General features: G+C 48.6%; 1 protein-coding gene across 1 annotated transcript; it reads left to right on the top strand.

Moving 5' to 3' along the window:
• The first annotated feature begins 31463 nt into the window (after positions 1–31463).
• LOC144611024 (uncharacterized) lies at positions 31464–84502 on the top strand. Its single transcript, XM_078430104.1, has 16 exons — positions 31464–31580; positions 32985–33112; positions 36201–36311; positions 41625–41789; positions 44165–44329; positions 46760–46924; positions 49356–49520; positions 51950–52114; positions 54565–54729; positions 60059–60160; positions 64054–64155; positions 65972–66073; positions 69381–69482; positions 75515–77180; positions 78432–78614; positions 81523–84502. Exons 3-16 carry the CDS (start codon positions 36212–36214, stop codon positions 81602–81604), a joined length of 3429 nt encoding a protein of 1142 aa, XP_078286230.1. The 5' UTR covers positions 31464–31580; positions 32985–33112; positions 36201–36211; the 3' UTR covers positions 81605–84502.
• The last annotated feature ends 53587 nt before the right edge of the window (positions 84503–138089 follow it).

Consider the following 138089-nt stretch of genomic DNA (forward strand, 5'->3'; position numbering starts at 1 on the left):
ATAACAAACTGGCTTAGTGACAGAAGGCAGAGGGTGATGGTAGAAGGGTGCTTCTGTGATTGGAGGCCGGTGTCCAATGGGGTGCCGCAGGGATCGGTGTTCGGTCCCTTACTGTTTGTAATCTACATAAATAATCCGGATGTCAACGTACAGGGCATGATCAGCAAGTTTGCAGATGACGCAAAGGTAGGGGGTGTGGTGAATAGCGAGGAAGGATCTGCAAGCTGCAGGAAGATATAGATGAGATGGTCAGATGGGCGGAGCAGTGGCAGATGGAATTTAATCCTGAAAAGTGCGAGGTGATGCACTTTGGCAGAAATAACTTGGAGAGGGAGTACACCATGAATGGAAGGACCCTAGGGAAGACAGGGGTACAGAGGGACCTTGGCGTACAGGTTCACAAGTGCTTGAAGGCAGCAGGACAGGTGGACAGGGTGGTTAAAAAGGCATATGGGTTACTGGCCTTCATTAGCCGGGGCATCGAATATAAAAGTAGGGGTGTAATGATGGAATTGTACAGAACACTGGTGAGGCCACAGCTGGAGTATTGTGTACAGTTCTGGTCACCACATTATAGAAAGGATGTGATAGCTTTGGAGAGGGTGCAGAGGAGATTCACTTCTTCCCACCCTGCCTCCTGTAAAGACTCTATCCCCAACTCCCAATTCCTCTGCCTACGCCGCATCTGCGCCCAGGATGTGGTTTTCCATATCAGGGCATCGGAGATGTCCTCATTCTTTAGGAAACGGGGTTTACCCTCTTCTGTTATAGACGAGGCTCTCACTAGGGTCTCCTCGATGTCCCGCAGCTCCGCTATTCCTCCCCCTCCCCCTTTCGCAACAAGGACAAAGCTCCCCCTTGCCCTCACCTTCCACCCCATTCAGCCGTCGCATACAACATATAATCTTCCAAAAATGTCGCCACTTCCAACGTGATCCCACTACTGGCCACATCTTCTCATCTCCACCCCTTTCTGCTTTCCACAGAGACCATTCCCTCCGCAACTCCATGGTCAACTCGTCCCTTCCTACCCAAAAGACCCCCATCCAAGGTACCTTCCCCTGCAACCGCAGGAGATGCAACACCCGTCACTTTATCCCCCACCCCCCTCGACTCCATCCAAGGACCCAAACAGCCTTTTCAGGTGAGACATAGGTTCACCTGCATCTCCTGCAACCTCATCTACTGTATCCGATGTCCCAGGTGTCAACGTCTGTCTGTACAACAACGAGACCAAGAGTAGGCTCGACGAACGTTTCGCTGAACACCTCCGCTCAGTCCTCCTTAACCTACCTGATCTCCCGGTTGCTCAGCACTTTAACTCACCCCCCCCCCCCATTCCCAATCTGAACTTTCTGTCCATGGCAGCGTCTGTTGTCAGAGTGAGGCCCAGCGCAAATTCGAGGAACAGCACCTCATATTTCGCTTGAGCAGTTTACACACCAGCGGTATGAACATTGACTTCTCTAACTTCAAATAGCCCCTGCTTACCCTCTCTCTCCACCCTCTCCCGCTTCCAGTCTTACTGTCTCCGACTGCATTCTATCTCTGTTCAACCCACTCCCCTGACATCAGTCTGACGAAGAGACTCGACCTGAAACGTAACCCCTTTCTTTCCCTCCAGAAATGCTGCCTGTCCCGTTGAGTTACTCCAGCATTTTGTGTCTACCTTCGATTTAAACCAGCATCTGCAGTTCTTTCCTACACAAAGTACAAGGCACGTCAGGACTTTCGGCCCATAATGCCTGTGCCGTACATGATACGACCAACCTTACCTACCTGCACATAATGCATATCTCTTCATTGCCTGGAAATCTGAACTTCTCTTAAATGTCACTATTGTATCTGCCTCCAACACCAATGGAGCGATTGGTAAGATTTTAGGGCCCATTATACAGGATGAGGTGACAGAGTACTTGTAAGTTCGCCATGAAGTAGGCAGAAGTTTGCATGGCTTTGTCAAGGGGAGGTCGTGCTTGATAAATTTGCTGGAATTGTTTGAAGAGGTAAATAGCAAGACAGCCAAAGGAGAGTCAGTAGATGTTATTTACTTTGATTTTCAGAAAGCCTTTGAGAAGGTGTCACACGTTGGCTGCTTAGGAAGATGAGAGCCCACGGTATCAAAGGGCAGATACCAGCATGGATAGCAGGTTGGCTGGACGGCAGAAGGGAAAGTGTGGCAATAAAGGGGGCTTTTTTCTAGTTGGCTAGCAGTGAATAGTGGAGATCTGCAAGGGTCAGTGCTGGGTCCGCGACACTTCACGTTTTATATTAATAATTTGGACGAGGGGATTGAAGGCTTTGTGGCAAAGTTTGCGGATGATACGAAAATAGGTGGAATGGCAGGTAGTGTAGAGAAAGCAGGGACTGCAGAAGGACTCGGACATGTTGGGGGAGTTTTTTTTTTTTTTTTTTTTTTTTTTTTTTTTTTTTTTTAAATTTTTTTTTTTTTTTATTTTTTTTAAATCGATTTTTCAATTTTTAATATGTACAAACAATGTCTAAGAAATTTTGAAAGAAATAAAGATAAATTAACAATAACTGTAGGAAAAAAACTGAAGATGCTGGTACAAATCGAAGGTATCACAAAATGCTGAAGCAACTCAGCAGGTCAGGCAGCATCCAGGAGAGAGGGAATGGGTGACGTCACCCATTCCCACTCTCCTGGACGCTACCTGACCTGCCGAGCCACTCCAGCACCCTGTGATACCTTCGATTAACAATAACTAATGAGGTCAAATTTATTTCAGGACATAATGAACAAGGTCACTGTAATTCTTATAATTGTGCATTTACAAGGAAGTAAATAAAAGATTACTTGTATTTTTCCTTCTTCACCGCATCTCAGGCAGTCTATTGTTGAGACCTTCCTTAATTTTGCCAGTCTTCAGGAATTTGTTTGGATGGCATGTTTCTGTAATATTGTAGTGATACTTCCCCAAGTAAAGATCGGGTCAAGCCAAGTTGCGTTTATTGTCTTACGAGACTGAGGTGGACCCGTTGTGTCCAAATCCCTCCTGCGGGCCTCTCCTGGGGCAACCCACCCCCAACTGATGATCCTGCGGGCCCGATAACACTCTCCAACTGACAAAGCCCGTTGCCGGGCGGGAAGTATTCCCTGGGGCCGTGGGCAGGCGAGGGGGGACAGGGAAGGGAAGAGGGAGCCACTCACCTTGGTCCCGTGCTGCCAGCGCTGCATCCGAGCGAGCCGTGGACCCGAAGCCTCTCCTGCAGCTCGGTGGCAAATGGCAGCGACGGCCAACTTGTCAGGCCCGCTGCCGCCGCGCTGCTCCATGGGAGGAAGGTCAGGTGTGGGGCATGCCAGGACGGACACCGGTCCTCCCAGCGGGGGTGGGTGGGGGGGAGCGCATCTATAAAAATTGGTGGCAGCTCGTGGGCTCAGCATCTCCCTCCCCCTCATTGGCTCCAAACCGCTCCTGCATTGGTCCAGCACCCTGTCCTCCCCCACTCCCCCCGCTCCCGTATAATTTAACTTTGAAATATGGTGAAGAATGTTGGATTTAATAGAAAGTCACTTTTTTCCATCTTCCTTCAATTAGGGAATGGTACAGACGTAATTTTACTATTACATGGTTAATGGGTCGTACAGTATTGCAAAATGCTTGGAGAAGACTGAGACAGAGGAAGGAAATCAGACAATGAAGATCTCGCCCTGGAAGTTTAAACTTTTTAGTGTTGGAATTTAATAGTGCTGTGAAAGTATTTGGGTATTGGTGATACTCTATGTCTCTTTGTGAAGTATTAATATGCAGTTGTGATCAAAATGTTATGTAACTTGCATTAGATAAACACAATGCTTTGTTCAGAGTGCAATTTACATATGTTTTCTTGTATTTTACAACCATACAATAGCTGATTGCATAGACACAGAAACTGAAGACTTTTAAACTAATTAAACAGCAATTAGAAATTACCCATGATAACTGCTCTATCTTTGCTACACGCATCCCTAATTTCCTGCTTGATGCTATCCCCAGCCTCCCTACTGCTGTTTTTTTTTTATTTATTTTTTTTTTTTATTTTATTTTATTTTTTTTTTTTTTTAATATTTTTTTATTTTTAATTTCTTTGGAAGTAAGCACATTACATTTTAATGGTTCCTTTTTACAGGTGCCAAGAATTATTAAAACATTATTTGTACAACTTCCTTTTTTAAAAAGAAATGAGAAAGAAAGAAGTAGTGAAGAGTAAAGAATAAATTAGTGAGTATAGAGTGAAAAAAAAATGAGAAAAAAAAAAAAAAAAAAAAAATGTGCGAGAGTAAAGCAAAAAGGAGATTCTCCCACGCAACCAATCGATGTTTTTTAATATTCTTAATCAATTTTCAGTCAAACCCAGAATTTTTAATTTTATGCTGATATTACACCGCATGATTCCACAAGGTCAATAAATGGAGACCAACTCAATAAGAATTGGTCTTTTTTTTCTATTAGGAGTCTCATTTCTTCCAAATGTGCTGTTTCCAACATATTACCGATCCACATTTTAAATGTTGGTGGAGTAGACTTTTTCCACAATTTAAGTATGAGTTTTTTCGCTATTATTAAACCATAATTCAAAAATGAAATTTGGGATATATTTAATTTATTTACATCTCCAAAGATAATCATTTCCATGCTAGGTTCCATTTTTGTCTTAAATAAACTAGTAAATACATCAAATATATCACCCCAAAAACTTTGAAGTTTTATGCACGAAACGAAAGCGTGTGTAAGATTGGCATTTTGTGAAAGACATTTATCACAAATGGGTGAGATATTTGAATAAAATTTATTCAACCTAACTTTTGAGTAATATAGTCTGTATAATATTTTAAATTGGATTAAATTATGTCTAGAGTTAATCGAACATTTATGTATGTATATCAAATACCTCTCCCATGTTTCTTTAGAAATTTTTATCAGTAATTCTTTTTCCCAATCTTCTCTGATTGCCTCTGTTGGAGGCAATTCTCTATTAAGAATACTGTTATATAGATATGATATTATTTTTTGTGAGTCCGCCTTAATATTCATTGCTTCTTCCAGTGGGTCTATCGTTATATTCTGTGATCTTGGTATATATTTTTTTATAAAGTCACATATCTGTAAATATTTAAAGTATTGGTTATTATTGAGATTAAATTTTGATTTTAATTGTTGAAATGATAATAAATTTCCCGTTTCATACATGTCACCCAACTTTTTAATTCCCTGTCTTTCCCATTGTCTATATGTTTTATCCATAATAGCTGGTTTAAATACCGGGTTATTCACTATTGGTGTTAATGAAGATAAGTTTCTTAATTTTAAATTTAATTTTATTTGTTTCCAAATTCGAATTATATTGTGTATAATTGGATTCTTCTTATATAATATATTATTCAATTTTATCGGGGAGAAGAGGATCGCTCCTAAATCATAAGGCAGACAATCCTCTTTTTCCATTCTTATCCATTCCATCTGTTGAGAAGGACACTCCAACCAATACATAATATTCTTAATATGCACTGCCCAATAATAATATAAAAAATTAGGCAGTGCAAGTCCCCCTACATCTTTAGGTTTACACAAATGATTTCTTTTAATTCTATGTGCTTTGTAGTCCCATATAAAATTAGTAATATTTGACTCTAGTTTTTTAAAAAAATATTTTGGTATATATATTGGTATGGATTGAAATAAATATAATATTTGTGGTAGCACTATCATTTTGATAGCATTTATTCTGCCAATTAATGATAGTGGGAGCGTTTTCCAAAATATAATCAAAGCGTTCAATTTATTTAACAGAGGACTAAAATTAGCGTTAAGTAATGATTTATATCTTCTGGTAACTTGAATACCTAAATACTTGAATTTTTCCGTTGCAATTTTAAATGGAAATTTTAATAGATGATTCGCTTTCTGAGGATGTAATGACATAATTTCACTTTTATTCCAATTTATTCTATATCCAGAAAAGGAGCCAAATTCCTCTATTACATTTAATACGTTCGGGATACTCGTTTTTGAATTTGTAATATATAAAAGTATATCATCCGCGTATAATGAAATTTTATTATTAGAGTCCTTAGTATTGTATCCATGAATCTTCGGATGAGTTCTTATCCTTTCCGCCAGTGGCTCTATCATAAGGGCAAATAGCAGGGGTGATAAAACACATCCCTGCCTATTGCCCCGTGATAATTGGAATTTTTGAGACAACGTATTATTAGTTAATATTCTTGCTGTTGGTTTATCGTATAATAATTTTACCCATCTAATAAAATTATCTCCTATATTAAATTTTTGGAGTACTATGTATAAATACTGCCACTCTACCTGATCAAATGCTTTTTCTGCGTCCAAAGATATAACTGCTAAGTCTTCCTTTTCCCCTTTATGTGAATACATTATATTATAAAGTCGTCTCAAATTGTTAAATGATTGTCTTTTGGGTATAAACCCCGTTTGGTCCTGATTTATCAATTTATTAATATATTTGCTCAATCTTCTTGCTAAAATCTTTGCTAAAATTTTTTGGTCTGTATTTAACAGTGCTATAGCTCTATACGAGCCCGGATCTTCTAAATCTTTATCTTTTTTTGGTATAAGCATAATTGTGGATTCTGCTAAAGTTTCTGGTAATTTCTTATCGGTAAAAGCGTGCCTGTATAATTTAAGTAATCGTGGGGCCATTAACTCCTGAAATCTTTTATAAAATTCATTATTAAAACCATCAGGCCCTGGAGTCTTCCCATTTTTCAATTCTTTTATTGTTTCTCTTATTTCTTCACTTGTAATCTGGGTTCCTAATTCCTCTTGTTCTAAGATATCCAGTTTTGGCAAGTTACACTTATCTAAAAAATTTATAATTTTATTGTCTTCAATGTTAGTTTTAGATGTATATAAATTTTGATAAAATTGAGCAAACCTTTTGTTAATGTCCTTAGGTAAAGTTAATAGTTCCCCGTTCTCTGATTTGATTTTACTAATTGTTTTTTCCTTTTCTTGTTTCTTCAATTGTCGTGCTAGAAGTTTATGTGGTTTATCCCCAAATTCAAATTGTACTTGTTTTGTGATCTGAAATAATCTTATTACTCTTGCCGATAATATTCGATTAAGTTTAAATTTCAGTAATGTTATCTTATTATGTTTATCTATTGTTGGGTCTTTTGCGTTTCCTAATTCTAATAATTTAATTTCCTTTTCTAACGTCCCTTGTTCTGTCCTGTTTTTTTTATTTAGAAAACTTTGATACGAAATTATAACTCCACGAATGAAAGCCTTAAATGATTCCCATAATAAAGATGGTGAAATCCCTGGTGTCTCATTTATTTCAAAAAAAAATTTCATTTGTTGTTTTAAATACTCATAACCTTGTGGGTCGTTAGCTATTTGTGTGTTAAATCTCCAAAAAAAATTTGTACCTGGCATTCCCTCAAGTTTTAAAGTAAAAGTCAGCGGGGAGTGATCAGAAATAATACTATTGTGGTATTTAGAATTAATCGTATATGGTATTAGTTTTGAGTCCACTAAAAAATAATCAATTCTTGAATAGGTTTTGTGTACTGATGAGTAAAACGAATATTCCCTTCCAGTTGGGTTAGCTATTCTCAATACATCTATTATATTAGTATTTTTTATATAAGTATTTAAGAATTCGCTAGACTTGGATTTAGCACTACCCTTCCTAAATTTTGTTGATTTGTCTAAATATGAATCTATAACACAGTTAAAATCCCCCCCTAATATTATATTTTGAAAATTATACTCATCTATTTGATCCATAATTTTCTTTAAAAATTGGGGATTATCAAAGTTTGGAGCGTAAATATTTATCAAAGTGAGTGGCGTGGAATAAATTTCTCCCGCCACTATCGTATATCTTCCTTCTTTATCAGATATTGTATTCTTTAATATAAACGGTATACCTTTCCGAATAATAATAGCCGTTCCTCTAGCTTTAGCAGTAAATGACGAATGATACATTTGGCCTATCCAATTTGCTCTAAATCTCATCTGTGTTTGTAGTTTCGTATGCGTTTCTTGCAGGAACGCTATATCCACCTTCAAAGATTTTAAATGGGCCATAATTTTGCCCCTTTTAATTGGATCATTCGCACCCCTAATATTCCAACTACAAAATGTGACTCCTCCATTCTCTTTATTGTCCTGCATTATAAATAAGTTTTAGTAATTTTATTTCCTGTGGTGTAATTAGGTACCTCAGCCTTTTGTGTATGTGGGTATCATCCCACACTTCTGACATTATTTTACCTCTCCTCCGTATATTGAACCTCCTTAAGAAGAAGAAAAAGATGTGTTGAAAAATAGTGATGAAAACAAGAAAAATAATTAAATAAGCCACATAAAAGTAAATGCTACAACACAAAAAACAAAAAAAAACACGTGATTTTAAGGTATCAAAAAGGTGATACCCTAAATACAAGAAGCCATCTATGATGGCTAACAATTGATAGACCTCCGTAGATGGAATTATACATTGAGTTCAGCCACCTGAATACTATAGGATTTATAACTACAAGCCGTTTCCTCTGACTATATCTTAATCTTTCTTAATATATCTAAGGGACTCCTTAATCCTTAATATTTCAAGTGTTCTCCTTTCTACCCCACTTTTAAACCTTCTGTACAGTTCTGGTCACCACATTATAGAAAGGATGTGATAGCTTTGGAGAGGGTGCAGAGGAGATTCACTTCTTCCCACCCTGCCTCCTGTAAAGACTCTATCCCCAACTCCCAATTCCTCTGCCTACGCCGCATCTGCGCCCAGGATGTGGTTTTCCATATCAGGGCATCGGAGATGTCCTCATTCTTTAGGAAACGGGGTTTACCCTCTTCTGTTATAGACGAGGCTCTCACTAGGGTCTCCTCGATGTCCCGCAGCTCCGCTATTCCTCCCCCTCCCCCTTTCGCAACAAGGACAAAGCTCCCCCTTGCCCTCACCTTCCACCCCATTCAGCCGTCGCATACAACATATAATCTTCCAAAAATGTCGCCACTTCCAACGTGATCCCACTACTGGCCACATCTTCTCATCTCCACCCCTTTCTGCTTTCCACAGAGACCATTCCCTCCGCAACTCCATGGTCAACTCGTCCCTTCCTACCCAAAAGACCCCCATCCAAGGTACCTTCCCCTGCAACCGCAGGAGATGCAACACCCGTCACTTTATCCCCCACCCCCCTCGACTCCATCCAAGGACCCAAACAGCCTTTTCAGGTGAGACATAGGTTCACCTGCATCTCCTGCAACCTCATCTACTGTATCCGATGTCCCAGGTGTCAACGTCTGTCTGTACAACAACGAGACCAAGAGTAGGCTCGACGAACGTTTCGCTGAACACCTCCGCTCAGTCCTCCTTAACCTACCTGATCTCCCGGTTGCTCAGCACTTTAACTCACCCCCCCCCCATTCCCAATCTGAACTTTCTGTCCTTGGCAGCGTCTGTTGTCAGAGTGAGGCCCAGCGCAAATTCGAGGAACAGCACCTCATATTTCGCTTGAGCAGTTTACACACCAGCGGTATGAACATTGACTTCTCTAACTTCAAATAGCCCCTGCTTACCCTCTCTCTCCACCCTCTCCCGCTTCCAGTCTTACTGTCTCCGACTGCATTCTATCTCTGTTCAACCCACTCCCCTGACATCAGTCTGACGAAGAGACTCGACCTGAAACGTAACCCCTTTCTTTCCCTCCAGAAATGCTGCCTGTCCCGTTGAGTTACTCCAGCATTTTGTGTCTACCTTCGATTTAAACCAGCATCTGCAGTTCTTTCCTACACAAAGTACAAGGCACGTCAGGACTTTCGGCCCATAATGCCTGTGCCGTACATGATACGACCAACCTTACCTACCTGCACATAATGCATATCTCTTCATTGCCTGGAAATCTGAACTTCTCTTAAATGTCACTATTGTATCTGCCTCCAACACCAATGGAGCGATTGGTAAGATTTTAGGGCCCATTATACAGGATGAGGTGACAGAGTACTTGTAAGTTCGCCATGAAGTAGGCAGAAGTTTGCATGGCTTTGTCAAGGGGAGGTCGTGCTTGATAAATTTGCTGGAATTGTTTGAAGAGGTAAATAGCAAGACAGCCAAAGGAGAGTCAGTAGATGTTGTTTACTTTGATTTTCAGAAAGCCTTTGAGAAGGTGTCACACGTTGGCTGCTTAGGAAGATGAGAGCCCACGGTATCAAAGGGCAGATACCAGCATGGATAGCAGGTTGGCTGGACGGCAGAAGGGAAAGTGTGGCAATAAAGGGGGCTTTTTTCTAGTTGGCTAGCAGTGAATAGTGGAGATCTGCAAGGGTCAGTGCTGGGTCCGCGACACTTCACGTTTTATATTAATAATTTGGACGAGGGGATTGAAGGCTTTGTGGCAAAGTTTGCGGATGATACGAAAATAGGTGGAATGGCAGGTAGTGTAGAGAAAGCAGGGACTGCAGAAGGACTCGGACATGTTGGGGGAGTTGGCAGAGAAATGACAGATCGAATATAGTGTGACAAAGTGCAGAGTAATACATTTTGCTAGGAGGAATAATGGCATAGACTACTTTCTAAATGGGGACATAATCCATTAATCGGAATGCAAAGGGACTTGGGAGAGCTAGTTCAGGATTCCCAAAAAATTATCTGCAAGTTGAATCGGTAGTAAATAAAGCAAAATCAATGCTGATATTATTTCAAGAGGGCTTGTATACAAAAGCTGGGATTATAATGTTGAGGCGCTGGGAAGGGCGCATTTGGAATATCGTGAGCAATTCTGGGCACCATATCGGAGGAAGTGTGTGCTGGCTCTGGAGACGGTCCAGAGGAGGTTTACAAGAATGATCCCATGAATGAATAGGTTAACCTATCATGAGCGTTTGTTGACACTGGGCTTGTACTCGCTGGAGTTTAGAAGAATGAGGGTGGACCTCATTGAAACATACAGATATGTGACTGGCTTGCATCGAGTGGTTGTGGAGAGAATGTTTCCACAAGTGGGAGAGTCTAGCACTAGAGGTCATAATTACTTCATAATTAAAGGACATTCCGGTATGAAGAAGACGTGGAGAAAGTTATTCAGTCAGAGGGTGGTGAATCTGTTGAATTCTTTGCCAGAGAAGGCTGTGTAGGCCACGACAGTGGATATTTTAAGGCGGAGATAGATAGATTCTTGATTATGTACAGGTGTCAGAAGTTATGGCGAGAAGGCAGGAGAATGGGGTTAGGAGGGAAAGAGATCAGCCACGATTGAATGGCGGAGTAGACTTGATTGGCCGAATGGCCTAATTCTACTCCTTTTCCTTTTGACCTAATGACCACCTGCGGCATTGCGTTCAAGGCACTTACTGCCCTTTGTGTAAACAGCTTTCCCCGCACAACTCGCTTAAACTTCATCCCTTTCACCTTAAGGGGGTGGCATCTAATATTTGATATTTCTATCTTGGGAGGACTGTTCAGACTTTTTACCCTATCTGTGCCTCTCATAATTTGATATCGATCTATCAGGTTACTGCCCGATCTCCGGTGTTCCAGCTAAATCAGTCCAACGTCTGGTTGTTCATATGCGCCAGGTGATGTTCTTGTAAACGTATTGAGCAACTTTTCCGAAACGCCCATATCCTTCCTGTGCTAGAACGACCATAACAGCACAAAAAAACTGCAAAGCCGGCCGAAGAAAAGTTCTCCAAATATGAATATTGACTTCCTGAGTCATTAGCAATGCCTCGATCAAATATGGCAATCATTCCACTTGACTTATTTAGAACTCGAAGCGTGCTGCCACGATCTGTGAGTTACGCACTGGAGCCTTAATATCCAACTTCAGCAACGCTGATGCTCCGATGTACTGTTATTGTACATACATTGAGGGCAGCTGTATCTCGATGTTGCAGTGTGCATCCACGGGAGGGCGGTGCAACCGTATAAGAAAATAACTGCAGATGCTGGTACAAATCGATTCATTCACAAAATGCTGGAGTAACTCAGCGGTTCAGGCAGCATCTCGGGAGAGAAGGAATGGGTGACGTTTCGGGTCGAGACCCTTCTTCGACCCGAAACGTCACCCATTCCTTCTCTCCCGAGATACTGCCTGACCTGCTGAGTTACACCAGCATTTTGTGAATGAAGCGGTGTAACAGTATATTGCTACTGTACATCTTGGTGTCCTAGTGCATCAGTCACTGAAGGGAACCATGTAGGTACAGCAGGCAGAGAAGAAAGCCAAGGAATATTGGCCTTCATAACAAGAGGAGTTGAGTATAGGAGCAAAGAGGTCCTTCTGCAGTTGTATAGGGCCGTAGTGAGATCGCACCTGGAGTACTGTGTGCAGTTTCGGTCTCCAAATTTGAGGAAGGATATTCTTGTTATTGAGGGAAAGCAGCGTAGGTTTCCTAGGTTAATTCATGGAATGGCGAGACTGTCGGATGTTGAAAGACTGGAGCGACTAGGCTTGTATACACTGGAATTTAGAAGAATGAGAGTGGATCTTATCGAAACATAAGATTATTAAGGGGTTGGACACGTTAGAGGCAGGAACCATGTTCCCAATGTTGGGGGAGTCCTGAACCAGGGGCCACAGTTTAAGAATAAGGGGTAGGCCATTTAGAACGGAGATGAGGAAAAACGTTTTCAGTCTGAGAGTTGTGAATCTGTGGAATTCTCTGCCTCAGAAGGCAGTGGAGGCCAATTCTCTGAATGCATTCAAGAGAGAGCTAGATAAAGCTCTTAAGGATAGCGGAGTCAGGGGGTATGGGGAGAAGGCAGGAACGGGGGGATGATTGAGAATGATCAGCCATGATCACATGGAATGGTGGTGCTGGTTCGAAGGGCCGAATGGCCTCCTCCTGCACCTATTGTCTATTGTCTACTGAGGTTCGATGTGTATGGATGCTGCAGTGTGCTGCTGATGTTTATCCACGGGAGGGCGCTGTGACAGTATATTGCTACTGTACATCCACTGAGGCGCGCTGTGTGTTGATGTGGCAGTGCTCTGTTAAACATAACACGAAGTGCATAAGTCATAGCAACATAGTTAGGGTATTGGTCCATCGAGTCTACTCCGACATTCAATCATTGCTGACCGATCTTTCCCACTCAATCCCATTCTCCTGCCTTCTCCCCTTAACCATCGACACTCTTAGGAATCACCAACCTGTCTACCTTTGCTTTAAAAATACCCAATGACGGTTTACACAGCCATCTGTGGCAGAATTCCAAAGATTTACTACCTTCTGACGAAATAAATTCCTCATCATCTCATTTAAAAAAGTAGGTCCTTTTATTCTGACGCTAGTCAGAGAATGAATGAATGAATGAATGGATGAATGGATGAATGAATGAATGAATGAATGAATGAATGAATGAATGAATGAATGAATGAATGAATGAATGAATGCATCAATGAATACGTTTATTGGCCAAGTATGTACACATACAAGGAATGGGCCGGTCGCAAGTAACACAGGGTGGTGAATCTGTGGAATTCTGGCACAGACGGATGTGGAGGCCGTCATTAGATAATGTAAAAGCAGGGATAGACAGGCTTGTGATTAGTAAGAGTGTCAAAGTTGGGGTTGGGTTTAAGTGGGAAAGATAGGGCAGCCATGATCGAATGGCGGAACAGACTCGGTGAGCAGAGTGACTTACTCAAATGACGTCAGAACTTATGAACTCATTACTGACTCCGGGATGCCACGGAGTCTATCGACATAGAAAACATAGAAAATAGGTGCAGGAGGATGCCCTTTGGCCCTTCGAGCCTGCACCGCAATACACTGTGATCATGCCTGATCATCCACAATCAGTAACCTGTGCCTGCTTTCTCCCGAAATCCCTTGATTTCGTGAGCCCCCAGAGCTCTATCTAACATTTGTCGCTATTCAAGGATTAGACAATGGACCTGAACGACGACTTCACAACCTTTACAAATTTCATGAGAAAATGTGCGCAGGAATGCGATTCCCGACGCAGTCTAGCTATCTCGTTACCCAGCTAACTTGCTATCAGCCAAGCTAGCTATCTAGCTATGTGGCTATCTAGCTATCTCGATCTGTATCTAACAATATAGTTATATACCTACCTGACTAGCTATCGAGCTAAGGTAGACACAAAATGCTGAAGTAACTCAGCGGGTCAGGCAGCATCTCTGGAGAAAAGGAATGAGTGCCGTTTCGGATCGAGACCCTTCTTCAGACTGATGTCAGGGGATGGGGCCGGACAGAGATAGGATATAGATAGAGACAGGAAAACTGGTGGGAGAACTGGGAAGGAGCAGGGGATCGGGAGGGAAAGCAGGGACTATCTGAAGTTAGAGAAGTCAATGTTTTTACCGCTGGGGTGTAAACTACCCAAGCGAAATATGAGGTGCTGTTCCTCCAATATGCGCTGGGCCTTCCTCTGTCAATGGAGGAGGCATAGGACAGAAAGTCAGATTGGGAATGGGAGGGGGAGTTGAAGTGCTGAGCCACCGGGAAATCAGGTTGGTTGAGATGGACTGAGCGGAGGTATTCAGCGAAACTATTGCCGAGCCTGCGCTTGGTCTCGCTGATGTAGAGAAGTTAGCACCTGGAACAGCGAATACAGTTGATGAGGTTGGAGGAGGTGCAGGTGAACCTCTGCCTCACCTGGAAAGACTGTTTGTGTCCTTGGATGGAGTCGAGGGGGGAGAAAAAGGGACACCCCCTTCGACCAATACTTGTCCCTTTACCTCTCCCCAGCTAGCCTTCTAACCGTCTCGCCAAATAGCCATCTACCTTTCTAGCGATCTAGACATCCAGCCATCTAGGCCAATTATCTGTACATATAGCCATTTAGTTAGCGATGTAACTATCTAGCTGTCTCATTTGCTAGGTACCTATCTATCCAGCTAGATCTAGAGATCTCCCTCTCTCACGAAGCCCACAGAGGATGATCGAGACAGAGCACACGCCTCAAAGAGCTGACTATCTAGCGAGATAGCTATCTTACTATCTATATATCCAGCGTTCTAGCTATCTAGCAATGCATGACGATAGCTACATAGGTACCTCGCTACCGTGCTATCGAGACAGCTTACATGCTGCTGGCTGCCAATCTAGCTCCCGAGATATCTGGATTGATAGCTGCAGAGCTGGATATTTCGGTAGCTGCATAGCTAGGTCGCTAACTTGCCTGATGGCTAGAGAGATAGATATCTAGATAACTAGACTGTAAGCCAACGGCTTTGACGGCCAGATAGCGGGTTAGCTATCTAGATAGCTAGATAACCTGACAGACCGTTGCTCGATGGTTAGTGAACTGGGCATCCAGCCAGGCATACCAGTAGATAGCTCACGAGCCAGATAGCAAGAGAGTTTTATAGCGATTTAGCAGCTATCTAGCTGGATCGAACTAGGTCTCTCTCGTTCTCCGTTTCACGCGGCCCCCAGAGAGCGAACGAGCGAGAGCGCACTCCACAAACAGCTGCCTACACAACTAGCTAACTATTTTGCTATGCAGAGATCCAGCACTCTCGCCACCCATCTGTCTATCTGTCTATCAAGCTATGTAGAAATGCAGCTATTTAGCTATCTAGAGAACTAACACGCTATCTGACTGTCTTTCCCGCTGGTAATCAATCTATATAACTTGATATCCAGCTTCCTCGCTGTCATGCTAACTAGCTAAACAGCTATCCACATATGTAGGGAGCCCGCTACCTATAAAATTTGACTATTCATCCAGCTGTCTAGCTCTACAGCTAACAGACTAAATAGCTATCTATCTATTTGTGACTCTATCTCCCTATCTAGCTATCCACCTAGCTATATAGCTATTTAGTCTTCTAGGAATTTACCAAGCGAGCCATCTTATTATCTAGTTAGCTATATATTTAGCTATCTACCTAGTTATCTATCCTGTTGGCTAGCAATCCACCTATCTAGCTATCCGGCTATCTAGCTAGCAGTCTAACGAGCTATCTAGTGATTGAATTATAGAGCTATCTATCCAATTATCTGTGTAGCAATGAATCTAGCTATTTATTTCTTAAACTGGCTATCTAGCTATCTACCCACCTCCTATTGCTACCTAGCTATTTAGCCATTTAGCCATGTAGGTATCTATCTATCAAGCTAGCTGCTAAGCTATCTAGCTATCTAGCCAGCTGGCCATCAAGCCTTCTAGCCATCTACTCATCAAGCCATCTCGCCATCTGACCACCCAGCCATCTGGCTCTATTCAGCTCGCCATCTACCCAGCGAGCCAGCTTCCCAGCTGATCAATTTCCCGTAGCCAGCTAGCCTTCCAACCGTCTAGCCAGAAAGCCATTTAGCCATTTAGCCATCTGGTCATCCAGCCATCTAGATATATAGCCGGCAAGTTATGCAATGCGGGTAGCTATCTGTTTCTATAAGATCCCCTCTCATGCTTCTAAATTCCAGTGAAGACAAGCCCGATCTTTCCTCATATGACAGTTCTGCCATTCCGGAGATTATCCTCCGGAACCTACCTCAAAAGCAAGGATGTCCTTCCACAAATTAGGAGACCAAAGCTGCACACAATACTTCAGTTGTGGTCTCACCAGGGCCCAATACAACTTCAGAAGGGCCTCTTTACTCCTATACTCAAATCCTCTCGTTATGAAGGCCAACATGCCATTAGCATTAGTGCGTTTTTCTGCTCTCTTGACCAGCTGAGTTCCTCCAAGATTCAAGATTCCAGGTTTAGTATCTTTATTCCCTTTTGATACAAAACATTATTCTGGGTCGGTGGAAGATATTTGTTTTATCCTCTTCCATCACCTGCTGACCACTGGCCTTTGCCACAGTCTAAACTCAGTTTAGAGGTACAGCGCGGAAAGAAATCATCCTTAGAACCGATCACAAATCTTCTCACTTTTTTTTGGTGCATTCTATTGACAGTACTGGGTTTATACACTCAACTGCTTCAATTAAGGGCGGTCAATTTTTGGGGCATCACATTAAATAGTAATTTTGGGGAAGCAGGAGGATCCGATTCAGACAGTTGTAAAAAGCTAGACAACGGACACGGATGACATCTTACGCGACTGCTTTAAGTCAGCAGTCACGGATTCTGCAGCTAACCTGAATGAGTGCGCCTCTGCCGTGACTGACTTCATCAACAAGTGAGTGGAAGACTATGTGCCGCCGAAGTCAATCCGAGTGCTCCCCAACCGGAAACTATGGATTTTCATTCACGGGTGAAGGCCAGGTCCGATGCACACAAGTCAAACGATCCCAAGCGGTCCAAGAAGCCACGATGTGGTCTCCGCAAAGCCATCAAGGATGCCAAGAGGCAATACCGGTTCAAACTTGCGTCCCAGTATAATCTCTGGGTCACACGAAGAATGTGGCACGGTCTGATTCAGATAAATGGATGCAAAGAATGTTCAGCCAATATCATTGGTGATAGTGCAAACCCACCTGATGAAGTGAATACTTTGTATTGTGACTTCTGGCTCTTCAGACTCCAGTGTGGCTCTACCCAGGTTGACAGTTGCAGAGGTTAGAGCGGCCTTCCTGTGGGTAAATCCACGAAAAGCAACAGGCCCAGACGGAGTTCCTGGCCGTGTCCTTAGTAGCTGCGCGGAAAAGATAGCACATGTATCCGTGGATATCTTTATTCTCTCCCTACTCCGTTCTCAGGTACCCATCTGCTTCTTGAAGACCACCATCATTCCCGTAACGAAGAAACGCAAGACCTCAAATTTAAACGACCACCGAACAGTGGCCTTGACATCCACCATCATGAAATATTTTGGGAAGCTTGTAATGGAACGAATTATATCCAGTCTACCCAGGGGCCTTGACATACTGCAGTTCGCCTACCGCCACAACAGGTCCACGGACGATGCCATCGCCCTAGCCCTACATTCATTCCCAGATCACCTGGACCGTAGTAATTGCCGGGATTCTGAAATACAAGTGTGAAGCAAGATAAACGCAGAAGACTCAGATGACACCCGTGGAGTGAGGAAAACGTATCGAATGTTAGAAGTGGGTGACCTAATAAAAGAACTGATAGTCCAAAACAAATGCATACTTCGCACAACTCAAGCGCACCTGAGTTAGAGTGTAAATTACATCGCCATCGCACCTGAACATTGCTACAAAATCAGTTCAAGCCGAACAATAGAAATAGCCGATCATGCTTACTTATTGCTAAAGCAGATTTGGTAGCTATATTCCAAATGTTGTGGCTGTATAAATGCACCATCTTCAACATGCCTCAACTACCGTTACTGAAAGCTCGTTCTTTATACCCATCACCATCTGAGTGTAAAGGTCTTTCCTTCCAGTTCCTTGTAAATCTTGCCTCTCTTAATCCTCTGACATCTGTTATTTGATTCTCCATTCTGGGTAAATGACAGTACATCCACACTATTTATTCCCCTCACGATTTATATACCTTTGTACGATTACCCCCCACCCCCCAGCCTTCTGCCATCCAAGGAATATAGAACTTAACTCCACCTAGAGCTCGGGCCATAAAGATAATTATGAGCGAAGCCCTGCTTTAACTAACAACGGTGATACCACAAATGGCAAAAAGTACATAGACTGGACCGAGAGCCACGTGTCACACGGCAGAGAAACATCCCAGCAACTATCCTTGTCTACGATTTCCAATTAATAAGTCCCATTTACCAGCACATGCTCCGTAGACTATTAAGCTTTGACGTTATCTAATTTAAAGAGCGCGATACGGATCTTCAACTCGGTGCAGAGATTGAAGTCATGATTTGTCCCTCGGAAAAAAAGTGCCCTTCAAAGGACCAACAGTTGATCAGATGGTCTACCCTGTCACCTTCACGATAGTACGTACGTACGGATAGTACGGTCTGTCATCGCTACTCCATGGCGGATATTTTTCTATGGAACAGATGCGCCACCATAACATATAACATATAACATATAACAACTACAGCATGGAAACAGGCCTGTCCGGCCCTACCAGTCCACGCCGACCATTCTCCCTGACCTAGTCTCATCTACCTGCACTCAGACCATAACCCTCCAATCCCCTCCTATCCATATACCTATCCAATTTACTCTTAAATAATAAAATCGAGCCAGCCTCCACCACTTCCACCGGAAGCCCATTCCATACAGCCACAACCCTCTGAGTAAAGAAGTTCCCCCTCATGTTACCCCTAAACCTTTGTCCCTCAATTCTGAAGCTATGTCCCCTTGTTGGAATCTTCCCCACTCTCAAAGGGAAAAGCCTACCCACGTCAACTCTGTCCGTCCCTCTCAAAATTTAAAAAACCTCTATCAAGTCCCCCCTCAACCTTCTACGCTCCAAAGAATAAAGAACTATGTTCTGCATTCTGTATCTTCCCTTTGCTTTACCTATTGTTCTTGAGTTTGAACTGATAACATCTGTATATCGTATTTAATCCGTTTAGATCGCATGTGAAACAACGTTATTCATGCGCCTCGACACACGTGACAATAATGAACGTGAAGCCTAAATCTCAATCCACATTTCAACAAGTGTGGCTTTAAACTAAGTAGTGGGAGGGGGGGGGGTTGTAAAACTGGGAATATGAAGTTGAAGTTAAAGGAGAAGCGAATAAAAGAGAAATTGCAAAGGACTTTCGAATGAATGGGAAGGGAAGTTCCAGAAGCGATAAGAGAGTAAGGCCAGGGCCAATTGTGACCGGTGTGAGAGGGGAGGTGAATAACGAAATTAAAGTGTTGTATTTAAATGCGCGAAGTATAAAAAATAAAGTGGATGAGCTTGAGGGGTACACAACATATAGAAAAGACAGACAGGTGGGCGGAGGGGGTGGGGTCGCTCTGTTGGTGAGGAATGATATTCACTCCCTTGCAAGGGGTGACAGAGAATCAGGAGATGTAGAATCAGTATGGATAGAAATGAGGAATTGTAAGTGTAAAAAAGACCCTAATGGGAGTACTCTACAGGCACCCAAACATTAGCCTCGATATCGGGTGCATGTTGAATCAGGAGCTAAAATTGGCATGTCGCAAATGTTGCGATGGTTATGGGAGATTGCAACATGCAGGTAGACTGGGAAAAGCATGTTGGTAATGGACCCCAGGAAAGAGAGTTTGTGGAGTGTCTCCGAAATGGATTATTAGAACAGCTTGTACTGGAGCCTACTAGGGAGAAGGCAATTCTGGATTTAGTGTTGTGTAATGAACCTGATCTGATAAGGGAACTCAAGGTAAAAGAGCCATTAGGAGGCAGTGATCACAATATGATGTTTTACTCTACAAATTGAGAGGGAGAAGGGAAACCAATGGCAGGTATTCCTGGGAATAATGCAGAAGTTGCAGGATCAATTTATCCCAAAGAGGAGGAAAGATTCTAAGGGGAGTAAGAGCTGGCTGACAAGGGAAGTAAAGGACAGCATGCAAATAAAAGAGAAGAAGTACAACAAAGCAAAGACGAGTGGGAAGCCAGAGGATTGGGGCTCTTTTAAAGAGCAACAGAAGATGACTAAGAAGGCAATACGGGGAGAAATGATGATGTACGAGGGTAAACTAGCCAATAATATAAAGGAGGATAGTAAACGCTTTTTTAGGTATGTAAAGAGGAAAGAAATAATCAAGGGAAATGTGGGTCCCTTGAAGACAGGAGCAGGGGAATTTATTATGGGGAACAAGGAAATGGCAGACGAGTTGAACCGGTACTTTGGATCTGTCTTCACTAAGGAAGGTACAAGCAATCTCCCAGATTTTCTAGTGGCAAGAGATCCTAGGGTGACGGAGGAACTGCAGGAAAGCCACATGAGGCAGGAAATTGTGTTGGGTAGACTGATGGGACTGAAGGCTGATAAATCCCCAGGGCCTGATGGTCTGCATCCCAGAGTACTTAAGGGGGTGACGCTAGAAATTGTGGACGCATTGGTGATCATTTTCCAATGTTCTATAGATTCAGGATCAGTTCCTGTGGATTGGAGGGTAGCTAATTTTGTCCCACTTTTTAAGAAAGGAGGGAGAGAGAAAACGGGAAATTATATAGCAGTTAGTCTTACATCAGTGGTGGGGAAGATGCTGGAGTCAAGTCAAGTCAAGTCAAGTCAAGTCAAGTCAAGTCAAGTCAAATTTATTTGTCACATACACATACTCGATGTGCAGTGAAATGAAAGTGGCAATGCCTGCGGGTTGTGCACAAAAATAATTACAGTTACAGCATATAAATAAAGTTAATAAGTTACTAAACATAGCACAAAAAGTGTCGACAAAAATTTAGTCTCTGGGGTTATCAAAGTTGACAAGCCTGATGGCCTGTGGGAAGAAGCTCCGTCTCATCCTCTCCGTTTTCACAGCGTGACAGCGGAGGCGTTTGCCTGACCGTAGCATCTGGAACAGTCCATTACTGGGGTGGCAGGGGTCCCTCATGATCTTGCTTGCTCTGGATCTGCACCTCCTGATGTATAGGTCCTGCAGGGGGACGAGTGTAGTTCCCATGGTGCGTTCTGCCGAACGCACTACTCTCTGCAGGGCCATCCTGTCCTGGGCAGAGCTGTTCCCAAACCAGACTGTAATGTTGCCGGACAGGATGCTCTCTACAGCCCCAGAGTAGAAGCAATGAAGGATCCTCAGCGACACTCTGAATTTCCTCAGTTGTCTAAGGTGGTAAAGGCGCTGCTTAGCCTTACCCACCAGTGCGGCAATGTGCGTTGCCCACGTCAGATCCTCTGCGATGCGGACTCCCAAGTATTTGAAACTGCTCACCCTATCCACAATAGACCCATTTATCTCCAGTGGCGTGTACTTCCTTGGATGTTTAGCCCTTCTGAAGTCCACAATCAGCTCCTTTGTTTTAGTGACATTCAAGAGGAGGCTATTGTCCTGACACCAGAGTGCCAGATCAGCCACCTCCTCCCGGTAGGCCTTCTCATCGTTGTTGGAGATCCGGCCCACCACCACAGTGTCATCAGCAAACTTGATGATGGAGTTTGAGCTGAACCTGGCCCTACAGTCATGTGTGTACAGGGAGTACAGTAGGGGGCTAAGGACGCAGCCCTGGGGGGATCCTATGTTCAGGGTGAGGGAGCTAGATGTGTGTTCCCCCATCCTGACCACTTGGGGCCTGGCAGTGAGAAAGTCCAGGACCCAGGCACACAGAGGGGTGCTAAGCCCCAGTTCCAGCAGCTTCTCAACCAGTCTGCTGGGGACTATTGTGTTGAATGCTGAACTAAAATCAATGAACAGCATCCTCACATAGCCCCCCTGGCTGTCCAGATGAGAGAGAGCGGTGTGTAGAACCTGGGAGACCGCATCATCCGTGGACCTGTTCGGACGGTATGCGAACTGTAGTGGGTCCATGTTGCGAGGAAGGAGGGCGCAGATGTGCTTCTTGACTAGCCTCTCCAAGCATTTCATGACAACCGAGGTGAGGGCCACCGGTCGGTAGTCATTTAAACACGCTGGAGAGGCATTCTTTGGCACCGGTACAATGATGGATCTTTTGAAGCATGCATAAAGGACGAAATTGCGGAGCATTTGGATAGTAGTAACAGGATCGTTCCGAGACAGGATGGATTTACGAAGGGGAAATCATGCTTGACTAATATTCTGGAATTCTTTGAGGATGTAACTAGAAAATTGACAAGGGAGAGCCGGTGGATGTGGTGTACCTTGACTTTCAGAAAGCCTTCGACAAGGTTCCACATAAGAGATTAGTGGGCAAAATTAGAGCATATTGGAGGGAGGGTACTGACAAAAAGCAAAGAGTGGGGATAAATGGGTCCCTTTCAGAATGGCAGGCAGTAACTAGTGGGGTACCGCAAGGCTCGGTGCTGGGACCGCAGCTCTTTACAATATACATTAATGACTTGGATGAAGGGATTAAAAGTACCATTAGCAAATTTGTAGATGATACAAAGCTGGGTGGTAGTGTGAACTGTGCGAAAGATGCTGTGAGGTTGCAAGTTGACTTGGACAGGTTTTGTGAGTGGGCGGATGCATGGCAGATGCAGTTCAATGTGGATAAGTGTGAGGTTATCCACTTTGTTGGTAACAATAGGAAGGCAGAGTATTATCTGAATGGTGTCAAGTTAGGAAAAGGGGACGGAAAATGAGATCTGGGTGTCCTAGTGCATCAGTCACTGAAAGAAAGCATGCAGGTACAGAAGACAGTGAAGAAAATCAATGGAATGTTGGCCTTCATAACAAGAGGAGTTGACTATAGGAGCAAAGAAGTCCTTCTGCAGTTGTACTGGGCCCTAGTGAGACCGCACCTGGAGTACTGTGTGCAGTTTTGGTCTCCAAATTTGAGGAAGGATATTCTTGCTATTGACGGCGTGCAGCCGTAGTAGGTTTAGTGGGTTAATTCCAGGAATGGCGGGACTGTCGTATGTTGAAAGACTGGATCGACTAGGCTTGTATAGACTGGAATTTAGAAGGATGAGAGGAGATCTTATCGAAACGTATAAGATTATTGAGTGATTGGACACGTTCGAGGTATGAAACATGTTCCCAATGTTGGGGGAGTCCAGAACAATGGCCGACAGTTGAAGAATAAGTGGTAGGCCATTTAGAACTGGGATGAGGAAAATCGTTTCCAGTCAGAGAGTTGTAAATCTGTGGAATTCCCTGCCTCAGATGGCAGTGGAGGCAATTCTCTGAATGCATTCAAGAGAGAGCTAGATAGAGCTCTTAACGATAGCGGAGTCAGGGGGTATGGGGAGAAGGCAGGAACGGGGTACTGATTGAGAATGGTGAGCCATGATCACATTGAATGGCGGTGTTGGCTCGAAGCGCCGAATGGCCTCCTCCTGCACCTATTGTTTATAGTCTATTGTAACTTAATTGTTTACGCATTTACAAACCAAGGAGGCTTCATAGTTAATAGAAGCATTGTATCATTAACCCTTTTACCTATGCACATCGGCAGAGTTTAATACGAATTTTACATCGGGTTCAAAAAAGGATTGGTGTTCCTGAATTATGCAAGGTGGCTTGAGAAAAGATTGTTAATTATTCCAAATACCCGGACAAGTCAGGGTTTGGTGGAAATTATAAAACTACATGCAGAAAGCTATTCTGTGTCATGAACTATATTCTTCATTCTGTATCTTCCCCTCAACCCGATCTATTGCACGTGTCTTTACACAGATTGTTTTTTGTGTGAACTGAGTGAAAAGCATGTAAAACAAAGCTTTGCACTGCACCTCGTTACATGTGATAATAATACACCTACCCTGACTAAATGACCTGAGATAAATAACAACTCTGATCAGAGCGAGAATGGTCGATCTCCGATGCTGACTAAGATTGTACACGAGACACAGGCAGTGTTGATATAAAACAGAAGGTGATGAGTGGCCGTTAACCAGAAATGGATTGTTGGACAATTGCGAGGAGAAGGTGAAGTGTGGGGACGGGAGTAAGAAAACAAAATACACGCTGATACCGGATTGCGGGCCGTAGTAATTCTCCGGCATCTAAAATACAAGAGGAGGTCAGGATATACTCAGATGACAGAAGACATCCGCGGAAAGAAGGAATATATGTTATGTCAGAAGTTAATGATCTCATCAAAACTCCGATATTGACGAACAACATGCAGTGTGGTATCAATTTTCAAACCAAAAGCACGCCAACATCGGTGCTGCTCGTCGGCGCACCTGGACATTGTTGCAGAATCAGTTCCTTCTCAACATTTGTTGCACAACAGCTACCTAATTATTTCTTGCTACTGTCTCATTGGCATCTGTATTTCCAAACGCTCTGGCTGTAGAACACTTCACCACTAACTCCTTCGACTGCTTGTCCCATGTACCCACCACCGTTGGAGTGTAAATTCCTTCCTTCAGTTTCTTTTAAATCTTGCCACTCTGACGTGGAGCAATCACATTGAAGCGACAACCTAGAAGGCACACAAACGAAAACAAAAAGACAATTGTTATGTCCCCTGTTACCCTTGTCAAAATACGGTAACAGAATAAAGGGGAGGCCATTTAAAACTGAGGTGAGAAGAAACTTATTCACCCAGAGAGTTGTAAATTTGTGGATTTCTTTGACACAGAAGGCAGTGGCGGTCAATTCACTTTGTTGAATTTGAAAGAGAGTTAGATAGAGCTCTAGGGGCTAGTGGAATCAAGGGATATGGGGAGAAGGCAGGCATAGGTTACTGCTTGTGGATGATGAGCCATGATCACAATGAACAGCGGTGCTGGTTCGAAGGTCCAAATGTCCTCCTCCTGCACCTATTTTCAATGTTTCTACAGGCATATTGTCACATTTCATAGCAGATTGGTTTGGGAATAACTCTGCAAGGACCGCGAGAAATTGTGCAGGGTTGTAAATATATCCCAGTCTATTAGAAACCGCAGACCAATCATAATATCCATCTACATTCCACGCTGCATAACATTACCCAAACACCCAACATAATCCGGCAAATGGGAGCGATGCTTGAAAGCGCGCATCACCAGACTTACGAATAGCTTCATTTCCTCCGTTATTGGGCTTATAAACGGTCCCTCCATAGGCTAGGATATTAATTCAATTCCATCTACCCCATCATGGACATTGAACTTCGTCTGGGGTACAGATGTACAACCATGCGCTGCAGTGCTGATACATGGATTCTTCACGCTGTAACTTCCACTTTGCTCTATCTATTGTCATGTGTCATACACCGCAGGGACAGGTCCTTCCACCCAGCCTGCCAACGCCGATCAATGTAACCCATCTACAACGTCCCAACTGCAGCCGTTGCCGTGAATCACTCTCAACTCTTCCTAGATGTCATTGTCCAAATGTATTTTAAATTATGTTATAGTTTCTATTTCAACTACCTCCTTTTGCAGCTCATTCTATATGTCTGCTACCCGCTGTGAACATCCATACAGTTACCACGCTCTGAGTGGATCCACATACACAAGTGCCCTTTGTCCTCGAGCTTGAACCGATAGTGTCATTTCATAAGAAATGTAATTTCTTTGGATAGCATGCAGAACAAAGTTGTTTGCTGTACCTCGGTACATGTAACAATATTAAACCTAAAACTGAAGCTAAAACCTAAAGCGCCTGTCACCTTCAGTGTTTACAACAACACGAAACCAGCAGGATATTTCATCGGTCAGACAAGCATTGCTTCATCCGTCGTTCGAGCTGTGCACGTCGGCACAGTAAGTCATATTTTTGCAGGAATTCTTTGCTTTCTGTTTTCACAGATCTCGAGTTCTCCAATTGCACTTGTCCAGTTCTATGGAGAACAGAATTAGGCAATGTGACCATATTCAGCATGACATTCTATGTAATGAACCATTTTCTGCATTCTGTATCTTCCTCGCTCCATCTACGGACTTTAACTGATTGTAGTTGATGGCGTATCTAAACCGAGCGGATAGCATGCAAACCCACGATTTTCACTGCACCTCGGAACATGTGATGATAATAGACGTAGTCTAACCTCACCTAACCGAATGATCTGACATAAGTAACAACTATGATCAGAGCTGAACATTCGTACTAAGATGACTATTAAGATTGTCCATGTAACACAAACAGTGTTGATGTACAAGACAAGGTACTGAGTGGGGGTTAACCACAAATGAACTGTTGGACAAATGCGAAGACATGGTGAGGAGTCGGCACAGGAGGAAGATCACAGTAAAACACCTGATACCGTATCGCGGACCGTATTAATGACCGTGCATGTGCATTACTGGAGTATAGCCAATAGACAATAGACAATAGGTGCAGGAGAAGGCCATTCGGCTCCTCGAGCCAGAACCGCCATTCAATGTGATCATGGCTGATCATTCTCAATCAGTACCCCCTTCCTGCCTTCTCCCCATACCCCCTGATCCCACTATCCTTCGGAGCTCTATCTAGCTCTCTCTTGAAATCGTCCATAGAATTGGCCTCCACTGCCTTCTGAGGGAAATAATTCCACAGATTTACAACTCTCTGAGTGAAAAACGTTTTCCTCATCTCCATTCCAAATGCCCTACCTCTTATTTTTAAACTGTAGCCCCTAGTTCTGGACTCCCCCAACATTGGGAACATGTTTCCTGCCCCCAGCGTGTCCAATCCCTTAATAATCTTCTATGATCGGGGACATGTCTGTCTAGACTGCGAGAAATTGCAGGGAGTTATAAATGGAGCCCAATCCATCACACAGACCAAACGATCCACCATTGACTCCATCTACACATCACGTTGGCTCGAAAAGAAATCAGCCAACGTAATCAAATTTTTTTTAGGTCTCTTCCTCGGGGCGAGGAAGCGCCAGGTACGGCTCGGCCGCGGGACCTTCCATCGCCCGGTGCGGCTCGGCCGCGGGATTTTCCATCGCCTGGTCCAGCTCGGCCGTGGGGCCTTCCATCGCCCGGTGCGGCTCGGCCGCGGGACATTCCATCTCCTTGCGGGGGCTGTGCGGGTCGGTCGCCTCGGTAGGGGTCGAGATGTCTGTCCGTGGGAGGGGCATGGGGGAAGAGAGAGGAAGTTTTTTTGCCTCCATCACAGTGAGGGGGAGTTTGGAGTCACTGTGATGGATGTTTGTGTTGGGGTTGTGTGTCTTGTGTTTTTTATTTTTTTGCTCTGTGACTGCTGGCAAATTAATTTCGGTCGGTAAAACGAATGAGAATAAAGCTATCCTGTTCTGTTCTGTTCAAAGGGGAGAGATATACAGAGAGGGAGAGGGCAGAGAGAGGGAAAGAGAAAGTAGAGAGGGCGAGAAAGAGGGGAGCGGGAGAGAGGGGAGAGAGAGGAGGAGGTTGTATAAAATATTAGTTTAGTTTAATTTATTATTGTAAATGTATTCCTAAAAGAGGAGGGGGAGAGAAAGAGGGGAAAGTGAGGGTGAAGGAAGGGGAGGGAGACAGAATGGATAACGAATATTAGTTTAATTTATTGTTGATACTAAAACTCTCGTTTCTTTGTTTGTTTGTTTGTTCCTGAACTACATCCAAAACGGTACAGGATGCGCGACAATTTTAGGCCCACCTTGCTCACTGTTATCCCTTTGGTGCTAATGGAAGGTTTCATTGAAATTGGTGTTATATTTTTAAAGTAATTCTCATTTTAAAGTTTAAATCTATCTACTAGGGATGGAGAGGGAAGGGACGGTGGGAGGGGAGGGGGGGGGGTGAGAGGGGGAGGTGAGAGGGAGAGGGAAGGGGAGAGGAGTGGGGGTGAGGTGAGAGGAAGGGGAAGGAGAGGGTGCTGCACCAAAGCAGGAGAGGTTTGGGCCCAACCATTCCACTTGTTTGTTACTTATTGGAGTGGGAGAGAGAGTATCAAATATTAGTTTACTTTATTCCTGTAAAATAATTATAATAAATTGGAGGGGGGAGAGGGAGAGGGGGAGGGTGGAGAAAGGGGAGAGAACAAAAAGGCCGTATCCTCCCCGCATCTACGAAACATCACCACCCCCTCCCTCCTCCCCCCTTTTTTATCCAGAGTCCACGTGATGGTCAACATCTACACTGGATTGGTGGTGGTGGGGGAGGGAGAGGTTTGAGAGAAGGGAAGACAGAGGGGAGAGAGAGAGAGATAGGGGGAGGAAGAGAGGGGTGAATGGAAGAGACAGAGATGGGAGAGAGAAAGGGGAGAGAGAAAGGGGAGAGAGAAAGGGGAGCGAGTGTATGAGAAACATAGGGGGAGAGGGTGGATCAAATATTAATTTAATTTATTATTGTAAGTGTGTCAAAAAGTGGGGGGGGGGAGAAAGAGTGGGGAAAGAAAGAGGGGAGAGAGAGAGAGGGCAGAGATGGGGAGTGAGATGAGAATGAAAGAGGGGGTAGGGGGGGACGGGGGGAGAGAGTTGACGGGGAGAGACCTGGGGTAGAAAGAGGTGCGAGGGAGAGAGGAGGGGAGAGTACAGAGAGAGAGATGGAGAAAGGGCAGAGAGAGGGGGAGTGAGAGGGGGCTGATAGTGAAGGGGGAGAGAGACTGGGGAAAGAAAGATGAAGGAGAGAAGGGGGAGAGAGGTGGGAGAGAGAGTGGGGGCAAGAGACTGGGAGGGAGAGAGATAGGAGAGGGAGAGAGGGCAGAGATAGAGAGAGGGGAGAGAGAGGGAGACCGAGGGGTGGCTGGGAGTGAGAGGACGGGCCGAGGGGAGGGGGGAATAGTGAAGGGAAGGTCTGATGGGGAGGGGGGCTAGTAGTAAAGGGATGGGCCGAGGGGGAGGGGGTCAGTAGTGAAGGGATGGGCCGAGGGGGAGGGAGGGTTAGTAGTAAAGGGATGGACCGAGGGGGAGGGGGGCTAGTAGTAAAGGGATGGGCCGAGGGGGAGGGGGCTAGTAGTAAAGGGATGGGCCGAGGGGGAGGGAGGGTTAGTAGTGAGGGGACGGGCCGAGGGGGAGGGGTAGTAGTGAGGGGACGGGCCGAGGGGCGGCTGGGATGTGGGAATGGGCCGAGGGGAGGGGGTAGTAGTGAAGGGACGGGCCAAGGGGGGGAGATAGTGGTGAGGGGACGGGCCGAGGGGGATAGTAGCGAGGGGACGGGCCGAGGGGGATAGTAGCGAGGGGACTGGTCGGGGGGGGCTAGTAGCGAGGGGACTGGCCGAGAGGGCGGGCCGGGGCGCGGCTGGGAGTGAGGGGACCAGTAGCGGGTGGGGGCTAGTAGCGAGGGGACGGGCCGGGGGGCCGGGGCGCGGCTGGTAGTGAGGGGAGGGGGGCTAGTAGCGAGGGGACGGACCGGGGGGCCGGGAGTGAGGGGACGGGGAGCGGGGCTAGTAGCGAGGGGACGGGGAGCGGGGCTAGTAGTGAGGGGACGGGCCGAGAGGTTGGGAGTGAGGATGCGCGGCCGCACTGGGCGCACTGGGCCCCGTTGCCCCGGAGACGCGGCGGAGTCTTCAACAAACTTTATTGTTCCCCCGCACCCGCGCGGCGAACGTGTGGACAAGATGGCGGCGAGGAGAGGAGGGGTGAGAGAGGGGGGGGCAGAGAGAGAGGGGGGGGGGGCAGAGAGAGAGGGGGTGGGGCAGAGGGGGGCAGCGTGGGAGGGGGAGAGAGAGAGGGGGGGCAGAGGGGGGCAGCGTGGGAGGGGGAGAGAGAGAGGGAGGGAGAGTGAGAGGAGGGAGGGAGTGGAGGTGAGAGAGAGAAAGAGAGGGAGAGGGAGAGGGAGAGGGAGAGGGAGAGGGAGAGGGAGAGGGAGAGGGAGAGGGAGAGGGAGAGGGAGAGGGAGAGGGAGAGGGAGAGGGAGAGGGAGAGGGAGAGGGAGAGGGAGAGGGAGAGGGAGAGGGAGAGGGAGAGGGAGAGGGAGAGGGAGAGGGAGAGGGAGAGGGAGAGGGAGAGGGAGAGGGAGAGGGAGAGGGAGAGGGAGAGGGAGAGGGAGAGGGAGAGGGAGAGGGAGAGGGAGAGGGAGAGGGAGAGGGAGAGGGAGAGGAGGGAGGGAAGGTGAGGCTGAGGGTGAGAGGGGAGATCACATATAGTGGGGGGAGAGGGACGGGAGGGGGGGAGAAGGAAATAGGGAGAGGAAGGGGAGAGGAGACACACACGCACACAGAGGAGAGAGAGTGAGGGACGTGGGGGAGGAGAGAGAGTGGGAGCTGGAGAGAGGAGTGAGAGGGAGTGGGAGCAAGGGAGAGGAGAGAGAGCCAGTGGGGAGAGAGAAGGAGCATGGCTGGGAGGAAGGGGGTGAGGGAGTGCGGAGGGAAGGGGAGAAGGAGGGAGGGAGGGCGACGGGAGAAGTTTGGGAGGTTGGTGGAGGAGAAGGGACGGATGGGGGATATGGGTGGGGGTTGAGAAAGGGGTGGGGATGGGAGAAATGGGAGGGAAAAAGCATGGGTGGGAGGGAAAGAGCGTTAAGTAGAGAGTCAAGTCAAGTCAAGTCAATTTATTTGTATAGCACATTTAAAAACAACCCACGTTGACCAAAGTGCTGTACATCTGACTAGGAAAAAAGAAACATACAGTGGCAGGCAGCCAAACACAACGGCGCGGCCATCTTGAACAAAATGTTAATTCAATCACCCACAGTCCAACAATAAAGGTACTAAACAGGCACCCAAATTACCCAACCCCAAAACCCCCCCAAAACACAGTCCAACAATAGAAGCATTAAATAGGCATTCAAATCACACACCCCAAAACCCCCCAAAACACAGTCCAACAATAAAAGCATCAAACAGGCACTCAAACCACCCAACCCCAAAAACACACAAAAAAGAAACATCCATCAAAGAAACATCCATCACAGTGAGTCTCCTCCAGTCCTCTCCTCACTGTGATGGAAGGCCACAATGTCTTTCCCTTCTCCCGCTGTCCTCGCCCGCAGTCAGGTTGTTGTGGTTGCAGGCCGCACCGGACGGTCCACAGCGGGCCAAGCCTAAGGCGCGTCGCGTCGCAGCCGCTCCCGCAGCCTCCGAAGACGGCCGGCTCCGCTGATGATAAGTCCGATCCGGGGCGGGCGAACACGCTGTCGCTGCCGCTGTTGTTGCACGTCGGGGCGGTCGTGGCTCCCGACATTGAAACCCCCGCCCAGCAGAGAAGTATCCCGCGGCCATCTTAGGCCGCGCCGGACGGTGAAATGTCCGCGCCCCAAGCCCCGCGATCCGGGGCGGGCGAACACGCTGCCGCTGCCGGAGCTCCCGATGTCGGCATCCACGCGGCCCGAGCCTAAGGCGAGTCGCAGCCGCTCCCGCAGCCTCCGAAGACGGCCGGCTCCGGTGATGGTAAGTCCGATCCACGGACTTGGATGGTAAGTCCGATGGAGGCCGACAGCTCCAGGAGTTGGGCCGATGGTAGGCCGCAGCAGGAACGGAGACACGGCCCAGAAAACAAAGGTCGGGTCTCCGTTCTGAAGGGACACATATTTACAATGTTACAGTTTCCCCCCCTCCCCCCCACATACACACATAGTACACAAACACAAAAACAACACATCACAACTACAATTAAGACCAAAAAAACAACAAAAACACAAAAACAAATGGACCGCAGGTGAGCGGCAGCTGCTATGGCAGTGCCGCCATTTTGTAGGAAGGTTCGAGGACCCCGACCGAGGGAGGACAAGGAAGGGAAGAGATTGAACATTTGTTCGCCTTCCATCACAGTGAGGAATGTGGAGGAGTCACTGTGGTGGATGTTCAGGTTAAACTGTATTTTGTGTGTTCTGTTGCTTTTTATTGGCATGACTGTATGGGAAATGAAATTCCTCATATGTTGCAAAACATTTATTGATTATAAAGTATGATTATGATGGCATTGGATAGGGTCCAGAGTATATTTACAAGAATGATCCGAATGTTGGAGTAGGTCAGCGGGTCAGGCAGCATCAATGGAGAACGTGGATAGGTACAAAGTGCTAGGGGAACTCAGCGGGTCAGACAGTATCTGTGGGGAACATGGAAAGGTGACGTTTTGGTCAGATATTAACCAGCATCTACAGTTCTTTGTTTCTACCTTTCTGTATTCTCCAGAGATGTTCCCTAACACATTGCCTTACACCAGCATTTTGTATCTATGAGTAGGTTAACCTGTGATGAGCAATTAACAGCACTGGGCCTGTATTCGCTGGAGTTTAGAAGGTTGAGAGGAGACCTAATTGAAACTCAATGAATTGTGAAAGGCCTGGATGGAGTGGATGTGGAGAGGATGTTTCCACTTGTGGGAGAGTCTAGGGCCAGAGGGCAGAGCGCCAAAATAAAAGGACGTACATCGGGAAAGAAGATGAAGAGAACGTTTGTTGGCCAGAGTGTGATGAATCTGTGAAATTTATTGCCACATAGACAACTGTGGAGACCAAGTCATTGGGTATTAAGGCAAAGATCGACAGATTCTTCATTAGTATGGGTGACAGGGGTCATGGGAAGAAGGCAGGGGGATGGGGTTGAGAGGGAAAGATAGATCAGCCATGATTAAATGGCGGAGTAGACTAGATGGACCGAATGGCCTACTTCTGCTGACATGAACATAAACCTGTCCTGTCCACGTGCAGGTCCAAATTTAGAGAAACTTTGTGTGAGACAGATGGAGCCCTCAGTGCGGATAGTGTGTAATAAGGTTTACTGTTGGGTCCAAAGATCAAATTTATGACTGGCCTGCAATTAATGTTGACACAATATTTGTTTATTAAGACGTGACTCTCGTAAAACTATCATCCAAGCCACTGTGAACACAGAGTTACAGGGGAACGTCGATAGAAAAGGTGCAGGAGGCACTGAGCGAGGATCTTTGGCATTAACAAAAATAAAGACATATTTCGGTAAGAATTTTTATGAATGATACTCGTTATGGTTTAGTTGAGGTTAGTTTTTTGTCCCGTGTACTGAGCAACATTGAAAAGCTTTTTGTTTCTTGTGTGCTATCCTGTCAGCGGAAAGACTGTACACGAGATTGATCCCCGGGATGGCGGGACTGTCATATGAGGATAGAGTGAAAAGGGTAGGCTTGTATTCACTGGAGTTTAGAAGGATGAGACGGGATCTTATAGAAACATATAAAACTATAAAAGGACTGGACAAGCTAGATGCAGGAAAAATGTTCCCAATGTTGGGGGAGTCCAGAACCAGGGGCCACAGTCTTAGAATAAAAGGGAGGCCATTTACAACCGAAGTGCGAAGGAGCTTTTTCACCCAGGGAGTTATGAATTTGTGGAATTCTCTGCCACAAAAGGGCAGTGGAGGCCAATTCACTGAATGAATCTAAGAGAGAGTTAGATAGAGCTCTGGTGGGTAGTGGAATCAAGGGATATGGGGAGAAGTTTGGCACAGATGACTGATTGTAGATGATCAGCCATGATCACAATGAATGGCGGGGCTGGCTCGAAGGGCCAAATGGCCTACTCCTGCACCTATTTTATATGTTTCTATGCCTCTATCCACAGTGTACAGATACAGGATAAAGGGTAATGTAAGTTAAACTTCAGTAAAATCCAATTAAATTTAGTTTTAATTAGGTTTAGTTTAGTTTGTCAATTGTCACATGTATCGAGATGCAGTGAAATGCTTTTTTTGCGTGCTATCCAGTCAGCCAAAAGACTGCACATCATTCCTTTCAAGTCATCCATACCTTACAGATATGGGATAAAGTTTAGTTTAGACTAGTCTATTAATTGTTAGGTGTGCAGAGGTACAATAAGATAGCTTTTTTTATGGCATGCTAAACAGTTAGTGGAAAGACATGATTACAATCGAGCCGTCAACAGTGTACAGATACGGGATCAAGGGAATAACGTTTAATTCAAGGTAACGTCCGATTACAGAAAGTCCGAGGGTCTCCAATGAGTTAGATGGGAGGTCAGGACTAGCTCTCTAGTTGGTGACAGGACGGTTCAGCTGCCTGATAACAGCCGGGAAGAAACTGCCCATGAATCTGGAGGTGTGTGCGTCTCTACACTTCTGTACCTCTTGCCCGATGGGAGAGGGGAGAAGAGGGGAGAAGAGGGAGTGACCGGGGGTGAGACTGGGCCTTGATGGTGCTGCTGGCCTTGCCGAGGCAGCGTGAGGTATAGATGGAGGCGATGGAAGGGAAGTAGGTTTGTGTGCGTGATGGTCTGGGCTGCGTCCACAACTCTCTGCGATTTCTCGCGGGTCTCGGGATGGAGCTGTTCCCAGACCGTGCTATGATAAAATGCTTTCCATGGCGCATCTGTAGAAGTTGGTATGGTCTAGTCACCATGGCCATGTTCTGAAATCTACAATAGTTTTGATGCAGAAGTAGTTTTGACGCGCCAAGCTGACATATCTTTAAAAAGGAGTCAAGGAAGAATTTCTAAAGCAGACGGTGGTGAATCTGTGGAATTCTTTGGCAGAGACGGCGATGGAGGTCGTCATTGGATGTTTTTAAAAGTTGAAATTGAGAGGATTAGTAAGGATGTCAAAGATTATGGGGAGATGGCAGGAGAATGGGGTTGAGAGGAGAAATAGATCAGCCATGATTGAACGACAGAGTAAACTCGATGGGCCGAATGGCCTAATTCTGCTCCTATGGTGGTTAAGAAGTATTTCCGTACATTTTCATTCATTAGTCAGGGTATTGGGTACATAAGCTGGGAGGTCACATTACAATTGTACAAGATGTTGGCGAGGCCACATTATGAGTACTGTTTCAGTTTTGGTCACCTTGCCATTGGGAGAATATCAACGAGTTGGAAAGAGTACATGGGAAATTTATGAGGATATTGCCTGAACAAGAAAGGATGAACTGTAGAGAGAGCACACAGATAGATAGGGTATTTATTCACAAAATGCTGGAGTAACTCAGCAGGTCAGGCAGCATCTCAGGAGTGAAGGAGGCGTTTTGCGTCGAGACCCTTCTTCAGATTGAAGAAGGGTCTCGACCCGAAACGTCACCCATTCATTCTCTCCTGAGATGCTGCCTGACCCCGCTGAGTTACTCCAGCACTTTGTGAATAAATACGTCCGAGTTGTACCAACATCTGCAGTTATTTTCCTACAGATATATAGGGTGATCAACAGGCTTTCAGCACATTGGCCTTCAACAGTCATGACATAGAGTACAGAACTTGGGAGGTCATGTTACAGTTGTACAAATACATTGGTCAAGGCATGTGCAAGGCATTTAGGGAACTGTTTTCAGTTTTGGTCACCATGTTATTGGAAAGATGTCAAGCTGCAAAGGGTGCAGAGAGGATGTACGAGGATATTTCGAGGACTCGAGGGCTTGAGCTATAGTGAGAGATTGGGAAGGCTAGGACTTGGAGCACAGGAGGGTGAAGGCAATCTTTTAGAGGTGTATGATAATGATGGGAATAGATAGGGTGAATGCAGAGAGTGTTTTACCCCCGGGGAAGAGAAAGCAAAAACCGGAGGACATGGGTTAGAAGTGAGAGAGGGAAAGATGCAACTTTTTTTCCACACAAGGTGGGGTGGATGTATGGAACAAGCTGCTGGAGGAGATAGTTGTGGCAGGAACTGTAACAACATTTACAAGACACGTGCAAGTACATGGAAAGGACAGGTTTAGAGGGATATTGGCCCAACGCGGGCAAGTTGGACTGGTACAGATGGGGCATATTGGATGAATTGGGCCGAAGAACCTTCAATCTAAACTAGCATGAAGGGGTGATTGATGGTCAGCGGGGATTCGGTGGCCTGAAGAAGGTTACCAAAGCCAATTAATCTGCAGACCCGCAGAATGTGGAAGGAAACCGGAACACCCGGAGAAAACCCACGTGGTCGCAGGGAGAACGTCCAAATTCTGTCGACAGACAGCACCCTTAGTCAGAATCGAACCCGGGTCTCTGGCACTCTAAGGCAGCAACACTACCGATGCGCTGTACCTCTAAAGTCTAAATGAAAGTGGTGCCTTGTGTTTTGAAATGTTCACAGATATCGGAAAAATGCCCCATTACGTGGCAGTGTTTGTGATAGTGTCACTTCTCACGTGGTTGGGAATGCTGGCAAAACGTCAGCGCGACGCTGAGAATGAAAATAGAAGGGGTAAGTACAGAGGGTGCAATCCCAGTCCTCCGAATGGGAGAATTTCAATACTTCTCTTCCATATTTCTTCTCAAGCATAAACTCCCAAAGTATTCACATGTTCCTTATCCTTTGGGGGCTTCCATTATTCGGACAAATGGGTGGTAAAATGCCGAATGGAATTTCATGCAGATAACTGTGAGGTGCAGAATTTTGGAAATTCGAACCATGGCCTTCATAGTGATCGGCCCCACCTGCCCGCGTTTGGCCCATTTCCCTCCAAACTCTTCCCATCCATGCACCTGTCCAGGTATCGAAGATTCATCGAGTCGTACAGCATGGAATCATGACTTACAGCCCAGCTTGTCCATGTCGAACAAGATGCCCCATTACACTCGTTCCACCTCCCCACGTTTGGTGCGTATCCCTCTAAACCTTTCCTATCCATTTACCTGTCCAACTGTCTTTTAACAGTATTATTGTTCCTGCCTCAACTGCCTCCTGTGGTAGTTCGTACCCACCTTCGGCTTTGTAAAAATGTCGTCCCAGGTTCTGCATTCCCCTATCCTGGGGGTAAAAGACTGTGCATTCACCATATCTATTCCCCTCGCGATTTTATATAAGGGTATATGATCACCGCTCATCCTCTAGCGCTCCATGGTATAAAGTAGTAGCCTACCCAACCTCTTCAAGTAGCTCAGGCCCACCGAGTCCTGCAAACATCCTCTTAAATCGTATCTGCATTCTTTGCAGGTTAACAACATCGTTCCGAAACCAGGGCGATGAACACTGAACGCAATATTCCAAGTGCTGCCTCAAAAACGTCTTGTACATTTTTGTATCTGCAATACAACGTCACCTCCCAACGTCACCTCCCAACGTCTAAACTCAATACCCTGACTGATAAAGGCCAATGTACCAAAAGCCTTATTGACCACCCTGCCTACCTGTTATGCCACTTTCAAGGAACTATGTGCCTGCACTCTTATATCCCTCCGCTTTACTACACCCCCTGTCCACTTACGACGCCACTTTTTGGGAACTACCTACCTGCAATCTTAGATCTTTCTGGTCGACAACACATCCAATTGCTCTTCCATTCTCTGTGAACTTCCTTCCCTGGTTCAACTTCCCAAAATGTAACACCTTGCACTTATCTGCATTAAACTCTGCAAACCATTCCTCAGCCCACCCGCCTAACTCAAGAAATATTGCTGTCAGTTTTCATAATCATCCTTGTTATCAACGACACTATCCATTTTATTGTCACCAGCAAACTTTATGGTCTATTATCAATGTGAATCGTTTTTTACAGGAATGTTATGCTTCTTCGTGTAAGAATTTTGTTGTTCTGTGGTTGGTACAGTTGTCAAGTAAACACTCTTAGCCCTTGCTGAAAGGTGATAACATTTGTCGGGATCTTAATAAAAAAAACAATGCTTTCTTTGCAATTGTTTCGATATAGCTGGCCCAGGACAAGTTGCTGATGATATTTATCCCTAGAAACATGAAACTTTAAACCAACTCGACATTGACGACACCAAAGTAGATAATGTTGCAAGCATACCAACGCCTCTACCTCCTCAGAAGGATTAGGAAATTCAGCATGTCCCCAACAACCCTCATCAACATCTGCAAATATGTTTACGTTTTATCAAAATGCACCACAGCATGGTTTGGCAACAGCTCCATCGAACACTGCAAGAAATTGCAGAGAATTGTGAGCATAACCCAGGCAAACGCGCAAACCAAACTCCCTTCCATCTACACCTCACGCTGCCTCGGCAAGGCCAGCAGCATAATCAAGGACCAGTCTCATTCCGGTCACTCCCTCTTCTCCCCTCTCCCATCGGGCAAGAGGTACAGAAGTGTGAAAACGCACACCTCCAGATTCAGGGACAGTTTCTTCCCGGTTGTTATCAGGCAACTGAACCATCCTGTCACCAACCAGAGAACGGTCCTGACCTCCCATCTCCTCATTGGAAGCATTGAACTATGTTTAATCGGACTTTACTGGACTTGACCTTGCAGTAAACGTTATTCCCTTTATCCTCTATCTGTGCACGGTGGACGGCTCGATTGTAACCATGTATAGTCTTTCCGCTGACTAGATAGCACGCAACATCAAAACGTTTCACAGTACTTCGTGATAATAAACTAAACATAACTAATCTATCATTGGAGATAACCACATTTAAAGGTCTACAGTAATTTAAGGATGACCTTTGCCTTCAGCATACTGGAAATGACCACAAGAAAGCAATTGGATTTTGTATTTTCTGCTGCTATGATTTTTATTGTAACGATATTTCATAAACCTTTATCATTATTGACCGATAACGAAGCATGCACCGTTATATAACCTCATCAAGTCATAAGGTCATAAGTGATAGGAGCAGAATTAGGCCATACGGCCCATCAAGTCTACTCCACCATTCAATCATTGCTGATATATCTCTCCCTCCTAGCCCCATTCTCCTGCCTTCACCCTATTACCCCTGACACCCATATTAATCAAGAATCTATGCCCTAAAATATCCATTGACTTGGGCTCCGCAGTCTTTAGTGGCAAAGAACTCCACAGATTTACCACCCTCTGACTAAAGAAATTCCCTCCCATCTCTTTCGTAAAGGAACTTTAATTCTGAGGCTGTGATCTCTAGTCCTGGACTCTCCCACTAGCAGAAACATCCTCGACACGTCCACTCTATCCAGGCCTTTCACTATTCTGTACGTTTCAATGAGGTCTGCCCTAATCCTTCTACACTCCAGCGAGCACAGGCCCAGTGCCGACAAACGCTCATCATGTGCTGAACCACTCAGTCCTGCGGTCGTTCGTGTAAAGCAGTGGGGTCCAAAACTGTTCATGATACTCTACATGCCCAGCGCTTTATAAATCCTCAGCTTTACATCGCTTCCTCAGATCAGGGGCCAAAACTGCTCACAATTAACCTCCATAAAGACAAAGCAAAGTTCAACTATTACTGGAAAATCATTCTTAATTGAAACTGCATTTTGCTTCCCCGATCAACGGCTCATAAATGTATGCAGAATTTACTTTAGACTTTAGTATAAGAAAATAAATGCAGATGCTGGTACAAATCGAAGGTATTTATTCACAAAATGCTGGAGTAACTCAGCAGGTCAGGCAGCATCTCGGGAGAGAAGGAATGGGTGACGTTTCGGGTCGAGACCCTTCTTCAAACTGATGTCAGGGGGGCGGGACAAAGGAAGGATATAGGTGGAGACAGGAAGATAGAGGGAGATCTGGGAAGGGGGAGGGGAAGAGAGGGACAGAGGAACTATCTAAAGTTGGAGAAGTTGATGTTTCATAACACTCTGAGTGAAAACGTTTTTTTCATCTCCGTTCTGAATGGTCTACCCCTTGCCCAGAGTAGGTTAATCGAGGACCAGAGCACATAGGTTTAAGGTGTAGGGGGAAAGCATTAATATGAATTCGAGAGGTAACGTTTCCACACAGAGGGTGCTGAGTGTATGGATCGAGCTGCTGGGGGAGGTAGTTGAGGCTGGGCCTATCCCATCGTTTAAGAAACAGTTGGATAGGCACATGGTTAGGACCGGTTATGGACCAAGCGCAGGCAAGTGGGACTAGTGTAGGGGGGACATTGTTGGTCGGAGTGGGCAAATTCCTTTGTCTGTCTACCTGCGACGCCTCTTTGAGGGAATTGTGTCCCTGCTCTACTAGATCCCTATCAGCTCTACAACACTCCCTGTCTACCTGTGACGCCACTTTCAGGAAACTGTGTACCTGCTCTCCTAGATATCTCTGCTCTACAACACTCCTTGTCTACCTGTGACGCCACTTTCAAGGAACTGCGTACCTGTGCTCTTAGATCCTCTGCTCTACAACACTCCGTGTCTACGTGTGAGGCCACTTTCAGGGAACTGTGTACCTGCGATCCTTCTGCTTCATAAAACTCTTTTCTTAAAATGAAGGTAAACAACATCCACTGACTCTCTTTGCCTGTCCTCCCATTTACTGCCTCAATGAATTCCAATAGATTTATTAGTCATGATCTCCCCTTCACCAAACCATGCGAACTTTGGCCTATATCATCATTAACTCTCATCCAAATATTCTGTTACCTTGTCTTTCACAATCTTTATACTAAAACTCGTTTTTTGTTTGTTTGTTTGTTCCTGAGCTACAGCCAAAACGGTGCAGGGTAACGCAACAATTTTAGACCCACCTTACTCACAGTCTTCACTTTGGTGCTCATGGAAGAAGTTTTATTGAAATCGGTGTCATATTTTTTAATTTATTCACTTTTTAAAGTTTAAATATATCTCCTAGGGAGGGAGGGAGGGGGAGGGAGGGCGGGAGGGGGTCGCGGAAGAGAGGGCGAGGAGGTAGGGGGTGAGTTGGGGGAGAGGAGGCAGGAAGGAGAGGGCGGAGGAGGGGGAGGAAGGGGAGGGCGGAGGAGGGGGAGGAAGGGGGAGGAAGGGGGAGGGGGAGAGGGGAGGGGGAGAGGAGGGGGTAGGGTGAGAGGGGAGGGGGGAGAGGGGAGGGGTAGGGGAGGGGTGAGGGGAGGGGGAGGGGGAAGGGGTTGGGTGAGAGGATGGGGAGGGGAGAGTGGAGGGGAGAGGGGAGGGGGTAGGGTGAGAGGATGGGGAGAGGGATGGGGAAGAGGGGAGGGGGTTGGTTGAGAGGATGGGGAGAGGGGAGGGGACGAGGGGAGGGGGAGAGGGGAGGGGGTTGGGTGAGAGGATGGGGAGAGGGGAGGGGGAGGGGAGACGTAGCAGGGAGGGATATGGCAGAGTGGGGAGGGGGAGGAGGGAGGGGGAAGGAAGATAGCATGGATGGGGAGGGGTGAAGAGAACAGGGATGGAGGGAGGGGGAGGGGAGGGGGGAAGGTGGGAGGGGGAGGGAAGGGAGGGCAGGGGGAGAGGGGAGGGAGAGTTGGGAGGGAGAGGGGATGGCAGGGATGGGGAGGGGGTTGGGGGGGGAGGGAATGGAGGGGAGGATGAGTAAGGGGTGAAGTGGATGGAGAGGGGTGAACGGGATGGGGAGGGGAGGGAGGGTTGGATGGGGGAGGGGTGAGTGGGAGGGGGGAGTGTGGGAGGAGAGGGTGGTTCACTAATGCGGGAGAGGTTTTGGCCCAACGGGTCCCCTTGGTCTAGTAGACTCTAATATTTTAACAGCCACTGACGTCAGGCTAATCTAGCCTTGTTCGTTCTCCTGCAAATCATTGATCTATTTGACAAACAGTAACGGGCCCAGCACCGAGCCCTGAGGCCCACCACTGGTCACAGTCTTACAGTCCGGGAAGCAACCTTCCATTTATTTATTTCTACTGCGATTATGCTTTGCAGGTGCGCCGCCAAATGAAACGTGGAGCACCAACAGTAGGAATAATTCCTTTGACAGAAGACCTTCTGAAAATGATCAGCACTTTAAACACACGCCCGATCAAGCTGACAAACAGGCCGCCTCTGGGCGCCGTAGATATCAGTCCACAGGGACTCGTCCGAATGAAGGTTTGTTTTCACCCTGAGATTCACGGAAGGATAGGGAAAAGGTTTTGTCCACTCAATGTCGCTAGAAATTAAATTTGAACGTGTCAAGTATCACAGCAGGTCGCTGAATCTTCACACATTTGCATGCAGCAAAACATAACAGGATGATAGAGAATTACATTGTAGGAACAGATCCTTCCGCCCAACTTGTCCACCCAATAGACAATAGACAATAGGTGCAGGAGTAGGACATTTGGCCCTTTGAGCCAGCACCGCCATTCAATGTGATCATAGCTGATCCTCCACAATCATTACCCCGTTCCTGCCTTCTCCCCATACCCCCTGATCCCGCTATCATAAAGAGCTCTATCTAACTCTCCCTCGAAAGCATCCAGAGAATTGGCCTCCACTGCCATCTGAGGCAGAGAATTCCACAGATTCATTGATCTATTTGACAAACAGTAACGGGCCCAGCACCTACGCTGCATTAGGTGATTAGCCAAGATCATATTGAATGGCCATGCAAGTTAGGAGGGCCGAATGGCCTACAGCTGCACATATGTTTCTATGTTTCTATGTTAAATACAATTAATATTCACACGACTGCGTTGTAAGCTGCCCAATCGGAATATGAGGTGTTGTTGCATCAATTTACATTGGGCCTTACTCTGACAGTGGTGGAGCCCCAGGACAGAAAGGTTAGTGTGGTGATAGGATGGGGAGTGAATGTGCCCAGAAACCGACAGATCACGTAGGCCAAGGCGGACTAAGCGAAGGAATAAATAACGCATGCACAGTTAACATAACAAGTTCACAAAGTGTTGGGTTTTATAGAGCAAGGATTATTTCCACCATAGAGCCATAAAGCTATAGAGTCATAGAGCCGAAGGTCATCGAGTCAGAGAGTCACGGTGTCATAGGTAAAAAGAGCCGGACAGCCATACAGCGTCGTCATAGTGCCATAGATTTGTAGATTCATTGGCTCGGAGTCACAGAGCCATGGATTCATAGAGCCACAGAGCCAGAGAGTCATAGAGCAATAGAGCCATAGAGCCACAGTCATAGAGCCATGGAGCCATGGAGTCATTGAGCCACAGAGTCATAGACTCATAGTCATAGTCATAGGCTTATAGCCATAGACCATAGAGTCTTAAAGTCATAGAGTCATAGAGCCATAGAGCCAAAAAGTCACAGTTGTAGAGCGATAGAGACTCGTTTTTTTTGTTTGTTTGTTCCTGAGCCACAGCCAAAACGGTGCACGGTAGCGCATCAATTTTAGACCCATCTTACTCACAGTCTTCACTTTGGTGCTCATGGAAGAAGTTTTATTGAAATCGGTGTCATATTTTTTAATTTATTCACTTTTTAAAGTTTAAATATATCTCCTAGGGAGGGAGGGAGGGGGAGGGAGGGCGGGAGGGGGTCGCGGAAGAGAGGGCGAGGAGGTAGGGGGTGAGTTGGGGGAGAGGAGGCAGGGAGGAGAGGGCGGAGGAGGGGGACGAAGGGGAGGGCGGAGGAGGGGAGGAAGGGGGAGGAAGGGGGAGGGGGAGAGGGGAGGGGGAGAGGAGGGGGTAGGGTGAGAGGGGAGGGGGGAGAGGGGAGGGGTAGGGGAGGGGTGAGGGGAGGGGGAGGGGGAAGGGGTTGGGTGAGAGGATGGGGAGGGGAGAGTGGAGGGGAGAGGGGAGGGGGTAGGGTGAGAGGATGGGGAGAGGGATGGGGAAGAGGGGAGGGGGTTGGTTGAGAGGATGGGGAGAGGGGAGGGGGAGAGGGGAGGGGGTTGGGTGAGAGGATGGGGAGAGGGGAGGGGGAGGGGAGACGTAGCAGGGAGGGATATGGCAGAGTGGGGAGGGGGAGGAGGGAGGGGGAAGGAAGATAGCATGGATTGGGAGGGGTGAAGAGAACAGGGATGGAGGGAGGGGGAGGGGAGGGGGGAAGGTGGGAGGGGGGAGGGAGGGGAGTGCAGGGGGAGAGGGGAGGGAGAGTTGGGAGGGAGAGGGGATGGCAGGGATGGGGGAGGGGGTTGGGGGGGGAGGGAATGGAGGGGAGGATGAGTAAGGGGTGAAGTGGATGGGAAGGGGTGAACGGGATGGGGAGGGGAGGGAGGGGTGGATGGGGGAGGGGTGAGTGGGAGGGGGGAGTGTGGGAGGAGGGGGTGGTCCACTAATGCAGGAGAGGTTTTGGCCCAACGGGTCCCCTTGGTCTAGTAGACTCTAATATTTTACCAGCCACTGACGTCAGGCTAATCTAGCCTTGTTCGTTCTCCTGCAAATCATTGATCTATTTGACAAACAGTAACGGGCCCAGCACCGAGCCCTGAGGCCCACCACTGGTCACAGTCTTACAGTCCGGGAAGCAACCTTCCATTTATTTATTTCTACTGGGATTATGCTTTGCAGGTGCGCCGCCAAATGAAACGTGGAGCACCAACAGTAGGAATAATTCCTTTGACAGAAGACCTTCTGAAAATGATCAGCCCTTTAAACACACGCCCGATCAAGCTGACAAACAGGCCGCCTCTGGGCGCCGTAGATATCAGTCCACAGGGACTCGTCCGAATGAAGGTTTGTTTTCACCCTGAGATTCACGGAAGGATTGGGAAAAGGTTTTGTCCACTCAATGTCGCTAGAAATTAAATTTGAACGTGTCAAGTATCACAGCAGGTCGCTGAATCTTCACACATTTGCATGCAGCAAAACATAACAGGATGATAGAGAATTACATTGTAGGAACAGATCCTTCCGCCCAACTTGTCCACACAATAGACAATAGACAATAGGTGCAGGAGTAGGACATTTGGCCCTTTGAGCCAGCACCGCCATTCAATGTGATCATGGCTGATCCTCCACAATCAGTACCCCGTTCCTGCCTTCTCCCCATACCCCCTGATCCCGCTATCATAAAGAGCTCTATCTAACTCTCCCTCGAAAGCATCCAGAGAATTGGCCTCCACTGCCATCTGAGGCAGAGAATTCCACAGATTCATTGATCTATTTGACAAACAGTAACGGGCCCAGCACCTACGCTGCATTAGGTGATTAGCCAAGACCATATTGAATGGCCATGCAAGTTAGGAGGGCCGAATGGCCTACAGCTGTACATATGTTTCTATGTTTCTATGTTAAATACAATTAATATTCACACGACTGCGTTGTAAGCTGCCCAATCGGAATATGAGGTGTTGTTGCATCAATTTGCATTGGGCCTTACTCTGACAGTGGTGGAGCCCCAGGACAGAAAGGTTAGTGTGGTGATAGGATGGGGAGTGAATGTGCCCAGAAACCGACAGATCACGTAGGCCAAGGCGGACTAAGCGAAGGAATAAATAACGCATGCACAGTTAACATAACAAGTTCACAAAGTGTTGGGCTTTATAGAGCAAGAATTATTTCCACCATAGAGCCATAAAGCTATAGAGTCATAGAGCCGAAGGTCATCGAGTCAGAGAGTCACGGTGTCATAGGTAAAAAGAGCCGGACAGCCATAGAGCGTCGTCATAGTGTCATAGATTTGTAGATTCATTGGCTCGGAGTCACAGAGCCATGGATTCATAGAGCCACAGAGCCAGAGAGTCATAGAGCAATAGAGCCATAGAGCCACAGTCATAGAGCCATGGAGCCATGGAGTCATTGAGCCACAGAGTCATAGAGTCATAGTCATAGTCATAGGCTTATAGCCATAGACCATAGAGTCTTAAAGTCATAGAGTCATAGAGCCATAGAGCCAAAAAGTCACAGTTGTAGAGCGATAGAGACTCGTTTTTTGTTTGTTTGTTTGTTCCTGAGCTACAGCCAAAACGGTGCACGGTAGCGCAACAATTTTAGACCCACCTTACTCACAGTCTTCACTTTGGTGCTCATGGAAGAAGTTTTATTGAAATCGGTGTCATATTTTTTAATTTATTCACTTTTTAAAGTTTAAATATATCTCCTAGGGAGGGAGGGAGGGGGAGGGAGGGCGGGAGGGGGTCGCGGAAGAGAGGGCGAGGAGGTAGGGGGTGAGTTGGGGGAGAGGAGGCAGGGAGGAGAGGGCGGAGGAGGGGGAGGAAGGGGGAGGGCGGAGGAGGGGGAGGGGAGGGGAGGGGGAGAGGGACAGGGGAGGGGGAGAGGGGAGTGGGTAGGGTGAGAGGATGGGGAGAGGGGAGGGGGAGAGGGGAGGGGGAGAGGAGGGGGTAGTGTGAGAGGGGAGGGGGGAGAGGGGAGGGGTAGGGGAGGGGTGAGGGGAGGGGTAGGGGAAGGGGTTGGGTGAGAGGATGGGGAGGGGAGAGTGGAGGGGAGAGGGGAGGGGGTAGGGTGAGAGGATGGGGAGAGGGATGGGTAAGAGGGGAGGGGGTTGGTTGATTGGATGGGGAGAGGGGAGGGGGAGAGGGGAGGGGGTTGGGTGAGAGGATGGGGAGAGGGGAGGGGGAGGGGAGACGTAGCAGGGAGGGAAATGGCAGAGTGGGGAGGGGGAGGAGGGAGGGGGAAGGAAGATAGCATGGATGGGGAGGGGTGAAGAGAACAGGGATGGAGGGAGGGGGAGGGGAGGGGGAAGGTGGGAGGGGGGAGGGAGGGGAGTGCAGGGGGAGAGGGGAGGGAGAGTTGGGAGGGAGAGGGGATGGCAGGGATGGGGGAGGGGGTTGGGGGGGGAGGGAATGGAGGGGAGGATGAGTAAGGGGTGAAGTGGATGGGGAGGGGTGAACGGGATGGGGAGGGGAGGGAGGGGTGGATGGGGGAGTGGTGAGTGGGAGGGGGGAGTGTGGGAGGAGGGGGTGGTCCACTAATGCAGGAGAGGTTTTGGCCCAACGGGTCCCCTTGGTCTAGTAGACTCTAATATTTTACCAGCCACTGACGTCAGGCTAATCTAGCCTTGTTCGTTCTCCTGCAAATCATTGATCTATTTGACAAACAGTAACGGGCCCAGCACCGAGCCCTGAGGCCCACCACTGGTCACAGTCTTACAGTCCGGGAAGCAACCTTCCATTTATTTATTTCTACTGGGATTATGCTTTGCAGGTGCGCCGCCAAATGAAACGTGGAGCACCAACAGTAGGAATAATTCCTTTGACAGAAGACCTTCTGAAAATGATCAGCCCTTTAAACACACGCCCGATGAAGCTGACAAACAGGCCGCCTCTGGGCGCCGTAGGTATCAGTCCACAGGGACTCGTCCGAATGAAGGTTTGTTTTCACCCTGAGATTCACGGAAGGATTGGGAAAAGGTTTTGTCCACTCAATGTCGCTAGAAATTAAATTTGAACGTGTCAAGTATCACAGCAGGTCGCTGAATCTTCACACATTTGCATGCAGCAAAACATAACAGGATGATAGAGAATTACATTGTAGGAACAGATCCTTCCGCCCAACTTGTCCACACAATAGACAATAGACAATAGGTGCAGGAGTAGGACATTTGGCCCTTTGAGCCAGCACCGCCATTCAATGTGATCATGGCTGATCCTCCACAATCAGTACCCCGTTCCTGCCTTCTCCCCATACCCCCTGATCCCGCTATCATAAAGAGCTCTATCTAACTCTCCCTCGAAAGCATCCAGAGAATTGGCCTCCACTGCCATCTGAGGCAGAGAATTCCACAGATTCATTGATCTATTTGACAAACAGTAACGGGCCCAGCACCTACGCTGCATTAGGTGATTAGCCAAGATCATATTGAATGGCCATGCAAGTTAGGAGGGCCGAATGGCCTACAGCTGCACATATGTTTCTATGTTTCTATGTTAAATACAATTAATATTCACACGACTGCGTTGTAAGCTGCCCAATCGGAATATGAGGTGTTGTTGCATCAATTTGCATTGGGCCTTACTCTGACAGTGGTGGAGCCCCAGGACAGAAAGGTTAGTGTGGTGATAGGATGGGGAGTGAATGTGCCCAGAAACCGACAGATCACGTAGGCCAAGGCGGACTAAGCGAAGGAATAAATAACGCATGCACAGTTAACATAACAAGTTCACAAAGTGTTGGGCTTTATAGAGCAAGAATTATTTCCACCATAGAGCCATAAAGCTATAGAGTCATAGAGCCGAAGGTCATCGAGTCAGAGAGTCACGGTGTCATAGGTAAAAAGAGCCGGACAGCCATAGAGCGTCGTCATAGTGCCATAGATTTGTAGATTCATTGGCTCGGAGTCACAGAGCCATGGATTCATAGAGCCACAGAGCCAGAGAGTCATAGAGCAATAGAGCCATAGAGCCACAGTCATAGAGCCATGGAGCCATGGAGTCATTGAGCCACAGAGTCATAGAGTCATAGTCATAGTCATAGGCTTATAGCCATAGACCATAGAGTCTTAAAGTCATAGAGTCATAGAGCCATAGAGCCAAAAAGTCACAGTTGTAGAGCGATAGAGACTCGTTTTTTGTTTGTTTGTTTGTTCCTGAGCTACAGCCAAAACGGTGCACGGTAGCGCAACAATTTTAGACCCACCTTACTCACAGTCTTCACTTTGGTGCTCATGGAAGAAGTTTTATTGAAATCGGTGTCATATTTTTTAATTTATTCACTTTTTAAAGTTTAAATATATCTCCTAGGGAGGGAGGGAGGGGGAGGGAGGGCGGGAGGGGGTCGCGGAAGAGAGGGCGAGGAGGTAGGGGGTGAGTTGGGGGAGAGGAGGCAGGGAGGAGAGGGCGGAGGAGGGGGAGGAAGGGGGAGGGCGGAGGAGGGGGAGGGGAGGGGAGGGGGAGAGGGACAGGGGAGGGGGAGAGGGGAGTGGGTAGGGTGAGAGGATGGGGAGAGGGGAGGGGGAGAGGGGAGGGGGAGAGGAGGGGGTAGGGTGAGAGGGGAGGGGGGAGAGGGGAGGGGTAGGGGAGGGGTGAGGGGAGGGGTAGGGGAAGGGGTTGGGTGAGAGGATGGGGAGGGGAGAGTGGAGGGGAGAGGGGAGGGGGTAGGGTGAGAGGATGGGGAGAGGGATGGGGAAGAGGGGAGGGGGTTGGTTGAGAGGATGGGGAGAGGGGAGGGGGAGAGGGGAGGGGGTTGGGTGAGAGGATGGGGAGAGGGGAGGGGGAGGGGAGACGTAGCAGGGAGGGATATGGCAGAGTGGGGAGGGGGAGGAGGGAGGGGGAAGGAAGATAGCATGGATGGGGAGGGGTGAAGAGAACAGGGATGGAGGGAGGGGGAGGGGAGGGGGGAAGGTGGGAGGGGGGAGGGAGGGGAGTGCAGGGGGAGAGGGGAGGGAGAGTTGGGAGGGAGAGGGGATGGCAGGGATGGGGGAGGGGGTTGGGGGGGGAGGGAATGGAGGGGAGGATGAGTAAGGGGTGAAGTGGATGGGGAGGGGTGAACGGGATGGGGAGGGGAGGGAGGGGTGGATGGGGGAGGGGTGAGTGGGAGGGGGGAGTGTGGGAGGAGGGGGTGGTCCACTAATGCAGGAGAGGTTTTGGCCCAACGGGTCCCCTTGGTCTAGTAGACTCTAATATTTTACCAGCCACTGACGTCAGGCTAATCTAGCCTTGTTCGTTCTCCTGCAAATCATTGATCTATTTGACAAACAGTAACGGGCCCAGCACCGAGCCCTGAGGCCCACCACTGGTCACAGTCTTACAGTCCGGGAAGCAACCTTCCATTTATTTATTTCTACTGGGATTATGCTTTGCAGGTGCGCCGCCAAATGAAACGTGGAGCACCAACAGTAGGAATAATTCCTTTGACAGAAGACCTTCTGAAAATGATCAGCCCTTTAAACACACGCCCGATCAAGCTGACAAACAGGCCGCCTCTGGGCGCCGTAGATATCAGTCCACAGGGACTCGTCCGAATGAAGGTTTGTTTTCACCCTGAGATTCACGGAAGGATTGGGAAAAGGTTTTGTCCACTCAATGTCGCTAGAAATTAAATTTGAACGTGTCAAGTATCACAGCAGGTCGCTGAATCTTCACACATTTGCATGCAGCAAAACATAACAGGATGATAGAGAATTACATTGTAGGAACAGATCCTTCCGCCCAACTTGTCCACACAATAGACAATAGACAATAGGTGCAGGAGTAGGACATTTGGCCCTTTGAGCCAGCACCGCCATTCAATGTGATCATGGCTGATCCTCCACAATCAGTACCCCGTTCCTGCCTTCTCCCCATACCCCCTGATCCCGCTATCATAAAGAGCTCTATCTAACTCTCCCTCGAAAGCATCCAGAGAATTGGCCTCCACTGCCATCTGAGGCAGAGAATTCCACAGATTCATTGATCTATTTGACAAACAGTAACGGGCCCAGCACCTACGCTGCATTAGGTGATTAGCCAAGATCATATTGAATGGCCATGCAAGTTAGGAGGGCCGAATGGCCTACAGCTGCACATATGTTTCTAAGTTTCTATGTTAAATACAATTAATATTCACACGACTGCGTTGTAAGCTGCCCAATCGGAATATGAGGTGTTGTTGCATCAATTTGCATTGGGCCTTACTCTGACAGTGGTGGAGCCCCAGGACAGAAAGGTTAGTGTGGTGATAGGATGGGGAGTGAATGTGCCCAGAAACCGACAGATCACGTAGGCCAAGGCGGACTAAGCGAAGGAATAAATAACGCATGCACAGTTAACATAACAAGTTCACAAAGTGTTGGGCTTTATAGAGCAAGAATTATTTCCACCATAGAGCCATAAAGCTATAGAGTCATAGAGCCGAAGGTCATCGAGTCAGAGAGTCACGGTGTCATAGGTAAAAAGAGCCGGACAGCCATAGAGCGTCGTCATAGTGTCATAGATTTGTAGATTCATTGGCTCGGAGTCACAGAGCCATGGATTCATAGAGCCACAGAGCCAGGGAGTCATAGAGCAATAGAGCCATAGAGCCACAGTCATAGAGCCATGGAGCCATGGAGTCATTGAGCCACAGAGTCATAGAGTCATAGTCATAGTCATAGGCTTATAGCCATAGACCATAGAGTCTTAAAGTCATGGAGTCATAGAGCCATAGAGCCAAAAAGTCACAGTTGTAGAGCGATAGAGACTCGTTTTTTGTTTGTTTGTTTGTTCCTGAGATACAGCCAAAACGGTGCACGGTAGCGCAACAATTTTAGACCCATCTTACTCACAGTCTTCACTTTGGTGCTCATGGAAGAAGTTTTATTGAAATCGGTGTCATATTTTTTAATTTATTCACTTTTTAAAGTTTAAATATATCTCCTAGGGAGGGAGGGAGGGGGAGGGAGGGCGGGAGGGGGTCGCGGAAGAGAGGGCGAGGAGGTAGGGGGTGAGTTGGGGGAGAGGAGGCAGGGAGGAGAGGGCGGAGGAGGGGGAGGAAGGGGAGGGCGGAGGAGGGGGAGGGGAGGGGAGGGGGAGAGGGACAGGGGAGGGGGAGAGGGGAGTGGGTAGGGTGAGAGGATGGGGAGAGGGGAGGGGGAGAGGGGAGGGGGAGAGGAGGGGGTAGGGTGAGAGGGGAGGGGGGAGAGGGGAGGGGTAGGGGAGGGGTGAGGGGAGGGGTAGGGGAAGGGGATGGGTGAGAGGATGGGGAGGGGAGAGTGGAGGGGAGAGGGGAGGGGGTAGGGTGAGAGGATGGGGAGAGGGATGGGGAAGAGGGGAGGGGGTTGGTTGAGAGGATGGGGAGAGGGGAGGGGGAGAGGGGAGGGGGTTGGGTGAGAGGATGGGGAGAGGGGAGGGGGAGGGGAGACGTAGCAGGGAGGGATATGGCAGAGTGGGGAGGGGGAGGAGGGAGGGGGAAGGAAGATAGCATGGATGGGGAGGGGTGAAGAGAACAGGGATGGAGGGAGGGGGAGGGGAGGGGGGAAGGTGGGAGGGGGGAGGGAGGGGAGTGCAGGGGAGAGGGGAGGGAGAGTTGGGAGGGAGAGGGGATGGCAGGGATGGGGGAGGGGGTTGGGGGGGGAGGGAATGGAGGGGAGGATGAGTAAGGGGTGAAGTGGATGGGGAGGGGTGAACGGGATGGGGAGGGGAGGGAGGGGTGGATGGGGGAGGGGTGAGTGGGAGGGGGGAGTGTGGGAGGAGGGGGTGGTCCACTAATGCAGGAGAGGTTTTGGCCCAACGGGTCCCCTTGGTCTAGTAGACTCTAATATTTTACCAGCCACTGACGTCAGGCTAATCTAGCCTTGTTCGTTCTCCTGCAAATCATTGATCTATTTGACAAACAGTAACGGGCCCAGCACCGAGCCCTGAGGCCCACCACTGGTCACAGTCTTACAGTCCGGGAAGCAACCTTCCATTTATTTATTTCTACTGGGATTATGCTTTGCAGATGCGCCGCCAAATGAAACGTGGAGCACCAACAGTAGGAATAATTCCTTTGACAGAAGACCTTCTGAAAATGATCAGCCGTTTAAACACACGCCCGATCAAGCTGACAAACAGGCCGCCTCTGGGCGCCGTAGATATCAGTCCACAGGGACTCGTCCGAATGAAGGTTTGTTTTCACCCTGAGATTCACGGAAGGATTGGGAAAAGGTTTTGTCCACTCAATGTCGCTAGAAATTAAATTTGAACGTGTCAAGTATCACAGCAGGTCGCTGAATCTTCACACATTTGCATGCAGCAAAACATAACAGGATGATAGAGAATTACATTGTAGGAACAGATCCTTCCGCCCAACTTGTCCACACAATAGACAATAGACAATAGGTGCAGGAGTAGGACATTTGGCCCTTTGAGCCAGCACCGCCATTCAATGTGATCATGGCTGATCCTCCACAATCAGTACCCCGTTCCTGCCTTCTCCCCATACCCCCTGATCCCGCTATCATAAAGAGCTCTATCTAACTCTCCCTCGAAAGCATCCAGAGAATTGGCCTCCACTGCCATCTGAGGCAGAGAATTCCACAGATTCATTGATCTATTTGACAAACAGTAACGGGCCCAGCACCTACGCTGCATTAGGTGATTAGCCAAGATCATATTGAATGGCCATGCAAGTTAGGAGGGCCGAATGGCCTACAGCTGTACATATGTTTCTATGTTTCTATGTTAAATACAATTAATATTCACACGACTGCGTTGTAAGCTGCCCAATCGGAATATGAGGTGTTGTTGCATCAATTTGCATTGGGCCTTACTCTGACAGTGGTGGAGCCCCAGGACAGAAAGGTTAGTGTGGTGATAGGATGGGGAGTGAATGTGCCCAGAAACCGACAGATCACGTAGGCCAAGGCGGACTAAGCGAAGGAATAAATAACGCATGCACAGTTAACATAACAAGTTCACAAAGTGTTGGGCTTTATAGAGCAATAATTATTTCCACCATAGAGCCATAAAGCTATAGAGTCATAGAGCCGAAGGTCATCGAGTCAGAGAGTCACGGTGTCATAGGTAAAAAGAGCCGGACAGCCATAGAGCGTCGTCATAGTGTCATAGATTTGTAGATTCATTGGCTCGGAGTCACAGAGCCATGGATTCATAGAGCCACAGAGCCAGAGAGTCATAGAGCAATAGAGCCATAGAGCCACAGTCATAGAGCCATGGAGCCATGGAGTCATTGAGCCACAGAGTAATAGAGTCATAGTCATAGTCATAGGCTTATAGCCATAGACCATAGAGTCTTAAAGTCATAGAGTCATAGAGCCATAGAGCCAAAAAGTCACAGTTGTAGAGCGATAGAGACTCGTTTTTTGTTTGTTTGTTTGTTCCTGAGCTACAGCCAAAACGGTGCACGGTAGCGCAACAATTTTAGACCCACCTTACTCACAGTCTTCACTTTGGTGCTCATGGAAGAAGTTTTATTGAAATCGGTGTCATATTTTTTAATTTATTCACTTTTTAAAGTTTAAATATATCTCCTAGGGAGGGAGGGAGGGGGAGGGAGGGCGGGAGGGGGTCGCGGAAGAGAGGGCGAGGAGGTAGGGGGTGAGTTGGGGGAGAGGAGGCAGGGAGGAGAGGGCGGAGGAGGGGGAGGAAGGGGGAGGGGTGAGTTGGGGGAGAGGAGGCAGGGAGGAGAGGGCGGAGGAGGGGGAGGAAGGGGAGGGCGGAGGAGGGGGAGGAAGGGGGAGGAAGGGGGAGGGGGAGAGGGGAGGGGGAGAGGAGGGGGTAGGGTGAGAGGGGAGGGGGAGAGGGGAGGGGTAGGGGAGGGGTGAGGGGAGGGGGAGGGGGAAGGGGTTGGGTGAGAGGATGGGGAGGGGAGAGTGGAGGGGAGAGGGGAGGGGGTAGGGTGAGAGGATGGGGAGAGGGATGGGGAAGAGGGGAGGGGGTTGGTTGAGAGGGTGGGGAGAGGGGAGGGGAAGAGGGGAGGGGGAGAGGGGAGGGGGTTGGGTGAGAGGATGGGGAGAGGGGAGGGGGAGGGGAGACGTAGCAGGGAGGGATATGGCAGAGTGGGGAGGGGGAGGAGGGAGGGGGAAGGAAGATAGCATGGATGGGGAGGGGTGAAGAGAACAGGGATGGAGGGAGGGGGAGGGGAGGGGGGAAGGTGGGAGGGGGGAGGGAGGGGAGGGCAGGGGGAAAGGGGAGGGAGAGTTGGGAGGGAGAGGGGATGGCAGGGATGGGGGAGGGGGTTGGGGGGGGAGGGAATGGAGGGGAGGATGAGTAAGGGGTGAAGTGGATGGGGAGGGGTGAACGGGATGGGGAGGGGAGGGAGGGGTGGATGGGGGAGGGGTGAGTGGGAGGGGGGAGTGTGGGAGGAGAGGGTGGTCCACTAATGCAGGAGAGGTTTTGGCCCAACGGGTCCCCTTGGTCTAGTAGACTCTAATATTTTACCAGCCACTGACGTCAGGCTAATCTAGCCTTGTTCGTTCTCCTGCAAATCATTGATCTATTTGACAAACAGTAACGGGCCCAGCACCGAGCCCTGAGGCCCACCACTGGTCACAGTCTTACAGTCCGGGAAGCAACCTTCCATTTATTTATTTCTACTGGGATTATGCTTTGCAGGTGCGCCGCCAAATGAAACGTGGAGCACCAACAGTAGGAAAGATTCCTTTGACAGAAGACCTTCTGAAAATGATCAGCCCTTTAAACACACGCCCGATCAAGCTGACAAACAGGCCGCCTCTGGGCGCCGTAGATATCAGTCCACAGGGACTCGTCCGAATGAAGGTTTGTTTTCACCCTGAGATTCAAGGAAGGATTGGGAAAAGGTTTTGTCCACTCAATGTCGCTAGAAATTAAATTTGAACGTGTCAAGTATCACAGCAGGTCGCTGAATCTTCACACATTTGCATGCAGCAAAACATAACAGGATGATAGAGAATTACATTGTAGGAACAGATCCTTCCGCCCAACTTGTCCACACAATAGACAATAGACAATAGGTGATCCTCCACAATCAGTACCCCGTTCCTGCCTTCTCCCCATACCCCCTGATCCCGCTATCATAAAGAGCTCTATCTAACTCTCCCTCGAAAGCATCCAGAGAATTGGCCTCCACTGCCATCTGAGGCAGAGAATTCCACAGATTCACAACTCTCTGAGTGAAAAAGTTTTTCCTCATCTCCGTTCTAAATGGCCTACCCCTTATTCTTAAACTGCGGCCCCTGGTTCCGGACTCCCCCAAGATTGGGAACATGTTTCCTGCCTCCAGCGTGTTCAATTACTTAATAATCTTATATCTTTCAATAAGATCCCCTCCTTCTAAATTCCAGTGTATACAAGCCCAGTCGCGCCATTCTTTCAACGTACGACAGTTCTGCCATTCCTGGATTTAATCTAGAGAACCTACGCTGCATTAGGTGATTAGCCAAGATCATATTGAATGGCCATGCAAGTTAGGAGGGCCGAATGGCCTACAGCTGCACCTATGTTTCTATGTTTCTATGTTAAATACAATCAATATTCACACGACTGCGTTGTAAGCTGCCCAATCGAAATATGAGATGCTGTTGCTTCAATTTGCATTGGGCGTTACTCTGACAATGGTGGAGCCCCAGGACAGAAAGGTCAGTGTGGTGATAGGATGGGGAGTGAATATGCCCGGAAACCGAGAGATCACGTAGGCCAAGGCGGAGTAAGCGAAGGATAAATAACGCATGCAGAGTTAACATAACAAGTTCACAAAGTGTTGGGTGTTTCAGAGCAAGAATTATTTCCACCATAGAGCCATAAAGCTATAGAATCATAGAGCCGAAATTCATCGAGTCAGAGAGTCACGGTGTCATAGGTAAAAAGGGCCGGACAGCCATAGAGCGTCGTCAGAGTGTCATAGATTTGTAGATTCATTGGCTCGGAGTCACAGAGCCATGGTGTCAGAGAGCCACAGAGCCAGAGAGTCATAGAGCAATAGAGCCATAGAGCCACAGTCATAGAGCCATGGATCCATAGAGTCATTGAGCCACAGAGTCATAGAGTCATAGTCATAGGTATATAGCCATAGACCATAGAGTCTTAAATTCATAGTCATAGAGCCATAGAGCCAAAAAGTCACAGTTGTAGACCGATAGAGACATAGATCCATAGACATGGAGCCATATAGCCATAGAGCCATAGAGCTACAGAGCCACAGAGCCATAGAGCCAGAGTCATAGATCCATAGAGCCATTGTACCATCGAACCATAGAGCCATAGAGCCATAGGGCCACAGTGCCATAGAACCGTAGAGCCATAGAGCTCTAGAGGCATAGAGCCACAGAGCCAGAGCTATAGAGTCATAGTCATAGAGCCATAGACATAGAGCCAGAGAGCCATAGTCACAGCCATAGAGCCATAGGTTCATAGACAACGACCCATAGAACCATAGATCCATAGACATGGAGCCAAAGAGCCATAGAGCTACAGAGCCATAGAGCCAGTCATATAGCCATTGAGCAATAGTCAAAGAGCCATAGAGCCAGTCATAGAGCCATAGTCGTAGTCATAAAAGCACAGAGCCACAGATTCATGGAGCCATAGCGCCATAGTCATAGCCATAGAATCATAGAGTCATAGTCATAGAGTCACAGAGTTATTGAGTCAGAGCCATAGAGCCGTAGTCGTTGAGCCATAGTCCCTGTCAACCTGGGACGCCAGAGTCATAGATCCATAGAGCCATTGTACCATCGAACCATAGAGCCATAAAGCCATAGAGCCACAGTGCCATAGAACCGTAGAGCCAAAGAGCTCTAGTCATAGAGCCACAGAGCCAGAGCTATAGAGTCATAGTCATAGAGCCATAGACATAGAGCCATAGACATAGAGCCAGAGAGCCATTGTCATAGCCATAGAGCCATAGGTTCATAGTCATCGACCCATAGCGCCATAGATCCATAGACATGGAGCCAAAGAGCCATAGAGGCAGTCATATAGCCATTGAGCAATAGTCAAAGAGCCATCGAGCCATAGAGCCATAGTCATAGTCATAAAACCACAGAGCCACAGATTCATGGACCCATAGCGCCATAGTCATAGCCATAGAATCATAGAGTCATCGTCATAGAGTCATAGAGTTATTGAGTCAGAGCCATAGAGACATAGTCGTAGAGCCATAGACATAGACCCATAGAGCCATAGTCATAGACCCGTAGAGCCATTGAGCTATAGAGCCAGAGTCATAGAACTATAGAGCCATAGTCATAGCCATTGAGCCCTAGTCATGGAGTCATAGAGTCATAGTCAAAGAGCCAGAGAGCTATAGAAACATAGAGACATCGAGCCATAGAGCAATAGAGACATAGTCATAGAGCCATAGGACCATAGAGTCATAGAGCCATCGAGCCAAAGTCATAGTCATAGAGTCATAGCTATAGAGCCATAGAATCATAGTCATGGACCCATAGAGCCATAGACCCACAGAGCCATAGAGCCATAGTCATGGACCCATAGAGCCATAGATCCAAGGACATGGAGCCATAGGGTCATAGAGCCGTAGACCCACAGAGCCATAGAGCCATAGTGCCATCGAACCATAGAGCCATAGAGCCATAGAGGCACAGAACCAGACCCATAGAGCCATAGTGCCATCGAACCATAGAGCCATAGAGCCATAGTGCCATAGAGTCATAGAGCCAAAGAGCCACAGTGCCATTGAGCCGTAGAGCCGTAGAGCCATAGAGCCATAGAGCCATCGTCATAGACCCAAGAGCCATAGAGCTATAGAACCATAGAACTATAGAGCCGTAGAGCCATATTCATAGAGCCAAGAGCCGTAGAGCTATAGAACCAGAGAACCATAGAGCCGTAGAACCGTAGAGCCATAGAGCCATAGTCATAGAGCCAAGAGCCGTAGAGCTATAGAACCATAGAACCATAGAGCAGTAGAGCCGTAGAGCCATAGTCATAGAGCCATAGAGCCATAGAGTCATAGAGAAAAAGTCATAGCCATATAGTCATTGGGTCATAGAGCCATAGTGATAGTCATAATCATGGAGTCATAGAGTCATAGAAACATAGAAACATAGAGACATCGAGTCAGAGTCAGATATTCATAGTCATGGAGTCGTAGAGCCATAGAACCATAGAGCCAGAGCCATAGTCATAGTCATAGGGTCATACTCAAAGTCATAGCCATAGAGCCATAGATTCTTGGAGTAATTGAGCCATTGTCATAGTCATAGAGCCACAGGGTCGAAGAGTCACAGAGCCATAGTGTCTTCGAGTCTTAGAGCCATAGAGCTGGATAGCATGGATCGAAAAAGCTTTTCACTGTACCTCAGTACATGCAACAATAATAAACAATACCAAACTAAACTAACCCTCGTTGTCATTTCAATTTTTTGGTTTAGTTTAGTTTGTTATTGTTACATGTACAGTGAAAGGATTTCTGTTTGCGTGTTATACTGTCAGAGTAAAGACAATACATGGTTACAATTAAAAGCGTGCCTCACGATTAAAGATGGTTTGAGGGTCTAGATGGGAGGTCGGGACTGCTTTCCAGTTGGTGAGAGGACGGTTCATCTGATAACATCTGGGAAGTAACTGCCGCTGAATCTGGAGGTGTGCATTTCCACACTTCTGTGCCTATTGCCTGATGGGAGAGGGAAGAAGAGGAAGTGGATGAGACTGGAGCTTGATTATGCTGGTGGCCTTGCCGAGGCAGAGTGAAGTGTAGATTGAGTATTTAGACTGAAAACTTTACTGTAGACTAGAGATACAGTGTGGAAACAGGACCTTCGGCCCATCGAGTCCGCACCGACCGGCGATCACCCCATACATTAGTACTATCATGCACATTAGGTTGGCATGGTGGTGCAACAGTAGGCCTACCACTTTAGAATGCCAGAGACCCGGGTTAGATCCTGACGCTTTGTACATAGTTCGTATGTTCTCCCCATGACCTACGTGGGTTTTCTCCAAGATCTTCGGTTTCCACTCCAAAGAGGATAATTAGCTTGGTATGAATGTAAATTGTCCCGAGTGTGTGTAGGATAATGTTCATGTGCGCCGATCACTGGCGGGTGTGGACTCGGTGGGCCGAAGGGCCTGTTTCCGTGCTATGTCTCTAAACTGGATGAGACTAAACACGAGTGACAATATACAATTTACAGAAGCCAATTATTCTACAAACCCACATGTCTTTGGTGTCAGAGTCGAGGGGGTAACAATTTAATAGGAAACTGGCGGGTAACTTTTATAACACCAAGGGTGGTGCGTGTATGGAAATAGTTGCTGGAATATTTACGAGGATGTTGACAGGACTAGAGGATGTGAGCTACAGGGAGAGGTTGAATAGGCTGGGTCTATATTCCATGGAGTGTAGGAGAATGAGGGGAGATCTTACAATGGTGTATAAAATCATGAGTGAGCGGAATAGATCGAGCAGATGCAGTCATTTACCGAGAGTGGTGGAATCGATGTCCAGAGGACATAGGTTCAAAGTGAAGGGGAAAAGATTTAATAAGAATCCGAAGGGTAACTTTTTTTCACACAGAGGGTGATGGGTATATGGAGCAAGCTGCCAGAGGAGGTAGTTGAGGCTGGGACTATCGTATCGTTTAAGAAACAGTTGGACAGGTACATGGATAGGACAGGTTTGGAGGGTTATGGACTAAGTGCAGGCAAGTGGTACTAGGGTAGCTGGGACATTGTTGTCTGATGTGGGCGAGTTGGGCTGATGGGCCTGTTTCCACACTATATCAATCTATGACTCTATGACTCTATTACCACTTTTAATAAAGATTGGGACAAGGGCATGCATGGGCCAGGTTTAGAGGCATATGGGTCAAATGTGAGACTCTTGTTAGGCCGAAGGGTCTGTTTCCAAGGCTCTACTCTGTATGACTCAAAGAGTTTGGGAGGAAACCGGAGTACCCGGAGAAAACCCCCGTGATCACGGAGAGAACGTACAAACTCCTTAATGACAAACCTGGGTCTCTGGCGCTGTGAGGCAGCAGCTCTACCGATGCGCCACTGTTTCGTACCTTCGTCCGGGCGAGTGTTCTTGTAGATCATGTGCTGTTGGTGTTGGAATTGTTGATGGTTTGGGTTTTCTGTCCACAAGATTTTTTTCCATCTACAGTCCAAGAAGAACGTGTGCCAGCACACAAGGTGAATGAAGATCAATCTCTAACGTTACAAGCTGAGAAACCGAGCACTTCTGAAAGAAAGCCTCGTAAAACTGGTGAGTAGACAAAAGGAACTTTGAGGATATGAGAGAAAGTCTCGCACAAGTTGATAGAGACATAGATCCATAGACATGGAGCCAAAGAGCCATCGAGCTACAGAACCACAGAGCCATAGAGCCAGAGTCATAGATCCATAGAGCCATTGTACCATCGAACCATAGAGCCATAAAGCCATAGAGCCACAGTGCCATAGAACCGTAGAGCCAAAGAGCTCTAGTTTTAGAGCCACAGAGCCAGAGCTATAGAGTCATAGTCATAGAGCCATAGACATAGAGCCATAGACATAGAGCCAGAGAGCCATATTCATAGCCATAGAGCCATAGGTTCATAGTCATCGACCCATAGAGCCATAGATCCATAGTCATGGAGCCAAAGAGCCACAGAGCCATAGAGCCACAGAGCCATAGAGCCAGTCATATAGCCATTGAGCAATAGTCAAAGAGCCATAGAGCCAGTCATAGAGCCATAGGGTCATAGAGCCATAGTCGTAGAGCCATAGTCATGAACCCATAGAGCCATAGATCCAAGGACATGGAGCCATAGGGTCATAGAGCCATAGACCCACAGAGCCATAGAGCCAGGTTCATAGAGCCATAGTGCAATCGAACCATAGACCCATAGAGCCATAGAGCTAGACCCATAGAGCCATAGAGCCGTAGAGCCATAGAGCCATAGAGCCATAGAGCCATAGAGCCATCGAACCATAGAGCCGTAGAGCCGTAGAGCCATAGAGCCATAGACATTAATAGACAATAGACAATAGGTGCAGGAGTAGGCCATTCAGCCCTTCGAGCCAGCACCGCCATTCAATGCGATCATGGCTGATCACTCTCAATCAGTACCCCGTTCCTGCCTTCTCCCCATACCCCCTCACTCCGCTATCCTTAAGAGCTCTATCCAGCTCTCTCTTGAAAGCATCCAACGAACTGGCCTCCACTGCCTTATGAGGCAGAGAATTCCACACCTTCACCACTCTCTGACTGAAAAAGTTCTTCCTCATCTCCGTTCTAAATGGCCTACCCCTTATTCTTAAACTGTGGCCCCTTGTTCTGGACTCCCCCAACATTGGGAACATGTTATCTGCCTCTAATGTGTCCAATCCCCTAATTATCTTATATGTTTCAATAAGATCCCCCCTCATCCTTTTAAATTCCAGTGTATACAATCCCAATCGCTCCAGCCTGTCAACATACGACAATCCTGACATTCCGGGAATTAACCTAGTGAACCGACGCTGCACGCCCTCCATAGCAAGAATATCCTTCCTCAAATTTGGAGACCAAAACTGCACACAGTACTCCAGGTGCGGTCTCATCAGGGCCCGGTACAACTGTAGAAGGACCTCTTTGCTCCTATACTCAACTCCTCTTGTTACGAAGGCCAACATTCCATTGGCTTTCTTCACTGCCTGCTGTACCTGCATGCTTCCTTTCATTGACTGATGCACTAGGACACCCAGATCTCGTTGAACTCCCCCTCCTCCTAACTTGACACCATTCAGATAATAATCTGCCTTTCTATTCTTACTTCCAAAGTGAATAACCTCACACTTATCTACATTAAACTGCATCTGCCATGTATCCGCCCACTCACACAACCTGTCCAAGTCACCCTGCAGCCTTATTGCATCTTCCTCACAATTCACACTACCCCCCAACTTAGTATCATCTGCAAATTTGCTAATGGTACTTTTAATCCCTTCGTCTATAGAACCATAGAGCCGTAGAGCCATAGAGCCATAGAGCCATCGAACCATAGAGCCGTAGAGCCGTAGAGCCATAGAGCCATAGTCATAGAGCCAAGAGCCGTAGAGCTATAGAACCATAGAACCATAGAGCAGTAGAGCGGTAGAACCATAGTCATAGAGCCATAGAGCCATAGAGTCATAGAGAAAAAGTCATAGCCATATAGTCATTGGGTCATAGAGCCATAGTGATAGTCATAATCATGGAGTCATAGAGTCATAGAAACATAGAAACATAGAAAATAGGGGCAGGAGTAGGCCATTCGGCCCTTTGAGCCTGCACCGCCATTCAATATGATCATGGCTGATCATCCAGCTCAGTAACCTAGTCATAGAGACATAGAGACATCGAGTCAGAGTCAGATATTCATAGTCATGGAGTCGTAGAGCCATAGAACCATAGAGCCAGGGCCATAGTCATAGTCATCGGGTCATACTCAAAGTCATAGCCATAGAGCCATAGAATATTGGAGTAATTGAGCCATTGTCATAGTCATAGAGCCACAGGGTCGAAGAGTCACAGAGCCATAGTGTCTTCGAGTCTTAGAGCCATAGAGCTGGATAGCATGGATCGAAAAAGCTTTTCACTGTACCTCAGTACATGCAACAATAATAAACAATACCAAACTAAACTAACCCTCGTTGTCATTTCAATTTTTTGATTTAGTTTAGTTTGTTATTGTTACATGTACAGTGAAAGGATTTCTGTTTGCGTGTTATACTGTCAGAGTAAAGACAATACATGGTTACAATTAAAAGCGTGCCTCACGATTAAAGATGGTTTGAGGGTCTAGATGGGAGGTCAGGACTGCTTTCCAGTTGGTGAGAGGACGGTTCATCTGATAACATCTGGGAAGTAACTGCCGCTGAATCTGGAGGTGTGCGTTTCCACACTTCTGTGCCTATTGCCTGATGGGAGAGGGAAGAAGAGGAAGTGGATGAGACTGGAGCTTGATTATGCTGGTGGCCTTGCCGAGGCAGCGTGAAGTGTAGATTGAGTATTTAGACTGAAAACTTTACTGTAGACTAGAGAGACAGTGTGGAAACAGGTCCTTCGGCCCATCGAGTCCGCACCGACCAGCGATCACCCCATACATTAGTACTATCATGCACATTAGGTTGGCATGGTGGTGCAACAGTAGGCCTACCACTTTAGAATGCCAGAGACCCGGGTTAGATCCTGACGCTTTGTACAGAGTTCGTATGTTCTCCCCGTGACCTGCGTGGGTTTTCTCCAAGATCTTCGGTTTCCACTCCAAAGAGGATAATTGGCTTGGTATGAATGTAAATTGTCCCGAGTGTGTGTAGGATAGTGTTCGTGTGCGCCGATCACTGGCGGGTGCGGACTCGGTGGGCCGAAGGGCCTGTTTCCGTGCTATGTCTCTAAACTGGACGAGACTAACCACGAGTGACAATATACAATTTACAGAAGCTAATTATTCTACAAACCCACATGTCTTTGGTGTCAGAGGCGAGGTGGTAACAATTTAATAGGAAACTGGCGGGTAACTTTTATAACACCAAGGGTGGTGCGTGTATGGAAATAGTTGCTGAAATATTTACGAGGATGTTGACAGGACTAGAGGATGTGAGCTACAGGGAGAGGTTGAGTAGGCTGGGTTAAGAAACAGTTGGACAGGTACATGGATAGGACAGGTTTGGAGGGTTATGGATCAAGTGCAGGCAAGTGGTACTACGGTAGCTGGGACATTGTTGTCTGGTGTGGGCGAGTTGGGCTGAAGGGCCTGTTTCCACACTATATCAATCTATGACTCTATGACTCTATTACCACGTTTAATAAAGATTGGGACAAGGGCATGCATGGGCCAGGTTTAGAGGCATATGGGTGAAATGTGAGACTCTTGTTAGGCCGAAGGGTCTGTTTCCAAGGCTCTACTACTATATGACTCAAAGAGTTTGGGAGGAAACCGGAGCACTCGGAGAAAACCCCCGTGATCACGGAGAGAACGTACAAACTCCTTAATGACAAACCTGGGTCTCTGGCGCTGTGAGGCAGCAACTCAACCGCTGCGCCACTGTTTCGTACCTTCTTCCGGGCGAGTGTTCTTGTAGATCATGTGCTGTTGGTGTTGGAATTGTTGATGGTTTGGGTTTTCTGTCCACAAGATTTTTTTCCATCTACAGTCCAAGAAGAACGTGTGCCAGCACACAAGGTGAATGAAGATCAAACTCTAAAGTTACAAGCTGAGAAACCGAGCACTTCTGAAAGAAAGCCTCTTAAAACTGGTGAGTAGACAAAAGGAACTTTGAGGATATGAGAGAAAGTCTCGCACAAGTTGATAGAGACATAGATCCATAGACATGGAGCCAAAGAGCCATAGAGCTATAGAGCTACAGAACCACAGAGCCATAGAGCCAGACTCATAGATCCATAGAGCCATTGTACCATCGAACCATAGAGCCATAAAGCCATAGAGCCACAGTGCCATAGAACCGTAGAGCCAAAGAGCTCTAGTCATAGAGCCACAGAGCCAGAGCTATAGAGTCATAGTCATAGAGCCATAGACATAGAGCCAGAGAGCCATAGTCATAGCCATAGAGCCATAGGTTCATAGTCATCGACCCATAGAGCCATAGATCCATAGACATGGAGCCAAAGAGCCACAGAGCCATAGAGCCACAGAGCCATAGAGCCAGTCATATAGCCATTGAGCAATAGTCAAAGAGCCATCGAGCCATAGAGCCATAGTCATAGTCATAAAACCACAGAGCCATAGATTCATGGAGCCATAGCGCCATAGTCATAGCCACAGAATCATAGAGTCATCGTCATAGAGTCATAGAGTCATAGAGTTATTGAGTCAGAGCCATAGAGACATAGTCGTAGAGCCATAGTCATAGACCCATAGAGCCATAGTCATAGACCCGTAGAGCCATTGAGCCATAGAGCCAGAGTCATAGAACTATAGAGCCATAGTCATAGCCACTGAGGCCTAGTCATGGAGTCATAGAGTCATAGTCAAAGAGCCAGAGAGCTATAGAAACATAGAGACATCGAGCCATAGAGCAATAGAGACATAGTCATAGAGCCATAGGACCATAGAGTCATAGAGCCATCGAGCCATAGTCATAGTCATAGAGTCATAGCTATAGAGCCATAGAATCATAGTCATGGACCCATAGAGCCATAGCTCCAAAGACATGGAGCCATAGAGCCATAGACCCACAGAGCCACAGAGCCATAGAGCCATAGAGCCATAGTCGTGGAGCCATAGTCATGGACCCATAGAGCCATAGATCCAAGGACATGGAGCCATAGGGTCATAGAGCCAAGACCCACAGAGCCATAGAGCCAGCTTCATAGAGCCATAGAGCCATAGTGCCATCGAACCATGGAGCCATAGAGCCATAGAGCCATAGAACCAGACGCATAGAGCCATAGTGCCATCGAACCATAGAGCCATAGAGCCATAGAGCCAGACCCATAGAGCCATAGAGCCATAGAGCCGTAGAGCCATAGAGCCATGGAGCCATAGTCATAGAACCAAGAGCCGTAGAGCCATAGAGCCAGTTGTACAGGTACATGGATAGGACAGGTTTGGGGGGTTATGGACCAAGTGCAGGCAAGTGGTACTAGGGTAGCTGGGACATTGTTCTCTGGTGTGGGCGAGTTGGGCTGATGGGCCTGTTTCCACACTATATCAATCTATGACTCTATGACTATTACCACGTTTAATAAAGATTGGGACAAGGGCATGCATGGGCCAGGTTTAGAGGCATATGGGTCAAATGTGGGACTCTAATTAGGCCGAAGGGTCTGTTTCCAAGGCTCTACTACTATATGACTCAAAGAGTTTGGGAGGAAACCGGAGCACCCGGAGAAAACCCCCGTGATCACGGAGAGAACGTACAAACTCCATAATGACAGCATCTGTAGCCAGGATCAAACCTGGGTCTCTGGCGCTGTGAGACAGCAACTCTACCGCTGCGCCACTGTTTCGTACCTTCATCCGGGCGAGTGTTCTTGTAGATCATGTGCTGTTGGTGTTGGAATTGTTGATGGTTTGGGTTTTCTGTCCACAAGATTTTTTTCCATCTACAGTCCAAGAAGAACGTTTGCCAGCACACAAGGTGAATGAAGATCAATCTCTAACGTTACAAGCTGAGAAACCAAGCACTTCTGAAAGAAAGCCTCGTAAAACTGGTGAGTAGACAAAAGGAACTTTGAGGATATGAGAGAAAGTCTCGCACAAGTTGATAGAGACATAGATCCATAGACATGGAGCCAAAGAGCCATAGAGCTATAGAGCTACAGAACCACAGAGCCTTAGAGCCAGAGTCATAGATCCATAGAGCCATTGTACCATCGAACCATAGAGCCATAAAGCCATAGAGCCACAGTGCCATAGAACCGTAGAGCCAAAGAGCTCTAGTCATAGAGCCACAGAGCCAGAGCTATAGAGTCATAGTCATAGAGCCATAGACATAGAGCCACAGACATAGAGCCAGAGAGCCATAGTCATAGCCATAGAGCCATAGGTTCATAGTCATCGACCCATAGAGCCATAGATCCATAGACATGGAGCCAAAGAGCCATAGAGCATAGAGCCACAGAGCCATAGAGCCAGTCATATAGCCATTGAGCAATAGTCAAAGAGCCATCGAGCCATAGAGCCATAGCCATAGTCATAAAACCACAGAGCCACAGATTCATGGACCCAGAGCGCCATAGTCATAGCCGTAGAATCATAGAGTCATCGTCATAGAGTCATAGAGTTATTGAGTCAGATCCATAGAGACATAGTCGTAGAGCCATAGACATAGCCCATAGAGCCATAGTCATAGACCCGTAGAGCCATTGAGCTATAGAGCCAGAGTCATAGAACTATAGAGCCATAGTCATAGCCACTGAGGCCTAGTCATGGAGTCATAGAGTCATAGTCAAAGAGCCAGAGAGCTATAGAAACATAGAGACATCGAGCCATAGAGCAATAGAGACATAGTCATGGAGCCATAGGACCATAGAGTCATCGAGCCATCGAACCATAGTCATAGTCATAGAGTCATAGCTATAGAGCCATAGAATCATAATCATGGACCCATAGAGCCATCGCTCCAAAGACATGGAGCCATAGGGCCATAGACCCACAGAGCCACAGAGCCATAGAGCCATAGAGCCATAGTCGTAGAGCCATAGTCATGGACCCATAGAGCCATAGATCCAAGGACATGGAGCCATAGTGTCATAGACCCATAGAGCCACAGAGCCATAGAGCCAGGTTCATAGAGCCATAGAGCCAGGTTCATAGAGCCATAGAGCCATAGTTCCATCGAACCATAGAGTCATAGAGCCATAGAACCAGACCCATAGAGCCATAGAGTCATAGAGCCATAGAGCCATAGAGCCATAGAGCCATAGAGCCAGACCCATGGAGCCATAGAGCCATAGAGCCATTGAACCATAGAGCCATAGAGCCGTAGAGCCGTAGAGCCATAGTCATAGAGCCAAGAGCCGTAGAGCTATAGAACCATAGAACCATAGAGCAGTAGAGCGGTAGAGCCATAGTCATAGAGCCATAGAGCCATAGAGTCATAGAGAAAAAGTCATAGCCATATAGTCATTGGGTCATAGAGCCATAGTGATAGTCATAATCATGGAGTCATAGAGTCATAGAAACATAGAGACATAGAGACATCGAGTCAGAGTCAGATATTCATAGTCATGGAGTCGTAGAGCCATAGAACCATAGAGCCAGAGCCATAGTCATAGTCATCGGGTCATACTCAAAGTCATAGCCATAGAGCCATAGAATCTTGGAGTAATTGAGCCATTGTCATAGTCATAGAGCCACAGGGTCGAAGAGTCACAGAGCCATAGTGTCTTCGAGACTTAGAGCCATAGAGCTGGATAGCATGGATCGAAAAAGCTTTTCACTGTACATCAGTACATGCAACAATAATAAACAATACCAAACTAAACTAACCCTCGTTGTCATTTCAATTTTTTGGTTTAGTTTAGTTTGTTATTGTTACATGTACAGTGAAAGGATTTCTGTTTGCGTGGTATACTGTCAGAGTAAAGACAATACATGGTTACAATTAAAAGCGTGCCTCACGATTAAAGATGGTTTGAGGGTCTAGATGGGAGGTCAGGACTGCTTTCCAGTTGGTGAGAGGACGGTTCATCTGATAACATCTGGGAAGTAACTGCCGCTGAATCTGGAGGTGTGCGTTTTCACACTTCTGTGCCTATTGCCTGATGGGAGAGGGAAGAAGAGGAAGTGGATGAGACTGGACCTTGATTATGGTGGTGGCCTTGCCGAGGCAGCGTGAAGTGTAGATTGAGTATTTAGACTGAAAACTTTACTGTAGACTAGAGATACAGTGTGGAAACAGGCCCTTCGGCCCACCGAGTCCGCACCGACCGGCGATCACCCCATACATTCGTACTATCATGCACATTAGGTTGGCATAGTGGTGCAACAGTAGGCCTACCACTTTAGAATGCCAGAGACCCGGGTTAGATCCTGACGCTTTGTACAGAGTTCGTATGTTCTCCCCGTGACTTGCGTGGGTTTTCTCCAAGATCTTCGGTTTCCACTCCAAAGAGGATAATTAGCTTGGTATGAATGTAAATTGTCCCGAGTGTGTGTAGGATAGTGTTCGTGTGCGCCGATCACTGGCGGGTGCGGACTCGGTGGGCCGAAGGGCCTGTTTCCGTGCTATGTCTCTAAACTGGATGAGACTAAACACGAGTGACAATATACAATTTACAGAAGCCAATTATTCTACAAACCCACATGTCTTTGGTGTCAGAGTCGAGGGGGTAACAATTTAATAGGAAACTGGCGAGTAACTTTTATAACAGCATGGGTGGTGCGTGTATGGAAATAGTTGCTGAAATATTTACGAGGATGTTGACAGGACTAGAGGATGTGAGCTACAGGGAGAGGTTGAGTAGGCTGGGTTAAGAAACAGTTGGACAGGTACATGGATAGGACAGGTTTGGAGGGTTATGGACCAAGTGCAGGCAAGTGGTACTAGGGTAGCTGGGACATTGTTGTCTGGTGTGGGCGAATTGGGCCGAAGGGCCTGTTTCCACACTATATCAATCTATGACTCTATGAATCTATTACCACGTTTAATAAAGATTGGGACAAGAGCATGCATGGGCCAGGTTTAGAGGCATATGGGTCAAATGTGGGACTCTTGTTAGGCCGAAGGGTCTGTTTCCAAGGCTCTACTACTATATGACTCAAAGAGTTTGGGAGGAAACCGGAGCACCCGGAGAAAACCCCCGTGATCACGGAGAGAACGTACAAACTCAATAACGACAGCACCTGTAGTGAGGATGGAACCTGGGTCTCTGGCGCTGTGAGGCAGCAACTCTACCGCTGCGCCACTATTTCGTACCTTCGTCCGGGTGAGTGTTCTTGTAGATCCTGTGCTGTTGGTGTCGGAATTGTTGATGGTTTGGGTTTTCTGTCCACGAGAATTTTTTCCACCTACAGTCCAAGAAGAACGTGTGCCAGCACCCAAGGTGAATGAAGATCAAACTCTAACGTTACAAGCTGAGAAACCGAGCACTTCTGAAAGAAAGCCTCGTAAAATTGGTGAGTAGACAAAAGGAACTTTGAGGATATGAGAGAAAGTCTCGCACAAGTTGATTGGAGCAGGTTGTTTGAGGAGAAAGGAACATCAGCCAAGTCGGATGTTTTTAAAAGTATGCTGACAAAAGTTCAGGATATGCACGTCGCTGCTAGAGTGAAGGAGAAGGCAGGCAACCATGAGGGAGTTTGGCTGACGAGGGAAATTGAGGCATTGGTCAAGAATAAAACGGACGCATGGTACAGGTACAGGCAGCTGGGATCAAGTGTATTTCGGGACTCAAGAGCAAAGTAAAAAGGAAATCTGAAGGACAAAAAGGGTCCAGGAAATAGCTCCGGTAGATCCCAAGAGATTTTATAAATACATAAGGGGGAAAAGGTTAACTAGAGAGAAAGTGTGACCCCTCAGGAATCAAAGCGGTCAACTGGGCATGGTCCTCAATATGTTTTTCACCTCTGTATTTACCGAGTAGAAAGACAGGAGAATGCAGGGACTTGGGGCAGTTCATTGAATGGAAGTGGCTTGAGAGTGGTCTGTTAAGAACGAAGAAGTTCTGAAGCTACTGTCGTGTAAAAAGGTAGAAAGATATCTCCAGGGCTTGATCAGATATTTCCCTGGGCTCCAGGGCCTAATCAGATCCGAGGACATTGTGGGAAACCAGAGCGGAAATTATGGGAGCCCTGGTTGAGATGTAAGAGTGGTCTTTCAATACAGGAGAGGTGCCGGAAGAATGGAGGTTGGTAAATGTAGTGCCTCTATTCAAGAAGGGCTGCGGGGAAAATGTTGGGAACTATAGGCCAGTGAGCTTAACATCCGTAGTTGGAATGCTACTGCAGAGTATTCTGAGGTATAGGACATACGCATTTAGACGGACAATGAATGATTAGGGATCGACAGCATGATTTTAAACGTAGGAGGTCGTGTCTCACAAAACTGTTTTTGGTAAACGAGGCCAAAAAGGTCGATTAGGGCAAGGCTGTAGATGTAGAAAATGTGGACTCAACAAAGCATTCGACAAGGTTCCGCATGGTAGGCTGTTCTGGAAGGATATATCGCGTGGGATCCAACGAGAGGTAGGTGAATGGATAGAAAATTGGCTGCATGGAAGTCAGCAGAGGCTGATGATGGAAGGTTTATTCTCAGAATGGAGGCCTGTGACTAGTGGTGTGCCTCAGAGATCAGTGCTGGACCCGTTACTTTTGTTATCTATATTAATAATTTGGATGAGAACATACACAGCAAGACTAGCAAGTTTGCAGATGAGATAAAATGGGTAGTTTTGCAGATAGTGAAGATGGTTTTGAAAAATTGCAGCAGAATCTTGATCAATTGACCAGTTGGGCTGAGGAACGGTTGATGAAATTCAATACACATAAATGTGAGGTGTTGCATTTTGGGAAGTCTAACATGGGCAGGACCCATACAGTGACTGGTAGGGCTCTTGGAGTGTTGTAGAGCAGAGGGATCTCAGAGTACATTTGCATGGTTCATTGAACGTGTAGTTGCACGGACATCAGGTGATCAAAAAGGGTTTTGGCACATTGATCTTCATCAATCAGAGTATTGAGTATAGAAGTTGGGAGGTCATGTTGCCATTTGTATAAGATGTTGGTGAGGCCGCATTGAGAGAGTGTTAATCCGTTCTGGGCACCATGCTTTGGGAAAGAGCAGTGTCAACCTGGAAAGGGTATACAGAAGATTTACGAGGTCGAGAAGGTCTGAGCTGTAGGGTGAGGTTAAGTAGGCTGGGACTCTATTCCTTGGAACGCAGGAGGAAGAGGGGTGATCTTATAGTGTATAGAAATATGTGAAGAATAGATCGGGTGGATGAGCCGAGTCTCTTGCCCTGAGTAGGGGAATTGAGGACCATAGGTTTAAGATGAAGGGGGAAATATTTAATAGGAATCTGTGGGGTATCTTTTTCATACAAAAGGTGGTGGGTGTGTGGAACAAGCTGCCAGAGGAGGTAGTTGAGGCTGGTATTATCCCAACATTTAAGAAACAATGAAACATGTAGACGGATAGGACAGGTTTGGAGAGATATGGACCAAATATGAGCAGGTGGGACTAGTGTACAGGGGCATGTTGGGCGGTGTGGACAAGTTGGGCCGAAGGGCCTGTTTCCATGCTGTATCATTGTTTGACCTATGTCTCTATGATGGAGCAACTCAGCAGTTCGGACACAGCATCAGTCCGTGGAAAGTCCAGAGAGGGTTAACAAGAATGAATCCGGGGATGATTGGTTTAACATATGATGAGCGTTTGACTCGATGGAGTTTAGAAGGGTGAGGGGTTACCTCCTTGAAACGTATCAAATAGAGTGGATGGATTGGCTGTGGAGAGGAAGTTTCCACTGTTGGGTGAGTCTAGGACCCGAAGGCATATCCTCAGATAAAAGGACGCGCCTTTAAAATGGAGTTGAGCAGGATTATCTTTCGGCAAAGGGTCGTGAATCTGTGGAATTCATTACTACAGACGGCGGTGGTGGCCAAGTCATTGAGTATTTTTAAAGTGGAGATTGTCAGGTTCTCAATTAGTAAGGTTTCTTGATTAAGACCACAAGACACAGGAGCAGAATTGGGCCATTCAGCCAATCGTGTCTACTCCACAGTGCAATCATTCATAAGGGCATCACAGGTTATGAGGAGAAGAGAGGAGAAGGGGTTGAAAGGTAAAAATAGATCAGCCGTGATCTAATGATACAAAATACATGACACTAAAATGGGTGGTTTTGTAGATACTGAAGATGGTTGTGAAAAATTACAAGAGGACCTTGAACGGTTCGACTGGTTGGCTGAGGAATGGTTGATTGAGTTTAATACAGAGAAGTGTCAGGTGATGCATTTTGTACAGTCTAAGTAGGACATGGATGTAGGAGTGAAGGTACATGATTCTATGAAAGTGGCATCATAAGTCCATTGGGTGGTCGCGAAGACCTTTGGCACATTTGGCCTTCATTAGTCACACTATTGAGTATAGAAGATAGACACAAAATGCTGGACTAATTCAGCGGGACAGGCAGCATCTCTGGAAAGAAGGAAGGGGTGATGTTTGGAGACGACACCCTTCTGCAGACTGAGAGTCTGGGGAAAGGGAAACGAGAGATAGACAATAGATAATAGAAAATAGGTGCAGGAGTAGGCCATTCGGCCCTTCGAGCCAGCACCACCATTCAATGTGATCATGGCTGATCATTCTCAATCAGTACCCCGTTCCTACCATCTCCCCATACCCCCTGACTCTGCTATCCTTAAGGGCTCTATCTAGATCTCTCTTGAATGCATTCAGAGAATTGGCCCCCACTGCCTTCTGAGGCACAGAATTCCACAGATTTACAACTCTCTGACTGAAAAAAGTTTTTCTTCATCTCCGTTCTAAATGGCCTACCCCTTATTCTTAAACTGTGGCCCCTCGTCCTGGACTCCCCCAACATTGGGAACAGGTTTCCTGCCTCTAACGTGTCCAACCCCTTAATAATCTTACACGTTTCGATAAGATCCCCTCCCATCCTTCTAAATCCCAGTGTATACAAGCCTAGTCGCTCCAGTCTTTCAACATATGAAAGTCTCGCCATTCCGGGAATTAACCTAATGAACCTACGCTGCACGCCCTCAATAGCAAGAATATCCTTCCTAACATTTGGAGAACAAATTAGATACACTGGAATTTAGAAGGATGAGAGGAGATCTTATCGAAACGTATAAGATTATTAAGGGGTTGGACAAGTTAAAGGCAGGAAACATGTTCCCAATTTTGGGGGAGTCCAGAACCAGGGGCCACAGTTTAAGAATAAGGGGTAGGCCATTTAGAACTGAGATGAGGAAAAACTTTTTCAGTCAGAGAATTGTGAATCTGTGGAATTCTCTGCCTCGGAAGGCAGTGGAGGCCAATTCTCTGATTGCATTCAAGAGAGAGCTGGAAAGAGCTCTTAAGGATAGCGGCGTCAGGGGGTATGGGGAGAATGCAGGAACGGGGTACTGATTGAGAATGATCAGCCATGATCACATTGAATGGTGCTGGCTCGAAGGGCCGAATGGCCTCCTCCTGCACCTATTGTCTATTGTCTATTGTCTATTGACCAAAACTGCACACAGTACTCAAGGTGCGGTCTCACTAGGGCCCTGCACAACTGCACAATGACCTCTTTGTTCCTATACTCAACTCCTCTTGTTATGAAGGCCAACATTCCATTGGCTTTCTTCACTGCCTGCTGTACCTGCATGCTTCCTTTCAGTGACTGATGCACTTGGACACCCAGATCTTGTTGTACGTCCCCTTTTCCTAACTTGACACCATTCAGATAATAATCTGCCTTGTTATTCTTAACACCAAAGTGGACAACTTATCCACATTAAACTGCATCTGCCATGCATCCGCCACTCACACAACCTGTCCAAGTCAACCTGCAACATCATAACACCTTCCTCACAGTTCATACTGCCACGCAGCTTCGTATCATCTGAAAATTTGCTAATGGCTCTTTTAATCCCTTCATCCAAGTCATTAATGTATATTAATATATAGAGAGATATAGAACAAATGAATAAAAGATAAGCTAAAAAGAAGCGATGATAATGGAAACAGGCAACTGTTAGCTATTTGCTAGGTGTGAACGGGAACCTAGTGCAACCTGGGTGGGGAAGGGATGGAGATGGGGAGGGATTGCAGGGGTTGCAGTTAGAGAAATCAATATTCATACACATGGGCTATAAGCTGCCCAAGCGAAATATGAAATGCTGTTCCTCCAATTTGCGGTTAGCCACACTATGACAAGGAGGCCGAGGAGAGAAAGGTCAGTGTGGGAATAGGAAGGAGAATTAAAGTGTTTGGCAACAGGGAGATCAGGTAGGTTCAGTTTTGATCACCATGTTATAGGAAATATGTTGTCAAGCTGCAATGGGTGCAGAGGGTATTTACAAAGATGTTACCAGGAACTAGGGGCCTGAGCGATAGGGAGAGGTTGAGTCGGCTAAGATTATATTCCTTGGAGCGCAGGAGGGTGAGGGGTGATCTAATAGAGGTGTACAAAATCATGCGATGGATAGATCGGTTAAACTCTTTTGTGGCACGGTAGCGCAGCGGTAGAAGAGTTGCTGCTTTACAGCGAATGCAGCACCGGAGACTCGGGTTCGACCCTGACTACGGGTGCTGCACTGTAAGGAGTTTGTACGTTCTCCCCGTGACCTGCGTGGGTTTTCTCAGAGATCGTCGGTTTCCTCCCACACTCCAAAGACGTACAGGTATGTAGGTTAATTGGCTAGGTAAATGTTAAAAAAAAAAAAAAAAAAAAAAAAAAATTGTCCCTCGTGGGTGTAGGATAGTGTTAATGTGCGGGGATCGCTGGACGGCGCGGACTTGGTGGGCCGAAAAAGGCCTGTTTCCGCGCTGTATATATATGATATGATATGATATGATAAGAGAAATCGAGGAGCAGAGGACATAGATTTAATATGAGGAGGAAAAGATTTAATGAGAACCTGTGGGGTAACGTTTTTATACAAAAGGTGGTAGATGTATGGAACGAGCTGCCAGAGGAGGTAGTAGAGGCAGTGACTATTGAAACATTTAAGAAACTTTCAGATATGTAGATGGGTAATACAACTTTAGAGGGATATGGGGCAAACGCAGACAAGTAAGTGTGAGCAAGTAGGGTCGAAGGGCCTCTTTCCACGCTGTATGACTCTATGGCTAGGAACCGGAAATGTAACTTTTTCACACAGAGGGTGGTGGGTGCATGGAACGTCAGAGGTGGTAGTTAAGTCAGATACTATAGCAATGTTTCAGAAATATTTAGTCAGGAACATGGATAGGACAGGTTTAGAGAGATATGTGCCAAATACAGGCAGGTGGAACTAGCGTAGGTGGGACATGTTGATCAGTTTGGGCAAATTGGTCCGAAGAGCCTGCTTCGACGCTGTATGACTCTATCTCGCGTAGATGGGGCATATTGGTCGGCATGGCAAGGTGGGCCGAACGGCCTGTTTCCACACTGTATGACTCTACGTTGAACAAATTTCCAAATTGTTTCTCTTATTAGGTACTCAAGAAGCAGAAATTCTCCATAGACACACCCTACGAAATTGGAGTAAGAATCTGAAAGTTGTCCACTCAGGAGATGAGCAAATAGCCGGGACACGCTTGTTTGAAAAATTCTACACTGACCTGAGGGTTACTAGCACACTTCCAGAGGGAATGCCGCTTGGAAATGATCGGGGAATTGATGAAGACGTGGAGCCACATGAACTACTCAAACGCAACAACACCGAGATCGAGGAGACCTCCACCACCTTGTTGTACGGGACAGCCGGGATTGGGAAAAGCACCCTGATACAGAAGATAATCCATGATTGGGCCACCAAGAATATATATAAGGAGTTCAAATATATATTTCATTTCAAGTTTCAGATCTTAAATACCATCAAATATATGACAGACCTAAACACCCTGGTCCTTGAAACGTATCCTTATCTGGATCAGTGTCTGGAATGTCTTTGGAAGGACCCGAAAACCATATTGTTCATCATTGATGACTTAGACAGATATGAGCAAGGCAATATCTTCTCAGCTGATGGTCCACCTGGCCATTGTATCCATCCTCATTCCAAAGGATTGGTGCGTGACATTCTGAACTCCCTCATTCACGGTAGGTTGGTCAAAGGATGCTCCTTGCTGGTCACCACACGCCCATGGAGACTTGAGGCTCTGCAGGGGATACCTGTAACGTCAACCTTCCATCTCACAGGATTTACCCCGGAGAAAGTCAAAGAATATTTCCACCGTCATCTTGGAGATGAGGTGAAAGCCAAACAGTTGGTGCAACTTCTTGAATCAAGCGATACATTGGGTACATTGTCTACCAACCCTCTGTTCTGCTCCATTATCGCCTCCTTACCAGAGTGGTCACAAGATGGTGAAAGTCCAATGTTGACCATTGCCCACACCCGGGTGCTCTCCGTCTACCTTACAACCATCATGGGTATCTGTGGATTTGATGCACAAACCTCTCGGCAGAGCTTGCTAAATTTGGGCGAAGAGGCTTACAAGAACATCGGGTATAAAAATTGTTCATTTAAAGCCCAGTCCTTCAGTGAAGTGAATCAGCATCTTCCCAACTTCACCTCTGCGTTCATGATGGAGACCGCAGAGAAAGATGAGCGTGGCATTGTCTACAAATTCACCTACACTGTTCTCCAGAACTTTGTTGCTGCCCTTGTTAAAAGCCGAAACACCTCAGAAATTTCACTAAAAATGTTGTTAAATGAAGCTTACACGGTGACAGATGACAGGTTCAACATCTTCTCCAGGTTTTTGGTGGGTCTCTCCTCACGGACGTCAACCAATTTGCTGGAGAGAAAATTGGGCTCGATTTCACCCGACGCCCCCTCTTCCATCTCCAACTGGATCAAAGAATGTGTGAAAATGCGCTTGTCCAACTTGGTTGGAAAGACCACCCAGCGCAAGTTCTTGAACTTATTGCACTGTCTCTTTGAATTCGGAGACCCTCAATTGACCACCGAGGCGTTGGAACCCATGAGGACCATAAAATTCAATCAATGTTCCCTCAACACTTTTGACTGTCTGGTTTTATCGAGGACCTTGATCTGCTGTGGACCGATTGAGGAATTGGATCTCAGCTCATGCGGCATAAAGTCGGAGGGAAGAAGGTATCTGGAACCCGTGTTGTGCAAATGTAAAGTGCTCAGGTAATTCACTGAACTTGGGAAAATAAAGGAAATGGAATCCAATGAGATCTAGCCCATTGTATATAGATAGAGACAAAGTGCTTGAGTAATTTGCTTGAGTAATTCAGGGGTCAGGCAGCATCTCCGGAGAACGTGGACAGGTACAAAGTGCTGGAGTAACTCAGCGGGTCGGGCAGCATCTCCGGAGAACGTGGACAGGTACAAAGTGATGGAGTAACTCAGCGGGTCAGGCAGCATCTCTGTGGAGAACGTGGACAGGTACAAAGTGCTGGAGTAACTCAGTAGGTCAGGCAGCATCTCTGAAGAGCATGGACAGGTACAAAGTGCTGGAGTAACTCAGCGGGTCGGGCAGCTCTCTGAAGAGCATGGACAGGTACAAAGTTATGTACCTGCTCTCCTAGATAGCTCTGCTCCACAACACTCCCTATCTCCCCATGACATCACTTTCAGGGAATTATGTACCTGCACTCCTAGATCCCTCTGTTCTTCCCACACTCCCCAAAGCCACACCTTTCAATCGGTTGATTCTTCCTATATCCGATTTTCCAAATTGCAACACCTCACGTTTCTTTATATAGAAAGCCATCTACCATTCCTCAGCCCACCTGCCCAACTGATCAAAGATCCTGCTGCAATTATTGACAACCATTTTCGCTATCTACACCACCACCCACATTTGCGTCATCAGCAAACTTGCCAATCGTGCCATGTACGCTCTCATCCAAGTTCTTGATATAGATGACAAACAATAAAGGACTTTGGATCCCATGGGACCTAAACTTCCACGTCGACAATTGATCACCTGTTCACACTCGCTCAATTTAGAGATACAGCAGGGTAACGGGCCCCTCAGTCCACCAAGTCCACGCCCACCACCTATCTACCCGTACACCAGCACAATCCTCCACGCGAGGGACAAATTATAACTTTACCAAAGACAATTAACTTTCAAACCTGCATGTCTTATACTGTAAGTTGGTAAACAACAGGAGCAGAATAAGGCCATTCGGCCCATCATGTCTACTCCTCCGTTCAATCATGGCTAATCTATCTTTAAGGGAATAACGTGAATAACGTTTTGTGCTGGATAAAGCCAGCAAAGTCCGATTGAAGATAGTCTGAGGGTCTCCAATGAGGTAGATGGGAGGTCATGACCACTGTCCAGTTGGTGAGAGGACAGTTTAGTTGCCTGATAACAGCCGGGAAGTAACTGTGTCCATTTCATAAAATCTTTCTCTCACTCAAACGCAGGCTAAAATCCAACCACCTTACGGACGACTGCTTAGAAAGTCTACTCTCTGCCGTTCAAACCAATCGTTCACTGACGGTGTTGGATGTGAGCAATTGCGATCAGGACAAGCAAAACAGGAATGAATTCACCGCTGAAAAACTGCAGGCTCTTGTACAGAATTGCATGTTGCAAAGGGTAATCAGGTGCGTTTATCTTGTAACATTTATTACACCTTCCCAAAGAGTCAACATCAAACACAAACACTGCATAAAAATGATATCAGGAGAAAATACAAAGTCCAATTAGTTTACGGCCGTCTTTGCCAGTAAGCTGAGGAGAAAGGTTATTTTATGTTGCTGGAGACATTTAAACATACTTATTTCCCGGTATAGTTTAGTTTTGTTTAGTTCATTGCCATATAGGTTCATAAGTTCATACGCGATTGGGACAGAATTAGGCCATTCGGCCCGTCAAGTCTACTCCGCCATTCAATCATGGCTGTTCTATCTCTCCCTCCTAACCACATTCTCCTGCCTTCTCCCCATAACCCCTGACACTCGTATTAATCACGAATCCTTCTAACTCTGCGTGAAAAGGGCGGCAGTAGAGTTGCTGCCTTCCAGCGCTGAACCGCCAGGGACCCGGGTTCCATCCCGACTACGGGTTCCGTCTGTACGGAGTTTGTACGTTCTCCCCGTGACCTGCGTGGGTTTTCTCCGAAATCTGAGGTTCCCTCCAGCACTCCAAAGACGTGCAGGTTTGTAGGTTAATTGGCTTGGTGTAAATGTAAATTGACCCTTGTGTGTGTAGGATCGAGTTAATGTGCAGGGATCGTGTTTCTGCGCTACATCTCTAAAATAAAATAAAATAAACTAATCTAAACTAAATTATAAACAGGCAATAGACAACAGGCCCTTCGAGCCAGCACCACCATTCAATGTGATCATGGCTGATCATTCTCAATCAGTACCCCGTTCCTGCCTTCTCCCCATAGCCCCTGACTCCGCTATCCTTAAGAGCTCTATCTAGCTCTCTCTTGAATGCATTCAGAGAATTTGCCTCCGCTGCCTTCAGAGGCAGAGAATCCCACAGATTAACAACTACCTCCTCCGGCAGCTCGTTCCATACACCCACCACCCTCTGTGTGGAGAGGTTGCCCCTCAGGTTCCTATTAAATCTTTCCCCCTTCACCTTGAACCCATGTCCTCTGGTCCTCAATTCCCCTACTCTGGGCAAGAGACTCTGGGCGTCTACCCGATCTATTCCCCTGGTGATCTTGTACACCTCTAAAAGATCGCCCCTCATCCTCCTGCGCTCCAGGAAGTAAAGAGTCCCAGCCTGCCCCAACCTCTCAATAGATAATAGACAATAGGTGCAGGAGGAGGCCATTCGGCCCTTCAAGGCTGTACGCACCGCCATTCAATGTGATTCACCACTCTCTGACTGGAAAAGTTTTTCATCATCTCCGTTCTAAATGGCCGACCCCTTATTCTTAAACTGTGGCCCCTGGTTCTGGACTCCCCCCACATTGGGAACATGTTTCCTGCCTCTAACGTGTCCAACCCCTTAATAATCTTATACGTTTCGATAAGATCCCCTCTCATCCTTCTATATTCCAGTGTATACAAGCCTAGTCGCTCCAATCTTTCAAATTATTCATTGGCCCTCATAGAGTTCTGCTGCAATGAATTCCCCAGATTCACCATCCTCTGACTGAAGAAATTCCTCCTGATCTCCTCCTTAAAGGAACATAATTGAATTCCTGGTGGAAACATTCTCTTCACATCCACTCTATCCAGGCCTTTCACGAGTCAGTAAATTTCAATGAGGTCCCCTCTCATCCTTCTAAACTCCAGCGAGCACAGGCCCAGCGCCATCAACGCTCTTCATAAGTTAACCCACTCATTCCTGGGATCATTCTCGTACTCCTCCTCTGGACCTTCTCCCTCAGATATGGGGCCCGGAATTACAAGGCCTTTATCTGAGCCACTGTCAGCAATTAATCATTTAAAATACGCGGGGAAGAGTGCAGAGAAGATTCACGAGGATGATGTAAAAGTGGGTGGATTTGCAGATCGTGAAGATGGTCGTCAAAATTTGCAGCAGAATCTTGATCACTTGGGCAGCTGGGCTGAGGAATGGTTGATGGAATTTAATACAGAATAATGTGCGGTGTTGCATTTTGGAACGTCTAACATGGGCAGAACCCACACAGTGAATGGTAGAGCTCTGGGGAGTGTTGTAGAGCAGAGGGATCTAGCAGTGCAAGTACCTAGTTCCCTGAAAGTGGCATCGCAGGTAGATAGTGAGTGTTGAAGAACAGGGGGATCTAGGAGTGCAGGTGCATGATTCCCTAAAAGTGGCGTCAAAGATGGACAGGGAGTGTTGTAGTACAGAGGGATCCAGGTATACAGGGATATAGTTCCTTGAAAGTTGCATCACAGATAGGTAGTGTGGTCAAATAGGCTTTTGGCACATTGGCTATCAGTCAGAGGTCATGTTTTAGTTGTATAAGATTGGTTAGGCCGCATTTAGAGCATTATGTAGGGGAAGGAACTGCAGATGCTGGTTTAAACCGAAGATAGACACAAAATGCTGGAGTAACTCAACGAATCGAGCAGCATCTATAGCGATATGGAATCGGTGACGTTTCGGGTCGAGACCCTTCTTCATTTTGAGTATCATGTTCAGTTCTGGGTACTGTGGTATAGGAAAGATGCTTATAAGCTGGAAAGGGGGCAGATAAGATTTACGAGGATGTTGCCCAGACTCGAGGAACCTCGGCAACAAGGAGAGGTTGGGCAGGTTAGGACTTTATTCCTTGAAGTGCAGGAGTGAAGGGGAGAGAGGGAGGGTGATGGACACAGAGAGGCAGAGGGGGACTGTGAGAGAGGAAGATTGAGAGAAAGGGGGAGACAGAGAGAGGGGGAAATAGAGAGAGATGCTCTTCGGCCCAACTTGCTCACGCTGACCTACATGCCCCATCTACACTAGTTCTACCTGCCTGCGTTTGGCCCATATCCCTCTAAACCTGCCCTATTCAATATCTTTACCAATATCCAGAAACATCCACCCAACTAGAGGTTTTAACAGTTTTCTTATCTTTTTCAGATGGACACACCATGAAGATACTGAGCACAAAGATTCAATGCTGGATAAAGCATCGAATATCTTAACGATCATAACAGAATGAAGACACAAGGAGCTGGTTTACACAAAAGGGCACAATGTGCTGGGGTAACTCAGTGGGATTCTCGATTGTCCCACCGAGTAACTCCAGCACTGTGTATCCGAACCAGAGTGATGGAGTATTCAGGATCCTGAGCAACGTACACGAAGAACACGATGGTAACCTTGTGATGTCTAATGTAGCTCGATGTATATGCGGCGATTTATCTCATCTCGGAATGAAGAACTATTTATGACTTTGACAGAGTGGCACGGTGGCGCAGCGGTAGAGCTACTGTCTTATAGCGCCACAGGTGCGCGGTCAATCATGACCTCGGATGCAGTCTGTGTGCGGTTTGTCCGTTCTCCATGTGACTGCGTGGGCTCTCTCCGTGTGCTCTGGTTTCCTTCCACAGTCCAAGGGCGTTAATTGGCTTTTGTAAATTGTCCCTCGTGTTTAAGATAGAACCAGTGTACGGGGATCACTATTCGACATGAACTGGGTGGGCCGAAGGTCCTGTTTCTATGCCGTATCTCTAAACTAAACTCGTGCGAACGGGGGATCGATGGTCGGCGCGGACCTGGAGGACCGAAAGGCCTATTTCGCTGTTGGATCTCTAAACTAAACCAGTATGAACGAGTGATCGATGGCCTGGGCGGACTCAATAGACAATAGACAACAGACAATAGGTGCAGGAGTAGGCCATTCGGCCCTTCGAGCCAGCATCGCCATTCAATGTGATCATGGCTGATCATTCTCAATCAGTACCCCGTTCCTGCTTTCTCCCCATACCCCCTGACTCCGCTATCCTTAAGATCTCTATCTAGCTCTCTCTTGAATGTATTCAGGGAATTGGCCTCCACTGCCCCCTGAGGAAGAGAATTCCACAGATTCACAACTCTCTGACTAAAAAAGTTTTCCTCATCTCTGTTCTAAATGGCCTACCCCTTATTCTTAAACTGTGGCCCCTGGTTCTGGACTCCCCCAACATTGGGAACATGTTTCCTGTCTCCAACATGTCCAACCCCTTAATAATCTTATACGTTTCGATAAGATCCCCTCTCATCCTTCTAAATTCCAGTGTATACAAACCTAGTCGCTCTAGTCTTTCAACATAGGACAGTCCCGCCATTCCGGGAATTAACCTATTAAACCTACGCTGCACGCCCTCAATAGCAAGAATATCCTTCCTCAAATTTGGAGACCAAAACTGCACACAGTACTCCAGGTGCGGTCTCACTAGGGCCCTGTACAACTGCAGAAGGACCTCTTTGCTCCTATACTCAACTCCTCTTGTTATGAAGGCCAACATTCCATTGGCTTTCTTCACTGCCTGCTGTACCTGCATGCTTCGTTTCAGTGACTGATGCACTAGGACACCCAGATCACGTTGTCCGTCCCCTTTTCCTAACTTGACACCATTTAAATAATAATCTGCCTTCCGATTCTTATCACCAAAGTGGATAACCTTACACTTATCCTGCACATTAAACTGCATCTGCCATGCATCCGCCCACTCACACAACCTGTCCAAGTCACCCTGCAACCTCATAGCATCTTCCTCACAGTTCAAACTGCCACCTAGCTTTGTATCATCGGCAAATTTGCTAATGGTACTTTTAATCCCTTCATCCAAGTTATTGATGTATATTGTAAATAGCTGCGGTCCCAGCACCGAGCCTTGCGGTACCCCACTAGTCACTGCCTGCCATTCTGAAAGGGACCCATTTATCCCCACTCTTTGCTTTCTGTCTGTCAACCAACTTTCTATCCATGTCAGTACCCTACCTCCAATACCATGTGCTCTAATTTTGCCCACCAATCTCCTATGTGGGACCTTGTCGAAGGCTTTCTGAAAGTCGAGGTACACCACATCTACCGGCTCTCCCCTGTCAATTTTCCTAGTTACATCCTCAAAAAAATTCCAGTAGATTAGTCAAGCATGATTTCCCCTTCGTAAATCCATGCTGACTCGGAACGATCCCATAACTGCGATTCAAATGCTCCGCAATTTCGTCTTTTATAATTGACTCCAGCATCTTCCGCACCACTGGTGTCAGACTAACTGGTCTATAATTTCCCGTTTTCTCTCTCCCTCCTTTCTTGAAAAGTGGGATAACATTAGCTACCCTCCAATCCACAGGAACTGACCCGGAATCTAAAGTACACTGGAAAATCATTACTAATGCGTCCACAATTTCTAGAGCCACCTCCTTAAGCACCCTGTGATGCAGACCATCAGGCCCTGGAGATTTATCAGCCTTGAGTCCCATTAGTCTACCCAAAACCTTTTCCTGCCTAATGTGGATTTCCTCCAGTTCCTCCGTCACCCTAGGATCTCTGGCCACTAGAACATCTGGGAGATTGTTTGTATCCTCCTCAGTGAAGACAGATCCAAAGTACCGGTTCAACTCGTCTGCCATTTCCTTGTTCCCCATAATAAATTCCCCTGCTTCTGTCTTCAAGGGACCCACATTTGCCTTGACTATTTTTTTCCTCTTCACATACCTAAAAAAGCTTTTACTATCCTCCTTTATATTATTGGCTAGTTTACTCTCGTACCTCATCTTTTCTCCCCGTATTGCCTTTTTAGTTATCTTCTGTTGCTCTTTAAAAGAGTCCCAATCCTCTGGCTTCCCACTCTTCTTTGCTATGTTATACTTCTTCCCTTTTATTTTTATGCTGTCCCTGACTTCCCTCGTCAGCCACGGGTGCCTCGTACTCTCCTTAGAATCTTTCCTCCTCTTTGCGCAATATGTCTCTAGGACTATAACCATGTCTACAGTTTGGCTTCACCGCTCGCAGAGACAGGTGAATGCAGACGTTCACTGCCCTCTGTTTGACGGAGCAGTTTAAAATGACCATGTATCCTTGTATTTTATGTCTATCTAGAAACTATTAAAACTCAGATCTTGTTTATAAGCTTGTTTGTATCCTGGTTTTGTGTATATATCAGTGATTTCGGCAAAACTGTAAACCGTCGCGCCACGATGTTTGCACCGCCTTGATCACCAACCTCCCGGCTGACCGGCCGCGATATTTGCATTTAATTTGGTCGCATGTTTTTTAAGTTACAAAGGTTTTAAAGCGCTGCCCCCCTGATTTATCGAAGGTTTTACAGAAGGGGGGCGCTGCGGTGCGGATTAATCTTCATTGTGATGTCACAATGCCCCTGTGAGATGAACTCGAGCTGACCCCCTCCCCCCCCCGTGGTATTCAGCGTGTGACGTCACAATGGACAAGCAGCTGCTATTGGGTGTCTACTCTTTACAAATTTACATTTTTTTATTTTTAACCTTTTTTTTCAAGGTCTTCAGCTTGTGACGTCACAATGCTTGTGTGAGATGGGTGCAGCACTTAAAAATAACTGATTATTTTTTTAAAGTAGTGTTTTTGGTGGGGGAAAGAGGGGTACTGGGAAAAGGGGAGGTCCCCCTTCCCCCCTCAACCCCTTCCTCCCCCCTCCTTCCCACCTCCATCCCCACTCCCTCCCCCCTCCTCCCCAACACCCTCCCCCCTCCCTCACCCCTCCCCCCTAACTTCCTCCTTCCCTCCATCCCTCCCCCCCTCCCTCCACCCTTCCATCCCTCTCCCCCTCCCCCCTCCTTCCACCCTCCCTCCCCCCTTCCGGTTACAAAGGGAAACCTACGGGGACGGCCCAACGGGGAAAGAGGGGTACTGGGAAAAGTGGAGGTCCCCCTACCTCCCCCCTTCCCCCTCCCCTCCCCCTCCCTTCCCCCTCCCTCCACCTCCCCCACCTTCCACCCTCCCCCTCTCCCCTCCCCCTCCCCTCCTCCCTCCACACCTCCCTCCTCCCTCCCTCCCCCTCCCTCCCCGCCTCCCGGTTACAATGGAAACCCTACGAGGACGGGCCCAACGGGGAAAGAGGGGTACTGGGAAAAGGGGAGGTCCCCCTCCCTCCCCCCTTCCCCCTCCCTACCACCCTCCCTAACCCTCTCCCTCCCCCCCTTCCCCCTCCCCCCATCCCACCTCCCCCTCCCTCCCCCTCCCCTCCCCCCTCCACACCTCCCTCCTCCCTCCCTCCCCCTTCCCTCACCCCCACTCCCCTCCCGGTTACAATGGAAACCCTAAGAGGACGGGCCCAACGGGGAAAGAGGGGTACTGGGAAAAGGGGAGGTCCCCCTTCCCCCCTCAACCCCTTCCTCCCCCTCCTTCCCACCTCCATCCCCACTCCCTCCCCCCTCCTATTTTTTTTTCAGCTTGTGTGAGATGGGTGCTACATTGTTGCGAAATCTTTACAGAGGTTTTAAATTTACATTTTTTTATTTCTAACCTTTTTTTCAAGGTCTTCAGCTTGTGTGAGATGGATGCGATTATTGCGAAGAGCACTTATATATCGCCGTGAGAAGCACTTAGTAACCGCGAATGTTTTTAAAAAAGCACTAATTGTTTTAAAGTAGTGTTTTTTGTTATTGCAAGTCAATTAACATACACAGATCAGCATGGGGCCCCTATGCTCGTGGGCCACCGGGGCAAGTCTTGCGACAACAGCACTTGGAGTGTGTCTGGGGGAGAGAGAGAATGGGGGGGTCTGAGAATGGGGACTGGGGAGGGGGACAACAGGGGTCGTTGCGGAGGGGGCTTGGTGGTGGGGGAAAGAGGGGTACTGGGAAAAGGGGAGGTCCCCTTCCCCCCTCAACCCCTTCATCCCCCTCCTTCCCACCTCCATCCCCACTCCCTCCCCCCTCCTCCTCGTCCCTCCCCAACTCCCTCCCCCCTCCCTCCCCACCTCCCTCATCTCTCCCCCCTAATTCCCCCCTCCCTCCTTCCCTCCATCCCTCCCTCCCCCAATCCCTCCCCCCTCCCTCCACCCTTCCATCCCTCACCCCCTCCCCCCTCCTTCCACCCTCCCTCCCCCCTCCCAGATACAATGGAAACCCTACGCGGACGGGCCCAACGGGGAAAGAGGGGTACTGGGAAAAGGGGAGGTCCCACTCCATCCCCCTTCCCCTCCCCCACCTACCACCTCCCCCCTTCCCCCCTCCACTCCCCCCTCCTGTCCCCCTCTCTCCCCCTCCCCTCCTCCCTCCACACCTCCCCCCTCCCTCCCCCCCCCTTCCCTCCCCCCTCCCGGTTACAATGGAAACCCTACGAGGACGGGCCCATCGGGGAAAGATGGGTACTGGGAAAAGGGGGGGTCCCCCTCCTTCCCCTCTTCCCCCCTCCCTCCCAACTTCCCCCTCCCCTCCCCACTCCCTCCCCTCCTTCCACCATCCCTCCCCCCTCCCGGATACAATGGAAACACTACGGGGACGGGCCGAACGGGGAAAGAGGGGTACTGGGAAATGGGGAGGTCCCCCTCCCTCCCCCCTTCCCCCTCCCCTCCCCCTCCCTGCCCCCTTCCCCCTACCCTCCCCCTCCCCCTCCCCCTCCCCCCCTCCCTCCCCCCTCCGCCCACCTTCCCCCCTCCCCCTTCCCCCTTCCCCTCCCCCCTCCCCTCCCCTCCTCCCTCCACACCTCCCTCCTCCCTCCCTCCCCCTTCCCTCCCTCCCCTCCTCCCGGTTACAATGGAAACCCTACGAGGACGAGCCCAACGGGGAAAGAGGGGTACTGGGAAAAGGGGAGGTCCCCCTCCCTCTCCCCTTCCCTCCCCCCTTCGCTCCCTACCCCCTCCCTCCACTCTCCCTCCCCCTCCCGTCCCCTCCCCCCCTCCCTCCCCCTCCCCCTACCCCCTCCCTCCCCTTTCCCTCCCCCCTCTCTCCCCTCCCCCTCCCCCTCCCCTCCTCCCTCCCTCCCCTTCCCTCCCCCCACTCCCCTCCCGGTTACAATGGAAACCCTTCGAGGACGGGCCCAACGGGCACACTTGTGCTAGTCTGTCTGTCTGTCTGTCTGTCTGTCTGTCTGTCTGTCTGTCTGTCTGTCTGTCTGTCTGTCTGTCTGTCTGTCTGTCTGTCTGTCTGTCTGTCTGTCTGTCTGTCTGTCTGTCTGTCTGTCTGTCTGTCTGTCTGTCTGTCTGTCTGTCTGTCTGTCTGTCTGTCTGTCTGTCTGTCTGTCTGTCTGTCTGTCTGTCTGTCTGTCTGTCTGTCTGTCTGTCTGTCTGTCTGTCTGTCTGTCTGTCTGTCTGTCTGTCTGTCTGTCTGTCTGTCTGTCTGTCTGTCTGTCTGTCTGTCTGTCTGTCTGTCTGTCTGTCTGTCTGTCTGTCTGTCTGTCTGTCTGTCTGTCTGTCTGTCTGTCTGTCTGTCTGTCTGTCTGTCTGTCTGTCTGTCTGTCTGTCTGTCTGTCTGTCTGTCTGTCTGTCTGTCTGTCTGTCTGTCTGTCTGTCTGTCTCTCTATCTATCTATCTATCTATCTATCTATCTATCTATCTATCTATCTATCTCTACTACTAAAACTCAGATCTTGTTTATAAATGTTTTGTATCTGGGTTTGTATAGTTATCAGTGATTCCGGCAAAACGGAAAACCGTGGAGCCACGGTTTTTGCACCGCCTTGATCACCAACCTCCCGGCTGACCGGCCGCGATATTTTCATTTAATTTGTTCGTATGTTTTTAAAGTTACAGAGGTTTTAAAGCGCTGCCCCCCCCTTATTGAAGTTTCTATAGGGGCGCTGCGGTGCGGATTTAGTCTTCAGCGTGTGACGTCACAATGGACAAGCAGCTGCTATTGGGTGTCTACTCTTTACAAACTTACATCTTTTTATTTTTAACCTTGTTTTTCAAGGTCTTCAGCTTGTGACGTCACAATGCTTGTGCTACATTGTAGCGAAAAGCAACTGATTGTTTTTTTAAGTTTTTTATTGCAAGTCACTTAACATACACAGATCAGCATGGGGGTACTGGGAAAAGGGGAGGTCCCCCTTCCCCCTCAACCCCTTCCTTCCCACTCCTTCCCACCTCCATCCCCACTCCCTCCCCCCCTCCTCCCCAACTCCCTCCCCATCCCTCCCCACCTCCCTCACCCCTCCCCCCTAACTCCCCCCCGTCCCTCCTTCCCTCCATCCCTCCCCCCCTCCCTCCACCCTTCCATCCCTCTCCCCCTCCCCCCTCCTTCCACCCTCCCTCCCCCCCTTCCGGTTACAATGGAAACCCTACGGGAACGGGCCCAACGGGGAAAGAGGGGTACTGGGAAAATGGAAGGTCCCCCTCCCTCCCCCCTTCCCCCTCCCCTCCCCCCTCCCTCCCCCCTCCCTCCAACTCCCCCCCTCCCCTCCCCTCCCACCACTTCCCCCCTCCCCTCCCACCCCTTCCCCCCTCCCCTCCCCTCCCCCCTCCATCCCCCTCCCCTCCTCCCTCCCTCCCCCCTCCCTCCCCGCCTCCCAGTTACAATGGAAACCCTACGGGGACGGGCCCAACGGGGAAAGAGGGGTACTGGGAAAAGGGGAGGTCCCCCTCCCTCCCCCCTCCCTCCCCCCTCCCTCCCCTCCCCCTCCCTCCCCTCCCCCTCCCCTCCCCCTCCCCCCCTTCCCCACTCCCCCCTCTTCCCCCCTCCCATCCCCCACCCTCCCCCTCCCCTCCCCCTCCACACCTCCCTCCTTCCTTCCCTCCCCCCACTCCCCTCCCCGGTTACAATGGAAACCCTACGAGGGACGTGCCCAACGGGGAAAGAGGGGTACTGGGAAAAGGGGAGGTCCCCCTCCCTCCCCTTCCCCCTTCCCTCCCCCCTACCCCCTCCCTCCCCTCTCCCTCCCCTCTTCCCCCCTCCCCCCCCCTCTCCTCCCCCTCCCCCCTCCCCTCCCCCCTCCACACCTCCCTCCTCCCTCCCTCCCCCTTCCCTCCCTCCCCTCCTCCCGGTTACAATGGAAACCCTACGAGGACGGGCCCAACGGGGAAAGAGGGGTTCTGGGAAAAGGGGAGGTCCCCCTCCCTCCCCCTTCCCCCTCCCTCCCCCCTCCATCCCCCCTCCCTCCCCCTCCCCCCCTCGCTCACCTCTCCCTCCCTTTCCCCCTCCCCTCCCCCCCTCCCTCCCCCCTACCCCTCTCCCTCCCCCCCTTCCCCCTCCCCTCCCCCCTCCCTCCCCCTCCACACCTCCCTCCTCCCTCCCTCCCCCTTCCCTCACCCCCACTCCCCTCCCGGTTACAATGGAAACCCTACGAGGACGGGCCCAACGGGAAAGAGGGGTACTGGGGGAAAGAGGGGTACTGGGAAAAGGGGAGGTCCCCCTCCCTCCTCCTTCCCCCCTCCCTCCCCCCTACCCCCTCCCTCCCCTCTCCCTCCCCCTCCCCCCTTCCCCCCTCCCCCCCCTCCCCTCCCCCTCCCCTCCTCCCTCCACACCTCCCTCCTCCCTCCCCCTACCCCCCTCCCTCCCCTCTCCCTCCCCCCCTTCCCCCCTCCCCCCCTTCCCCCCCTCCCCTCCCCCCTCCCTCCCCCCTCCACACCTCCCTCCCTCCCCCTTCCCTCCCCCCACTCCCCTCCCGGTTACAATGGAAACCCTACGAGGACGGGCCCAAAGGAGAAAGAGGGGTACTGGGAAAAGGGGAGGTCCCCCTCCCTCCCCCTTCCCCCTCCCCTCCCCCCTCCCTTCCCCCTCCCCTCCCCCTCACTCTCACTCCCCTCTCCCTCCCCTCTCCCTCCCCTTCCCCCTCCCCTCCCCCCTCCCTCCCCCTCCCCCTACCCCCCTCCCTCCCCTCTCCCTCCCCCCCTTCCCCCCTCCCCCCCTTCCCCCCTCCCCTCCCCCCTCCCTCCCCCCTCCACACCTCCCTCCCTCCCCCTTCCCTCCCCCCACTCCCCTCCCGGTTACAATGGAAACCCTACGAGGACGGGCCCAACGGGCACACTTGTGCTATATCTATCTATATACTATTAAAACTCAGATCTTGTGTAAATTTTTGGGAATGACCTGAACCGTACGTAACATCGATTGCGGAAAAAAGGCGAACCGTAGCGCCACGGTTTTCGCACCGCCTCAATCGCCAATCTCGCGCTCGCTCGGCCGTGATATTTTCACTTAATTTGGTCGCGTATTTTTTAAGTTACAGAGGTTTTAAAGCGCTGCCCCCCCCCTTTTCAGGGGGGCGCTGCGGTGCGGATTTAGTCTTCAGCGTGTGATGTCACAATGCCCCTGTGAGATGAGCTCGAGCTGACCCCCCTTCCCCCCCCCCTTCAGCGTGTGATGTCGCAATGGACAAGCAGCTGCTATTGGGTGTCTACTCTTTACAAATTTACATCTTTTTATTTTTAACCTTTTTTTTCAAGGTCTTCAGCTTGTGACGTCACAATGCTTGTGTGAGATGGGTTCAACATTGTTGCGAAAAGCAGCTGATTGTTTTTTAAAGTTGTGTTTTTTATTGCAAGTCACTTAACATGGGGCCCCTATGCTCGTGGGCCACCGGGGCAAGTGTTTCGAAAAAAGAAAGGGGAGGTCCCCCTTCCCCCCTCAACCCCTTCCTCCCCACTCCATCCCCACTCCCTCCCCCCCTCCTCCCCAACTCCCTCCCCATCCCTCCCCACCTCCCTCACCCCTCGGGGACGGGCCCAACGGGGAAAGAGGGGTACTGGGAAAAGGGGAGGTCCCCCTCCCTCCCCCCTTCCCCCTCCCTCCCCCCTCCATCCCCGCCTCCCGGTTACAATGGAAACCCTACGAGGACGGGCCCAACGGGGAAAGAGGGGTACTGGGAAAATGGGAGGTCCCCCTTCCCCCCTCCCTCCACCTCCCCCCCTTCCCCCATTCACCCCTCCCCTCCCCCCCTTCCCTCCCCTCCTCCCTCCACACCTCCCTCCCTCCCCCCACCCTCCCCGCCTCCCGGTTACAATGGAAACCCTACGAGGACGGGCCCAACGGGGAAAGAGGGGTACTGGGAAAACGGGTGGTCCCCCTCCCTCCCCCCCTCCCTACCCCCTCCCTCTCCTCTCCCTCCCTTCCCCCCTTCCCCCCTCCCCCCTCCCCCCTCCCCTCACCCCTCCACACCTCCCTCCTCCCTTCCCTCCCCCCCACTCCCCTCCCGGTTACAATGGAAACCCTACGAGGACGGGCACAACGGGGAAAGAGGGGTACTGGGAAAAGGGGAGGTCCCCCTCCCTCCCCCTTCCCCATCCCCTCCCCCCTCCCTCCCCCCTCCCTACTCCCCTCCCTCCCCTCTCCCTCCCCCCTTCCCCCTCCCCCTCCCCTCCTCCCTCCACACCTCCCTCCTCCCTCCCTCCCCCTTCCCTCCCTCCCCTCCTCCCGGTTACAATGTAAACCCTACGAGGACGGGCCCAACGGTGAAAGAGGGGTACTGGGAAAAGGGGAGGTCCCCCTCCCTCCCCCTTCCCCATCCCCTCCCCCCTCCCTCCCCCCTCCCTACTCCCCTCCCTCCCCTCTCCCTCCCCCCTTCCCCCTCCCCCTCCCCTCCTCCCTCCACACCTCCCTCCTCCCTCCCTCCCCCTTCCCTCCCTCCCCTCCTCCCGGTTACAATGTAAACCCTACGAGGACGGGCCCAACGGTGAAAGAGGGGTACTGGGAAAAGGGGAGGTCCCCCTCCCTCCGACCTTCCCCTCCCTCACCCCTCCCTCCCCCTTCCCCCCTCCCCCCTCCCCCCTCCCCTCACCCCTCCACACCTCCCTCCTCCCTTCCCTCCCCCCCACTCCCCTCCCGGTTACAATGGAAACCCTACGAGGACGGGCACAACGGGGAAAGAGGGGTACTGGGAAAAGGGGAGGTCCCCCTCCCTCCCCCTTCCCCATCCCCTCCCCCCTCCCTCCCCCCTCCCTACTCCCCTCCCTCCCCTCTCCCTCCCCCCTTCCCCCTCCCCCTCCCCTCCTCCCTCCACACCTCCCTCCTCCCTCCCTCCCCCTTCCCTCCCTCCCCTCCTCCCGGTTACAATGTAAACCCTACGAGGACGGGCCCAACGGTGAAAGAGGGGTACTGGGAAAAGGGGAGGTCCCCCTCCCTCCGACCTTCCCCTCCCTCCCCCCTCCCTCCCCCTCCCCCCCTCTCCCTTCCCCCCTCCCCCCCTCCCCCCCCTCCCCTCCCCCCTCCCCTCCCTCCCTCCCCCTCCGCTCCTCCCTCCACACCTCCCTCCTCCCTCCCTCCCCTTTCCCTCCCTCCCCTCCCGGTTACAATGGAAACCCTACGAGGACGTGCCCAACGGGGAAAGAGGGGTACTGGGAAAACGGGAGGTCCCCCTCCCTCCCCCTTCCACCTTCCGTCCCTCCCCCCTTCCCCCCACCCCTCCCCCTCTCCCTCCCCCCTCCCTCCACCTCCCCCCCTTCCCCCCTTCCCCCCTCCCCTCCCCCCTCCCTCCCCTCCCCCTCCCCTCCTCCCTCCACACCTCCCTCCTCCCTCCCTCCCCCCTCCCTCCCTGCCTCACGGTTACAATGGAAACCCTACGAGGACGGGCCCAACGGGGAAAGGGGTGTGCTGGGGAAAGGGGGGGGGGTAGAGTAAGAATGTATCTGGGGGAGAGAGAATGGGGTGGTCTGAGAATGGGGACTGGGGAGGGGGACAACAGGGGGCTTGGTGGTTTGGGAAAGAAGAGTACTGGGAAAAGGGGAGGTCCCCCTCCCTCCCCACTCTCCTCCCTCCCTCATCCCTCCCTCCCTCCCGTCCCAGCAGCGCTGACTGCCGGGAGGTGCAGTCGCCGTCGCCTCTCCCGCTGTTTGATTTCATTTATAACAAAGACATTTATTTAAAATGAGGAATGTGATTTTATTTATTTTAAAAAAGCTGATGCTCTATAGATAAGTTTATTTCCTTTTCAACAAAGAACGCTGTTTATTTTAAAGTAAAATAGACCCTCCCCCCACCCCCCTCCCTCCCCTCTCCCTCCCCATCCCCCTCCCCCCCTTCCACCTCCCCTCCCCCCTCCACTCCACCCTCCCCTCCCCCCCTCCCTCCCCCTTCCCTCCCTCCCATCCTCCCGGTTACAATGGAAACCCTACGAGGACGGGCCCAACGGGCACACTTGTGCTAGTATACTATTAAAACTCAGATCTTGTGTATATTTTTGAGAATGACCTGAACCGTACGTAACATCGATTGCGGAAAAAAGGCGAACCGTAGCGCGACGGTTTTCGCACCGCCTCAATCGCCAATCTCGCGCTCGCTCGGCCGTGATATTTTCATTTACTTTGGTCGCGTGATTTTTAAGTTACAGAGGTTTTAAAGCGCTGCCCCCCCCCCCCTTTTCAGGGGGGCGCTGCAGTGCAGATTTGGTCTTCAGCTTGTGACGGCTACATTGTTTCCAACATTGTTTCGAAAAGTTTCCAGGATTGTTTTAAAGTGCTGTTTTTTGTCATTGCAAGTCAAGTCAAATCAAGTCAAGTCAAGTCAAGTCAATTATATTTGTATAGCACATTTAAAAACAACCCACGTTGACCAAAGTGCTGCACATCTGATTAGGAAAAAAAAAAAGAAGGAAGTTATAGTGGTCACTTGACAAACACAGATCAGGCGGGCGGGCCCAACGGGTAAGAGTGGGGCTGGGGGAGGAGAGAATGGGGGGTGTGCGGACGGGCCCAACGGGCCCGCTTTGAACGGGCACACTTGTTCTAGTCTCCCATAAAGACAGAACCAAAGTACATTTAACTGTTCTGCCATTTCTTTGTTTCCCATTATAAATCCATCTGTCTCTGATTGTAAAGGACCTATATTTGTCTTCACTAATCTTTTCCTTGTTACATATCTAAAGAAGCTTTTAGAGTCAGTTTTTATATTCCCCGCAAGTTTTCTTTCATGCTCTTTTTCTGACCTCTTAATTAACCCCTTTGTCCTCCTTTGTTGAGTTCTAAATTTCTCCCAGTCCTCCAGTTTGCTGCTTCCTCTGGCCAATTTATATGCCTCTTCCTTGGATTGAACACTATCCTTGATTTCCCTCGTTGAGCTGTCTTCTCCTTTATATTTTTTCACCAGACAGGGATGAACAAATTTTGGAGTTCATCTTTGCCATTGCATCCCCACTGTCAACCTTTAAGTATAATTTGCCAGTCTTTCCTAGCCAATTCCTGTCTCATACCTTCAAAGTCTCCTTTCTTTAAGTTCAGGACCCTAGTCTCTGAATAATCGTGTCACTTTCCATCCTAATGCAGAATTCCACCATATTATGGTTACTGTTGCCCAAGGGGCCTTACACAACGAGATCGCTAACTAATCCTTCCACATTATACAATACCCAGTCTGGGATGGCCTGCCCTCTAGTATACTATTAAAACTCAGATCTTGTAGGTTTGTATCAGGATTTGTGTATCTATCAGTGATTCCGGCAAAACGGTAAACCGTGGCGCCACGGTTTTTGCACCGCCTTGATCACCAACCTGCCGGCTGACCGGCCGCAATATTTTCATTTAATTTGTTCGTATGTTTTTAAAGTTACAGAGGTTTTAAAGCGCTGCCCCCCCCTATTGAAGTTTCTTTAGGGGGCGCTGCGGTGCGGATTTAGTCTTCAGCGTGTGATGTCACAATGGACAAGCAGCTGCTATTGGGTGTCTACTCTTTACAAATTTACATCTTTTTATTTTTAACCTTTTTTTTCCAAGGTCTTCAGCTTGTGACGTCACAATGCTTGTGTGAGATGGTTGATACATTGTTGCGAAAGGCAACTGATTGTTTTTTAATGTTGTGTTTTTTATTGCAAGTCATTTAACATACACAAATCAGCATGGGGCCCCTATGCTCGTGGGCCACCGGGGCAAGTGTTTCGAAAAAAGACAGGGGAGGTCCCCCTTCCCCCCTCAACTGATACAAATAAACATTTAGCAAACAAATCTATTCTCCCTCCCCCTCCCTCCCCCCTCCCTCCCCACCCCCTCCCCCCCACCCCCTCCCTCCCCACCCCCCTCCCTATCCCTCCCTCCCCCTTCCCCCCTCCCCTTCCCCCCTCCCCTCCCCCCTCCCTCCCCCCTCCCTCACCCCTCCCTCCCCCTCCCCCCTACCCCCTCCCTCCCCTGTCCCTCTCCCTTCCCCCCTCCCCCCTCCCCACCCCCCTCCCTCCCCCTCCCCTCCTCCCTCCACACCTCCCCTCTCCCTCCCCCCTTCCCCCCTCCCCTCCCCCTCCCTCCCCCCTCCCTCCCCCCTCCCCCTCCCCTCCCCCATCCCGCCCCCTTCCCTCCTCCCTCCACACCTCCCTCCTTCCCCCTTCCCTCCCTCCCCTCCTCCCGGTTACAATGGAAACCCTACGAGGACGGGCCGAACGGGGAAAGAGGGTACTGGGAAAATGGGAGTTCCCCCTCCCTCCCCCCTTCCTCCCTCCTCCCTCCACCTCCCCGCTTCCCCCCTCCCCTCCCCCCTTTCCCTCCCCTCCTCCCTCCACACCTCCCTCCCTCCCCGCCTCCCGGTTACAATGGAAACCCTACGAGGACGGGCCCAACGGGGAAAGAGGGGTACTCGAAAACAGGTGGTCCCCCTCCCTCCCCATTCCCCCCTCCCTCCCCCTCCCCCTACCCCCTCCCTCCCCTCTCCCTCCCCCCTTCCCCCCTCCCCCCTTCACTCCCCCCCTCCCCTCCCCCCTCCACACCTCCCTCCTCCCTTCCCTCCCCCCCACTCCCCTCCCGATTACAATGGAAACCCTACAAGGACGGGACCAACGGGGAAAGAGGGGTACTGGGAAAAGGGGAGATCACCCTCCCTCCCCCCTTCCCCCCTCCCCTCCCCTTCCCTCCCCCTCCCTCCCCCCTCCACCCCTACACCCCTCCCTCCCCTCTCCCTCCCCCTTTCCACCCTCCCCTCCCCCTCCCCCTCCCCTCCTCTCTCCACTCCTCCCTTCCTCCCCCCTCCCTCCCCGCCTCCCGGTTACAATGGAAACCCTACGAGGACGGGCACAACGGGGAAAGAGGGGTACTGGGAAAAGGGGAGGTCCTCCTCCCTCCCCTCCCCCCTTCCCCCTCCCCCCTTCCCCCCTCCCCTCCCTCCCCTCCCTCCCCCTTCCCCTACCCCCTCCCTCCACTCTCCCTCCCCCTCCCCTCCCCTCCCCCTCCCATCCCCCCCTCTCTCCCCCCTCCCCCCTCCCTCCCCCCTACCCCCTCCCTCCCCTCTCCCTCCCCCCTCCCCCCCTTCCCCCCACCCCTACCCCCCTCCCTCCAAATCCCCTCCTCCCTCCCCCTTCCCTCCCCCCAACCCTCCCCCTTTCCTCCCCCCCACTCCCCTCCCGGTTACAATGGAAACCCTACGAGGACGGGCCCAACGGGCAGACTTGTGCTAGTCTATATACTACTAAAACTCAGATGTTGTGTATATATATATATATAACACTGATGTCGGCTGAATACGGCAATTCCGGCAAAACGGTGAACCGTAGCGCCACGATTTTTGTACCGCCTTAATCAGCATGCGGTTCGCTGCTGGAAAATGATATTTTTATTTAATTCGGACGCATATGTTTTAAGTTACAGAGGTTTAAAAGTGCTGCCCCCCCTGATTTATCGAAGTTTTGACAGAAGGGGGGCGCTGCGGTGCGGATTGTGATGTCACAATGCCCCTGTGAGATGGACTCGAGCTGACCCCCCTTCCCCCCCACCCCAGCGGTATTCAGCGTGTGACGTCACAATGCCCCTGTGCTACATTGTTGCGAAGAGCTGTCAAGTCAAGTCCATTTTATTTGTACAGCACATTTAAAAACAACCCACGTTGACCAAAGTGCTGTACATCTGATTAGGTACTAAGGAAAAAAATGAAACATACAGTAGCACGCAAACAGTTCACAGCGCCTCCTCAATGAGCCTCAAACGCTAGGGAGTAGAAATAGGTTTTGAGCATGGACTTAAAGGAGTCGATGGAGGGGGCAGTTCTGATGGGGAGAGGGATGCTCTTTCCACCCTCCCCCTCTCTCCCTCCCCCTCCCCCCTTTCCCCCCTCCCCCCCTTTCCGCCCTCCCCTTCCCCCCTCCCTCCCCTCCTCCCTCCTCCCTCCCTCCCCCTTCCCTCCCTCCCCTCCTCCCGGTTACAATGGAATCCCTACGAGGACGGGCCCAACGGGGAAAGAGGGGTACTGGGAAAAGGGGAGAGCCCCCTCCCTTCCCCCTCCCTCCCCCTCCCCTCTCCCCCTCCCTCCCCCTCCATCCCCCTACCCCCTCACTCCCCCCTTCCCCCCTCCCCTCCCCCCCTCCCTCCCCCCTCCTCCCTCCCTCCCCCTTCCCTCCCTCCCCTCCTCCCGGTTACAATGGAAACCCTACGAGGACGGGCCCAACGGGGAAAGAGGGGTACTGGGTAAAGGGGAGGTCCCCCTCCTCCCCCTTCCCCTCCCCCTCCCTCCCCCTACCCCCCTCCCTCCCTCCCCTCTCCCTCCCCCTACCCCCTCCCCTCCCCCCTCCTTCCCCATCTCCCTCCCCACCTCCCTCCTCCCTCCACACCTCCCTCCTCCCTCCCTCACCCTTCCCTCCCTCCCGTCCTCCCGGTTACATTGGAAACCCTACGAGGACAGGCCCAACGGGGAAAGAGGGGAACTGGGAAAAGGGGAGGTCCCCCTCCTTCCCCCCTTCCCCCCTCCCCTCCCCTCCCAAACAGTTCACAGTACCTCCTCAATTAGCCTCAAAAGCTAGGGAGTAGAAATAGGTTTTGAGCCTGGACTTAAAGGAGTCGATGGAGGAGGCAGTCCTGATGGGGAGAGGGATGCTCTTTCAACCCTCCCCCTCTCTCCCTCCCCCCTCCCCCCCGTCCCCCCTTTCCGCCCTCCCCTTCCCCCCCTCCCTCCCCTCCTCCCTCCCTCCCTCCCTCCCCTCCTCCCGGTTACAATGGAAACCCTACAAGGACGGGCACAACGGGGAAAGAGGGGTACTGGGAAAAGGGGAGGTCCTCCTCCCTCCCCCCCTTCCCTCTCCCCTTCCCCCTCCCCCTCCCCCTTCCCCCTCCCCTCCCACCCCTTCCCCCTCCCCTCCCCCCCTCCATCCCCCTCCCCCCTCCCTCCCCGCCTCTCAGTTACAATGGAAACCTTACGGGGACGGGCCCAACGGGGAAAGAGGGGTACTGGGAAAAGGGGAGGTCCCCCTCCCTCCCCCTATCCCCCTCCCTCCCCCCATCCACCCTCCCGCCACCCCTCACCCTCCCCTCCTCCCTCCACACCTCCCTCCTCCCTCCCTCCCCCTTCCCTCCCTCCCCTCCTCCCGGTTACAATGGAAACCTTACGAGGACTGGCCCAACGGGGAAAGAGGGGTACTGGGAAAAGTGGAGGTACCCCTCCCTCCCCCCTTCCCCTCCCCCCCTCCCTCCCCCCCCTCCCCCCTCCCCTCCCCCTCCCTCCCCTCCCCTCCCCTACCCCACTCCCTCCCCTCTCCCTCCCCCCATTCTCCCCTCCTCCTCCCTCCCCCTCCCCTGCCCTCCTCCCTCCCTCCCCCTTCCCTCCCCCGCACTCCCCTCCCGGTTACAATGGAAACCCTACGAGGACGGGCCCAACGGGCACACTTGAGATGGGTGCTACAGTGAGAAGCACTATGTGACCGCGAATGTTTCAAAACAAGCACTTAAAAAGCACTTATCTCTTTTTAAAGTATTTTTTTTTATTGCAAGTTACTTAACATACACAGATCAGCATTGGGCCCATATGCTCGTGGGCCACCGGGGCAAGTGTTTCGAAAAAAGCACTGAGAGTGTGTATGGGGAGAGAGAGAATGGGGGGGGGGTCTGTGAATGGGGACTGGGGACAACAGGGGTCGTTGCGGAGGGGGCTTGGTGGTGGGGGAAAGAGGGGTACTGGGAAAAGGGGAGGTCCCCCCCTTCCCCCCTCCCTTACACCCTCCCTCCCCCTCTCCTCCCCTCTCCCCCTCCCTCCCTCCCCACTCTCCTCTCCTCCCTACCTCATCCCTCCCTCCCTTCCCCGCAGCGCTGACCGCCGGGAAGTGTAGTCACCGTCGCCTCTCCCGCTTCTGCTCTATAGATAAGATTAATTTCTTTTTCAACATCCCTCCCTCCCTCCCTTCCCCGCAGCGCTGACCGCCGGGAAGTGTAGTCGCCGTCGCCTCTCCCGCTTCTGCTCTATAGATAAGATTCATTTCTTTTTCAACAAAGAATGCTGTTTATTTTAAAGTAAAATAGACACCTCTCCTCTCTCCCCCCCTCTCCTCTCCTCTCTCCCCCCCTCTCCTCTCCTCTCCCCCCTCTCCTCTCCCCCTCTCCCCTCTCCTCTCCCCCCTCTCCTCTCCCCCTCCACTCTTTCCTCTCTACCTCTCCTCTCCCCTCCCCCCCTCTCCTCTCCCCCCTCTCCTCACCCCCCTCCTCTCCCCCCTCCTCCCCCCCTCCTCCTCTCCCCCCTCCTCCTCTCCCCCTCCCTCCTCTCCCCCTCCCTCCTCCCCCCCTCCCTCCTCCCCCCCTCCCTCCTCCCCCCTTCCCCCCTTCCCCCTCCCCCCCTCCCACCCCTCCCCCCTCCCACCCCTCCCCCCCTCCCACCCCTCCCCCCACCCCTCCCCCCATCCCTCCCTCCTCTCCCCCCCCCTCCTCTCCCCCCCTCCTCTCCCCCTCCTCCTCTCCCCGAAGCGGAAGTGTAGTCGCCGTCGCCTCTCCCGCTGTTTGATTTCATTTATAACAAAGACATTTATTTAAAATGAGGAATGTGATTTTCATTAAGTTTGATTTTATTTATTTAAAAAAAGCTGCTGCTCTATAGATAAGTTTATTTCCTTTTCAACAAAGAACGCTGTTTATTTTAAAGTAAAAACGCGGTTTTTTTCATTGGGTTTCACCCTCCCTGTTAGCGCCCGATTGGCTGGGTCTTTACGTGGGGTACAGTGATTGGCTCCACCATCCCTGTTAGCGCCCGATTGGCTGGGTCTGTACGTGGGGTGCAGTGATTGGCTCCACCCTCCCTGTTAGCGCCCGATTGGCTGGGTCTCTACGTGGGGTGCAGTGATTGGCTCCAACCTCACACTCGATGTGGGTGGAGCAGTTGATTTGAACTGACACCAACTGCCGTAACCAACAGTCCACCGTTCTGATGCTGGTTGAGGACAGGCTCCAGCATCGCTTAGGAGGGCAGTTTAATTGAAATACAGAAAGAATATTTATAGATAAGTTTCTTATCATTTCCAACAGAAAAATTACTTTTATTTTAAACGGTACGAGATTTCCATTGCATTTAATTTTATTTTAAAAAAAAGATAAAAGACAGAGATTTCATAGATAAGTTTACTTTCTTTTTTAACAAAAGAACATTTATTTCACATAAGTTTAATTTCATTTATAACAAAAATAGGCCCCTCTCCTCTCTCCCCCCTCTCCTCTCCTCTCCCCCCCTCTCCTCTCCTCTCCCCCCTCTCCTCTCCTCTCCCCCCTCTCCTCTCCTCTCCCCCCTCTCCTCTCCTCTCCCCCCTCTCCTCTCCTCTCCTCTCCCCCCTCTCCTCTCCTCTCCCCCCCTCTCCTCTCCTCTCCCCCTCTCCTCTCCTCTCCCCCCTCTCCCTCTCCTCTCCCCCCCTCTCCTCTCCTCTCCCCCCTCTCCTCTCCTCTCCCCCCTCTCCTCTCTCCCCCCCTCTCCTCTCCTCTCCCCCCCTCTCCTCTCCTCTCCCCCCTCTCCTCTCCTCTCCCCCCTCTCCCTCTCCTCTCCCCTCTCCTCTCCCCCCTCTCCTCTCGCCCCTCTCCCCTCCCCCCTCTCCTCTCCCCCCTCTCCTCTCCCCCCCTCCTCTCCCCCCCTCCTCTCCCCCCTCCTCTCCCCGAAGCGGAAGTGTAGTCGCCGTCGCCTCTCCCGCTGTTTGATTTCATTTATAACAAAGACATTTATTTAAAATGAGGAATGTGATTTTCATTAAGTTTGATTTTATTTATTTAAAAAAAGCTGCTGCTCTATAGATAAGTTTATTTCCTTTTCAACAAAGAACGCTGTTTATTTTAAAGTAAAAACGCGGTTTTTGTCATTGGGTTTCATCCTCCCTGTTAGCGCCCGATTGGTTGGGTCTTTACGTGGGGTACAGTGATTGGCTCTACCATCCCTGTTAGCACCCGATTGGCTGGGTCTGTACGTGGGGTGCAGTGATTGGCTCCACCCTCCCTGTTAACAAAGACATAAGCTGCTGCTCTATAGATAAGTTTAATTTCTTTTTCAACAAAGGATGCTGTTTATTTTAAAGTAAAATAGGCCCCTCTCCTCTCTCCCCCACTCTCCTCTCCTCTCTCCCCCCCTCTCCTCTCCTCTCCCCCCTCTCCTCTCCCCCCTCTCCTCTCCTCTCCCCCTCTCCTCCTCCCCTCTCTCCTCTCCCCTCTCCTCTCCCCCCTCTCCCCTCCCCCTCTCCTCTCCCCCCTCTCCTCTCCCCTCCCTCCCCCTCCCTCCCCCTCTACCCCCCCTCCCCTCTCCCCCTCCCTCCCCCCTCCCTCCCCCTCACCCCTACCCCCTCACTCCCCCCTCCCCCCTTCCCCCCTCCCCTCCCCCCCTCCCTCCCCCTCCCCTCCTCCCTCCACACCTCCCTCCTTCCTCCCTCCCCCTTCCCTCCCTCCCCTCCTCCCGGTTACAATGGAAACCCTACGAGGACGGGCCCAACGGGGAAAGAGGGGTACTGGGAAAACAGGTGGTCCCCCTCCCTCCCCCATTTCAAGCTTGAAAGGGTTCAGAAAAGATTTTCGAAGATGTTGCCAGGACTAGAGTGTGTCAGCTATAGGGAGAGGTTGAGTAGGCTGGGTCTCTATTCGGAGCACAGGAGGATAAGGGGTGATCTTATAGAGTAAAAGATCATGAGAGGAATAGTTCCGGTAGGTCCACAGAGTCTTTTGCCTATAGGACCAGAGGACATAGCTTCAAGGTAGAAGGGGAAAAGATTAAATAGGAATCTGATTGGTAACTTTTTCACTCAAAGGGGTGGTGGGTGTTTGGAACAAGCTGCCAGAGGAGGTAGTTGAGGCTGGGACGAACCCATCGCTTAAGAAACAGTTAGACAGGTACATGGTTTGGAGGGATATGGTTTGGAGGGATATGGAGAAAGCGCAGGCAAGTGAGACTCGTGTAGCTGAGACATTGTTGGTTGGTGTGGGCGAGTTGGGCCGAAGGCGATCTTGTGTCCAGACGTGCCCTGTTTTGGTCTCCAACGTAATGCGTGCAAACAGTGACGCTCAAGCTGCTGGTAGTGAAGGGGGCGGGGCCAAGCCTACTTGGCCGTGAGTGGATGAAAGTTCTGCGACTCAACTGGCAGGAGGTGAACCAGGTGAACGTAAACGACCACCTGCAGAGCCTCCTCTCCAAATACGGTGACCTCTTCAAAGCGGAACTCTGGACGTTCAAGGGCGTTGAAGTCGACATCTACATCGGCCCGGCCGTACCACCGAAATTCAGCAAGGGTCGACCAGTGCCGCTGGCCCGTCACGATCGCGTTGATCGCGAATTAGATCGCCTACAGGAGGAGAAAATCATAGAACCCGTTCAACACTCGAAATGGGCGGCACCGATTGTCTCCATTGACAAGGCAGACGGTAGCGTGAGAATCTGTGGAGACTACAGGTTAACGGTGAATACAGCAGCTCGATCTGATACGTATCTGATACCTCGGATTGATGAGTTGTTTACGAAGCTGGTGAAGGGGAAGCAGTTCGCCAAACTTGACCTGTCGCAGGCTTACCAGCAGTTGGTTTTGTCGTCCAGATCCCGTGAACTGGTGACGATAAATACCCATCGCGGTTTATTCCAATGCACCAGAATGCCGTTTGGCATTTCAACAGCACCAGCTGTATTTCAGCGTACGATGGACAATCTTCTGGCGGGGATTTCTGGAGTTGCTGTGTATCTGGTCGACCTGCTCGTCACAGGTAGTTCCGAGGAAGAACATCTCGACAACCTAGAACAAGTCCTCCGCAAGCTCCAAGATGCAGGCCTACGACTGAAACGGGAAAAATGTGACTTTCTCGTCAATGAAGTCCAATAACTGGGCCATAAGGTGAGCGCTGAAGGGCTGCAGCCAGTGGATGAACGAGTCAAAGCCATCAAAGCTGGCTGAACCGAAGAACGTCAGAGAACTCTCAACCATGCTCGAACCACTTCATCATCTGCTGCTCAAAACGGTTCGATGGCACTGGGGACCAGCTCAGCGGAATGCGTTCGCACAAGCTAAGAGAAGCCTGAAATCGTCCAAAGTTCTGACACACTACGACAGCAACAAGCCACTCGTTTTCTCCTGCGACGCCAGCCCTTACGGTGTAGGGGAAGTGCTGTCACACGTCACGGAAGATGGCACGGAAATGCCAATAGGCTACGCTTCATGCAGTATGAATAACGCCGACTACTCGCAGCTGGATAAGGAGGGTCTAGCCATAGTCTTCGACGTCAAGAAGTTCCACACATACTTGTACGGACGATGATTCGTAATCATCACCGACCACAAGCCGCTTCTTGGGTTGTTCAGTAACGACAAGGCCATTCCGCTAATGGATTCGCCGCGAGTGATTCGCTGGTCGTTAACACTGGCAGCGTACGAGTACGACATCGCGTACAAACTGGGCTCAACCAACGCCAACGCAGACACGCTTAGCCGTCTCCCACGACGAGCGACGGTATCGCAAGAGCCAATACCAGGAGAAATCGACTTTCTGATGAACGAGTTGGAGAAATCGCCCATCACTCCGTCGCGTGTTCGCACCATGACGCAGAGGGATCAGATTCTGTCTCGTGTCCGCGAATACATCATGAGCAGGTGGCCAGACAACCCACCAAATGATGATTTCTAGCCCTACTTCAGTCGCAAAGTAGAGCTGAGCTTTCACGAAGGTTGTTTTCTCTGGGGTAGTCGTGTTGTACTACCACCCCAGTGTCGCTCGCAAATGATCGAGGAAGTGCATGATGCCCATCCGGGTATTGTGAAGATGAAAGCGATCGTTAAAAGTTGTGTGTGGTGGCCTGGAATCGATAAGATTCAAGATTCAAGATTCAAGATAGCTTTATTTGTCCTCCAAAAAAACGAAATTCAGTCACCCACAGTCCAACAATAAAACATTAAATTACGCAGATTACACAATAAAGCATTAAAATAGTCAAATTACACAACCTCAAAAACACACAAAAAAAATAAACATCCATCACAGTGAGTCTCCTCCAGTCCTCTCCTCACTGTGATGGAAGGCCACAATGTATTTTCCCTTCCCCTGCCGTCTTCTCAGGTTGTTGTGGCTGCAGGCCGCACCGGACGGTGAAAGGTCGCAGCGGGCCGACCCAAGCCCCGCAATCCGGGGCGGGCGAACACGCTGTCGCTGCCACTGCTGCTGCACGTCGGGGCGGTCGTGGCTCCCGAAATTGAAGCCCCCGCCCAGCAGAGAGAAATCCCGCGGCCTATTTTAGGCCGCGCCGGACGGTGAAATGTCCGCGACCCAAACCCCGCGACCGGGGCGGGCGAACATGCTGCCGCTGCCGGAGCTCCCGATGTCGGCATCCACGCGGCCCGAGCCTAAGGCGAGTCGCAGCCGCTCCGGCAGCCTCCGAAGACGGCCGGCTCCGCTGATGGTAAGTCCGATCCGCGGGCTCTGCGAACCAGAGCCCTGGAGGCCGCCAGCTCCAGGAGTTGGGCCGATGGCAGGCCGCAGCAGGAACGGAGATACCACCCAGAAAACAAAGGTCGGGTCTCCGTTCGGAAGGGACACATATTTACAATTTTACAGTTCCCCCCCTCCCCCCACTCTAAGGACTTAGAGCACAAAGTCCGAGTGTGTTTAGAATGCCAAATGCATCAGCGGGATCCGCCCAAAGCACCATTGCATTCATGGGAGCATCCTAGTCAACCATGGTCGCGAGTTCATGTCGATTATGCCGGCCCGGTACAGGGAAAGATGTTGCTTGTTCTCATCGACGCATATTCAAAGTAGATTGAAGTGCATATTACACGTGAATCAACCAGTGACGTCACTATGGACAGGCTTCGCTTCGTGTTCACGACACATGGCTTTCCGTATACACTGGTTTCTGACAACGGCCCATGTTTCGCTAGCGAGGTTCGCAAGGTTCATGAAAGCGAATGGCATTCGACATGTTTAAAGTGAACCATACCATCCAGCAACCAATGGTCTCGCAGAGCGTGCCGTGCAGACGGTGAAGGCAGCTTGAAGGAAGCAAGACGTAGGGACCGCTGCAAACGCGTGTCGCTCGATTCCCCATCTCGTATCGTTCAAAGCCGCAAACTTCTATAACACAAACGACGATGAAAGTAAAATTCGCCCGCGTTTCAACATCGCGTTGCCAGAAAAAAAAAGCGACCATTGGCGACAAACAATTCTCGCAAAAGTTGCACCACGATTCGCGCCCAGCTCGAGAATTTGAGGAGGGAGAGAGCGTGCTACTGCGCAACTATGCGAGAGGGGAGAAATGGGTACCAGGACGCATCGCAAAGAAGCTAGGTCCTGTCTCGTACCAGGTCGAGGTTCAAGTCAACGGTGCACAAATCTGGAAACGTCACGCAGACCAGATTCTGAAACGCGAAATCGACTCTCCCACAACCAACGAAACGGGAGATTCGATAGATTTCGACATGGGTATGCCCACAGTGCGCGATGAATACGTCAACAACAGAAGCGTTCCACATGAAAACTTCGACGAAAGCAACCACACCGAGACCGTCGAGGACGCGACATCAGAGCGCAACGAAGAAAGCAAATCAGGGCATAAGCAGTACCCAAAGCGAAATAGAAAGCGACCGGATTACTACGGATTCTGAAAAAGGACGATTTTGACAACGGACTTGACTATACGGACTCTGTTATATGGACAATGCAAACGCAACGAAAATTTGGTTATCATTAATGGAAAGGATTGTAACATGAATACTCTTATTCGGCATTTTGGGTTGGTTGGGTTATTTGGATGATAGAATTACATTGAAGATGATACTCACATTCAAAATAAGAATTGGATATGTAAACTTTGATTTGGATTTAATTGGATACAAAATGATGCATATTTTTGGACTTACTTAAATTGGGTTTTGTTATAGAAACATACTTTGGAAACATAATGGATATAAAGATCATTATGATATAGGATTGTTTTATACGTATTAGTATGCTTTAGATGGAAGAAAAGTATCACAATTCTAAGGGGGGAGATATGTGATGTATATATGCAACAATATGGTAAAGCTACGTGTGATGTATACATGCAACAATATGGTAAACCTGTGCCTGTGCATTGCGAAAATACACAGAGAGTTAAATTGGCGATCTTGTGTCCAGACGTGCCCAACTTAATGCGTGCTTTTGAGAATGATACTGAGTAGAACGTATCAGACTTGATAGGCCGAATGGCTAAATTGTGCTCCTATCGCTTTTGATGTTATGATCTTATGACTGTATTTGAGTCTGTATTTACGCTTGTGTGACGGCATAAGTGTGTACAATGAGTGTGAGTGTGCATGAATGTCAGTGTGTGACAGTGTGCGTGTGTGTATGGGAGTGTTAGTGGTGTGAAGATTTGCATTGGTATGAGTGAGTGTGTGAAAGTATCTGAGTATGTGTGGTGAGTGTGTGTTGGAGATTGCAAAAGTATATAACGTTTTAACTCAGTGTATAAGAAAGGGTGCGTTTTCGTCAGTATATGGGGTGTGTGAGCGAGTGTGAGCATGGGAATGTGTAAGTGCCTCCGTGCGTGAATGTGTCCAAGGATCTGTAAGTGGTTGTGCCTCAGAAAGCAGTGGAGGCCAATTCTCTGGATGCTTTCAAGAGAGAGAGCTAGATGGAGCTCTTAAGGATAGCGGTGTCAGGGGGTATGGGGAGAAGGCAGGAACGGGGTACTGACTGACAATGATCAGCCATGATCACATTGAATGGTGGTGCTGGCTCGAAGGGCCGAATGGCCTACTCCTGCACCTATTGTCTATTGACTATTGACAGCGTCCGTGAGTTTGAGTGCTTGGCAATGTGTGAGTTGACGATTGTGGGTGTGTGAGTGTGCGTTGCCATGCGCAAGAGTACGTAATGTGTGAATTGTATGAGTGTGTGGGATTTGAGTGCATGCAAGGGTGTGTTTCTGTGGAATATGCAATGACGCACTATGGGGAAGAACCAATGGAATGACGCACAGTGGTTTATTACAGATGAACTGAAACAATATGGGTTAGTACTGATCGCACGACACACAATTTGGTACTACTAATTGAGATACCCCACTGAGAAGTAGTAGTGGTGGAGTAACACATTGTGGGTAGTATTCATTGAGTGACACATTATGGGATAGTACCGATGGAATGACACCGTGGTTTAGTACTGATTGAGTGACACTCTAGAGAGGTACAGATGAAGTGACACACTACAGGCTGGCACTGATGGAACAACACACTGTAGGTGGTAACTCAGCGGGTCAGGCAGCATCTCTGGAGAGAAGGAATAGGTGGTTTCGGGTCGAGACCTTCTTCAGACTCATGTCAAAGGGGCGGGACAAAGAAAATAAAGAAAGAAAGAAATGACACACTGTGGGTGCTACTAACAGATTGACACACTATGGGGTGGTACAAAGAGGGTGCGCACTGTGGAATAGTCCTGATGGGGTGACGTACTGTGGGGTGGCACTGATGTAGTTACACACTATGGGGCAGCACTGATGGAGTGACACTCTGGAGAAGACGGCAGGGGAAGAGAAAGACATTCTGGCCTTCCATCACAGTGAGGAGGGACTGGAGGAGACTCACTGTGATGGATGTTTCTTTTGTTTGGTGTTAGTTTATGATTGTATGTGTTATTGCATTTTTATTGATTATTCTTATTGGTCTTATTGTTGAACTGCGGGTAATTTTTCATTTCACTACACATTTATGTGTATGTGGCAAATAAATGACCATTGACTATTGGAAAGTACTGGTAGAGTGTCGCACTGTGTGGTAGTAGAGATGGAGTGACACACTATGGGGCAGAACTAATGGAATGACACCTTGTGCAGTACTACCGATTGAGTGACTGTGCTGCAGTACAAATGGAGTGATAACTCGTTGTATGGTGCTGATGCAGTGACACGCTGCGGGTTACTACTGATGTAGTGACACACTATGGGGTCGTGATGATTGAATGACGAACTAAGTAGTAATACTAATGGAGTGACACACTGTCGGGTAGTATTGATGGAATGACAAATTTAAGGTAGTACAGATGGTGAGAAATATGGTGGGGCACTACTGATAGAATTACAGAACGTGGGTTTGCACTGATGGAGTGACACGCTCTGGGGTTGTACGGATGGAGTGACACACTGTGGAGTAGAATTGATGTAGTGACACACTGTTTGGTAGTACTGAGGATTGACACACTGTGCGGTAGTACTGTTGTTATGACAAACTGTGGGGTAGTACTGATGGATTGACACACTGTTGGGTAGTACAGATGGAATGACACACTGTGTGGTGTAGTACTGATAGAGTGGCACACTCCGGAGTAGTGCTGATGGAGTGACAGACTGTGAAGTAGTACTTATGAACCGACACACCGTGAGTGGTAGTGATGATGTAATGACCCACTATGTGGGAGTATTAATGGAAGGACACTGTGAAATACTACTGATGGAGTGTCACGTTGTGGTGTAGTTCTGAAGCAATGAAACACTGTATGGTTGTACTGATCGAGTGATACAGTGTGGCACTGTGTCACTGATGCAGGACCGATGTAATAAGGTATAGTGGGGTAGTGTGGGGTGATGCAAGAATGTTGTAATAACGCACTGTGGGGTAATACAGTAATAATGACACTTTGAGCTAGTACCTATGGAACGGCACTCTGTGGGGTAGTCCTGATGGAACGACGCACTATGTTGTAGTACTGATAGAGAGATACTCTATCGTGTTGTACTCATGTTATGACACATTCCCGGGCAGTACTGATGGAGTGACACTCTCTGGTGGTACGACTGAAGTCGTGACACATTCGAGGGTATTACTGATGGAGTGACACACTTCTGGGTAGTACGAATGGAATGACATGCTTAAGGTAGTACTTATGGAGACAAACAGTGGGCTAGTACTGATGGTATGACATACTGTGGGATTGTACTGATGGAGTGACGCGCTCTGACGTTGTACGGACGGGACGACATAGCGTGGGGTAGTACTGGTGGAGTGACACTGTGGAGTAGTATTGATAGATTGACACACTGTTGTGCAGTACTAATATAATGACACATTCTCGGCAGGTTCTGATTGTGTGACTGTGTGTTAGTACGGATGGAGTGGCACACTGTAGAGTAGCACTGATGCAGCGGCACACTGGAGTAGTACTAATCGAGTGGCAAGCTGTGGAGTCGTACTGATAGAGTGTTACACTGTGTGGTTGTACTGAAAGAGTGGTACACTGTGAGGTGGAAGTGATGGGTGGCAGAGTGGAATACTACTGACGCAGTGACACACTCTGTGCTACAACGGATTGAATGACACACTCTGTGCTACTGATGGAGTGATACACTGTGGGTTAGTCCTGGTGGAACGACACCGTGAAGTTGTACTGATGGAATGACGCACTGTGGGGTAGTAATTATGGAATGACACACTGTGGGGTAGTACTGATAGAATGACACAGTGTGACATAGTACTGGTGTAATGACACACTGTGGGGTAGTACCGATATAATCACAGATTGGGCTAGCACTGATGGAATGAAACAATGTGGGGTACTCCTGATGGAGTGACACCCTGTGGTGTAGTACTGATGTAGAAACATACAAACATAGAAAATAGGTGCAGGAGGAGGCCATTCGGCCCTTCGAGCCAGCACAGTCATTCATTGTGATCATGACTTATCGTCCACAATCAATAACCCGTGCCTGCGTTCTCCCCATATCCCTTGATTCCACTAGCCCCTAGGGCCATATCTAACTCTCAAATCGATCCAGTGATTTGGCCCCCCCTGCCCTCTGTGGCAGCGAATTCCACAAATTCATAACTTTCTGGGTGAAAAAGTTCCTTCTCACCGCAGGTTTAAATGGCCTCTCATTTATTCTAAGACTGTGGGCCCTGGTTCTGGGCTCGCCCAACATTGGGAGCATTTTTCCTGTTTCTAGCCGATGTCGTGACACTTTCTGGAGTATGTCTGATGGAGTGACGCACTGCGCGATTGTACTGATGGAATGACACTCTGTGCGGTAGTACTGGTGTTGTGACAAACTGTGGAGTCGTACTGAAAGAATGGCACACGATTGAGTAGAACTGCTGGGATGACACACGTTGGGGCAGTACTGATGGAGTGACACACCGTGTGGAAGTACCGATGGCGGGGCACACTATGGAGTATTACTGACTCAGCGACATACTGTGGAGTAGCACTGAAGGAGTGACACACTTTGGTGTGGTACTAATGGAGTCATACATCATGAATGGAAACTGATGGAGTGACACACTGTTGGTGTAAGAACATAACTGCAGATGCTGGTACAAATCGAAGGTATTTATTCACAAAATGCTGGAGTAACTCAGCAGGTCAGGCAGCACCTCAGGAGAGAAGGAATGGGTGATGTTCAGGGTCGAGACCCTTCTTCAGACTGATGTCAGGTGGGCGGGACAAAGGAAGGATATAGGTGGAGCCAGGAAGATAGAGGGAGAACTGGGAAGGGGGAGGCGAAGAGAGGGACAGAGGAACTATCTAAAGTTGGAGAAGTCAATGTTCATACCGCTGGGCTGCAAGCTCGAGGAGCCCAGCCCAGCGGTATGAACATTGACTTCTCCAACTTTAGATAGACACACTGGTGGTGTGTCACGCTGTGGGGTAATATTGATGAAATGGCACACTGTAAAGTAATACTGATCGAGAGGCACAGTGTATCGTAGTACTGATGTAATGACACACTGTGAGGTAGTATCGGTAGAATGACACAGTGAGCTGGTACTGATGGAATCACACCATTGTCCTGGTATAATGACATATTCTGTGTTAGTTTTGATTGAGTGACACACTGGGTAGTACTGAATGATTGACACTGCGGTGGTACTGAGGTGTAGTATTGATGGCATGCAACCCTGTGCGGTATTGCTGTTGTTATGACAAACTGTGGGATAGTACTGATGGAGTGACACACGCAGCAGTGGTATTGATGGAGTGACACAGTGCGGGGTAGTGCTGATGGAGTGACACGCCGCGGGTTTACGCAGACTGAGTGACACACTGTGGGGTAAAACTGATGAACTGACACATTATTGAGTTGTACTTATGGAGTGACACACCTGTTGCGGTGTGCCGATGGAGTGATAACCTGTGGGGTAGTACTGATAGAGTGACACACGGTGGGGTAATACTGATGGAGTGACAAACTGTGGGGTAGAACTGATGGAGTGACAGACTGTCGGCTAGTACCGAGGGAATGACAAAGTGTGGGGTAGTACTGACGGAGTAACAAACTATGTGATAGTGCATACGGAGTGACTCACTGCGGAGTAGTTCTGATGGAGTGCCACACTGTGGTAGTACTGATGGAATGGCATACTGTGGGTAGTACTGATGCTGTGATACAGCGTGTGGTAGTTAAGATGGAGTGATATAATTTATGTCAGCACTGATGGGGTGACAACATGTGGGTACGTCGTGATGGAGTGACACATTCGGTTAGTACTGATGGTGTAACACACTGGAGGGAAGTACTGATGGAGTGACACACTGGGGTGGTGGTGCTGGAGTGATGCACTGTAGGGTAGAAATGATGGTGTGACACACTGTGGGGTTGTATTGATGAAGAGACGCACAGTGGGGTAGTACTGATAGAGAGACTTTCTGGGGCAGCACTATATGGAGTCGTACCGATAGAGTGACACCCTGTGAGGTAGTACTGATGGCGTCATACACTGTGAAGCTGCACTGATGGAATGACACACTGCCGGTATACGCAGTGACATACCGTGGGGTAGTACAGATGGAATCATATCATATCATATCATATATATACAGCCGGAAACAGGCCTTTTCGGCCCTCCAAGTCCGTGCCGCCCAGCGATCCCCGTACATTAACACTATCCTACACCCACTAGGGACAATTTTTACATTTACCCAGCCAATTAACCTACATACCTGTACTGTGACGTACTGTGGGGTAGTACTGATGGAGAGACACAGCGTGCGGTAGTATTGATGTAATGACACATTGTGGGATAGCACTGATATAATGGCATATTGATTTTGTACTGATTTAATGACGCAATGTGGGGTAGTACTCATGGAGTCACACGCTGTGGCGTCGTACTGATGTAATGACACATTCTGGGGTAGGTCCGGTGGAGTGACAAACTGTGGAGTAGTACTGATGGAATGACACACCATTGCGTAGGACTGATGGAGTGACAAACTGTGGAGCGGTACTAATGGAGTGACACATTACTGGGTATGATAGAGGGAATGACACACTGTGTGGCATTACTGATGGATTGATAGACTGTGGGATAGAACTGATGGAGTGCCACACGGTGGGGCAGTACTGATGGAGTGAAACACTGTGTGGTGTTACCGATGGATGGCCACACCGTGGAGACGTACTGATAGAGTGTCGCAATGTGAGGTAGTAGTGATCCAGTGACAGACTGTGGTATAGAACGGATGGAGTGACACTCTTTGGACCAGTACAGGTGGAGTGACAAACTGCACGATATTATTGATGGAGTGGCACATTTTTACGTGGCACTTTTGGAGTGATACATCATGATGGTGTACTGATGGAGTTACATACTGGGGATAGTTCTGATGGACTAACAAACTGCGGGGTAGTACTGATGGAATGACACTGTGAAGTGGTACTGATGGTGTTTCACACTGTGTGTTAGTACTGATGGAATGGCACAATGTGGAGCAATACTGGTGGAGTGGCACAGTCTGTCGGAATACTGATGTAATGACACAGTACTGATGGAATGACGCATTCTGCGGTAGTCTGATGGAGTGACACACTGGGGTAGTTCTGATGGATTGACGCACTGTGCGGAATTTCTGTTGCTATGACAAACTGTGTCAGTTTGAGTTGCACACTGAGGGGTAGTACAGATGGAGTGACACATTGTGGCGCAGTACTTATGGTGTGGCACAGTGTGGGGTGGTACTGATGGAGTGATAACCTGTGTGGTATTAGTAGTGAAGTGACACACTGTGGGGTGAGACTGTTGGAGTGATACACTGTCGGCTGGTACTGTTGGAGTGACACAGTGTGGGATAGTACTGATTGAATGACACACTGTTGGGTAGTACTGATGGAGTGACACAATGCGAAGTATTACTGATGAATAACACACTGTGGGTTAGTACTGATGTAGTGACACACTGTGGGGTAGTAAACATGGAGTGACGCAATTTGTGGTATCAGTCGTGGAGTGACCCACTGTTGGTAAATACTGACGGAGTGCACCCCGTGTGGTAGTACTGGTATAGAGACACTCTGGGATAGTATCACACTTTGGTTTAGTACTGATGGATTGGCACACTGTGGAGTAATACGGATGGGGTGGCAGTATGTCGGAGTACTGATGTAATGACACACACTTGTGTCGGACCGATGGAATGATACGTTGGGCTAGTACTGATAGAATGCCAAAGTGTGGGGTTATCCTAATGGAATGACACCTTCTGTGATTGTTCTGATGGAGTAACACACCGCGGTAGAACTGTCGCTGGAGCACATTGTCGGGTAGTACTAATGGAGTCAGACGCTGTGGCGTAATACTGATGCAGTGGCACACTGTGTATTTCAGATGGAGCGACCCGCTGTGGGCTAGTACTGATTAAATGACGCACAGTGGTGTACAACATACTGAGTGCTAAACTGTGAGTAGTACTGATGGAGTGACACAGTGGGGGTAGTTATGGTGGAGTGGTAAACTGTGGGGTAATTCTGATGGCTTGCTGAGGTAGTATTGATGATACGATATTTTGCGGGTAGTTTTGATGTAGTGAGGCAATGTATGGTAGTACTGATGGAGTGACACAGTGTGGGGCAGTACTGACAAAGTGACATAAATTTTAGTTTAGAGATACGACTTGTAAACTTGGCCTGCGGCCTACTTTGTTGACACCGATCATTGATAACCCGTTCGCACGGATTCCATGATATTCCACGCTCGCATCCACTCACTTGAGACTCGGAGCAATTTCACAGAATGCGATCAACCTGCCATCCCTCACGACTTTGTGAAACCGGAGCCACAATCGGGAACCGCCTCGCTCACAAGGAGAAGGTGCAATCTCCACACAAACAGCTGCCGAGGTCTGGGTCCAACTGGTGGCTCCGCGCCTGTGATGCAGCAGCTCTACCAGTAGCTACATTGTGCCGCCCTGGTGTACCATGTGTCTGCTCACGTCTCTCTACACATGATGTGGCTGAATAGGGAGAAGACGGGTTAGGTGTCGCATCAGTCCCGCTGTACCTTTTTCGCTGTGGACTGTACTGAAACTTCAGCGATACGCTGGATCGAGTAAGAGGGAAATACTGTTCGACGCAAAATAATTGCAGATCTTTAGGTAAAGGAATGAAGGATTGAAGGTTTGAAGTGAAAATTAGGTCCAAAGGGGACATAGGATTCGAAGTCGATGCCGAGGTCGGGAGAGGTAGCAACTCCATCCTGTTCACTCAACACTGAGATGTGTACTTGAAAAGCCGTCAGCCGAAGGTGGATTCAGCTGGATTCACATTGTGAATTATTTGTACAGGGTTAAGCGAATGGTCTCCATCGGTGCTGTTAACGATCCTTGTTTCCAATATTCCTCCACTCTGTCTCTACTGAAGAACATCAGTGGCGCCATTGCCCTTGACATATCTCCCACCATGTTTTATCCGTTCATCGTCACTGTGCTTGCAGGCGGCGGGCGGTTCCCCAATCAGTAAATCCACAGCATCACTGACTGACAAATTCATTAACAACCTGAAAGGCCAACAGGTAAAATTAACACCCTGTGCGTAGGGGAGAGGGTAGGGCCGAAGATGTCCTTGTTGGGTTGCTCCTGTGCCTGGCCAAGCTGGCCACCCGCGACTCACGGCGCTAGGCGGAAGAGGGCTCTGCCCGAGCCAGCTGCCTACCCCTTTTCCGGGGTTACGTCCGTGTCCGGTTGGTGTTGGAGAGAGACTACGCGCTGTCCACGGGCACTCTGGAGGATTTCTGGGACCGCTGGGCACCGCGGGGGATTGGATGTATCCTGGATGGGGATTGCAATGTAATTGTATAATAGTTTCAATTGGTATATTTGTTTGTATAGTATTCTGGTGGTGGCTTCTGTTTTGATTTTAATGTACTGTATATATTATTTTAATATTTTAATAAATATTTTTGATTTAAAAAATGAAATAATTTAAATTTAAAAAACAGGTAAAATTAACGGTCACAGTACCAAATGCAATGGGCGAGATTGAGCTTCCGTGAAGAAGGTTCGGCTCAAAACAATCCACGAACCGGGATGTCAACCGAATTTCTATGGATTCGGACAGAACCGGTTCCTTCTGTTCGTGGTTTGCCTGTCACTGCTTTCTGTCGACCATTTCTTGCTCTTTTGCAATCCGCTATACCTCCAGTGATGCCGCCACCCAACAGTCGGTGAGTGTCATAGAGTCATAGAGTCATAGATTGATACAGCGTGGAAACAAGCCCTTCGGCTCAACTTGCCCACATCGGCCAACATGTCCCAGCTATACGACTCACATCTGCCAGCGTTTGGTCCATATCCCTCCAAACCTATCCTATCCATAAACCTGTCTAACTGTTTCTTAAATCTGGGGCCAGTCCCTGCCTCATCGACTTCCTCTGGTTGCGTGTTCCATACACACACCACCCTCTGTGTGGAACAGTTACCACTCCGATTCCGATTAAATCTTTTCCCCTTCACCTTAAACCAATTTCTTCCGATCATCGATTCACCTACTCTGGGCAAGAGACACTGTGCATCTACTTGATCTGTCCCTCTCATGATTTAATGCACCTCTCTAACATCACCCCCCATGCTACTATCTTCAAGGAATAGAGTCAGCCTCAAACTCGCCCTGTAGTTCAGACTCTCTAGTCCTGGCAACACACTTGTGAACCTGTAGGAAGGAACTGAACATGCTGGTTTAAAGCGAAGATAGACACAAAAAGCTGGAGTAACCAGCGGGACAAGCAGCATCTCTGTAGAGTAGAAATGAGTGAAGTTTCGGGTCAAGACCATTGTTCAGACTGGTTAGGGATAATGAAAACGAGAGATATCGGCGATGATGTAACGAGATAAAGAAAAATGGATGAAAGATATGCAAAAAGGTAACTATGATAAAGGAAACTGATCATTGTTAACTGTTTGTTAGGTAACAATGAGAAGCTGGTGCGACCCGGATGGGGAGAGATAGAGAGAGGGGGGGGATGCCTGAGCTACCTGAAGTGAGAGAAATCAATATTCATACCACTGGGCTGTAAGCTGCCCAAGCTAAATATGAAATGCTATTCCTCCAATTTGCGTTTAGCCTCACTCTGACAATGGAAGAGACCGAGGACGGAATGGTCTGTGGGGGAATGGGAAGGGGAGTTAAATTGTTTAGCAACCGGGAGATCAGGTAGGTTCAGCCGGGCTGAGCGTAAGTATTCCGCGAAACGATCGCCCAGTCTACGTTTGGTCTCGCCGATGTATGAGTCCACATCTTGAACAACGGATAGAGTAGATGAGGTTGGAGGAGGTGTAAGTGAACCTCTGCCTAAACTTAAAGGACTGTCGGGGTCCCTGGACACTTTAATTCTCCCAAATTTAAGCAAAATTGCAAGTCGCCATTCCTATGCAATGGAAGGGGAAGGAGGGTTTGGAGTGGCATGTGACGCTTTAAGTTCTATCTTTTTCTTGTTTTCTTTGTAGTTTGTGACTACTTAGATTTTAGTGCGTCCAGAATGGGAGAGAGACCGAGATTCTCAGCTGTATCCCTGCCTCCTTTGAGGAGTCGGACTGTGCACAGTATAACCGTGTGCAGTGTTTCGCTCACTGACGGCTTCCCTCCGTAATCTGTGTCCCTGAGCACATTGTGGTACGTGGCATATCGGCAAGTGTTCTTTTAGTTTGATTTGGTTTAGTTTAGCAATACAGCTAGGAAATAGGACCTTCGATCATCGATACTACATCGGCAATTGATCACCACTTCACACATTCCATGTTATTCCTTGTTCGCATCCACTCCACCGGTACTAGAGGCAATTGCACATCGTCCATTTATCCAACAAACCCCAACTTCTTTGTGACAGAGGAGGTAACCGGAGCACTCGGAGGAAACATGCGGTCACAGGGATAAAGTGCTTATTTATACAGACAACAGACGAGGGCGGGGTGAATCCCGGGTCTCTGGCGTTGTGGAGCAGCAACTCAACCAGCCCCTGTGTCCCACCAGTCTGCCTCAGGGCTTGAACTGCTTTGTGTCGACCATTTATTGGTCTGTGCAATTCACCTTCCTTCCACTGATGTCGCCATCGTGCAGTCGGTGAAAGGATACGATACAATACGATAGAGCTTTATTGATCGCTGCAGGGAAATTGATCTGCTACAGTCATTAAACACAAGATACATGAAACATGAAATTAAAGTGACGTGTTGAAAGGATTGGGGATGTGCAAAGACTTGGGGATGGTGAAGATGGCACTGGCTACGATCGATTGTCAGAGCACCTGCAGCATCTTACTGCAGAAGTTGAAGGAGCCGAACCTTCTCTGAAAGTTCAGCCGGCTATGTCGCTTCTTGTACAGGGCCTCAACGGTCCTGGGCCACTCCACTTTACTGTCCAGGTACACGCCTAGGTATTTGTACTCCTTGGTAAACTGCACATCCTCACCATTGATATAGACAGGGGCAGGGATGCTCCTCTCCTTCTAAAGTCCACCAGAGTCCTGTCGGTGTTGAGATGCAGGTAATTCAGCCCACACCACTCCACAAAGTCGTTGACCACACCCATTTATTTAGCTTCTTCCCCCCTCACTGATGCAGCCCACAATTGCAGAGTCATCCGAAAACTTGTCCAGTTGGCAGGAGTCCGAGTTATATCTGAAGTCCGAGTTGTAGTTGGTGAACAGGAAGGGAGAGAAAACCTTCCCCTGTGGGGCCCATGTGTTGCTCTCTCCCATGTCTGAGACACAGATCTGTGGTCTGACATATTGTGGTCGTTCATTTCACAAAATGCTGGAGTAACTCAGCAGGTCAGGCAGCATCTCAGGAGAGAAGGAATGGTGACGTTTCGGGTCGAGACCCTTCTTCAGACTGTGGTCGTCCAGTCAGGTAGTTGGTAATCCAGGACACTAATGGAGCATCCACCGATATTTCTGTAAGTTTGCTCCCTAACAGGGCAGGCCGGATGGTGTTAAAAGCACTGGAGAAGTAAAAAAAACACACGATTGTCACAGGGCTTCCCAGCTTATCCACGTGCGCATAGAAACTATGGAGCAGGCGGATGATGGCGTCCTCAACCCTCATCTTTATTTGGTAATCGATCTTCAGGGGATCCAGATAGGATTTAACCAAGCACGGGCTCAGGTTAAATATATGTTGGAGTGCAGCGCATAACTGGCTGACCTTGAGTACCCTAGAGCTGACGCCATCGGGAGCCCCAGGGAAGAAAGATCTCGTGTGGCGATCTTTCCTGCATCTTGGTGGAACTTAGTGGAAGCGTTGGAGATTGTAAACCAAGCTGAGGGCAAAAAGTCTGATCGGGTAATAACTTATTGCGAAGATAATCACAAAATGCAAGAGGAATTCAGCCTTGATTGCACTCACTTATCCGCTAAATGGAAGCACGCTTTTCTGCAACATAGGGAGCAGAAGATTAAAGATTAGCCTGGGAAGAGGAAAACAGGGATGAGCGTTTGTAAAGTAAAGGTGGTCACTGATGAATTATTTCAAATCTGCATTGTGTCACGCTGATATAAGTCGGTAGGAGCTGCGAATCAGTGAAGCACTTCACCTCCCTATTCTTTCCTCTTATTCACCCTCCACTCTGCCCCTACCTTTCTGCTCCACCACCTCTGCGTCCATCCCCTCCCATCTGCTCCATATCCTATCGCACTATTTCATACCTCACCTGATCCCCTCCTCCACTTACATCAGGCAGAGCCGTGGTAGTCGGGGACTCCATCGTGAGAGGTACAGACAGTGGTTTATGCGGCAATAGGCAGGATTCAAGGACAGTGTGTTGCCACCCTGGTGCCAGGATCGTGGACGTCACGGACCGAGTGCAGAGCATCCTCAAGGGTGGATAGCGGCCGGAAGTGGTAGTGCATGTCGGCACAAACGACGTCGGGAAGTAGAGGAAAGATATTCTGCAGCGTGACTTTGGAGAGGTCGGAAGAAGGCTGAAAAGCAGGAGCTCCGGTTGGTATCTCCGGTTTGCATCCCGTTCCTCGTGCTGGTGAGGGCAGGAATAGGGTGATAGGGGATCCGAAAATGCGGCTGAGGGGGTGGTGCAGGGGGCAGGGATTTAGAATCTTAGACCACTGGGATCTGCTTTGGGGCAACGCTGAATTGTACAAAAGGGACGGGTTGCACCTTAACAGGCGGTGGACCGGCATCCTGGCAGACAGATTTCCCACTGCTACACGGGTGGTTTTAAACTAAATCGTGTGTGTGTGGCGGGGGGGGGGGGGAGGTGTCGAATGGGATAGACAAGGATGGAGTTAAAGGGAACTAGAGTATAGGAAATGTTAAGAAAGGCACCAGAATTACTGTAACTGAAAGCTCACAAAGGGATAGGATTGTATGGCAAAGTGAAATAGGAATGGATGTGAAAGGTGAGGTAAATACTGGATTAAAAGTATTATATATCAATGCGCGAAGTATAAGTAGTAAAGTGATGAGCTTGAGGCTCAGGTAGAGACTGGTAGAGATGACATTATGATAATTACAGAGACATGGCTACAGGAGGATTGGGGCTGGGAACTGAATATGCGTCTTATAGAAAGTGCAGGCAGTATAGTCGACACTGAAGGTAGATATGTTATATTAGTGGGAGAACTATATTCTACAAAATTGATATTGGTGAATGTCTACGCACCAAATTTTGATAATCCGTTATTTTTAAAAAAAATATTTAATACCATTCCAGAATTTGGACAATATAACTTGATAATTGGAGGAGATTTAAATTGTACATTAGATCCTTATTTGGATAGATCTTCAACTCAAAGGAAAACAAAATCCAAGTCGTGTGAATTATTAAACTCTTATATAAATAATGCAAATATAAAAGATGTTTGGAGGATTGATAATCCTTCAGGCCGAGAGTATTCATTTTATTCACCTGTGCATAAAACTTATTCAAGAATTGATTATTTCTTGGTGGACTCCAAACTTATTCCTTATACGTATAATTCAAAATATCATAATATTATTATATCCGATCATGCCCCTTTAACATTTAGGGTAAAACTCCAAGGAGTAACGGGGAAACAGACTAATTGGAGATTTAATCCGCAAATCTTAAATGAAAAAGCATGTTATGATTATCTTAAATCGCAATTTGAGATTTTTTTAAACGCAAATGACCTTCCTGAAACACCTGCGTCCCTGCTTTGGGAAACATTTAAAGCGTTTGTGAGAGGATGTATTATTGCTTTTCAAGCGTCTCAAAACAAGAAGAACCGAGCTGAACAGAATGACCTGGAAAGTCAGATAAGACAGTTAGACATAACAAATGCCATCGCTCCCTCTATTGAAATACATAATAAAATTGCAGTTCTCAAATATAAGTTAAATTATATCCTTTCAGCTCATATTTTAAGGCTTTTTCAATATACTAAACAAAAATATTTTGAATTTGGAGATAAACCACAGAAATTGCTAGCACGTCAACTCCGTAAATTAGAAGATGACTCTACAATTCATAAAATTAGATCAGAAAATGGAGATTTGCTTAAACTACCTAAGGATATTAATCAGAGATTTTTGCAATTTTATCAGTCATTATATTCATCAAAAATAACAGATACTTCTGCGCAGATGCAAAAGTTTTTGCAGGAATGTAACCTTCCTGGTTTGAATGTGAGTGATAGAAATTTACTGGGCGCAGAAATAACTATGAAAGACGTTGAAGAGACTATTAAATCCATGAAAAATGGGAAGACTCCTGGCCCTGATGGCTTAAATAATGAATTTTATAAAAAATTCAGTGGTTTGATCTCTCCACGTTTGCAAACTGTATATAGTCACGCCTTTAAACAACAGAGATTGCCACAAACTCTGACTGAATCAACAATAATCCTCATTCCTAAAAAAGATAAGGATTCTGAAGACCCTGGTTCGTATAGGGCGATAGCTCTTTTAAATACTGATCAGAAGATATTAGCGAAAATCTTAGCTCAGAGATTAAGTCTAGTTATAGACAAATTGATACACCCCGATCAATCAGGCTTTATAGCCAAACGATATTCATTTTTCAACTTGAGACGCTTGTTTAATATAATTTATTCAAATAGACTATTAAATGAAGATTTAGCAATCATCTCGCTAGATGCTGAAAAAGCATTTGATCAAGTAGAATGGCCCTATCTTTTCTCAGTGATGGAAAAATTTCAACTAGGTGAAAATTTTTGTGCATGGGTGAAACTTTTATATACATCCCCAACAGCTAGAATATTAACTAATCAAATGCTGTCATCTAAATTTCATTTAGCTAGGGGTTGTAGACAAGGATGTCCACTATCACCACTTTTATTTGCCCTTATTATAGAACCACTTGCTGAGAGTATTAGATCAAATTCAGATATTTATGGCTACAACACTAAACATACAACCAATAAAATTTCTTTATATGCGGATGATGTATTAATATATATTACAAAGCCAGAAATTAGCATTCCGAATTTATTAAATCTCATAACTCAATTTGGTTCATTTTCAGGTTATAGAATTAACTGGTATAAAAGTGAAATTATGCCAATAATGGAGCATAATCCGGCCATACTTCAACAATTTCCTTTTAAAATTGCCTATGAAAAGTTTAAATATCTTGGAATTTACGTGACTAGGAAATATACTTCTTTATTTAAATCAAATTTTCCTCCTTTACTTGCTAAATTACACAGAAATATCCAATTTTGGAAAACACTTCCTATATCATTAGTTGGTCGTAGTAATGCTATAAAGATGATCTTTCTTCCACAGCTATTATACTTATTTCAAGCAATTCCGATCTACCTTCCAAAAAAGTTTTTAAAAAAAATTGATTCAATTGTTACTAATTTTATTTGGGACTACAAGACTCATAGAATAAATAAAAGACACTTATGTAAGTCTAAAATTAATGGAGGAATTGCTTTACCTAACTTTTTATTTTATTATTGGGCGGTTAATATTAAAAATATAACCTGCTGGTTGGATGATTCTGATCAACAATCGGATTGGTTAAAGATGGAGAAAGAGGATTGTTTACCATTCGATATTGGTGCGATCCTCTTAGCTCCAATAAATTTAAATAAAAAAACATATGGAGGTAATCCCATTATACATAGTGTTATCCGTACCTGGAAACAATTAAAGCTTACGTTAAAATTGAGTAAATTATCTGTTTTCCTTCCTATTGCGAATAATCCTTCTTTTAAACCGTCTGTCTTAGATAGAGGCTTTGCTCAATGGAAAAGTTATGGAATCAAAAGGGTGGGAGATCTTTATCATAAGGGAACTTTTCTTTCGTTTCAGGAGTTACAGCAGAAGTACGGATTACATGTTAATAATTATTTTAGATATTTACAACTTAGAGATTATGTAAAATCACACATGCAAGAATATAAGTTTAGAGGTCCAGAAACACTTGATGTATGCCTGAATCGACATTATAACTCAAATAAATTAATATCTTTTATTTACAATATTCTCCTTGACATTGACATTCCGTCATCAGAATCTTATAGACGAGCATGGGAGGACGAATTGAATCAATTTATAATGCAAGATATATGGGATGAAAGTTTACAACATATACATCAATGTTCATTGAATACTAGACATTCCTTAATACAATTTAAAATAATACATAGATTACATTATTCGAAGACGAAATTAAATAGGATTTTTCCTAGTATCTCTCCTATGTGTGATTAATGTCAATTTCAAGAAGCTAATTTAACTCATATTTTCGTAACTTGTATAAAAATGCAAAACTTCTGGTTGGAGATTTTTAAAATAGTTTCTAAAGTTATTAATAAAAAATTAGATATGGACCCAAAATTAATTATATTAGGATTATCAGAACATACTACAAATTTTACAGTAAGTCAGGTACATTTTCTTGATTACAGTCTAATAACTGCGAAAAAACTAATACTTAAATTTTGGAAAAAAACAATAACCCCCACAATTAAAATGTGGACTATGGAAATGACAGAGACCCTGCATTTGGAAAAAATAAGGTTTGCCTTAATCGACAAACCTGAGTTATTTTTAAAAATATGGTCTCCATTTATTGAATTTTTAGAAAAGTAAATGGGTTTGGCACAGGACTAAAATAAAAAAAAAAAAATTTAAATAAAAAGTTGAAACTTGAGTTGGGGGTTGGATGTACAGCTGTGGTTTTTGTCTCCCGGATCTACTCCCGTTAATTTTTATTGTTAGATCCTTTTTTTTTTAACCCTCTTACTCTCTCTTCCCAAGTTTATAGTTTTATATTTTTATTTTTACTTTCTCTCTTCAAAAATTTAAAAATTGAAGCTATGTAAGAACTTTGTAACAAATGTGTTTTATATTTTTATTTCGATTTGTACATATGCTTTTCAAAAAAAAAAAACAAAAAAAAAAAGAAAGTGCAGGCAGGTGGGCAGTGGAGGTGGGGTAGCTCTGTTGATGAGGGATGAAATTCAGTCCCTTGCGAGGGGTGACATAGGCACTGACGATGTAGAGTCACTGTGGATAGAGTTGAGGAATTGTAAAGGAAAGAAGACACGAATGCGAGTTATCTACAGGCCCCCAAACAGTAGCCGGGACATGGGGTGTAAGTTACAACAGGAGTTAAATCTGGCATGTAACAAAGGAAATGCCGCTGTTGTTATGGGGGATTTCAATATGCAGGTAGACTGGGAAATTCAGGTTGATTCAGGACCCCAAGATAGGGAGTTTGTCGAGTGCCTCCGAGATGGATTCATAGAGCAGTTTGTACTGGGGCCAACCAGAGAGAAGGGAATTCTGGATTTAGTTTTGTCCAATGGACCAGATTTAATAAGGGGATTCAAGCTAAAGGAACCGTTTGGAGGTGGTGAGCATAATATGATTAGTTTTAATCTGCAATTTGAGAGGGAGAAGTTTAAATCAGACTTGACCAAATGGACCCGTTGGGCCCAAACCTCTCCTGCACTGGTGCAGCACCCTCCCCCCCACTCCCACCTCCCCACCTCCTCCTCTCCCCCCTCCGCTCCCCCCTCCTCTCTCCTTCCCCTCCCTCCCCCTCCCCTCCGTCCCCTCCCCTCCCTCCCTCTCCCTCCACCCCCTCCTTCCAGCACGCCTCCCCTCCCTCCTGCCCACCTCTCCCCTCCCTCCAGCTCCCTTCCGTCCAGCCCCTCCATCCAGCCCCCTCCCTCCCCTCCATTCCCCTCAAACCCCATTTTCCTCCCCTTCCCCCTCCCTCCCTTCCCTCCATCCCATCCTCCATCCCTCCCTCCCTTCCTCCCTCCACTCTCCCTAGGAGATAGATTTAAACTTTAAAATGCGAATAATTTTAAAAGTTGAACACAGATTTCAATGAAACTTCTTCCATTCGCAACTACGTTGCGACGGTGAGTAAGGTGGGCCTAAGATTGTTGGGTTTGGCTGTAGTTCAGGAACAAACAAACAAACAAACTAGAGTTTTTGTGTCAGTGTTGCAGTTGAACAAAGGGGCTATGAAGGCATGAGAAAGGTCGACTGGAAAGTGATTCTCGCAGGAATGACGGCGGACCAGCAATATAACATATATAACATATAACAACTACAGCATGGAAACAGGCCTGTCCGGCCCTACCAGTCCACGCCGACCATTCTCCCTGACCTAGTCTCATCTACCTGCACTCAGACCATAACCCTCCAATCCCCTCCTATCCATATACCTATCCAATTTACTCTTAAATAATAAAATCGAGCCAGCCTCCACCACTTCCACCGGAAGCCCATTCCATACAGCCACAACCCTCTGAGTAAAGAAGTTCCCCCTCATGTTACCCCTAAACCTTTGTCCCTCAATTCTGAAGCTATGTCCCCTTGTTGGAATCTTCCCCACTCTCAAAGGGAAAAGCCTACGCACGTCAACTCTGTCCGTCCCTCTCATAATTTTAAAAACCTCTATCAAGTCCCCCCTCAACCTTCTACGCTCCAAAGAATAAAGACCCAACCTGTTCAACCTCTCTCTGTAGCCTAAGTGCTGAAATCCAGGCAACATTCTAGTAAATCTCCTCTGTACCCTCTCCATTTTGTCGATATCCTTCCTATAATTTGGCGACCAGAACTGCACACCATACTCCAGATTCGGCCTCACCAATGCCCTGTACAATTTCAACATTACATCCCAACTTCTATACTCGATGCTCTGATTTATAAAGGCAAGCATACCAAACGCCTTCTTCACCACCCTATCCACATGAGATTCCACCTTCAGGGAACAATGCACAGTTATTCCCAGATCCCTCTGTTCCACTGCATTCCTCAATTCCCTACCATTTACCCTGTACGTCCTATTTTGATTTGTCCTACCAAAATGCAGCACCTCACACTTATCAGCATTAAACTCCATCTGCCATCTTTCAGCCCACCCTTCCAAAGGGCCAAGTCTCTCTGTAGACTTTGAAAATCTACCTCACTATCAACTACTCCACCTATCTTAGTATCATCTGCATATTTACTAATCCAATTTGCCACACCATCATCCAGATCATTAATGTAAATGACAAACAACAGTGGACCCATCACAGATCCTTGGGGCACTCCACTAGACACTGGCCTCCAACCTGACATACAATTGTCAACCGTTACCCTCTGGTATCTCCCATTCAGCCATTGTTGAATCCATCTTGCAACCTCACTATTAATACCCAACGATTTAACCTTCTTAATCAACCTTCCATGTGGAACCATGTCAAATGCCTTACTGAAGTCCATATAGACAACATCCACAGCCTTGCCCTTATCAATTTCCCTGGTAACCTCTTCAAAAAATTCAAGAAGATTAGTCAAACATGAACTTCCAGGCACAAATCCATGTTGACTGTTTCTAATCAGGCCTTGATTATCCAAATAATTATATATATTGTCCCTAAGTATCTTTTCCATTAATTTTCCCACCACAGACGTCAAACTAATAGGTCTATAATTGCTAGGTTTACTTTTAGAACCTTTTTTAAACAAAGGCACAACATGCGCAATGCGCCAATCTTCCGGCACCATCCCTGTTTCTAATGACGTTTGAAATATTTCCGTCATAGCCCCTGCTATTTCTGCACTAACTTCCCTCAATGTCCTAGGGAATATCCTATCAGGACCTGGAGACTTATCCACTTTTATATTCTTCAAAAGTGTCCGTACCTCCTCTTCTTTAATCATCCTAATTTCCATCACTACTCTACTTGTTTCGCTTGCCTCACATAATTCAATATCCTTCTCCTCGGTAAATACCGAAGAAAAGAAATTGTTTAATATCTCCCCCATTTCTTCCGGCTCAGCACATAGCTGTCCACTCTGACTCTCTAATGGACCAATTTTATCCCTCACTATCCTTTTGCTATTGACATATCTGTAGAACCCCTTGGGGTTTACTTTTACATTACTTGCCAAAGCAGCCTCATGTCTTTTTTTCGCTTTTCTAATTTCCTTTTTAAGATTCCTTTTACATTCTATATATTCCTCAAGAACCTCATTTACTCCCTGCCGCTTATATTTATTGTATATCTCCCTCTTTTTCCGAACCAAGTGTCCAATTTCCCTGGAAAACCACGGCTCTTTCAAATTATTATTCTTTCCTTTCCACCGAACTGGGACATAAAGACTCTGTACTCTCAAAATTTCACCTTTAAATATCCTCCATTTCTCTATTATATCCTTTTCATAAAACAACAATTTCCATTTCACTCCTTTTAAATCCTTTCTCATCTCCTCAAAATTAGCCTTTCTCCAATCCAAAATCTCAACCCTTGGTCCAGATTTGACCTTCTCCATAATGATATTGAAACTAATAGCATTATGATCACTAGACCCAAAGTGCTCCTCAACACATACCTCCGTCACCTGACCCATCTCATTTCCTAACAGGAGGTCCAACACTGCCCCTTCTCTGTTAGGCACCTCTACGTATTGCTGCAAAAAACTATCCTGCACACATTTTACAAACTCCAAACCATCCAGCCCTTTAACAGAATGTGATTCCCAGTCTATATACGGAAAATTGAAATCACCCACAATCACCACTCTGTGCTTACTACTAATATCTGTTATCTCCTTACATATTTGCTCTTCCAATTCTCGTTCCCTATTTGGCGGTCTATAATACAACCCTATAAGTGTTGCTAAACCTTTCACATTTCTGAGTTCCACCCAAACAGCCTCCTTAATCGAGCCTTCTAGTCTGTCCTGCCAAAGCACTGCTGTGATATCCTCCCTGACAAGCAATGCAACACCCCCACCTCTTGCCCCTCCGATTCTATCACCTCTGAAACAATGAAATCCTGGAATATTTGATTGCCAATCGCAACCCTCCTGCAACCATGTTTCACTGATCGCCACAACATCATACTTCCAGATGTCAATCCAGGCTCTAAGCTCATCCACCTTTCTTACAATGCTCCTAGCATTAAAATATACACATTTAAGGGACCCATCATTTCTTATTCTCAGTTTATTTCTTTTCCCTTCTTTCTCTTCTACATATTGGGTCTGAGTGTTTCCCTTTTCTGCCTCCTGCCTCACACACTGCCTATTAGCTATCTGTGTTTGAGTCCCTCCCCCCAACCGTACTAGTTTAAAGTCTCCGCAGTTATTTTAGCAAATCTCCCCGCCAGGATATTGGTTCCCCTCGGGTTCAGATGCAACCCGTCCTTTTTGTACAGGTCATACTTCCCCCAGAAGAGGTCCCAATGATCCAGAAACTTGAAACCCTGCTCCCTGCACCAGTTCCTCAGCCACGTATTTATCCTCCACCTCACTCCATTCCTATTCTCACTATCGCGTGGCACAGGCAGTAAGCCTGAGATTATTACTTTGGTAGTCCTTTTTTTTAACTCTCTTCCTAGCCCCCTGAATTCTCTTTTCAGGACCTCTTCCCTTATCCTACCTATATTGTTGGTACCTATATGTACCACGACCTCTGGCTCCTCTCCCTCCCCTTTCAGGATATCCTGGACACGCTCGGACACATCCCGGACACCGGCACCAGGGAGGCAAACCACCATCCGGGTCTCCCGACTGCGTCCACAGAAACGCCTATCTGACCCCCTCACTATAGAGTCCCCTATTACTACTGCTCTCCTCTTCCTTTCCCTACCCTTCTGAGCAACAGGGCCGGACTCCTTGCCAGAGGCCCTGGCACCGTCGTTGCCCCCAGGTAGGCTGTCCCCCCCAACAGTACTTAAACAGGAGTACTTATTTCCAAGGGGTACAGCCACCGGGGTACTCCCTAGTCCCTGCCTCTGTTCCTTGCCCCCCCTAACAGTGACCCACTTGTCTACCTCCCGCGGTCTAGGAGTGACCACCTCCCTGTAACTCCTATCTATAACCTCCTCACTCTCCCTGATCAAACGGAGGTCATCAATCTGCCGCTCCAGGTTCCTAATACGGTCCCTTAGGAGCCCCATCTCGTCTCACCTGGCGCAGATGTGGATGTCTGGAAGACTATCAGACTCCCAGATTCCCCACATCTGACACCCAGAACAAAAAACTGCCCTGGCAGTCATACTCTCCAAACAAAGCCCCGCGCTCGGTTACTAAACCTACCGCCCGGCCGCTACTCCAACCGCTCCAACCGCCCACCCAAAAGAACTGAGTGATCTCCTGGGAGAGGCGAAAAACCGGATAAAAAACCCAGGCCAATTTGGGAAAAAATCCGGGAAATTCCTCTCCGACCCCAAGCTAGGCGATCGAAACTAGTCCGGGAGATCACACAGGTCTTACTCCTTACTATCCCCACACAATCCCCACACAATCCCCACACACTACTTCCCAAGCAACACAGCTTGGTGCTGCTTGCTTGCTGCTGCTTGCTACTGCTGCTTGCTGCTTCTGCTGCTGCTGCTACTGCTGATTGCTGCTGCTGCTACTGCTACTGCTGATTGCTGCTTCTGCTGCTACTGCTGATTGCTGCTGCTACTGCTGATTGCTGCTGCTACTGCTGATTGCTGCTGCTACTGCTGATTGCTGCTGCTACTGCTGATTGCTGCTGCTACTGCTGATTGCTGCTGCTACTGCTGATTGCTGCTGCTACTGCTGATTGCTGCTGGATAAATGCAGCTCCAATTACTATCAAGAAACTTGACATCATTCAGGACTTATCAGCCTGCTTGATGGTCATAATCCAGACGATGTAGTATCATTTCATTCCAAAGAGGAAGAATGCTTTTAGGGGAGTAAGAGGCAACCGTGGCTGACAAGGGAAGTGAGGGATGGAATAAAAATAAAATAAAAGATTTAAAACATAGCAAAGAGTAGCGGGAAGGCAGAGGATTGGAAAACTTTCAAATAACAACAGAAGGTAACAAAAAATGGCAGTACGGGCTGAAAAGGTAGTACGAGGGTGAATTGGCCAAAAATATAAAGAAGGATTATAAAAGCTTCTTTAGGTATGTTAAGAGAAAAAGGTTAGTAAAGACAAATGTGGGTCCCTTGAAGACAGAAACGGGTGAAATTATTATGCGTAAGGAGGAAATGGCAGAAGAGTTGAACAGGTTCTTCAGATCTGTCTTCACAAGGAAAGAAACGAACAATCTCCCAGATGTTCTAGAGGACAGATGATCTAGGGAGACAGAGGAACTGAAATAAATCTGCATTAGGCGAGAAATTGTATTGGGTAGACTGATGGGACTGAATGCTGATAAACCCCAGGGCCTGATGGTCCGCATCCCAGGATACTCAAGGAGGGCTCCAGAAATCGTGGACGCATTGGTGATCATTTTAAAATGTTCTATAGATTCAGGATCAGTTCCTGTGGATTGGAGGGTAGCTAATGTTATCCCACTTTTCAAGAAAGGAGCGAGAAGGAAAATGGGGTATTATAGACCATTTAGGCTGACATCGGTGGCGGGGAAGATGCTGGAGTCAATTACTAAAGTGATAATAACGCCGGATTTGTATAGCAATAAAATGATTGGTCGAAGTCAGCATGGATTTACGAAGGGGAAATCCTGCTTGACTAATCTTCTGGAACTTTTTGAGGATGTGACAAGTAGAATGGATGAAGGAGAGCCATTGGATGTAATGTATCTAGAGTTTCAGAAAAACCTTGGATAAGGTCCCACAAGGGGGATTGGTGAGCAAAATTAGTGCAAATGGTATTGGGGGTAGGGTGTTGACATGGATAGAAAATTGGTTGGCAGACAGGAAGCAAGGAGTAGGAATAAACGAGTTCTTTTCATAATGGCAGTAAGTGGCGAATGGAGTGCCGCACGTTTCGGTGCTGGGGCCGCAACCATTTACAATATATATTAATGAATGGGCTGATGGAATTAGAGGTAACACAAGCAAGTTTGCAGATGATACCAAGCCGGGTGGCAGTGTGTACTGCGTAGAGGATGTTAGAAGGTTGCAGGTGGACAGGAGGAGTGAGTGGGCAGATGCATGGCAGATGCAGTATAATGTAGATACATGTGATTTTATCCACTTTGGCGGCAAAAACAAGGAGGCAGATTATTATCTCAATGGTGTCAGATTAGGTAAAGGGGTGGTGCAACGAGACATGGGTGTACTTGTACACTGTCACTGAAAGTAAGTGTGCAGGTACAGCAGGCAGTGAAGAAAGCTAATGGAATGTTGGCCTTCAAAACGAGAGGATTTGAGTATAGGAGTAAAGGGGTCCTTCTGCAGTTGCAGAGGGCCCTGGTGAGAACGCATCTGGAGTATTGTGTGCAGTTTTGGTCTCCTAATTTGAGGAAGGATGTTCTTGCTATTGAGGCAGTGCAGCGTAGGTTCACGGGGTTAATCCCCGGATGGCGGGACTGTCATACGAGGAAAGATTGGAAATATTGGGCTTGTATTCACAGGAGTTTAGAAGGAAGAGAGGGGATCTGAAAGAGACGTAAAAATTATAAAAGGACTGGACAAGCCAGACGCAGGAAAAATGCTTCCAATATTGGCTGAGTCCAGAACCAGGGGCCACGGACGGGGAATAAAGGGAGGTCATTTAAAACTGAGGTGAAAATAAACTTTTTCTTCTGAGTTGTGAATTTGTGGAATTTTCTGCCGCTGAAGGCAGTGGAGGCCAATTCACTGGATGATTTTAAAAGAGAGCTAGATCTAGCTCTAGGGGCCAGTGGAATCAAGGGATATGGGGAGAATGCAGGCAGAGGTTACTGATTGCGGATGATCAACCATGATCACAATGAGTGGCGGTGTGCTGGCTCGAAGGGCCAAGTGACCTCCAAGTGACCACATATTTTTTATGTTGCTATGTTTCTGTGAAACCGGAGCACCCGGAGAAAACCCACGCATGTCACGGGGAGAAGGTGCAAACTCCGCACAAACAGCACCCGTGGTCAGGATCGAACCCGGATCTCTGGCGCTATGGGACAGCAACTCCACCGCTACGCCACCGTGCCGCCCCGAATAGTGGGAGAGTCTATGGCCAGAGGGCACAGCTTCAGAATTAAAGGACGTTCCTTTAGGAAGGAGATGAGGAGGATTATTATCTCAATGGTGGAGGTGCAGCGAGACATGGGTGTCCTTGTACGCCAGTCACTGAAAGTTGGCGTGCAGGTACCGCAGACAGTGAAGAAAGCTAATGGAATGTTGGCCTTCATAACAAGAGGATTTCAGTATATGAGTAAACTCTTTACTATGCAGTTGTATACGGCGCTGCAAGACCACATCTGGAGTATTGTGTACAGTTTACTATGATGTTGTATAGGGCCCTGGCAAGACCACATCTGGAGTATTGTGTACAGTTTTGGCCTCCTAATTTGAGGAAGTACATCCTTGAAATTGAGGCAGTGTAGCTTAGGTTCACCGTGCCGCCCCGAATAGTGGGAGAGTCTATGGCGGGACTGTCATATGAGGAAAGATTGAAAAGACTAGGCTTGTATTCAATGAGAGGGGATCTTATAGAAACATATAAAATTATTTTAAAAACTGGACAAGCTACATGCAGGAAAAATGTTTCCAAATGTTGGGCGAGTCCAGAACCAGGGGCCACAGTCTTAGAATAAAGGGGAGGTCATTTAAAACTGAAGTGAGAAAAAACAATTTCACCCAGAGTTGTGAATTTGTGGAATTCTCTGCCACAGAGGGCAGTGGAAGCCTAATCACTGGATGAATTTAAGAGAGAGTTAGATAGAGCTCTAGGGGCTAGTGGAATCAAGGGATATGCGGAGAAGGCAGGCACGGGTTATTGATTGGAGACGATCAGCCATGATCAGAATGAATGGCGGTGCTGGCTCGAAGTGCTGAATGGCCTCCTCCTGCCCCTATTTTCTATGTTTTCTGTGTCTATGTTTTCCATAAATCTTTTTAACCAGCGGGAAGTGAATCTGTGGAATTCATCGCCGCAGAAGTCCGTGAAGGCCGTCAATATATTTCAAGGCAGATTTTAAGGCAGAAATAGATATATTGTTGATTAGTACGGGTGTCGGGAGTTATGGGGAGAAGGCAGGAGAATGGAGTTAGGAGGGAGAGATAGAGCAGCTGTAGTGAGTCCAAAACGAGCGTTATTATCAAAAGACTTTATTCTTGGTAAAAACCGTGACAAGGCGCAAATCTAATCTCATCTCTCCAGTTTGGCGCCAGACACAACTATACCTCGCGCTCCCGCACCACGTGACCCGTTAGCCCTACCGAGGGTTCGAGACCCCCCCGCCAATCCGTATGTCCCTACATGACCCCCTCCCAGAACCCTCGAAACCATACCTCACGGGTGCCCGGACCTCCCTCCCGGAACGCGTACGGAGGGGGGAAACCGATACCGCCAATGTGACGGTAGGCGGGGAGGGCGCCGCCGCCGGAGGCGATGGAGGGGCCACGGAAGCGGAGGGCGTTGGCGACGGAGAGCGCTTGATCGGGAACGGCGGCCCGGGCCCAACCATAGGCGGCGGGGGGCCGAGAGGTGGCAAACAAGGCTCCGCTGGCGGGACCAGTGGGGCGGCCATAGGCCGGCCCCTGCGCGGCGGCTGGGCCACCGACACAGGGAGGTCCTTGTCCAAATGGGCCGGCTTGAGGCGGGATACCGAAACGAGCTCCTGGCGATTGCCCACCTGCAAGGTGAAAGTGACAGCCTCTCTTTTAAGCACCTGGAACGGGCCCTGATAAACCGGCCGAAGAGGGGGGCGGTGGGAATCTTTCCGAAGGAACACGAAACCGCAGTCCCGCAAGTCCGACGGGACGTGGACTGCCGTGCTTCCGTACCTGGAGGTCGGGACTGGAGCACCCACCCGTGCCCGGAGGGAACCCAAAACCGACGTAACGGGCGGCGGCAAGGCGGGGCGGAAGGGAGAATGTCACCCGGCACCCGCAGGGGCGAACCGTAGACGAGCTCGGCCGAGGATGTGCCCAGCTCAGCCTTTGGGGGGGGGGGTACGAATGCCGAGGAGGACCCAAGGCAGCTGGTCAGCCCAATCGTGGCCGGTCAGTCGGGCACAGAGGGACGCCTTCAGCTGCCGATGGAAACGCTCCACCATCCCGTTGGATTGGGGATGGTAGGCGGCGGTCTGCTGTAAACGAGACCCATACAACTGTGCCAGCGCGGCCCAGAGGGAGGAGGTGAACTGGGCTCCCCGATCTGTGGTGATGATAGCCGGTACGCCGAAACGGGCCACCCAATGCAAGGCCAGGGATCGTGCACAGGAGGCCGCCGAGGTGTCCGACAATAGCAGCGCCTCCGGCCAACGTGTAAACCGATCCACCAGCGTCAGCAGATGAGTATAACCCCTGGAATAGGGCAATGGACCCACCAAATCCACGTGGATGTGGAAAAAAAACGGACTGGGGGAACCTCGAATCTCTGGTATGGGGGCAGGACATGGCGATGAACTTTGGAGGTCTGGCACGGAATACAGGCTCGTGCCCAGGCTGCCACCTGCTTCCGCAGGCAGTGCCAGACAAACCGGGCGGCCACCATGGCCGAAGTCGCCCTGATGGACGGATGTGCCAGGCCATGAATAGCCTCAAAAACCTTACGCCGCAGGGCGGCAGGCACCACCGGGCGAGGGCGTGGAAGGGAAACGTCACACCACAACTTGGTACCTGTGGGGCCACACGCCACCTGCTCCAAACGCAGTCCCGAGGCTGTGGAGGCGTACACCCCGGCCGTTTTTTCCAGGCGCTGAGCATCCTCTAGCTCCTGGAAATCCACCTGTCCGCCTACCACGGCCACGGAGGGAATGGCCGGCCGGGACAGGGCATCAGCAACAGCATTAAGCTTACCCGCAATATCACGGACATCGGTGGTAAACTCCGAAATTAGGGTGAGGTGCCGCTGCTGGCGAGCCGACCACGGATCAGAAACCTTAGCAAAAGCGAATGTCAGAGGTTTGTGATCCGTATACGCCACAAAAGAACGGCCTTCCAAAAAATAACAGAAGTGGCGGACTGCTAAATAGAGGGCCAGGAGCTCCCTATCAAACGCACTATATTTGAGCTCGGCTCGCGAGAGCTGCCGGCTGAAAAACGCCAGGGGCTGCCATTGACCTTCGACCTGCTGCTCCAAAACCCCACCCACCGCCACGTCTGAGGCGTCCACCGTCAGCGCCGTGGGGGCGGAGGAGCGCGGGTGCACCAGCATGGTGGCGTTGGCGAGGGCCTGTTTGACCACGACAAAAGCCGTCTCTGCAGCTGCGGACCACACCAACTCAGCGGGGTTACCCGCGAGACATTGAAAAAGGGGGCGCATGACCCGAGCTGCTGCAGGCACGAACCGGTGATAAAAGTTCACCATGCCCACGAATTCCTGCAAACCCTTGATGGTAGTAGGGCGTGGAAAAGAGCGGACCGCTTCCACCTTAGCTGGCAAAGGAGTGGCACTGGCCGATGTAACCCGGTGACCCAAAAAATCTACCACCGACAGGCCGAATTGGCATTTGGCCGGGTGCAGAATCAGGCCGTGGTCCTGCAGCCTCTGAAATATAGTGCGGAGATGGACTAAGTGCTCCTGGACCGAACGGCTGGCAATCAAAATGTCATCGAGGTAAATAAACACGAACGGCAAACCTCGACCCACACGGTCCATGAGACGCTAGAATGCCTGAGCTGCATTTTTAAGGCCGAAAGGCATGCGCAACCACTCATACAACCCGAACGCAGTAATGGTAGCCGTCTTTGGGATGTCCGGCGGGTGGACCGGGATCTGATGATATCCCCGAACTAAATCGATCTTTGAAAAAATTGTAGCCCCCTCCAGGCTGGCTGAGAAGTCCTGTATGTGCGGAATCGGGTAGCGGTCCGGCCGTGTTGCCGCGTTAAGTCGTCGGAAATCCCCACATGGTCTCCACCCCCCAGATGCTTTGGAAACCATATGCAAGGGGGAGGCCCACGGACTACTTGAAGGCCGCACAAATCCCAGCCTCTCCAAGTTCAAGAACTCCTCTCGAGCCATGGCAAGCTTTTCGGGTGGGAGGCGCCGTGCCCGGGCAAAAACCGGCGGCCCCTCGGTCGGAATGAAATGCACCACCCCATGCTTCTCGGAAGGTACATCGAACCGCTGAACGAGGAGCTGCGGGAAATCCGCTAGGACCGCATCGAACTGACCGGGGGCCGTGGTGATGGCCTGGATCGCTGAACTGGGCGGGTCGGCGCTTGGAGGGGCCGCAGGCCCCGTACTTCGGGGCCGTACGCCGGCCGAGGGCTGCAGGCCCCTCCCGCGGACGTCTACGACCAACGAAAACGCCCATAGAAAATCCGCACCCAAAATGGCCTGGCCCACATCCGCCACGATGAAATCCCAACGGTAGGTCCTGGACTCGAAGGACAGGGACATAGCCCTTTTACCGTAAGTGCGGATGGGGCTAACGTTCACCGCAATGAGGGGCGGCCCCTTCCCCCCCGCTCGAACTTCACAGTCGTAGGGGGGTACAATACTCACAACCGCTCCCGTATCCACTAGAAAAACGATCCCGGTACCTTGGTCCGTCGCGTAGAGGCGGCAATGACGGCCAATCGAGACTGCCTCTACATTCGATCGGCCCAGGCATTTCCCGGAAACGAACACGGGGGTCTGCAGCTTCGGGCTTCACCGCCCCACCGCCGATGGAAGAAACACCAGCCGCGCCTATTCGGCCCTGCTGCTTGAGCCCGCGACCAATAAACATGTTCCGGAGCCCCTTCTTGGCGGGCTGACTGCGAAATAGCGGCCGATGCGTCGCTCTCTCGGCCGCTCCACCGACTGCCGCTGGGCCTCGAGACCCGATTAACCGAGTCGTCTCGGGTGTGCCGCTCCCTGACGAGCGCGTTGGCTTTCTCGGCGAACGCTACCGGATCTTCAAACGAGACGTCGGCCAACACTAGCCTGACGTCCTGGGGTAGTTTCTCCTGAAATGCCGCTTCAAAAACCATGCACGGCTGATGGTCGCCCACCAAGGTCAGCATCTCGGTCATCAACTCCGATGGCAGCCGCTGCCCCAGCTCTGGTAAATGGAGGAGCTTCAGAGCCCGCTGGTTCTGGCTCCAGCCGAAAGTCCTCAGTAGGAGACTCTTGAGCCCCACGTACTGCCCCGTTTGGGGTGGACTGGTCAGGTATTGACTGACCCGCGCAGCCACCTCCGCCTGCAGACAGCTCACCAGGTGGTGGAACTTCTCCTGGTCGCTCTCCACCTTCTTAATATGGAACTGTGATTCCGCCTGCACAAACCACAGGTGCGGCTGATGGGCCCAGAACGGCGGTAGGTGAACCTCGTCCGCGCTCGCTCCCACCTGTGACATTCTGCGTGTTCGCTTCAGATCTTACGTTCGGGGTCACCAATGTAGTGAGTCCAAAACGAGCGTTATTATCTAAAGACTTTATTCTTGGTAAAAACCGTGACAAGGCGCAACGCACTTACTTTAGACACACACTACTTAACTACTAATATAATCTAATCTCATCTCTCCAGTTTGGCGCCAGACATAACTATACCTCGCGCTCCCGCACCACGTGACCCGTTAGCCCAACCGAGGGTTCGAGACCCCCCCGCTAATCCGTATGTCCCTACACAGCCATGATTGAATGGCGGAGCGGACTCGTTAGGCTGAATCGCCTAATTCTGCTATCTCTACCGAACTAATGAAAAATACACTAAATTAGTTTGTATTTATCGCATTTTTTATTTTTTATTGTGTAAATATTATTTGAACGTTGAAAAGCACAGAAAAGTTTCAGTTACCCCTCAGATGCTCGATTCCCCAAATCTGGGCAAGAGACAGTGTGTTTACACGATCTATTCACCTACTGATTTTATACACTCCATAACATCACACCTCCTCCCCCTGCGCTCCAAGGAATTGAGCCCCAGCCTAGTCCAATCCTGTGGCTCAGGCACTCTAGTCCTGGCAACACCCTCGTCTCGCTGGTCGTCGCGGACTCGGTGGGCCGAAGGGCCTGTTGGCGCGCTGTACTTCTAAAGTAAAAAGGGGAAAATAGAAACAGGGAGAGGAGGGCGAGAGTTTGGGGCCTGTTTCATTATGGCCAACCTTTGCCTCCTGTTCACAGCGGAGGTCGAGGAAATG

The sequence above is a fragment of the Rhinoraja longicauda genome, chromosome 39 (genome assembly GCF_053455715.1).
Source record: "Rhinoraja longicauda isolate Sanriku21f chromosome 39, sRhiLon1.1, whole genome shotgun sequence".
Lineage (NCBI taxonomy): Eukaryota > Metazoa > Chordata > Chondrichthyes > Rajiformes > Arhynchobatidae > Rhinoraja > Rhinoraja longicauda.

Excerpts from the sequence above, each read along its gene's own strand:
- LOC144611024 (XM_078430104.1), top strand. The coding sequence starts at position 36,212 with ATGCCCCATTACGTGGCAGTGTTTGTGATAGTGTCACTTCTCACGTGG. Across the intron at positions 49,521-51,949 it reads AGGGACTCGTCCGAATGAAG|ATGCGCCGCCAAATGAAACG; the intron begins GTTTGTTTTCAC and ends TATGCTTTGCAG. Across the intron at positions 60,161-64,053 it reads AAGAAAGCCTCGTAAAACTG|TCCAAGAAGAACGTGTGCCA; the intron begins GTGAGTAGACAA and ends TTCCATCTACAG.